General features: G+C 39.6%; 17 protein-coding genes across 31 annotated transcripts in view; 9 read left to right on the plus strand and 8 right to left on the minus strand.

The window, feature by feature from the left end:
- Positions 1–14,338, plus strand: part of cacng8b (calcium channel, voltage-dependent, gamma subunit 8b) — a 17,897-nt gene extending 3,559 nt beyond the window's left edge. Inside the window, exons 2-6 of the mRNA XM_057339178.1 lie at positions 5,938–6,204; positions 6,316–6,540; positions 10,945–11,028; positions 11,590–11,730; positions 11,984–14,338. Of these exons, the coding sequence (XP_057195161.1) occupies positions 6,318–6,540; positions 10,945–11,028; positions 11,590–11,730; positions 11,984–12,783 (1,248 nt within the window). The 5' untranslated portion in view covers positions 5,938–6,204; positions 6,316–6,317 and the 3' untranslated portion in view covers positions 12,784–14,338. The remainder of the gene's footprint in view (positions 1–5,937; positions 6,205–6,315; positions 6,541–10,944; positions 11,029–11,589; positions 11,731–11,983) is intronic.
- Positions 14,339–15,078: 740 nt separating this feature from the next.
- Positions 15,079–24,490, minus strand: cacng6b (calcium channel, voltage-dependent, gamma subunit 6b). The gene is made up of 5 exons (XM_057339180.1): positions 24,431–24,490; positions 21,851–22,626; positions 18,489–18,563; positions 18,013–18,150; positions 15,079–16,938 (listed from the first exon to the last, which is right to left on the minus strand). Exons 2-5 carry the CDS (start codon positions 22,209–22,211, stop codon positions 16,715–16,717), a joined length of 798 nt encoding a protein of 265 aa, XP_057195163.1. The 5' UTR covers positions 22,212–22,626; positions 24,431–24,490; the 3' UTR covers positions 15,079–16,714.
- A 2,044-nt stretch (positions 24,491–26,534) lies between these two features.
- u2af2a (U2 small nuclear RNA auxiliary factor 2a) lies at positions 26,535–30,830 on the minus strand. Of its 6 annotated transcripts, none has more exons than XM_057339236.1 (11): positions 30,716–30,830; positions 29,793–29,943; positions 29,567–29,673; positions 29,333–29,484; positions 29,000–29,116; positions 28,767–28,905; positions 28,559–28,638; positions 28,335–28,457; positions 28,039–28,125; positions 27,700–27,951; positions 26,535–27,617 (listed from the first exon to the last, which is right to left on the minus strand). In XM_057339236.1, the coding sequence occupies exons 1-11, from the start codon at positions 30,762–30,764 to the stop codon at positions 27,483–27,485; spliced, it is 1,392 nt and encodes a 463-aa protein (XP_057195219.1). In that variant the 5' UTR covers positions 30,765–30,830; the 3' UTR covers positions 26,535–27,482. The 6 variants fall into 6 exon arrangements, with proteins under 6 accessions (XP_057195219.1, XP_057195217.1, XP_057195220.1 ...); XM_057339234.1 differs by having other exon boundaries at positions 28,559–28,665; XM_057339237.1 differs by having other exon boundaries at positions 29,793–29,940; positions 30,716–30,829.
- Positions 30,831–31,169: 339 nt separating this feature from the next.
- On the plus strand, positions 31,170–34,910 carry isoc2 (isochorismatase domain containing 2). Of its 2 annotated transcripts, none has more exons than XM_057339240.1 (7): positions 31,170–31,278; positions 31,647–31,750; positions 32,524–32,648; positions 32,770–32,982; positions 33,074–33,144; positions 33,721–33,838; positions 34,213–34,910. In XM_057339240.1, coding segments are annotated over exons 2-7 (594 nt in total). In that variant the 5' UTR covers positions 31,170–31,278; positions 31,647–31,749; the 3' UTR covers positions 34,279–34,910. The 2 variants fall into 2 exon arrangements, with proteins under 2 accessions (XP_057195223.1, XP_057195224.1); XM_057339241.1 differs by lacking the exon at positions 31,170–31,278 and adding an exon at positions 31,404–31,442.
- A 160-nt stretch (positions 34,911–35,070) lies between these two features.
- foxj2 (forkhead box J2) lies at positions 35,071–40,911 on the plus strand. 2 transcript variants are annotated; one of them, XM_057339231.1, is made up of 10 exons: positions 35,071–35,673; positions 35,982–36,297; positions 36,985–37,059; positions 37,188–37,265; positions 37,355–37,456; positions 38,399–38,564; positions 38,652–38,906; positions 39,007–39,108; positions 39,282–39,650; positions 39,743–40,911. In XM_057339231.1, the coding sequence occupies exons 1-10, from the start codon at positions 35,633–35,635 to the stop codon at positions 39,844–39,846; spliced, it is 1,608 nt and encodes a 535-aa protein (XP_057195214.1). In that variant the 5' UTR covers positions 35,071–35,632; the 3' UTR covers positions 39,847–40,911. The 2 variants fall into 2 exon arrangements, with proteins under 2 accessions (XP_057195214.1, XP_057195215.1); XM_057339232.1 differs by having other exon boundaries at positions 35,073–35,673; positions 35,978–36,297; positions 39,743–40,910.
- Positions 40,912–40,976: 65 nt separating this feature from the next.
- Positions 40,977–54,068, minus strand: epn1a (epsin 1a). 4 transcript variants are annotated; one of them, XM_057339229.1, is made up of 13 exons: positions 53,670–54,068; positions 52,347–52,504; positions 51,897–51,997; positions 50,240–50,398; positions 50,024–50,152; positions 46,545–46,665; positions 46,177–46,319; positions 45,349–45,420; positions 44,720–44,803; positions 44,103–44,355; positions 43,814–43,978; positions 42,772–43,014; positions 40,977–42,686 (listed from the first exon to the last, which is right to left on the minus strand). In XM_057339229.1, the coding sequence occupies exons 3-13, from the start codon at positions 51,963–51,965 to the stop codon at positions 42,199–42,201; spliced, it is 1,926 nt and encodes a 641-aa protein (XP_057195212.1). In that variant the 5' UTR covers positions 51,966–51,997; positions 52,347–52,504; positions 53,670–54,068; the 3' UTR covers positions 40,977–42,198. The 4 variants fall into 4 exon arrangements, with proteins under 4 accessions (XP_057195212.1, XP_057195211.1, XP_057195210.1 ...); XM_057339228.1 differs by having other exon boundaries at positions 42,772–43,011; positions 44,708–44,803; XM_057339227.1 differs by having other exon boundaries at positions 44,708–44,803.
- Positions 54,069–56,032: 1,964 nt separating this feature from the next.
- On the plus strand, positions 56,033–62,057 carry sbk3 (SH3 domain binding kinase family, member 3). The gene is made up of 4 exons (XM_057340429.1): positions 56,033–56,457; positions 59,575–59,719; positions 59,812–60,014; positions 60,455–62,057. The coding sequence occupies exons 1-4, from the start codon at positions 56,452–56,454 to the stop codon at positions 60,809–60,811; spliced, it is 711 nt and encodes a 236-aa protein (XP_057196412.1). The 5' UTR covers positions 56,033–56,451; the 3' UTR covers positions 60,812–62,057.
- Positions 62,058–65,968: 3,911 nt separating this feature from the next.
- Positions 65,969–69,291, plus strand: mfap5 (microfibril associated protein 5). The gene is made up of 7 exons (XM_057341100.1): positions 65,969–66,061; positions 67,022–67,086; positions 67,185–67,214; positions 67,455–67,493; positions 67,577–67,664; positions 67,939–68,012; positions 68,771–69,291. The coding sequence occupies exons 2-7, from the start codon at positions 67,044–67,046 to the stop codon at positions 68,872–68,874; spliced, it is 378 nt and encodes a 125-aa protein (XP_057197083.1). The 5' UTR covers positions 65,969–66,061; positions 67,022–67,043; the 3' UTR covers positions 68,875–69,291.
- Positions 69,292–74,477: 5,186 nt separating this feature from the next.
- Positions 74,478–75,525, plus strand: LOC130558376 (probable N-acetyltransferase 14). The gene has a single exon (XM_057340744.1). It carries the CDS (start codon positions 74,478–74,480, stop codon positions 75,000–75,002), a length of 525 nt encoding a protein of 174 aa, XP_057196727.1. The 3' UTR covers positions 75,003–75,525.
- Positions 75,526–78,914: 3,389 nt separating this feature from the next.
- LOC130558597 (single-stranded DNA cytosine deaminase-like) lies at positions 78,915–81,615 on the plus strand. Its single transcript, XM_057341098.1, has 3 exons — positions 78,915–78,947; positions 80,026–80,191; positions 80,342–81,615. Exons 1-3 carry the CDS (start codon positions 78,928–78,930, stop codon positions 80,726–80,728), a joined length of 573 nt encoding a protein of 190 aa, XP_057197081.1. The 5' UTR covers positions 78,915–78,927; the 3' UTR covers positions 80,729–81,615.
- A 1,399-nt stretch (positions 81,616–83,014) lies between these two features.
- LOC130558596 (single-stranded DNA cytosine deaminase-like) lies at positions 83,015–85,275 on the minus strand. Its single transcript, XM_057341097.1, has 5 exons — positions 85,243–85,275; positions 83,999–84,164; positions 83,569–83,848; positions 83,339–83,454; positions 83,015–83,248 (listed from the first exon to the last, which is right to left on the minus strand). Exons 1-5 carry the CDS (start codon positions 85,260–85,262, stop codon positions 83,198–83,200), a joined length of 633 nt encoding a protein of 210 aa, XP_057197080.1. The 5' UTR covers positions 85,263–85,275; the 3' UTR covers positions 83,015–83,197.
- A 3,389-nt stretch (positions 85,276–88,664) lies between these two features.
- LOC130558480 (probable N-acetyltransferase 14) lies at positions 88,665–91,060 on the minus strand. 2 transcript variants are annotated; one of them, XM_057340908.1, is made up of 3 exons: positions 90,701–91,060; positions 90,107–90,196; positions 88,665–89,949 (listed from the first exon to the last, which is right to left on the minus strand). In XM_057340908.1, the coding sequence occupies exons 1-3, from the start codon at positions 90,788–90,790 to the stop codon at positions 89,188–89,190; spliced, it is 942 nt and encodes a 313-aa protein (XP_057196891.1). In that variant the 5' UTR covers positions 90,791–91,060; the 3' UTR covers positions 88,665–89,187. The 2 variants fall into 2 exon arrangements, with proteins under 2 accessions (XP_057196891.1, XP_057196892.1); XM_057340909.1 differs by lacking the exon at positions 90,701–91,060 and adding an exon at positions 90,590–90,612.
- A 206-nt stretch (positions 91,061–91,266) lies between these two features.
- znf628 (zinc finger protein 628) lies at positions 91,267–98,326 on the minus strand. Of its 2 annotated transcripts, none has more exons than XM_057340816.1 (7): positions 98,026–98,326; positions 96,810–97,343; positions 96,409–96,481; positions 95,095–96,177; positions 94,637–94,967; positions 94,289–94,443; positions 91,267–94,074 (listed from the first exon to the last, which is right to left on the minus strand). In XM_057340816.1, exons 2-7 carry the CDS (start codon positions 97,169–97,171, stop codon positions 91,867–91,869), a joined length of 4,212 nt encoding a protein of 1,403 aa, XP_057196799.1. In that variant the 5' UTR covers positions 97,172–97,343; positions 98,026–98,326; the 3' UTR covers positions 91,267–91,866. The 2 variants fall into 2 exon arrangements, with proteins under 2 accessions (XP_057196799.1, XP_057196798.1); XM_057340815.1 differs by having other exon boundaries at positions 97,880–98,326.
- A 428-nt stretch (positions 98,327–98,754) lies between these two features.
- On the minus strand, positions 98,755–104,801 carry il11a (interleukin 11a). Its single transcript, XM_057340930.1, has 5 exons — positions 104,390–104,801; positions 103,613–103,767; positions 100,903–100,995; positions 100,579–100,740; positions 98,755–100,431 (listed from the first exon to the last, which is right to left on the minus strand). The coding sequence occupies exons 1-5, from the start codon at positions 104,394–104,396 to the stop codon at positions 100,258–100,260; spliced, it is 591 nt and encodes a 196-aa protein (XP_057196913.1). The 5' UTR covers positions 104,397–104,801; the 3' UTR covers positions 98,755–100,257.
- Positions 104,802–119,973: 15,172 nt separating this feature from the next.
- Positions 119,974–131,085, minus strand: rasip1 (Ras interacting protein 1). 2 transcript variants are annotated; one of them, XM_057340830.1, is made up of 18 exons: positions 131,042–131,085; positions 130,170–130,310; positions 129,580–129,947; positions 128,392–128,513; positions 127,526–127,977; positions 127,061–127,321; positions 126,613–126,842; positions 126,276–126,434; positions 125,603–125,807; positions 123,831–124,129; positions 123,311–123,472; positions 122,682–122,722; positions 122,204–122,322; positions 121,751–121,863; positions 121,345–121,633; positions 121,031–121,194; positions 120,778–120,919; positions 119,974–120,681 (listed from the first exon to the last, which is right to left on the minus strand). In XM_057340830.1, the coding sequence occupies exons 4-18, from the start codon at positions 128,511–128,513 to the stop codon at positions 120,503–120,505; spliced, it is 2,937 nt and encodes a 978-aa protein (XP_057196813.1). In that variant the 5' UTR covers positions 129,580–129,947; positions 130,170–130,310; positions 131,042–131,085; the 3' UTR covers positions 119,974–120,502. The 2 variants fall into 2 exon arrangements, with proteins under 2 accessions (XP_057196813.1, XP_057196812.1); XM_057340829.1 differs by having other exon boundaries at positions 122,204–122,358; positions 131,042–131,084.
- Positions 131,086–132,377: 1,292 nt separating this feature from the next.
- On the plus strand, positions 132,378–136,490 carry LOC130558495 (cytochrome c oxidase subunit 6B1). Its single transcript, XM_057340936.1, has 4 exons — positions 132,378–132,488; positions 133,056–133,182; positions 135,324–135,424; positions 136,214–136,490. Exons 2-4 carry the CDS (start codon positions 133,077–133,079, stop codon positions 136,265–136,267), a joined length of 261 nt encoding a protein of 86 aa, XP_057196919.1. The 5' UTR covers positions 132,378–132,488; positions 133,056–133,076; the 3' UTR covers positions 136,268–136,490.
- A 2,451-nt stretch (positions 136,491–138,941) lies between these two features.
- slc2a3b (solute carrier family 2 member 3b) overlaps positions 138,942–139,561 on the plus strand; it is a 7,980-nt gene continuing 7,360 nt past the window's right edge. Inside the window, exon 1 of one of the 2 annotated variants that reach the window (XM_057340865.1) lies at positions 138,942–139,045. The gene's annotated coding sequence lies outside the window, so the exon portion shown is untranslated. Of the gene's footprint in view, positions 139,046–139,253; positions 139,363–139,561 lie in introns of those variants that run through there. The other variant, XM_057340864.1, reaches the window with a different exon arrangement.

Raw genomic sequence — 139,561 nt, forward strand, 5'->3', positions numbered from 1 at the left:
TTTGTTAGTAGTTTGTGTGGTAGTTGACAAATTCATGATGACCGTCGGTACGAGCCTCTCAGGGTATGCTACTAAGTAATGATCCCACTGGAAGATTACGTCTCGCAGTAGTGCTCACTTGTGACTAGCTAGTCCAGTCAGTGTCGCTCCACTGGAGGTCGTGATACGGCTCAGAGCCGTGGCGTGTAGAGATAGGTCCCCAGTCTGTCTCTCAAAACAACGTTGAGAGACCGACTGAAGGGGAACGTCTAGGTGGAGGGAGGGAACGAGACGTTGTTTCTTCATGCCACAACGCTTCGCCGACCCGCTGCAGCGACCGGGAGATACCTCTCAGGTTCCTCAGCACAAAAGATGAGTGAATGGCCGCCGCCATCTTCCTTTTATACCTGTATGCACGGGGCGGGGATTGGCGTGCGTGTGCCATTCGCCAAGCCCATTGGCATTTTTAAAATCATCTCGGAGATGATAGGTTCTCAAGATCAAACCCCAGTCTGTCTCAACCCAACGTCGAGAGACCGACTGAAGGGGAACAATATTTCCCTTTCTGTCGGTCTCTCGATGTTGTGTCGAACCAACAGAATGGGGTTTGAACTTTAGAACCTATCATCTCTGATTGTACTTTTAAAAGGCCAATGAAGTTGGCGAATGGCATGCCAGTCTCCGCCCAGTACATACGGGTATAAAAGGAAGATGGCGTGCCCATTCATTCACCTTTTGTCCTTTGGAACCTGCGAAGCTAATGCTGAGCGAATTATCTCTGAATACTACTGGATTCTACGACGCAGAACAGCGGATTCGTCCTGGTGTGTGCGACTTCCCCTGGGCGTTTCGGTAGCGAGCCGAAGGTGTCTATTAGAGCAAATTTCTAAAAGAGCTGAAATTTCTTACAGCGTGCACTTGTCGCCAGGCATGTCTTGCCGCTGTTATCTTGGATGTGACCACCTCGTCCTCGAGCCTGACAGGCACGATACCTGCATCACATGTCTGGGTCACCAGCATGCTGAAGTAGCGTTCGTGGATACGGCATGTCCGCACTGCGAGACATAACTATCAAGGTAACGCGGTCATGGTTGGTTGTGTTCTTGGGCGGCAGTAGACCATCCCATAGCGGATCCACGCATCAGCGTGCAGAGGATGAGATTTCCATCACAGCATCGGATGGCGACTTCCTGGCATCAGACGCTGATGACTACCTGGAGCTCCCGGCTTCAGTCGGTCGAGCCCAGGACGAGTCTGATGCGGAGATGTCAGCCATGCTTGCCCGGGCCGCCGCGAGCCTCTGGTTGCAGTGCACCGCACTGCCTTCCCCACAGCGCTCACGGTTGGACTCTTGGTACCTGGATACGGAGCGCGGTGGCAACACCTTTGGCCCAACCTTGTGCAGATGCGAGATGCCGAGGAAGTACGCTTTCTCGATGCACCCATCGCGCGAGCTGGGCTGTTTGGTGACACCGTCGAAGATTTTTCTGCTCCCCGGCAGCTCCGCCCCTCCGGGCCTGGCACCCACTCTGTCTCTAAAAGAGCTTCCTTTCTTCCATGCAGCAGCCTCAACTCGACATTGCATCATGCCAATCCCGCAGCCCTCAGCACTCTCCACTCGATGGTGCATCATGCGGCAAAGACTTAAGGCAGGTAAGTCAGCATGCCCGCTCGCCTCCCCACGGCTCTGTCCCTGGCGAGACAGCCGTTCTGCCTGCTACAGAGCCTCCCCCCACGGGGGCGATGTTGCAGATCTCTCCGCTAGTTCCTCTGTCGCGGTGTCTGGGGCCTGGTCACAGCTCCCCAGCCTGTCGCGATGGCTAGTAAGGACGATCCGTCTCAGCTACGAATTCCAGTTCGCCAGGCGCTCGCCCAAGTTTTGGGGCATTCTGTTGTGTGCTCCGTGCTTCGGGTCGACGTCGCCACCCTTCTGGTGAAGGGAGTGATCGAGCCTGTCCCTCTGGCTGAGATGTCTTCATCGTCCCCAAGAAAGGTGGGGGCCTGCTCCCCCTGCTTGGAAACGTCCCGTCTGACGTTTCCTCACTCTTGGTTCCCCTGTTGGTGAACCTGTGACCTCCCCTTGGTGGACTCCACCGCTTCTGTGCACCCCTGGTTGGGGCCCCGCACTACTACTCCCATGAGATCTCCCCACTGGTGAGACCGTGTAGGTTTTCCACGTATTATCTCTGATATGGTCTACACAGCATTCCCCCTCAGGCGAAGGGGTAGCACTTCCCAGTGTTCCTTATGGTGCCGGGCGGCTATCTTGCCTCTAGAGTAGCAAAGGCCACAGCCTGTATGGCCGTTAGTAAGAGCCTCTCGACGTGATTCACGCAACTGATGCCTTACTACACCACTGGAAGGTTACGATTCACGGTTACGCTCACTTGTGACTCGCCCAGGCCAGTCAGTGTCGCTCCGTTGATGCGGCGCAGTGCCGTGGCGTTTCGTATAGGAACCCCATTCTGTTTGAGGTTTGTTTGTAGTACACAGGTGTCAGCATAACTTTACTCTCACTTCAGATGACCAGCCTGATGTTTATTGTACTGAAACTGAAAAGGAGTTTTGTCTAATTGTGTACGTAATTATTATATGTGAAAATTATTATATTCAGTAGCTTCTCTTACTTTTCTTATTTAGTGCCAGTTTATTAGAAAGTGACGGTTGACTAGTTGGATGGAAACGGTGCCTATTCACAAATGTTTTATGCGATATTCCAATTTTGCGCATAAGCTAAATTCGCAACTTTGGATGGGAACCCAGCTAATGAGCAGAACTACTACATTTACATTTTTATGCATTTGGCAGATGCTTTTAACTTACAGTAACCCTGACTAGAATAAAATATATGATATTTACCTGGAACATACCAAAGTAAATACCAAAAATGTTATTTAAAAATGTATTTATAAGTTATGTAAGAGGGCAGCACACAGAATTTTCTGTAAGTGGTCGGGACATAGTGTCCATAAGGCTGGCATAAAGAAAGTGTTAAATATGACTACAGTCAACAAGAGGTGAGTGGGAATGTGAAGGGGATGGCTTGAAAGGGAGACAGAGAGAGAGAGGTTGGGGAGGTTGTGTGAATGTAGGAGAGCTCAGGTGTTATTCTCTAATCCATCATTAGTAATGTCATCTCTCAGCCCCGTGCGTCCTCACACCCTCAGCATGAGGATGATGCTGCAGCCCTCAATTTATCCAAACCTAAAGATGAAGCTAGTGGTTTCATTGCAGTCATTTGATGTATAATGCTGTGCACTTTTCAAAGCGAATCATTAAAACCACTGTTTCCCTGCACAGTGATCCACAGTGGCATTTCAGACTTCAGTGCGTTCGCTTTTGTTTGATTTCTGGCTCTGCATTTATACTGTGTGTTCGCTTTCTCGCTCTGTTTTTCATCTGTTTCTGTCGTTCTCTTATGAGCATCGTAAAAGAGGTTAAAATTGGCAGTTGCTGCTGAGACTTATGAGCTAATTATTTTGATTCACCAGTTATAATAATTGGACATGTTTCCCATAATTATGGATTCGCCCTTCACAGCTCTGACATAATTAGTTTGAATAGTATATTAATTGTCTATCATTTTGATCGGTTACTCGGTGTATACACCTTGACATGTCAAATGTATGTTGAGTAAGTAATGATCTGGAGGAAATGAGTTTTGTGTCATTATCCCCCCCCTGCAAATCAATTCTCCATCCGGAAAGCACATGACGGCAATAATTGAGAAATTATGAATGAAAGTGCCTTTGTGGCTGATTATGTGACAGCCTCATGGGAACAAATATCTGATATCTGGTGTGACTCAAATCACATGTAAATATTACATATTTTTGTGGTCCGCCATATGTCATCACTAACATACAGTAAGAAGAGAGCAGACTGTGAACGATCTGCTGTATCTGCTGTGTTGTGAGGTGTTATGTTTACGGTACTGATATAGAAATGCAAGTGTTTTTGCACGTTTCAGGCACTCAAAGCTAAGCCTTGTCTTACTGCAGCTCAACTGATACAGCATGGTGCATGGCAAGGTCATGGGGGTGGTTCCTAGGGAACAACGAACAATGTATTCCTTGACTGTCTTTAATTTGCTTTGGTTCATAAGTGCCTGCCACTGTGATTACATACAGTATGAGCTTTATTAGACATACAGTAAAAGGTTACTGTAAAAAGCAGTTTACAACAGTGATTATACAACCTCAGTTAATGTTTCTGTGGCCTTCAGAGAGATGGAGTTGACACCCCAAGCTATAGTTTTCACTGAGAATCAGACACTGCGTGGCAAAATGTGTTTGTGATCTGTGTGATTTTGCGACATTAGTCTCGCGCTGGAACTTATTGCCGCTTTCTTTGGCCAAGGGGAGGCCATATGACTTACAGGTAAAGCAACCAATCATGTTTCGTTTTGTGCCGCATCATGTTTAGAGGCGTGGAAATGTCCCCGCAGTAACAGACCGGTGTAAATTCACGAACGTGTCAAAAGTTAACAGAAACAACAATGATTATAACTTTATGCCATGAACCTTGCATACTTTGAAGAATTAAGCGTTTAGTCGATCGTGATGAATTCTTATAGCAACCGTTGTAAACATGACAGCTTACTTAGATCAGATGGCTTTGTGTTGTTTTCAGGCGGACCGTTAAAGAACGCGACACGCACGTCTCCCGGAAATCCTGTGAAATTCAACCAATCATATGACGACTTCGAACGTGCTGAAGTGTTTTCAGAAAAGTGTGCCTTATGCATCAGACATTTAGGCAACTGGCGTGACGTCTGAGGCTGAGACTATTGCGACATAGGATGCTAGCTGTAGTAATGGAGTCTTGAGTCCAGTTTGCACAAGTGAAAACCACGTGATGGTTTATTCCCAGCTGTGACTGAAATGAATGGATTCCATCTCTCTCTCACTCACTTATGTGTTCTTTCCTGGAATGAACCCCTACAGTACTGTCGCCTTACCTTAACCTGATTTACAACAGTAAGCTTATAATAATGATTTATCATTTGAGTGCCCGGCTCAGATTTTGTGGGAAATGTCAGTTGTTTTTAAACAATTAAAAATATGTAAAATAACCTGCAAAATCTACACATTACAAAATCTACAGATTGCAGCTTTAATTATCTTTGTGAAAAGCGAATGGATGAGGGAGGTACTGTATTTTATTTGTGTTTATTTGTTATATTATTTGTGGATATTAGACCAGCTTTGTTCTTGTTCACAGAGAGAGAAAGAGAGAGACATAGACAGATAGATGCAGTTGAATCTTTACAAATGTGTCGCTGACACAAATGAAAAAGAAACATTTTCTACCAACGCCTGAGCAGAAAGTGTGCTATAAGTCTATACTGCAAACAGGGTTTAACCCATTTTGGTTATGGTGCCATATTGCAATATAAATTATTTACAGCCATGGCAGCACTGCATTATGCTTCCTAAATTATGTTTGCTAAATTATGCGTACTGTGTGACTGTCCTCTGATTTTAAGGTTTTCGCTGTGTGTGTGTGTGTGTGTGTGTGTGTGCGTGTGCGTGTGCGTGTGCTGTGGTGTGTCGGTGAGGGCGCGTGCGGTGTGGTTGGTGTGTGTGTGTGTGTGTGTGTGTGTGTGTGTATAGGTATAATGACACAAAAGATGAAGTAATATGAGGTAACATTTCTTTTCATCCTGCTCAGTCAGGATGTCTCTATGGACACATGCAGTGATCCGGTTCATGAAATGTTGCTGAATTGCATGTTTGTCAGATACTCCTTTATCTCATCCTAAGGGAAAGGAGATTGAAAGCACCCCCATCTCTCGAGGCTAAAGCTTTTGCAATTCACTGTTACTATGGCAACAGTGTAGACCTGCCTTTTCCCCTCTCCCTCCAAGTTCTCAAAGAGTTATTCCTTGCCAAACTTCCCTCAAACACGTTTATTGCGGCAGAATCTAATCCATCTCTCTCTCTTGTCTCTCTCTAGGTTCTTGATCAGCAATGACCAGCACTAAAAGCAACTAAGATTATTTACACACGAGAGGCATCACAGAGGCCATCACAAGATTCCCCAGTGCAGCTGATCTGTGTGAGCAGTAGAGAAAGAGGAAGCATAAACGAGTGCAAGAAGGAGAAGAGGCGTGCGTGAGGACAGTCGATGGATGCTGCCCGGATTGAAGGGACAGCGCATTCTCATCTGACGAGGAAAAGAAAGATTTCAAAATTGAGTCGAAGGACAGAAACTCGCCGTCAGGTAAGATGAAAATTTGAATGTTATTGTTCTCATTCAGGTAACAGTAGACGTGGTGATCAGGCCTTACGTGATCGGTGAAGTTTTTCATTTTATTACCTCTCTCTTCCATAGGCATGGTGTGTGAGAAGGGCATTCAGATCCTTCTCACCATCGTGGGTGCTTTTGCATCCTTCGGCCTGATGACGGTGGCTATCGGCACTGACTATTGGCTCTACTCGCGGGCGCTCATCTGCAACAGCACCGCCAATAACACACAAGAAGATCCCCATAATAAGGACAAGAAAGACCCCGGTGCCCTGACGCACTCTGGCCTATGGAGGATCTGTTGTCTGGAGGGTCAGCCACCATCTTCTTAAATACTGTGTTTCAGTGTTATGTGTCATTATTTGGGAAAATCATTTTGCTTCTTAGAACAATTTTAAGAAACGTAGGTAATGGTGGCTCACATTTGTTTCTACTGGAGTAGACCTATATTATACAGTGTATGTTCATAATGAAAATTCACACGTGATGGATAATGTACAGCCAGTCGGTTGTTATCATAGAGTAAACCCCAACAGGGTAATCAGGAGGAAGTAAGTTAAACTTTTAAAAATTATTTTCTTATCTTATTTTTAAAAATACAAACCTTGCGTGAAGACAAAACGAGATGAACAAAATTTGGTTTAATCATTCGTAATATAATATCATATATGTCATTAATTAGTTTTAATTTTTAAGGTAAAGATGATGTGTTATTATGCTGTGGCGACCCTAAACTTTACGTTCTATTGACTTCCATTCATACGCATATGCGTTTCAAAGGTCAAGTTTGGTGAGCTCTGACCTGAGATTTCGTATCACGTGAAAATGTGTAACCAATAGAAGATCAATACACCACAAAGTGACCTCTTCAGTTAAAGGAAATGCTAAAAATGCTAATATCACACATTGCAACTTTTTACAATACAGCTTTAAAATAACAAAAACAATAGTAACAGTACAAATACCTTGGAAGGTGTTTTTTTATTAATGTTTTTTCTTGCTACCCAAATACGCAGGGCTCTGCATATACAGTAAATGATGTATTCTGAAAGTCTAATGTGACTTGAATGGTTGTTTTTTTGGGAATAACACATTGCAACTGGCCAATCAGGATCAAGCATTCTGTAAGCACGGTTAAAAAATGAATAAATAAAACACACGGGACATTATATTTAGTTCTCATATCGACAATTATGCAACTAAAGATAATTTTGCATGCATGATAATTAATCCAGTTACAAAATAATCTTATCATAATATCTGTTATATTCACTTAAATTAATAGGATCTCACAGACTTTACATAATGCATATTACTCACTAATTTTCATAATAAAGTGTATCTTAAAGTATGTATGTCATAATGAAGTGGTTTTAAAAGTATTTCAAGCTAAATCGCTTTATGTAAGTATATAATTAATGCACGCAAAATCATAATACACTGTATATAAGCATTCTCAACCTTGGAGATTTGCTGCTAAAAGACGTTTTAACGTAAGAGAGCGGCATAAAACGGCTGTAATTAAAAGGCTGAGCTGATTGTACAGAGAGGTCAATGCAGTGGTCCCAGCGTTACAGGCTGTTTCGGCTCCTCGTGTTCCCTCTCATCCACATGTAATGCGCTCTCCACTCAGCCCGCAGCCAGCCATTGTGCTTCGCTAATTTAGCTTTATGGCTAAGCTGTCTGATAACAAAGCATTCAATTAAAGATAAGCCCGGCACCCCAATCACCACAGCAGCGTGACTTCTCTCATTCCCTCTCTTCTCTCTGTCTTGCCTCTTTGTTTTTCACTCTCCACTCTTTCTTTGGTCTTTGGTAGCCGCAGTGTTACCGCACGCATGGAACACTTTAGAGGTCAAGACATCCTTGTTTTCCCTGGGGATTAAAACCAAGATGAATGCTCAGTAGAAAAACAGTTAAGAGCAGGTGAAGTGGAAACAGCAGCCATTTTGGATCTGCATAATAAATGTCAAAGCTGTCCAAATAGAGAAGTCTGCTCAGTGTGTAACGATACGTGCACTGATTGCTACAATGCCCTATAACTGCATTCTAGACATCATTTCATCTGGACTCAGAACTGCTACAACACAGAGAGAATCAATAGCAGAGGCTCATACTACTCAGAGCTGGAAATTAATGAGTTACTGCCATGTGTATGTGGCTTAGTTGTAAGAGAGAGAGAAAGCAAAGGCATGGGAGTCAGGGTCATGGTAATCATCCCATAGTAGATCAATGCTTTGTGTGGGAGTCATTCCCAGTTCAGTGACTGATGTTGTTTTTGATGGCAGGGATGAGGTCAGATTTCGCGGTATCTTCACCCACAACAAGAAATTCTGTCATTATTTATTCATCCTTAGAATGTTTTCACTTGTTTTAACCCGTGGTTTAAATTAACCTATGCTGGTTTGTTTCAATCCACAATGCTGGGCTATTTTAATAAATTTTTGTGTCAAAGATGGATATTTTCTAGATTAATTAAAAACAATGCCCATATTTTAACCAACCATGTGTTAAAAAACAGCTTTTTTTTAAAGAATGCTGTTGTAGACATTATACCATTTAGTATAACAGAAACAAAGTTTCCAGTACAGAGTTGTACTGGTCTCATTTTTCTGTGTATTTACAATGGAAAATCTGCATAGGCATAATTTGCGGTGGGGGACAGGTGGGAGATGTCCCCATCTTTTTTTGGAAGAAATTAAGAAATGCTTGCGGAAGGTGTGTATTGTTTAGGGGCCATTAATATATAAAACTCGTGGAAAACGCAGGATGCACCGCTTTCTAACCATCTCCGTTGCTCACACTCGTAAGTTATTTGCGGAAGACAGAGAGCCGGGACTAAAGGAACGCAGCCATTATGAAATGCGTGCATCATCTTCGCTCCCGGCACTTGCTTGTGAATCCAGTGTTCAAGCACAAAAACGCGTAAACCAATGAACAAGTAACATTTTTAGTCATAGGAATAAACTGTTTTAAAATGTAATGGAAAACAACAGCCAAATGACCTTCCCCAAATGACCGTTTTGGGAACCTTGAGAACGGGAGTCGAAAAGCGGAGTAGCCAATGGACGGACCGCCCACTAGGCTATATATGTTAAATATTCCCAACGAGTTATTACAGAAACAATTTATTAAAGTAATGTTTTTGTCATCTCTGTCCCCACCACTTTTCAAAACAAAGTTACACCAGTGAAAATCTGTATAGACTACTTGTTAACCCCTATGAAACAAAAATACTAGAAATAAATAATGCAAGATATGAAATCATTTCCATGAATTGGAACCAAGTGTGTATATTTCTTAATAAGCAGAAATCCCTTATGTATTATTTCATATATTGTAATATATATTTATAAATATATATAATTAGAATATTTCTTGAAACAACCCTGGTCCAAAAGCACTTACTGTTTCAGTTTCTAATAAACATGTTTGTTTAACATTTTAATTCTGTCCTAAATATTCTGTTGAATTAAAAATGTAAAACACAAAGTGCTTCTGGAACAGTGTTGTTTGGGTAGTTAACAAATAAGCCGTACCATGTGTCCTAATTGTCACAGCAAACAAACCGTTAATAATATATTATTTTATATTATTCATATTATTTGTATTTCTGATATAGAATGCAAAAGAGAGATATCTTCGTTGTTGATTTTTTTTCAAAATCTTTGCTATGTCACACCATAGGACACATGTGCATTTTATTTGTCAGCTACCCGTTTACATCTTGCTAAATGATCTACAGTACATGAGATTTTTTTATTTCGAATTTTTAGTGATGCACTCGGAATAAAAATTCTGGGACTAAACTGAAACCCAAAATGTTGGTCTTGCCCGATGCACTCTCTCCACGCCAGTGGAAACGCTCCGTCAGACGTGTCTTTTCTATACATATGCGAGCCTCACTGATATAAACAGCTCTACTTGAAGTTTGAAAGCCTCAGTCCTTATTCATTATAGTTGAATGAAAAAGACCAATCAGTACAATTCTTCAAAATGTTCCATTTGTGTCCCACCGAAAAGTCATACAAGTTTAAAATGGCACAAGGGTGCGTTAATAATGACAGATTTGATTTTTCTCCAGCAGAGGTACACTCACACTTTTCCCTTTTGTGCCTCGTCTCTTTCTTACAGACTAATGACCATGAGAGGAGGAATATAAAAAGACAGAAACTGCTGCCCCCCTACACACACCTGTCCACCTCTCCCTTCATCTGTGTGTCATCAATCCATCACACTCCCACTCCATCAGTCAACAGCAGTCATGCTGTCATCATAGTGCTTCCTGATGTCATCATAGTGCGTCAGTCTGTCTGTCTGCAGTAGACCCCCGTGCAGCACTGGAGCGGGTAGATATTCACTGCCTGAATGACTCCAGGACTATCTGAGTTCTGTGGTGCATGTGTGTGTAGTTTTGTGTGTGTTGTTTGCATTTCTGTTCCGCTGTCTACGCATTTTAACATGATGAATGAAAAGAATTAGATTGGTATCAGGAGCTGAAATCTAAATATGAGTTCCCTCGCTAATTGAAAAAGATGAGATTGGGGATTAGACCATTAATGGTTTCTCTGAACTCTCGTGGTATTTTTAAACTTTGAAGTCATCCTTTTCTCCTTTGTGAATGACTTTACGTCAATAAATGTTTAAAAAAATGAAACTTAAGTTTCATACAGTAAATACAAAAGGATTATAAAAGGATTGTCTTTGTGTCTGTAGGGGTAAAGCGTGGCGTGTGTTCCCAGATCAACCACTTCCCAGAAGATGCTGACTTTGATCATGATGGAGCAGAATACGTTTTGCGTAAGATATTTTACTTTATTACATCAAGACCAATTATCATGATAAAAAATGCTGTCCACTTTAGTATAATTCCACCTTAAAAGAAAAATTGCAACTGCAGTCTAACGGCTCAAGATATTTCTGTGCTACACATTGCTGTATGCCTTCATGCATGTCATTTATATGCATATGTAAATGCATTCATGCAAACAGTTCAGTGTTTTTGTTGATATTTGGATGCCATTCCCATGTCCCAGAATGAATGCTGGACTATCATGGGAGCATTGATCCTCTAGAGCATTTTAACACATCCTCAGAGTGATTTAATCACCCAGATTGCTCATTTTGGTTTAGTTCCTTTTTATAAAGCAGAGAAAAAATAGCCTGTTAATATCTTGAGATATAAATGTAAAGTGCTAAAAACCTGAACAGAATGAACTCCTCTGCATTTATCAAGTCTCACACTTGTATTGCTCTGTGTCTCTAACCCTCCCATCTGTTTCCCAACGCCACTATTTTTTGCCTTCCTGCTCTCTCTCTCTCTCTCTCTCTCTCTCTCTCTCTCTCTCTCTCTCTCTGCAGGAGTGGTCCGGGCCTCCAACATCTTTCCCATTCTTAGCGCTATCCTGCTGCTAATGGGAGGGGTCTGTATCGCAGCCAGTCGTTTCTACAAGAGCAAAAGGAACATTGTGCTGGGAGCTGGGATTTTGTTTGTAGCTGCTGGTAAAATGTGTTTGTTTGGTGGGAGATGGATTAAAACATCAAACTATACCGTATATGTTGCATGTTACAAGTGTAAAATAATAAAGAAATATTTAAGATTCAAAATAAATTTGACAAATATTAATGTAAATATTAAATATTAACATAATTTTTAAAATATTATAAAAATTATGATTATTCAGTTTTATTGAGTTTAAGTTTATTTAATGCCTTTTTTATTTTTTTAAATCGATTTATGTTCTCTGAATTTTAGGCCTGAGTAACATCATTGGCGTGATAGTCTACATTTCTGCAGCACTGGGTGACATTTCTCCGAAGAAAGATGAGGATAAGAAATGGCAATACTCATACGGCTGGTCTTTCTACTTTGGTGGGCTGTCTTTCATTCTGGCTGAGATGGTGGGCGTGCTGGCGGTGAACATCTACATCGAAAAGAACAAGGAGCTTCGCTGTCGCTCTCGCACAGATATCTTCAAGAGCACCACTAACGCCATGCTACGGCTCCCGAGCTATCGCTTCCGCCGCAGATCGCGTTCCAGCTCTCGATCCACCGACCCCTCCCGCTCCCGAGACCCATCCCCCGTGGGTGGCCCTCCTGGGAGCAAGAACTTTGGAATGCCCCCCTCTGCTTTACTCTCCCAGGGGCCCATTTCTGTTTCCACCCTACCCAATCCCCACTCCCGCTCTGCCAATCTGCCAGGGGGCGATATTTCTCTTTACACCCTCTCCCGAGAGCCCAAACTGGGGGGTTTGGGAGGGCTGGGTGCCCCTCCGCTGTACGGCACGGTGGACCGTGCCACACTATACCAGCTGCATAATTGCTTCCCCAAAGAGAGCGTAGGGGGCGGAGGTAGCATGATGATGAGCGGGACGCTACCTTCGCTCAAATCCCACAATCCTTCAGCTGTCCAGAATTCCTCCAACTCCAATGCTCCGCTCAGCAACTCCGTCCCTTCCTCTCAGCCTCCAGGGATGGGTACGCTGGATAGGTTAGGGAAAGGTGACCGAGAGAGTAACTCCAACACGCTAAACAGAAAAACTACACCAGTTTAGACAGAATGTAAAATGGAGCTAGGGGAAATTCATAAAATGCAAAAGCGAGAAATAACGTAGATTGAAAGACTGGTAGATGACTAAAGGAAATGCAAACAAGGGATTTCCTTTAGTCAGTTTTGACAAATATTTCACTTTAAGAAAAGTTGGGAATAAAAGAAAGATAAACAGCTTGTAATAACAACAACACTCATGTTGTTTTCATTACTGTTTCAAAACATGCTGTTTTAACTTAAAGACACAATAATCATGGGATACTGTGAATTTTATTATTTTCTTTAATAATGTGAAATTTCAAGATGGTGAAGTGTTGTTGTTATTATGACTAGGTTTAAAAACAGCTAGATTTAGAGTTTCGGATGGTTCTAGTTTAAAACTAGAAAGTAGATTTTGATTTTCAAACATTTTGACTGTGATTCCAAAACGTTATACTGAGCACTGCAGAAACATGAGTGTATTCAATATGTATGTGAGAATGAGATTATTATTATTATTATTATTATAACTAACTTTGTGAGAAGCATTTTATTTATTTTAAAGAAAGTTTTATTTTCTACCCTTTGATAACATGCAATTTAGTGTGTAATATCTGTCTTCCAGCTCAACAAACAGATCAGCGTAATTCATGGACTGAACCAACGAAGTGTTCAAATGTAAAAGAGTTTTGTATAAACCGACCATCATATTTTTGTTATAAGCATTGCTAGCAGTAGAAAGTAGCACTTGTCGAATTGAAAATCTTTGTTTTGGGGCATTAACACAGTTCCACACTTGGACAAAGTGCGAGAGAGGATATATTTGTATAAAGTGGTGAGATTTAGACTTCTTTCCAAAACTGTGCTTTTAAAAAGGTCGGGATACCTAAAGGGCAATTCGAACCATCGTAAAATGACAGGTTCATGGTTGATGAGAGAAAATTTTGAAATGCAAATGTATATTAAGCAAAACTGTATTTGGAAAATAGACACTTTCTTTAAAATCAAAATAGTATAGCTAGGTTGGGGGTCTTTATGTATCGGGAAGGGCAGAACGGGTGGGAGGGACTTTTTAAATACGTATGAGGACACCGTCTTCCTTGAGCTCTGATTGGGCTACACTCGTATGTTGGGGCATGCCCTGTGTAGTTTGTGTTTTCCCTCCATTGTGTCATGTGATCATGACAGCGTCCCAAAGGCAAAGCTCCCTCTAAAAAAAAAACTTTCACTGTGCTGCACTTGACTCCCTTTTACATTTATGCTTCTCTGAATAAGAGACTATATAAGTGAACATTCTGCTAACCTTTAACCTTTATTCCATGATCAAAGCCAACAAGGTCAACATGGGACATTACGTTACAGAGTGCAAAATGGGCATCAAACCACACAATCTACTGTGGGAGTCTTTTTTAATTCATCAAAAATATGACAAACTACACACAGACAGCATTTATGTGGTCAGTTATAGTATGTAGTGGAGAATAGATATATTTAGGAAAAAAAATGGTTTATCTTAATGTGTGATAAACTCTAACACTGTATTGCACGAATTTTATACATAAAAGAAACAAGAGACAATCTACGAGTGATGTCATTTGTGTGTTATTGAATCTTTGCCAAGCCTTTCAAGACATATCGAAATCATATTGTCTTTCATATCCGCCATCAGTTCTCTTTCCATACTGTTACAAAACTATAGCCAGAGAGACCTTAAATAAACTTAAAGCTAGTTTTTGTGCATATGCCAACTAAACACACTCAGAGCTGAGAATGTTTTATCCCCCCTGTATGTTTGACCACATAAAAAGTGAAAGTACAGCCTGCTAGTCTGACAGCAACTATTAAAGGGCTATATATACAACCAGAGCGCTGGGTTAAGTGTCAACCTACAGGCTCCAATTTCCCTACTCCTGCACCCACCCATACTTGCCAAATCTGACCAACCTACACTCACTAATGCTACAGACCCACAAATTATTTTTGCTGTACCGATATGTACCAAAACCAATCTAGTAACAAGCACACTAGGACATGCAGAAATTCCATTAGATGTTGGCGTCAGTTAGACAGGAGCTGGACATAGTGCACATAACTGAGGCTCGGACCTTTCCTTACTTCCCAAATGTACCGCCCATACATTCACAAACCCCTCACTGAGAGCCGGGGTGGGAGAGGAGCATGTGGGCAGACGCAGGGAAACAGCAGATCTACCCAAACCCTTAGAGACATCCAAGAGCCATCAACATCGAGATAAGGTTGAGGGGGGGGGCATAGTTGAAATTCTAGGATAATATTTCTCATTCACTTCAACATGATGTGCTTAGATGAGCAACGCATTAACTTTAGACCCAGCGAGCGTCAAAAGAGAAGTGAGATTAAGAAACAAGTAAGGAAGAGAGCGGAGGAAACTTTCTTAGGTGAAAGAGATTTAATCCTTAAGCAAAACTAGAGAAAGAGTGTGACGAACATAGGGTGACAGAAATAACCAACAAGCAGAAGTAGAGGTAAGTCAGGAGAACATGATAGAACATGGGACGAGATTAAGAAAAAGAACTATCACAGCAACGGAAGTACAATATAAACAAAAATTATTTACACTGAATTGTGGCTCAACAGTGAGTCTGTATAGTACAACTGTACACATGTATAAACAATAAACCATTCAATTAAAGGGATAGTGTACAAAAATATATAAATATGTCAAAAATATTGACATGTTTCATTATTTACTCACCCTTATGTCATAATGAACCAGTAGAACTTATTCTTCTTCAGAACACAAAAGAAGATATTTTGAAGAATGTTGGTAACTAAACAACATTGAACTTAAATGACTTCGATATGGACACATCCATTGAGACATTTTTCAAAATATTTTCTTTTACGTTCACTGAAGAAATACTTGTAGACATGTTTTGAATAAAATGAAGGTGAATAAATAAGGAAATAATTTGTATTTTTTGTGAACTATCCCTTTAAATCTACTAATGGATGATAGCTTGTCTGCTGTTATATTGTTTATTGAAAACCCTGTTAAAACAACCATTATGTAATATGAAGCTGGTGTCCAAACCAAGCTTGTAAAATAGCTTAAACACTAAGACTTTATTAAATATCTAGCTTTACCATCATGCTGGTCATGCTGGTCGACCAGGTCCAATAGACAGTTTCAGCGGCAACAACATAAACAATTGTTATGTGGCCCAAACTTAGCTTCTGGTAGACGTCTGCAAAGAATCAAAAACTGTTGAATAGGTTTCATCTAATTCAATACAATTGATAAACGATCAAATATTTATATTAATTAATGTTAATATTAATTAAATATAAATGTTATAACCAAACACAGACTGGATGTTAACTTCAGGCCAGGTGCATGTCTGATGAAACCATCTATAGCCACGTTTTGCTAGTGAGTAACATGGATGTTCTAATCTATCAGTTAGACCAGCATGAAACCAGCATAAACCAGAATGGACCAGCGTGGAAATACATGAAAATGCAAACCCTGTAGCTGTTAGCTATGCTATGAACAAGCAGGGATGGCTTATTTCTAAAGAAAGAATGAGTTATTTTCATACAACACAAAATCAAGTCAATCAGTTTCTTATACAAGTCAGCAACATAGATAAATACACAAAGCATAAACGCATAGCATATTGTGTGAATGAGGCCTTTAAAGAAACAGTAAACAGATCTGTTGGTCACTGATTTTATGTACAGAGCCATTAAAGATACAGAGGATTCATTTCAGACATGTATGTTTATGCTTTAATGTCTATAACCCTATTGACGAGCAATTCTAACATCAGTGTGCAAAACATTAGGAAAATTTGCTTTTTTCTGTATGTTGAATGGTTTGTGAGTCCTTTAGAACATTATTTCATTTATTCTTAAGCAACGAACGTGTACAGAAGATCTTATGGTGCTTAACTCACAGGTAGTCTTGCCGACAGCTAAGCATCGGTACTGCTCTGCTGGCGGAAACATTTCTCCAGAGGATTGTTGGGGAGGGAAAGCAATAAGAACATAAAACCAGCAAAGACGAGAATGGCCCCAGCCGAACCCACACACGCTACTGACCAAGACAGCTCATGATGGAGAGGGATAGTGTGGTCACTTGCCAGAAAGCCCAGCACAGACTGGTGGAAAACAACGAGGGACAACCATAACAGGACACCTGGGAAAAAGTGGTCAGAGAGAGTTTTTAAAGAAGGGTTTCCTTCAAATGTGCTGTGTGTCATTTTTTTGAGGATCTATAGACTGAAATGTAATATAATATACATACTGTAACTATGTCTTGAGAGGTGTATAAAGAACTTACATAATAAAGCGTTATGTTTTTATTACCTTAGAATGAGCTATTTCTATCTACATACACTTGCATGGAATTCACCATGTTGTTTCTACAGTAGCCCTAGACGGACAAACTGCTCTACAGGGGGTGTCAAAGAAGCGGAAACGTGACAACATCTTAGTTCTGTGTCAGCCACCGTAGTGCTTCTAAAGAGAGGAGTGGAGCCGTCGGATGCAATTTGCAACCTCACTGCTAGATGCCACTAAATGTCATACACTGGACATTTAAGGTGAACGCTTTTCTGGTGAAGGTTTTTTCTGATAAGTGTGCCACTTAGTTTGGCCTATGATAAAAATCTAGGTCAATGAATTCCATCTTATGTTTTTAAACCCAGTGCACCCTTTTTTTAAGTTTTATTTAGTTTTCTGCCAATTTCACACATCCAATAATATCACACTTAGGGTATACCCATCCTTATCACTAACTTGAATTTAACTTTTGATAAGGCTAAGGCTAACCCCGTCTAACACTAGCATTAGCACTGAACCTAACCCCAAAATTTGATTGGCAGTTTGAAAGGTTGTTTCAGGACCGGGGACCCAAGAACGTGGAGCTCAGCAAAATAAGGTTCACCATCTTCCATATCCCCATTTTTTCACCTGTTGTTTACAGACATCATCAAAAAAAGTGTGAGTTGCACATGCGCCCACTCTGACATAAGGCCAGCTGTATTGCATGAGATGCCAGGCTTTGATGTGGTTGAGGTATGAACCCAGAATCCCAGCGATGGGACACACTGTGTTTTACCAACGTCAAATCATCCGTATCAATTAATCATGGGTCTCCTCATGTTCTAAATGAACTGCATGCTATGGTGTTGTGTTATGTTGTACAGTAGCAGGAGGTCCTTCGTAAGTGTTTCATGGAAGTGGAATGAAGTTACCGTGTGAGTTTTACCTGAGAGGATGAAGCAGATGGTTGCTGGTTTGAGGAAGAATGACACACTTTTGCTGAGGGACATGGTAATACACACGGCACCCATGACCATCAGAAACAAACTGAACAAAGCCAACATTGCAGTCGCCATATGCAAACCTATCAGTAAAGAGAAGCAAACGCACATTTATATTTGTTTTAATACTGGCATTCTCCACAAATAGAGTGCAAATAGTATGTTTTTATTAATCTCTTATTAATCGTTTCATTTAAACTGGGTTGTGTGGTGCATATTGTTGCCATGAATGCTAATGCTTGACATGCACTGTTAAAATAAGGATTGACCAAGAAACACATAAAACATATTATAATGTAGAGAGAGAGAGGGAGCAGAGGGAGGAGACAGAAACACATGACTGATTTTCAAAGAGGGAAAAAAAGAATGAACAGGATAATGCATTTAGACAGCAGAGAGACGAAGTCTGTTATGAACTTACTCTTTTCTGTTGTTTTCCTAAATATAACCGCATTTTCCCCTGAAGTGTAGAATTTAAAGTAGGTGCAGTTTGATTCTGAGGGAGAAGAGAACAGACAATTAGAGGTACGGACTTAATATCAGTCAGAGAAACAGAGAAAGGCACTTCAGCCCGCTGCTGTGAAGATCATTGTGTATTAATGTGCTGAGGAAAAGAGCTGCTCTATCTCGTATAGCACAGAGAGAACTAGAGAGAGAAAGAGGGCAGATGGAGAGGGAGGAGACGCCGGTGAGGCAGATGGATGGAAGGGCAAAACAAGAGAGCAGACAGGTTCGAGTATGCAGATTAAAAGCCACATTACTCTCTTTCTATGTTCTGCACCTCTTTCCCGCCTTTTCACTTATATGTTCTCTAAATTTAGATGTAAAACTAGGCAGCAGTTAGATTTAGATGTTCATACATGTGCAGCATGACTGACCTTCCTGTTATGAAAGTTTCCACAACATTAGCGATGGGTTTTTAGATGCCGGGTCAAGTTAAAACAGTATATAAACATGTGCTATTAAAATCATTCCTCGAAAGCCCTGTTGTTGGTTTTGAACCAACAAACACATTCTAACATTCCTGCCAACCTGATCTCACAGGAATGCATAACTATTTTAAGAGGTGGCTTGTTCGTATGAATTCATATGTTGTGAATCGCATAGAAACATACGATTACTAGAAAAAAGCAATACTGAAACCCCGCCCCTAACCCTAAGGTCACTGGCGTGATAGCAAATCGTACAAAAATGTACGAATGAGATCGAGTATGTGTTGTTCCATCCTAAACTGGTTTTCAAACAGTAGCGGTCTCTGTGGGTCTATAATGTTAATGTGTTGGGTTCTGTTAATGGGATGTTATCTGGTGGCTGGGAACAAATCTAACACCATTTTGTAATGGTTTTGATGAACAGCTGATGGTTCATAACGGTTCTTTTTTGTAACGGAAACTTAATTTTTTTAATCAAAACAACAAATAATTTTTCCAGCAGCAATATTATATATCATGTTGATATATTGAATATATATTAATTATTATGAATACATACATGTATGTATATATCAAATCATTATAAATTTATCATCTTTATATATGTATATTAAATTAGTCAGACAGCAAATGAGTGAATATGATCTGCCTAGAGCAGGTAACAATGAACATAGCTCTTAAAATCCATCATGGCTGAGGATAAAAACAGCATGGAAACATAAATATATTTTGATCAACAAACGATGTTAGTCTTTATTATTTAAATGTCTATAATGCTAACTAAACCTTGTCTTTGGACGAAAAAAATCTAGCCAAACTTTTGCACAATGACAGGACAAATTGTCCATAATGTTGCTTCTGTGCGTTCTCAGCTGTGGTGTTGTGTTGGGATCTATTACAGCTCTGAGCAGATAGTGGAACTGTTATTTAAAACAACTGGCACTGTTTCAAGAGACATCATCACAGTCATCAAGACTAAACACCCCGTACCTTACAAATGGGAGCAAATGAAACTTCCTGTCTCAGTGTCTCTCTGTCCCTGCATGTTGTTATATGAGAGGTATAATGAATATCGCAAACCAGGGGCCCGTTTCAGAAACGAGGTTTAGTGAAAACGCTGAGTATATTAACCCTGAAATGAGGGAAACTCTAGGTTTTCCGTTTCAGAAAGCGAGGTATGTCAAACCCGAGAAAGCAGGGTAACTCGATCCCGTTTCTAAAGAGTCAGTAACCATAGTAACTTACTCTGTGAACCTAACCTAGTCGGGAGCAGGTTTTCTTTGGTAAACACAGAGTTTCTTTTGATCTCCTCCCCCTTTTTAAAGCGCAAGTGGTGTACTTCATTCATTCATTCATTAAATAGAGTCATTCATTGCACACATTTTGATCACACAGAGACCATCTCAGTGACTAAAATGTCATATGTGCTTTTATAGAGGATCCTGTATGTGAAGAGGCTGCATTAATTCATAGGGATGTACTTTGATTTCAGGAGAGCAATTTAGGAGCCGAGTGGAATATTGTCATTTCCATGTGCATTTTTATTAAAACTGTACCATTTTTCTTTACAGTGAAATAGATATATCAAAACACATCATCCATCCTTACATCAAAAACATCAGCCATAGTGGCCGTGTAATACATCAGAGTATATTCTTTTCCTTAAATTTTCTCAAAAATTGTAGTTTTCTATGGAGGATAAGAAATGACTTAATAAAGTATATAAATAAAGTGCATGAATAAAGAAATAAAGAAATATAGACATAAATGCAGAAATGAAGCGATAAAGGTAATAAACGATTAATTTAGATGTGAAGCCATTCCTTCCCAAATCTGCTCCAAACAGGGTTCGAAGCGGTAATCGGTCTGAAACTGACGCGAGAGTCTGACACCCTAACAAGTGTCCTATACAGCATGGCATCTCACACTCATCATTAGAGCACTGATGTGGAGTGAGAAAATAAGAATTATTTTATTATTTCTATTTTCTTTCTGTTGTTGATGATTTGTATAATGACATTGTATTATATACAGTATATTGTTGTGTTGTGTTGTTATATTGCATTGCAGTGCATTGCATTGCATTCTCTATTCTATTCTATTCTATTCTATTATATTATATTATATTATATTATATTATATTATATTATATTATAGTTAAGTCAGACAATTAGATCTTTAAGTCAGTTTAATACATTTAAATTCAAATGACTTGTAAAGCCAATCTGAATTAACCAAAGTCAGCTTTGTTTACCATAGGCCTATACTGTGCACAAGTAAGGGATAATGTACAGGCAGCCGATTGTTATCGCAGAAGTAAGCCCCGACAGTGTGATCAGGATCTTGTATCACACTGAAAGGTCTTATTTTGCTTTAACAGCCAGCTGCTTGTACATTATCCAACTTATTACACGGCTACTTGGCACATGAGGAAAAACTGGACATGAAATGTGAAATTTTTATATTCTATTAGCTCATTTGTACCGATTGCAGACCTTCCGTGAGGAAAAGTCATTTACTTTCATTTTTAAGGTAAGAAACGACGTTCAAATGTCACGAACAGGCAATTTGGTTTAATAATTTCTAAATATAATGTCATATATGTTATTAAAAGACATATTTATATTTAATTTATCCAAAAAAAAAACTGTCAAAATGATTTGCTGCATCTGGGTTACCGTGTGTTGTCAGTTTTGAGAGGTTGTTATCTGGGAATTACGAACCTGCAAATTTCGCGACTGGCCAATCAGAATGAAGCATTCCAATGAGCCATGTAATAATGTACTATAATCTACATAAATACAAGAAAATCAAGGTAATTCTTAGGATGTGAAAGAATGAGAGCCCTCACCTCCGTGCAGTTCTGCCGGCCCACAGGTCTCACTCTCCGGGTCAATATCTGATACCCAGAGCGTGCGCACACATGATTTCCAAAGGCCGTAGTGTGCCATCTCACATGTCTGGTTGTTCCTGAAGTGTTTTGGTTGGGATAGCTCCACCCAGAACTCTGTGCCCATACCTAGTACTGTCAGAGTAACACCTATGACTGCGATGAACAATGACAGCTTGATCTTGCCCTCCTGGCTGTCACTCATCCGAGGGGGTCTCGATCTTTTGCCCCCGCGTCCGGTCTTACTTCCGAGTCCACCTAATGCAGCCATACCTCCTCTGCCTTCCTCTTCCTGCTGCTGCAAAAAAAAGTTGGACCACATGGCAGCCACAAAACTTTTCAGACAAGTAGGGAAACTCCCGGAAGAAACGGAAAAGCAAGGAGGACTACAGTAAAAACGAAGACTAGATATTAGTCTGGACTTGGGAGGGCGAATAGACAATAAATGCTCAAGTGTATTAATAGAAAGCTCAGAAAAACGAGATGATAGAAAATCAAAATGTTCTGTGATGTAATAAGAATCTAGTAGACAAGGAATTCAAATTATAGAGGGTCATTTTTGAGGCGTGTAGAGTGGGAATTAAACTGGCATTTACAAAATAGAGATAAATAAAGACTTTGATAAATTGGACAAAAATAGCAGCTATGAGATTAAAGCAAACAGTTGATGAGAAACAAACAGTGAAAACTGGATTGAGGTCTCAGAGAAGTGAAAAGAAGATCGTCTTTTGGTTACCCTGAAGAAAAAGAGAAAGAAGTAAGGCAGTAAGTACAAAAAAAAAGAAAGACTTAATGATACATCTATTAGAGATTTTGACTTTTTCTATATTTTGTCCTTCGTTCAATATACAGTCATTGAGAGATGAGACATGAGGTCACATTGTCTAAGCATTGTCAGATCATACTGTGAGATATCAACACATACCCATCCAACCTTTTTAGCAATGCCTGTTTGATCCGCGCCATTTTAAGGCCTCATAAATGCCAGAGTATTACGTGTACAGAGAACTATTATATCTATGGACAATGAGACTCAAGGTGTGTCCTGTTGTGGTATTCTAAAAAAAGACAAGGGATTGGGAAGAGTTTAACCGAACAAAGCTGCAGATGAGACTCAAGGTTGTTGGAGGAGCTAGGAAAGGAAAGAGCTAGGTGGAGCGCCAGGTGCAGCGGTAGGTGTTAATTTATGTGTGACAGGCACACAGGCAGAGGGTCTTAAGCCATTATCACTGCACAAGGAGGCAGTACTATAAATGTGATACACTCACAGCCATTGCATAATATTAACATGGATGTTTCAACATGGATGTTTGGCTATTAATATAAATGTCTATAAGGCAACTGCACTTGAAGAGTTTATTTGCAAAAACAGTTAACAATGTTTTTACAAAAAATTACAAAATCATGTTTTATTGTGTAAGTTAGCTGTATTTTTTATCATTATTACTTATTACATGTTAATTAAAACAATCCAACTGCAGTTTGATTGATATTAATTGTTATGCACAATAAAAAATCATGTTTTTTATTTTTTTATAAATGGACTCTTCACTTCGAGATATGGTAGTATAATTATTGTTTGCCGTTTTTTACTCTAGAAACAAAATAGGCTGACCACAAACTCTTTTCATGTAGATAAGCCAGATACATTAGACTCAATACCCAGTAAAAGAGAATGTTGCATTACAACCGTTTGAGACACAACAGATCATCAAAACATGAACTAGAAATGCAGCTATTGGCTATAAATAACATTCACAATCTTCTCAATTACAACTCTTTATTTTACCCAAGCTTTGTCAAAGTTACCCTGAAATACAAAGATATACAGTATTATGTCTACATAAACATATGTTAATATTGGCTGTTCAAAATGGAAACTAGTAAAAAAATTAAATCTCAGCCAAGATGCCAAGACGGGAAATACATCGGACCATTTTGGCAGCAAAAAATCATTTATCATCGTTTTTAATGAATTTTCAGTTATCACTGTGCTTCAGCCGCACACACTCACTATAAAGTTTGTGATTTAGATTCAGCAAACATAACGCATGAACTGATGAAAATAGATCATACTAAATTACATGCACACTGCCAGATAGCGGGCCACTGAGAAACTTTTTAGTTTTGAGGTTTTAACTTTTAGCTTTGAGGTTATATGCAGCATTTCTTAAAATGGCAAAAACACTCACACTTAATCAGGTAAGCTACATTACATTTCTAGTAGTTTAGAGGTAATTACTTATAAATATTTATATCTATTATAGATATTTATATAGGCTACTCATGCATTCTAAGTTGTGATGACAAAATAAAAATTATCAAAAATTATCAAATGTATACAGAAGGTATCGCCAATTAGCCATCATGTTAACAGAGCACAATACGTAAATATTAAAACTTTTCAAAGTTGTTAGAACAGCATTAAAGGCGTGTGTCACATGACAGATTTGATTAAAACTATAACAGTACGCATGTGTGCAGCCAGTGCATTGAAATACCAACAAATGTTAATAACAATGAGAGCAATTAAATCCTGACCTGTTCTGTGTGGGTGCAGATCTGATGACTAGATACATGAAAGTCAGCTATGAGAGAAAGAGAGGGAGGGAAATAAAGAGAGAGAGAAAGTGAGTGTCAGTGAGAGGAGGAGGGTGAAAACTGCTGGGGCTCGAGCAATCCAAGTGTGTGACTGAATACATGATAGCTCAACTATGGGCAAATGATGTCAGCATGAATATTTTTCTGGGTTTTTATAACTCGGGTGTACGTTGGTGTACGTTTTGCAGGCATGTGGGAAAGTTAAGTGTACTGTATGTCAGCTGATCCACAGACATTTGTGTGAGCGCATGGGCAAGAAGGCTATTTTGGACAAACACCTGTTAATGACATTAAATGCCCAGGAGTTGCAGTGGCAAAGACAGGAAAGAGAGAGGACTGTTTATCTGGCGAGACAGCAGCTGATAAGCGAGAAAATGGCTTAAAACGTAATAGGTGGCTTTGAATCACATAGACAGGTGTGCAAGGGGGAAAAGTGAAATGAAACCGAGTTAAGATGATTCATGAGAATGTAAATAATGGAGCACAGATAGACAGGAAACATAGGTGTTGATCCAAAACTTAGGAAACAAAACCATTTGCAGTTGAAAGTGTAGAAATAAAAGTGTAAAGTGAGCCTTTCTGTAACTACTCATTTTGTGAGTCCAGGATATGCAAATATCACTATGTGAACACTAAACCCGCCCACTCAGGCAGGGAGGGGCACACCGTGCAACAAGTCATCAGCCACATTTGTTGGTTGGCAAAGTTGCATCTGAAAACAGTGATGGTACCACAATAATAGATCAGCATGCAACAAAGTACTTAATTCCAATAATCCACTTCCACTGAAATGAGTGGAAAATCTGTGCTTTTACACCTTGAGAGTTTACATCTCTCCACAAATAGAAATTGCCGAGATGTGAAATACATCAAGTACTTTTCCTCTCACAAAAACGTTTTTGAATATCTATATTTTACCAGTTTTTTTTACTTTGGACAAAATTTTACTTCACTACATTATAAAGCATGTACGTTCTACTCCACTATGTAAATACGCGCCATTTTTACATTTAATAATCCAGTGTCCAGTGTGTAATTTTTTGGAGGATCTATTGACAGAAATGCAATATAATATTCATAACTATGTTTTCAGAGGTGTATAAAGAGCTTACACAAAGAAGCGTTATGTTTTGTTACCTTAGAATGAGCTATTTCTATCTACATACACTGCGGGTCCCCTTACATGTAAATCGCCATGTTCTGTGAGCCGTCTTAGTGTTTCGAATGGGAGGGGTGGAGTGAGCGGTTGGTTGCAATTCGCAACCTTGCCGCTAGATTTCACTGACTGGACCTTTAAGTACTTGAATAAAAAATGTCGATTTTTAATATTAAAGGTAAAAAAACAAAATGTATTTATAAAATGTTGAGTAAAAAGTTTAATATATGCATAATATAGAGAAGTAAAATTTTTCCAACAAGTGCAGAAAAGTAGTTTGTAGTGGATTAGTGGATTTTGGCAAAACTACTAACAATGAGATGAGGTTCTCGAAAACATTCGAACTTTTTAATGGATTGATTAAAAGCCCCAAGCCACATATATATCTGCCAATTAATGAAATCATAACTGTGCATCATGGGTGTGTCATTCACGACTAAAACTAGCAGACAAAAAAACAGATTGTGTCTTAGATATTAAGAATTTAGATGTACGCATTTCTTAGACCCTCTAAAAGCAGTTGAAATTGAGCAGTTTCATTTTTTATATTTACCACCCAATGAATGACTTACAAATCACTTCATAAAATTTTACTCAGTGTAATCTGTTGTATTGTAATGCCCAACTGCATTTTGGCCATTCTTCATTTCCAAAGTAAAAATACTTTAAGATCAGCAATCAAAATATTTCCACTGACATTGTTTTCCTATTTTTTATTGAGAAAACAATCGTAACCATTTACCGCCCCAGTCCCCAGAAAACAACCCCAAGTCTAAAAATAGACTAACCAATAGCTCCTAACACTAGCTCAACTACGAGCAAGCGGGGTAAGAAGAGCTGTTAGCACTATCTGCTGGCAGAATACAGATGCAATGTATATGGAATCAATTCAAATGCATCAAGTTTATTTCACCAGAACCTTCTTCTGGTCATCATACATAAATGCATTGTATTAAATCAACTCAGCTTATTACAGTTTTAAAAAACAGCAGTGGACAGTTAGATACAGAATATATAAAAATTAAAAGAAATAAAAGGAAAAAAACAGCTTCCACTGGGTACAAATTTGGTTCAATGGGGCCGGGAAAACAGAGTTCACAAGAAACAGTACAACTATTAGGAGATGTGAAAGGAAAGAAAGAGAGTAAGAGCAGGGGATAGTGGGGAAGGACAGTATAGACAAGTGGTAAGACTCAACCTCTACAAGATGCCTGTAGAGGGCTTACCTCAGACATATATGGTGTCAAGAGATGACCCAGAAACTTCTCTCACTGCACACATTTACACTTAGCCCAAACACAAAAACATTTCACAGCCTCAATAAAAAAAACACATAAAAACAAAGACCTCTCCACATAGCCCCTTCTCTTGATTCCTTGTTCTTCGAGTGTAACATTCATTTTTGTTGTTGTTGTTGTCAATGTCAGTCTCCCTTCAGCTTCATTAACTCCGTACTTTTTATCATCCTATTAGTCCTATCCGATCAGTTGGGCTTAAAGCGTGGGAGCTGCACAGACATAATAGGCATTTAAAACACTTGGGGGAATAGACAAAAATCAACATGAGCCAAAATTAAGATGGAAGTTTGGTGGCATGTCCAGTTGATCCTTTTCTGTAGACAATGACAGTCTGGTACAGTCTGCTTTCCCATTATAAAGCTTTTCACATACTTCAATGTTGTCAAAAAACATCACATCGATTTTGACCAATCACGTGTCATGTTTTTTAACAAAAGCACACACCCTCTGAGATTTCGTAAACCTACAAAATCAGGAGTTTCCGAAAGGTTGAAATCAGGCCATCTGAGTTTCTCTCGCTCTTGAATCTGTCCCGTTTCTACCAGAAGTCACGGCGGTGGTAGGCATCAGGGTCGCAGTACTTAGTCACAACCACTCTGTTGGCAAATTTCCTTCCTGTTAACCCTTGCATTGCTTTCTGAGAGTCAAACACTGACATAAATTCCACAAAGATCTAAAAGAGAAAAAGAAAAGAAACATTTAAATACAAAAATAACACAAATTTTACATTTACATGTACTGAAGATGTGTCAAACCTTTCCAGTGCCAGGAACTTCCAAGCCGTCGACAGGGCGTGGGATTTCGATGCTCTTGACCTGGCCATATTTGGAGCACTCGTCTCTGACGTCTTCCACGATCTCTTCATACTCGTCATCATCCAGCAGTTCCTCCGGGGCCACCATGTTCATCAGACACAGGACTTCTGTGGGAATGCCACCCATCTGGGTGACCGAGCTGTTCATTAGACCTGGAACCTGCAGGGTCACTGGAGTCTGGTTTATCCCCGTCTGTAGAAGAAATAAAGAGAGAGATGGATATTCAACTTCATATAAAGGTATATAGTTGCATCAAAACATGTTCGCTCTCTTCCTCACCAGGGTGGTGTTCTTGGAGCCCACGCTTGCTCTTTGGACCAGGAGTTTCTTGTCACCCAGCTGCATTCCGTTTAGACCCGCGATGGCCTGTGATTGTAAACAGTGCATTGTGCTATTGTAACCTCAGCGCCTATTCCATTAGGCACATACCAAACAGATCTGATGTACTCACAGTCGACTTAGAAAAATGCTAAACTGTGACTTACTACACCATGGTGACGGATTACGGTTTTAATGCTGTTACGGTTTTAATGTTGATATGGTTTTAAATTAAGATCCGTCAGTGTTTTTATTACCTGGTCACTGATATTGACGTCAACATATTCACAGAAGGCATAACCCTTTGAGAGGCCTGTAGCGCTGTCTTTCACAAGGTTAAACGCCTTTAGGGGACCAAATGACGTCAGCAATTCTTTTACCTGGGAATAGATATTACCTTTTAGTCAGAATTAAGATACAAGAAAAGTAGTGTATAAAATTCTGAGAAATAATAATTAAAAAATGACATTTTGATACAAACCTGATCATCATTGAGGTAATTTGGCAGACCACCGATGAAGAGTTTATGCGCCGAATCAGGTACCACTGTGGAGACCACGCCTACAGAGAGAGAACAAGTGATACCACCTAATGGTCTGTGTTAAATCAATCACAACTTAAGCTTCAAAATAATTATAGAAAGAAAAATCTTGAGCAGAAGTCAAGTCAAAAAGCAAATAGAGTCATGCCTGGGACGTAGACGCTGGGGTTTTCACTCATGCCTGGTAGAGGTTGGTAGTCGTGTGGTCGGCGAATCTTTAGACTCTGTCCCTGGAAAATGATGCCATCAAACGCCATGGCCTGCGTGGTCTCATCCACTGAGCGGAACTGTATTAACACAACATAAAAACGACATTATTCTTCTGAAACCTCTCTCGTGAAGCACTTATCTGAGGATCTACTGCTCAGGACAAAGTCTGACCTCCAGAAAGGCAAAGTTCTTGTCCTGGTTGATCTGAACAGCAAGGACTGGATTTCCTGGGGCCTGAGTCAGGCCACCCAAACGCATCTGAGCGTTGAAAAAGTCCATCATGGACTCCTATCAGATACCAGAGAGCGATGCAGTTATTGAATTGAATATAAAACACACTTGAATATAAAGCAAAGCATGCAGATAGCAAGCACAGAGATAAATTCTGCATTTAATCTGTGAAATTAATCAGTTCAATTGTTTATATATAACAGCAACAAACATAATGGGTTACATCACACGTGGGATCATCACACCCTCTTATCTACCAATGGCGAAGCTCACCTCTGTGATACCGAAGGGGATGTTGCCAACGTACAAACGCCGGGCTTGTCGAGTCATCTGGCTGCCCACCACAGGAACAGGTGTTGGGGTTACAGCCAGACCCTCAGGGGTCATAGTGGGAAGCAGAGCAGTAGCTGGGATCTGACCTGCAGCTGAAGTCCAAGTAATTTTGAAAAAAGATTTTAGACAAGTGTAAGGAAAGAGACAAACCTATAAAAAGAGAACAAGACTCACCTTGCATGGCTTTGTACTGCATGGGTGTGATGTGTTCAAAACCCGGAGGGGGAACATCCCAGTACTTCTTTACTTTAAACTTTTTCTTCTCACGGTGCGGGGAACGACTGCACGGACAGACAGATCAACGACAACAAAATCAATGACGGTATTCAATAATATACAGATACTCCAGCTCTCAACAATCCTAATGATTTCAGCTTTCCAAACATCAATCCCAGCATACCTGCGTCTGTGTCTGCGATCCTTGCTATCTCCATGACGATCTCGGCTGCCTCTCCGTTCTCTGTCCCCACTCCTCCTCTTCCTATCATGGTCTCTGCTGCGACTTCTCGAGCCACTCCGCCGGTGGTGCTTGTTCTCCTTGTCTCTGTCTGCTGTTCAGTGAATTGCAATGAAACATACAAAACATGATCAAAATGCACACATCAATTAGTCTGTAGTAGTTCTTTCAAACTCTATCAGTACTAACCTGTTAAATTTCTGCATAGATACAGTGGGGTTCAACAGTCTGAGTCCACTTGTGAACATGCTCTATTTTGCATTTTTCTAATGTTTTTTTTCGCTAAAAATCATATTATCAGCATAACTTGAACTGTAAAAGTGAACATGAATTTATTAGTATTTGGTTTGTTCTCTTTGGATTTAATGACAGCATGCACTCAAGCTGGACTCATATTTGCGTAAAACATGATGGTCCACGTTAACCCAGCATAATGAGAATCTGCTTCATTTTAAGTTATTTTTATTACACTCATTTCAATTTATTTGTTGGATATTTTTTAACACATTTTTCTAAAACCTGGTTTATTTCCAAGTTTAAAATTAGATGTTGTATCCCACGTTTTCATAACTTCAATGAATCATCACTGTAATAACATGCCTCGTAATATATGTGAGACCACACCCCCTGAGCAAAGACAATAACAAACAGTTTCCAGACGTATGATTGATTTTAATGCTTACAAGTGTTTGGTGTTCTGTTTGGTGTTCTGTACAATCTCATACAGGACAGTATTGTAAAGAGGTTGTGTCTTTAGTCTGCAGACTGACCAGCTGCTTGCCCAGCGAAGCAGGTCTTTCAACCACACCCACTGAAACACATGACAAAACGCTCAATGACATCAGACGGACAGCTTTATTTCTCACCTTGCTTGTTTTCAGTCAGCTGTCTCTCAAACTCGTCAAAATCTGACATTTTGTAGCAGCTCCGACACACCGACTGAGTAAAACCGGCTAGCTAGCAGCTAGCAATTCAGTGAATGCGAACAAATCGCACACGCAAACTAAGCTGTGACGCAAATGCGAAACTATAACTTCTGAATGCGAGCTGGTAAAAATAAAGCGCAGTTTAATGAAAGCAGCAGGAGTCGAGCTGGTGTTCTCCACGGCCGCTCACCACATACAAAGGCTAGCATGAGGAAAACGAGCCTTTTAAGGAGATCGAGCAAAACAAAGGTGCGCCAGTTGCTGCACCGCACTACACGAGTGCTTCGCTCTCAGAGGAGCTCGCGTATTCCTTAAAAACTGCGATGATACCTAAGGAGCGGTCTCTGTTTCCCATAAAATCCCTGTGAAACGCCAAGGCCGTGAGAAAGCGTATGCAAAGGTCATTAGCCACTCCAATACACTTCCGGGTCAAGGCCACTCTGCAAACCATCTGGATAATTTCAAATGTTAAACTCCTCTTTCATCAGGGCGGTGTTCGATGGGTGTGTATATGCATTATATGGTAAATTGTATGTAGAATTAAACTTTTTCGTGTTTGCAGTAAACGGATAAATAAACAAGGACCAAAATAATTAATAATTGTATATGACAGCGCCCTCTGCTGGTTCATCCGCTTATTAGCGGTGAGTGCGGGTCGCTTCTGCAGGTACGCGTGCTGCGGCGACTGACTTGCATTGTTGTTTTTGATAATATAAATGACGCACAGACATATGTATATACATGTGTGTTATTTTGAATCGTCGTAGAGCACGAATTTGCTGCTTGTCCGCTGCTGTCTTCTACAAGTGTGCTGGTGCTTTGCTTGACCTGCTCGTTACCTTTAAAAACTTGTGTTTCAACTGTTTTACAGAAAAAAGGAGTGGGAGGACACTGTAATTAACTTAATCTAGACACCGGACAGTTGTGATTAATCTTCATTTTTGCGACCTGAGACTCCATATCGAATCGCAAACAGTAAGTTCTGATTGTTTGCCTATGAATGTCATGTCATGGACCTCATATCAAGCAGTATGACTGTTGTAATATACGTGAGGCGGGTTTACGTCAGGGGTTCTCAACCTTATTGACGCCAAGGCCCCCCACAAAAGACATAAACTGGAAAAGTGTTTATACAATATAAAATGGACAGATAGTAATACATATTTTGGTTTTTAGTTGTTTTTAAATGCATTTCAGTACTTATTTTGTCTCATTTTAAATTATTAGTCATCCAATTCCCCCTTGGATGTCAGCTGGGCCACGGCCCCCCTGTTGAGAACCACTGGTTTACATTAAGTTAACATGAAGGTCAATAGGGCTCTGCTCGCATACACGCTTTCACTTTTGTTGGTATAGTGGTTGTGTCTCAAATTCTAGTGAACTACTTGGACATCTTTGAAGCATGCTCAGACTTGCCCTTCTGACACACAGAGACATTGTCTGGTGTGCTGAATACTCTGTTTAACCTTTGTGTTTCATGAGAACTTCACGTGGCAGACTTAACATTTAACAACTAGGCTTATAACACAGTGCGCCACATAAGTGCTTGGGCGCTCTTAAAGTATACATTCCTTATAAAATGTGCATTTTATAGTATAAACTATAGACGTATAAGTGTGTTATATGCTTTATTCTTTTACCATTAAAAAGTTTGACTAAATATTTAGGACTACTGCAAGTGTATGCAAATACATATGTATTTCTGGGTACGGTAAACATGTGACATAATTGCCTGGTGTTCTCCTCAGTGGCAAGAATAGGCAGACTCTCCACCAAAGGCTCAGTGCTGTTACTGTGTGACATGCAGGAGAAATTCAGACCCGCGATCTACCAATTCACAAATATTGTGAGCAATGCCGCAAGATTACTACAGGTACAGTCTGCACCCATAATGTAGCAAAACTACTGGTGTTGTCAATTCTGTCTTTCTAATAATATAACAGGTCAATTGTAGGTCAGGAAACAGAACATTATTAATCATGTTTCTCTCGCAGGCATGTCAAATCTTGAACATCCCCCAGATATTGACAGAGCAGTACCCCAAAGGTCTGGGCCCCACGGTTCCTGAACTGGGTGCAGATGGGCTAAAGCCTCATGAAAAGACCAGTTTCTCCATGCTGACAGACAGTGTGAAGAATTCACTGAAGACCCTGGGAGATCCTCAGCAGGTCATTCTGTGTGGCATTGAGGCTCAAGCCTGCATCGCGGTAAAGTCAAGTGGGATATTTTAACTGATGTCACAACACTTTGACACACAGTTATTGCATACTGATCCTCAGGTTTCTTGTTTTACTGTAGTGCACAACCTTTGATCTCCTCGAACAAGGCATGGAGGTTCACATTGTAGCAGATGCTGTCTCTGCTCGAAGGTACGAATTGCTTCTTAGATTTTCTAAGACGCAGAAACAACTGCTGACTGCCTTACCATGACTCACACCCATATTACAAGTATAAGGTCAATTATAAAACGGTCAGTTCTGGTCCTTGATTCTGATTGGCTGAGCGGAGTTCTAAGCCGTTATAAAATACCCCAATATATAACGGCTGACCGCACCACATAGACTAAATATCATTTTATTTACTTTATTTTATGAAACCTTGCTAAGCATATGGGATAACCGTTTTATAAAAGCAATAAACCCCGCGAAGCAGTGGGTTACAGTGCATTTTATAACAGCTACGGGGTTTTAGGCACTCCGCTTCGCGTCGTGCCACAACGCCCTTAGCTGTTATAAAATGCACTGTAACCCACTGCTTCTTGGGGCTTATTGCTTTAGTATAGTATTTTTCAGGAATGATGGATAGCATCTTTAAGCCTTTTCTATAGTGGAGTTATTGTTGGCAGATATAGCTGAATTTGTTTAGGCACTTGTGCAGAATTTTCTATGTATTATAAGTTAAGTAAATGTCAGGTGTTGAAAACGTATCTGCCTGTTGTTTTTCAGCCAAACAGATCGGCTTTTTGCACTGTCTCGACTGAAGCAGAGTGGAGTGTTTCTTACCACCACAGAGGGAGTTTTATTACAACTAGTGCAGAATGCCAAGCACCCCAACTTTAAAGAAGTACTATATCTGTCTATTTGTCTGTCTAGTTGAATGGGATGCACAGATTGGTTATTTATGTAATATAGCTTTATTTGTACATTTTGGAATTTGATGCCTTCAGTTTCTATTATATGAAAGACATTGTTTTGTCTTGACCAGAAACAAATCCTGGTTTTGAGTAAAAAAAACCTTTCTTTAATTTCTTTAAGCCATTTTCATGAAAAATGAGAAAATGATGTGATTTGGAAAGGGTTTAGTTTGCTGTGTGCATTGGAGGTAATTATAGGTTTGGCTTGAGAGAGCTTGTGTGCATGAGAGTACATGAGGAGTTGCTGAAGTGTTCGCCCATTGTTCTTTTCGTGTTCTTACCTGTAATTCTTCTTTGTACACAGATCCAGAAGCTCCTGGCCCACCCCTCCCCTGATACAGGCCTGCTGGCCTTCTACAGCTGTCTGTAGGGCCAGCCACACACACCACACCCTACAGAAATGAGTAGCCTACATAAATTACTGTAATTTAACATAAACTGTTGTGAATATTGTGCTGTTGCATTTTCAAATAATATTACTTTCAAAGAAACAAAATATTTAAAATGGTGTAATAAAGGCTGTAATATACGTTTAATTATTCAGTATTAATAAATAAAAACAAAATTAAACAACAACAATTAACAGTTATTCTGTATCATATCTTATGCAGACATTGCATATAAATATCTAAATAAATGCTGCCATAAATTCTTTACACCTATGGTGTGAGTATGTGAGTTATAAATAACATAGTAATAACTCATTGTTAAGTTTATGTCTTTGTTAATATTGATTTTATTTTCTCGTTGCGTTTTGACATCAAAAAGCCCACAGCCCCATCAAAAAGGTTCATGAATACCAAACCAGGAAATTTCTCTTTCTGTCTTACACACAAAAAAATAGAAACTGGATATAATTTAGCATGATCAATAATAATATTTATGTCACTTTAAAGGGAAAAATCTGAGCATTTATAAATAAATAAATGTGTGCTATAAACAGCACATATTTTTCTTATATACAGTGTCATCAACAGAACTTTGCACACATTGATTTTCTGCTTTAATAAAATTAATAAATTGTGAATTACTAGCTTTTATCTTTATTTATAGGTTTTACACAACTAAACCAAAATGATACCCTCTGCAGCCTGTGTAAATACCCCCTTGAGTATTCCTATGCTGAAAATCATTGACATATAGAGGATTAAGTCTGACATGCAGCAGGATGTAAACATGACCAAGTAAATGTGAATGGAAATTATTACAGTGGGCTCCCGCCTACTCCTCTCCTATTTCAGCAGTGAAACAGGAACTTACTCACCAGTTAAACATTATAAGTGCAGCCATGATAGAGAAGGAGGGGCAAACGAGAGGTGTGTAATTTATGTGCGATTTCATGTGGCGTCGCGCAGACCGACCGACTTGTGGCATCAAAAAATCGCGACAGCGATCTAAAATACCAGCCTTCGAATTGCTCTCGCGATACTTTGATGTCCCATAGCCATCTGTGTGCGCAGCGCCGTATGAAGTCGAACACACCCAAAAGAGCGCTCGTATGTCAAATGACGTTCAGCCAGGCAGAAAGGGAGGGGTAAAAAGAAAGGCAAGAACTTTCCGATAGTTCTCCGTCTCCCAAACAGAATAATCACACGAAGCCTATTAACTTGGAAGCCTGTGTCGGCGAATAAATGCAGCGATAAGCGGAGAAGAGATAAGAAATGGCAAAGTGTTGAGTAAACGTTTGCTGAGCTACCCTGTGCAACAGATGCAAGCATTAAAAAATGACACAGTGTGAAGTCTGTGGCCTTGGGACAGCAGTGATGTAAGTGTTTCTTTCCTTTATTTACTTTATTATGCACACATGTTTTCTAGGAAGGAATGTGCGGGGTTCGGACCTTTGATGAAAACGGTACGCTTTGAGAATGTCCTTTGAAATTCTTTTTTTAAGCATTACTTCATGAAATGTAAATACGTTTATGTATAAATGCGGTTTCTATTACAACTCATTTTAATATTGTTGCCCTGCAACGGTGTGTGCATTGAAACGATTACGGTTTATATGCCATCCAGGGGTGAAACCAGCAACGTAGCTTATTACTTAATATTTTGTTTTCCCTGCGCCTCAGACAGTCCCTTCAGCATGACTTCGGAACTGAACTCCAGTTTGACCAGCATCGACTGGCTTCCCCAGCTGGGAATCAGCTCCTTGCGTTCAGGGAAAGAGAGAGTGGAGCGAAAGAAAGATCGAGGAAGAGAGAAGGATTTACCTCCCATACCTCCAGTGACCCCTGCATCTAATTCCAAAGCGAAGCCCCCACACAGCTATGCCACTCTGATCGCCATGGCAATTAGTTCTGCCCCTGAAAGGAAGATGAGTTTGAATGATATTTACACATGGATCAGTGATACTTTTCCGCATTACAGCAGAGCAGGAAGAGGCTGGAAGGTAAAGACCACTATGTGACCACTTCCTTATAAACTGGGTCATGATGCGCAGATAAACGTGCAGAACACATCATGCTCTATTTTGGGGGCTTTGTACTTTATTGACTTACTAAACATTTATGGATGGAAAATTTGGGGAAAATATAAAGGTTGTTTTGTTTATTACTCAAGTTTTGGTGGATACTCACTTTCAGAGGGGAACTAGGGGAACGTTTGTTATTTACTGCTTCAGCAAGTCTGAAGGTCTATATAGCTTCCGTTACATAAGACAACCCCAGTATTTAATCAACTTGTGTTTGTAAACTTGTGTTCCTTGAGAGCCCAATTGCTCTTTTGTAAGACATAATGCTGACTTGAATGGCCGAGGAGCTCTGCTTCTGTTTCATACCCAAGTTCTGATTCATTGCGCCAAAGTCTCAGAGTGAACTGCTTTTACTTGGAATTTATGATTTAAAACAAAGATTTCTTACAGCTAGTTGTCAGTTTAATATGAGTAGGTGCAGTGTTTCAGAGGAATTGTGTTGCAATCTGTTCTCAAGTACCTCTTGAGTAAAACCAAATGATATGTAATGCAATTTAACAATTTCAAGTGAGGACCCTGTGCTACCCAGGTATATATATTAAAAGCAGATTTGCATAAGATTGAGACACAAATATTTACATGAAGACATTCTGTTTTTCAATTTAGAACTCAATCCGACACAATTTGTCCCTTAATAAATGTTTCCGGAAAGTTCCTCGACCACAGAGTGACCCTGGAAAGGTGATGTAGAGACATTTTTCTATATTAATATCAGAAAAAAACTATTTAATGGGCCTCAGTTGCTTTAATGATAAGTCCTTTTTAAACTTACAAATTTTCTCAAATCAGTTTCCTGTTTCTTTTTGCAGGGGTCATACTGGACGATGGATGGACCCTACCCATCTCAACCCAGAGGAGTCAAACGTCCTTACACTAAAGAGGAAGAGGTACAGCACACGGAACATGCTTATTTCATCTATGAGATGTCAATATGTGAAAATAAATAATATTTCATTTACTTACTCCATTATCCCAGTTCCAGAGTCCATCCTCAGAGACCCATGAGCTTGTCAATCAACCAGAGACCCTCCCAATCCAGTCAGACACGAAGAGCGTATTCTCTCCTCCTCCTTGTAAGGTATGAAGTAATCTCTCCTGCTTTTCTATTGAGAATCTGTCGAGCAGACAGAGCTGGTAGTCAAGGAATGAGGAAATGAGAGTGAGGATGAGAACTAAACAAAAGAGAACCAGTGACTGGTAGATTATAAATTGTTTAAAGAAATATCTGGAATAAATGAAATATCTGAAAAATGTCTGACTTATGATATGCTTGATATCTATTGAAATGATATCTGCTTGATATCAATTTTTTATGAATGTTTTTAAAAATAAATTAAAGGAGCAATGTGGAGATTTTAGGGGCATCTAGCAGTGAGGTCACGAATTGCAAGCAATGGATCCCTCCACAGCTCATCCCTCCCTTTCGAAGCACTACAGCGGCTGACACAGGACTAAGATGTTGTCACTTCTTTGCCAAAGGAGATAACGTATTTACGAAACACGCTCTGTAGAGCAGTTTGTCCGTTTAGGGCTACTGTAGAAACAACTTGGTGAATTCCATGTAAGGGGACCGTGGTGTATGTAGATAGAAATAGCTCAAAGGTAATAAAAACATAACGCTTCATTATGTAAGGTCCTTATACACCTCTGAAGACATAGTTATGTATATTATATTGAATTTCTGTCAATAGATCCTTGTAAATATCACACACAGCACCTTTAATAATGGTCTTAGTCAAAAGCATCTTTAATTTAGTTTATTTTGTGTTTTCTCTTTTTGGCTAATGAACCACATCCCTATATTTAACAAGAAAATATATTTCATATTTAGTTCTATAGTTGTAATTAAATAAATATAAGAACAGACAGTAGAGACACGGGAAATTATGAAATATATAGAATATAATTTTTAGAATAATGCAATTTTTAACATCATAAGAGGAAAAAAAAGACAGAATTTTTATCTTATTGGTAAACTATTCCTTTAAAATGTCATAGCATTCATCCTCTGTTTCCACAGCAACGTCCAAGTGCTCCAATACCCGTATCTGTTCCGACCTCTCACCCATCGCACCCTCACCCTGATCCCCCGCTTCGATTTTCCTTTGCCGATTTGAATCTGCCAGACCTGTATAATTCCTTTCAGTCCCTGTGTCGCACTGTGAGAGACAGAGTCACCTCACAATGTAAGTGTGGACATAGAGTGTATTCCAAAAACATTATTTCAGGAAAGCTTAACATTAGGTTTATAAATGTTTCTCTTTTTCCCGTAGCGGATGTTTCCACTTTACTTGGACTTATGAATGACAGTACACCACTCCACACCCCTACCCTTCTCCCTCTCTCCCCCTGCCCCTGTCCAAACCCCAATACTAATCAGTACACCACCCTAAACCCTAATACCAACGGCAACATCAACCTAAATACACCCAATACTAACTCTAGTTTTATCCATAACCCAAACCAGAATCCCCCTAATGTTTATTCACATTCCAACACTGAGCCCACCAGGCTGATGCACAATAATGGTGAGTGCACTTCCACAATAGCTACATGTGTTAACAGGATATAAGCGTTCTGATAACCTGATCAGTGATCTTATTATGTTATCTCCTCTTTTCCTTTCAGTTGTTCCTGCAGACTGGTTCAGTAATGCTGACTCTTTGAGAGAGAGTTTTAGAATAGCTAGTAGTCTGGACTGGTCTAACATTGACCTCACCTCTCACCCTGGTCAGTACTCAACGTGAGATATTGCAGTTTTACCATTTCAGTTGTAAAAACTACTTTTGGGATTTGTAAGAAAGCATTAGTTTCTGTAAAGTTTAGAAATCACCAAACAGCATACTTTACTATAAGTTAGAACAGAATGATTAATTGTTTCTTTCTGTCGTCTTGTCATGCAGACTTGGTAGAAAGCATGCGCCAGGCGGAGCTCTGTGACTGGGCATTGGATTCGACACTCTTCACCTCACTATGTGATTCCCTCAACCGTTTCTACACTCAGAAGGGTCTCATTGGCTCCACCTCTGGTGGCCCCTCCCCTTTGGGTCAAATAGCTCTACCTCCTCTCAGTATGCCAGCCACTAACCCTCCCACCCTGTGTAGTTTAACTCAACCCTCTCCACTGAGCTACCCCTCCCAGCTCCCTCTTGCCACAGGTGAACCTCATCTGCAAAGTCCCAGGAGATCCCTGACCCCACTCGCCCAGCATCAGGCAGCACAGAGACCACCAGAGTTACAGCCAACAACAAGTCAGCCTCTGACTCCTAACGGTACGATGAGAGATACTTTTTAAAAATCACTTTATATCTAAACTCATGTTGTCATATACATGCTTATACATATTCATTTTATATTCATGCAGCACTTCAAACTCAGCCACTGACCCCAAGAAGTCATCCGCCTTTGAAGAACCATCCCAGTGAGGAAATCCAGGACGACTTTGACTGGGATTCGCTGATTGAGTAATTTTTGTTGGCTTGATGTTCAGGACACACAGTAAAACAAGACACGAGCCAATTACGAGACAATGTAACAGTATCTGACAACATGGACATGAGGCCAACTCATTCATCTTTTACAGACGTTTCATGTGCTGTATATTTGATTTCCTAACTACACCAGTGAGCATCATTCAAGTACTTCTTCAGTTTAAATACACAATAGATAGCCAGGACCAAACTGTGAGGTTTACCAACATATGTATGACAAGGCACGAGTGCTTATTTGTGCCTTACAGCTCAGAACCTTGAAGGTCAAGAGAGTCGGTCCTGACAATGTTTTACATATTTGTCTTACTTACTATGCCAGCTGCCTTTTGTGTCATCATATGACAATAAACAACAGTGTAAATAACCAAAGCCTTAGCCAATAGACAATGGCTGTATGTTGATAAAGGCTTTACTGACATACAGTACATATTTTCAACAAATTCTGTGTGTAACTAACAGTTTGTAAAGTTTGTCACCCAAAAAGGAAAATTCTGTCATGAATTACTCTCAAGTCGTTTCAAATCTGTATACATTTTTTTTCTGTTGAACACAAAGATATTTAGAAGAAAGTTAGCAACTGACATTTCTGGGACATCATTCACTACCATAGTAGGTAAAATTATTGTATGGATTTATTTCATCTTATTTTTGTGTTCTGTTGAACATAAAATAAGATGTTTTGAGGAATTTAGGAAACCAGACAGTTCTGGAACACTTTTGACTACCATGGTAGTCAAAAATGCCCCAGAACTATCAGTTGTTAAAATGTTTCCAAATATCTTTGTTTTGATGAACACAGGGAAAGACATTTATACAGGTTTGGAAAAAATGGAGGGTAATTCATGACAGAATTTTCACTTTTGGGTGGAGTATCCCTTAAACAATACCTTGAGGTATATTATGACAATACATTTGATTTATATATTTTGACTGAAAATAATGACATTTGTGACTTTATTTTCGTCACCTTTTCACTTCAGCATATCCCCTTAGGGAGCTCGATTTTGTCTTTTTAAAAATGAAATAAAATGTGAGACTTTACCAAATGATTGCCTGTGCCGTAGTTCGAAGACATTGCAACAAAAAAGTTAGGACAAATTCATTTTGTGGATTTTTTTATTTCTTAAATTTCTTTGATTTTTTTCCATTTTATTTTTAAATGTGAAGGTTCACATTCAACACCACACAATTTTTGACCATAGCCAATATTAGAGAAATATCTCATTTTCAAATATATAAAATAATTCATTGAAAGTAAATAAAGGATAACAGCATGGATTATGTCATTCAGTCCCCAATTTCATACTGTGATTTTATTATTCATTCAGAACCGCTTCAGAAGCCTTAATACTTTACTCTCCTATTTCATGTGTAAATGTTGAAGGATAAAGATGTAAGTGAAATGCGAAGACAGGTGTCAAAGTAATCCTTTGATTCTTACGACAGTGGATGAAAGCTGCAAAAACAATCATTGGCAATGAAGGACCCTTATAACAGAGAACATATGTATGTGGTCATTAATGAGCACTGTGAGATTATGCTTTAAAAAACCCAACAGAAGCACAACAGTGGGCTGAGTGAAAAGACTGGACACATCATCATACGCACCAACTCGCACCACAACACAGCCCCCTCAGAAACTCAGAAGCGTACGAGAACCACGTCACATGGACTGAAATTTCGCAGGAAACAAAGCAGGCGTTTCTTTGAATAGCAATTACAGTGCGATGTTCCTTGGTTTAATTGTTCCCAGGAGTCAGAGACAAAAGACACAAATAAATTACACAAGATTACACATTAAATTAATTTAAAAGTTATACAACTATTGAGTGATTTTTACTAGAGTTGTAAATGAAATGGAGTTGTATTTGTCAATTCGCTCAAGCGCGAGCATGTCACACAGTCATCCTCCAAGCACTCTCTCATCACTGGCTTTTCATACGTCAACAATGAGAGGGAGAGAAATGCGTACGATTCACTGAGATCAGTTCGTTAGTGGCTTGTGTTCCTCCACCTCCCACTTTGTTTTTGACTTCCTAGTAATATAACAATATTAACAGCCTGCATTCATTGAATGACCCCTGCCAATCATCCATGATCATGTCTGTCAATGAAAAAAACAGAACTAATAGGGAAATAAATAGAATACTGTGTAAAATAAATTGAAATGCTTTTTCGTGAAAGAAAATAACACATCTTGTTTGTACTTTTTCATTAAATATAGAGATGTACACACATTTGCTTCATGTCAAACACATAAACTGTTTGTGTCGGTAGGGCAGGTTTGAATTGGTTGTGTGGACAGGGCACGTGGGATTGGTGAAATCTCTCAAAGAAGGAAAGGATTGGTGCTTGCGCCTGTGGCTCCGCCTCCCACAGATCCCCCCGTTCCCATTACTCCGCCCATCCCTGTTGGCCCACCCAAAATCAGTGCGGGCTGCATGGGGCCTCCTGGGCCCATCAGTAAGGGGTTCCCCGCTGGACCCATGGGAGATATTCCACCGAAAGGCATGCCCATAGGGCTGGACTGTACCATTCCCATGCTCATACCAGGGGCCACCATAGGGACCCCCATTCCTGGCATGCCCATGCCAGGCTGAACCATTCCCACTGCTGGTGGAGGCATGTGACCCAGCATAGCATTGGGGGGAACAGGGCTTGTACGAAGTTGGCTCAGACCAAGCGAAGAGGGTTGAGGGGAGATAGATGCCATTGGGGTTGCACCAAACGGATTGGAGGCGGAAGGTGGAGTTGGTGATACCCCTCTACTGGAAACAGTACTTCCCGGCGTAACTCCTATTCCTGTTGAGGAGGGACCTATGAACAAACAGACGTAAAATGTTAGAGAAATACACAGAACAGAGCCATGTTTAGAGTCAGATGTTTTTTTTAAAGTACACACCCTGTGTCTGTAGGAAGGGGTTGTTGGTGGCGGAGATGCTTGGTGGCGGTTGTTTGGGTTTGGATGATACTAGCGAGTCCAGATCCACTAGTGCCGCGTTGGGCCCCAAGAATGATTCTGGCGTTTTTCGAACAGGCAAGGAGGAACCGAGCGATGAAAGGTCAAAGGGCACCGGAGAGCCTGTGCTCCCCCCACACCCTACAATATCTCCTGTCACAGAGGAGCCTCTTCTCTCTGGATCTGCTGATGTGTGGAAACAGAAAAAGTGTAAGAATGAAATACTTACAGTAGTGGTCAGTTGCATAAACTGCTTACACTAGTCTTAGAAGTTAGTCATCAAATTGTTTTCTTCAAGACTGGTCATAATTCAGTTACATAAAAAGGTAGATCGGTCTAACTGAAATATGAAAAGACTGATAAGTCCTAACTAATTGCTAGTCAGTAGACTAGTTGTTTAGACGCAGTCTTAACTTAGCGGCTAAGTTTATGCAACTGGACCCAGATCTTGTGAGAAGCTGACATAGAAACAGGGTGACTGAGACTCAAGCTGAGCCTTAACTTATAGGGAAAGTTCACCTGAAAATCTGTCATTTTTCACCCTCACGTTGTTCAAACCTTGACTCTTGTTTTGCAGAAAGAAATTCATACAGGTTTGAAATGACATGAGGATGAAAAAATAATAAAATACTTTTAATTTGTGGGTGAACTATCCCAAAATGAACCAGTAACCTGTTTTGCAGAAAGAAATTCATACAGGTTTGAAATGACATGAAGATGAAAAAATAATAAAATACTTTTCATTTGTGGGTGAACTATCCCAAAATGAACCAGTAACCAAGTACAAAGCCTTTTCAGTTGCAGAGTGAGCAGTGTAGAGTGGAAATTGTGTGGGAAATACTAAATAAATACACAGCACTGTAGTTGTCTGTGAGTCCATTAATAAGTGACTTTTTTAATAATTACAATTGTTGCTTATTCTAAATAATTAAGTAAATATATTTGTGTCTTAGTATAAGCGAAAAAACATTTAATGTAAGTATACCTGTGCCATTAGTTTGCTTAACTGAGCCACCCCAGGGGTCAGAGGTCAGGCCATCAGTGGCAGGGGCAACACCATCCGCTGCCCAGGGATCAGATGACCCTGAGAGCGGCGCAGGGGCCGGAGCCACTGAAGAAGCCCAAGGGTCGGCACTTGGAGGGGTCACAGCTGGACAGGATGCAGGGAGAGGTCACAAACCAGAAGACAAGACAAAAAATTAGGAAAAGCTAGGGTGAAGACACAGAGGAGGCCTTTCCAATCATGACAACCTTACACAAAAAGGCACTCTTACCCGTAGATGCCCAGGGGTCTGAGTTGACTTTCGAGGAGGTCTCAGCCCATGGATCCGGGGGTGCTGTTTGTGGTGCTCCACCCCAGGGGTCGGCACTTGGTGGAGAGGCAGGGGAGACGGCTCCCCAAGGGTCAGCCGGGCCCCAAGGTCCAGCAGCGGACGCGGGAGCCAAAGCGGGAGGAGGAGAGGGTCCCGCAGAGCCTGCTGCATTGGCCCCCCACGGATCAACCGAACTCAACTCCATTAGAGACGACTGAGAGAGAAAGACACGTCAGTGAGACTGCCCTCGGTTAACGTGAGAGAGCGAGACAGCAAAAGCGTGAAAGGAAAGTTTGTTTAGGGGAGACACATTTGCAAGTGGTTCAATAATAGCTGCAATGTTAAGAAGGAGGAAACTCTTCAAGGAAGTGAAACACAAGCTCACACACATCTTTGTGCTAAAGAGCGTACGCAGGGTGAGAGACACAGACAGAGCAGGTAACTCTTGGAGAGTGAGAGGCAGGTACACAAACACGCAACCCTCACGCGTATGAACATGACACGCTAGCATGTGTACACCTCATACTCTCAGAATTCCTGCCGCCAGCAGACGTTCACACACGTACACAATCACACACCTCCTCGGGCTTGGCTTTCTCCCTCTTACTCTCCTCGATGGCCATCTGCAGCCTCAGGTCGTCTCCCCTGCGCAGACGCTCCTCCTGCCAATTACACACCATTGTCACATCATGAGAGTGAACAAAGATCTGTGGGCTGATGGGATATGGAGTCTACGGTGGCGACCTGACTCCCATGTCTCACCAGCTTCAGAGGTGTGCATCAAGGCTTGATTCAGGAACAAATAAACAACATTCGGAAGTAGTGGACGACAGATATTAGAAATGTTGGTGGAATTATAAAAATGTTCAATCGCTGTGAATTTGGAGAAATTGCCTTAAGGAGGCTGTTCTTAATGACTTTCTCATGCAAAGTTGGCCAGGATTGTTTCAAAAGAGTTTGAACAACAAGGATGATTATTAAACAGGTATTAAACACACTTTACTGTATTGAAATAACACAGAAGGAATGAACACAATATCTGTTAGAAATCAAATTATGTTGATTCATTGTTTCTGATCATGCGGACATAAATTAGGGGTTATTTCAAGCTCATATCTGATTTGCGACTGAGATCTGGAATGCGGCAAGAAGAATGGCAAAGGAAGGTTTCATCCACTGTGAGCTGGATGAATTTTAAGTCCCTGACCTTTTGGTGAGTCTCCTGGCTGAGTGAGAGTGCGTAGCGGACCTCTGCATCTTCAAGAGGGTCAGAGTTGGTCTGAAGGATGGGGGGCAGGGTGAGGACAGGTGTAAGTGAAGTTGTGAAGAGGGGAAATGTGCAGAAACTTTGCAGAGGAAGAGCTCTAATGTTAAATGTGTGTTATTTTATTAGATATACAGCTTGTAATAGTAGTAGTACTGGTTGTTTTTATTTTATGACGCAGGGAACTTTTAGGACAGTTATTAAAACTTTTTTATTTACCTCTATTATTTATATTTATCTGGCATTTTCTAAAATCAGTACTGATAGGTCAAACAAGTCTATTAGTGCACTTTATTACACTTTATTCTGATTGGTCAATCTTAGTTTAGCTGTAGTTATAACCATGAAAAAATAACTCTTTAGTAAAGCCCTCCACATTGTTTCACGAGTTAACATATACCTTAAAATAAAAATCCTTTCATCATTTACTCAACCTCATGTCATTTCAAACCTATTTGACTTTTGTTCTTCTGCAGAACACTTTTGAAGAAAGTGGGTAACCAAACAACACTGGTCCCCACTGACTTCCATTGTGCAGACAAAAAACAAAAACATTTCTCAAAATATCTTCTTATGTGTTCCACAGAAAAAAAAGTCAAATACAGGCTTTGAATGACATGAGCATGAATAAATAATTCATACCTTTTCATTTTTGGGTGCACAATTCCTTTAACACCACCAAGAAAGCACTTTTTGTTTCTTTATCAACTCGGCTTCATCTTGAGCAATCTTTTACCTGTAGCCAGAAAACCTGATTGGCCGAGACTTTACCTGCTCCGCCTCCTCCTTGCTCATGGCCAGCGCCAGCTGGAGCTGCAAGTCCTCTTCTCCTGAGCTCTGGGGCCACGCCTGTTCAGCGTCTGCTCCCGAGTGCAGTCCTCCCCCTAAAGCAGGAGCAGAAGGGGCCGAAGAGGCTGAGGGAGGAGTCAAATGACAGCCATTATGATGCATCAACAGAGGGTGCAGTGTTGGTCCCTAAAAGTGCTTCCAGAGCATAGTGCTTGCCAACCTCCATGCTTGGCCAACACTGCAAAGTGACCTTGGTGCACTGAGTGTTTTTATATGGGGGCTGGCAAGCATTTCCAAGCGTCCACCACGACCAAAAGCCCCTCGTGCTGAAAGACGCTTCTAGTTCTTACCACTGCTGGTCTGTGCCATCTTCTCTTTGGTCTTGAGTGCGTGGATCCTCTCCTCTCGTAGCCTCTCCTCATCCTTCAGCAGCGTCACCAGCTGCTTGGCTTTTTCCCGTACATTCACACCCTAACAAAACACACCATCAGACTCTTTGAACACACCTCTTGTTGACACAGTGCTTAGCTATTACGTGTATTGTTATACAGCATAATCAGGTTTGTTTTATGATGCACAAATCTTAAAGGTCCAGTGTATGGCGGCATCGCCATCTAGTGGTGAGGTTGCAAATTGCAACCAACACTCATTCCACCACTCCCTTTAGAAGTACTGTGGCAGCTGACACAGGACTAAGATGCAGTCAAGTTTTCACTTCTTGGAGCATTCTGAAGAGCAGTTTGTCCGTTTAGGGCTACTGTAGAAACAACATGGCACATTCCATGCAAGGGGACCCGTGTTGTATGTAGATAGAAATAGCTCATTATAGTTCAAGGTAATAAAAAGATAACACTTCATTGTGTAAGGTGTTTATACACCTCTGAAGACATGTATATGTATTACGTATTACTTATGTATATTATATTGCATTTCTGTCAACAGATTGTCCAAAAAATTACACACTGGACCTTAAGTTGTAGCAATTATTACTGGTTTTAATGTCAGCAGGAGGATGAATAATTACAGAACCACAAACTGAAAGTCCCTGAGTTTGCAGCAGTGCATGTGACAAAGGAAACATCAATCTAATCTGTCCAATTCCTCAAAAACCAAAGTGAAACAACGGCTGTGTCTCGATCAGCTCCCTTGTTCAGTAGTCAGGGCACTGACCAGGGAGTCAGCCATTTTAAGGGCTGTCTCTTTCGCAAAATCCTTCCAGTGCGCTGAAACGTTCGATACCTATAAACTCCCACAATGCACCACAAATCCAGGGAGCATCGATGCTTCCTATTTTCCCTTACCTGAAATCACGTGACAAATTTTGAAGACGTTTAATTGAAATCATAGGAGCCAACTCAATGAACTTAATGTAACTTTTGAAAACACAAACACTATTTTATGTTATGTATAAACAAACGTTTGATAGACAGGCAGGCAACACAACACTTAAATTTAATAATCGACCAAATTTGTGCACTGATATGTAACAGAATAATGAAAGTGTTTCTCATATTTACTTCAACCAGTATTTAAAAAATAAAGTCAGAGAGATGTCGGTTTTCGTCGGTTGTTGACTAATACCAGTTTGAAACAACAAATCTGTTTCAGGCTACATTCATATGTGGTTTGAAATCCTATTCAAATCGCAGTTCTGGAAATCCGTTTCAGTCTGACCGCTCAGATCGGATTTGAGTAGCTTTTGTCTTACATTACGTTCTAGGCGCCACGTTGAAACGTAAGCACGTCAGACATCTATGCAGATATAAGGCTGCTATGTTGTATTCTGTGTGCTGGAGGAGACGCGAGCACTGAATAAAGCCACGCATACCAACTTCATACACTTCAGCAGCAGGTTCATGACATGGTAATACAGTGTACACCGTCATATTGTAAGAAAAATGAGCCGTGTTCGACTCTACGCAGCGCTGCTCAGATTGATCAACGTATGACATCACAATACTTCGAGAGCGACACAGAGCAGTATTGCGATGTCATACACCAATCGTCTGCACAGCGACGCATAAAGTTCAACGCTCCCTGTCATTGCCATAGAAACCCAATCAGATATTGCAAAAAATGAGAGCGCACCACGGGACACTCAAATAGAATCTGAACAGTTGCTATAAACAGTGTGGACAATCAATCATTTAAATTAGATTTCAATCGGATATGCACAAAAATCGGATTTGAAGTGACAGTCTGAACAAAGCCTAAGTGAACTGTGTCCCAATGAGAAAGGAGCCAGGTCCCTTACCAGTGCCCGGACAGGTGTGCACGATATACTGATTCTCGATCTCAGGAGCTGATCGAGACACACTGAACAACATCAACGACACATCATCAGCAGAGAACGTTTTGCACTAATGACGCTGTTTACAACTGCCATTATCGAGTCATCCCCACTTCATCTCTCAACGTGTGCTTTCAATCAACCACCACATGGGACAGGATGAAACCGCAGCATTGGGCTGCAGTCTGCCCACTAAAGAGCTCTTTAGTGAAAGTGACCTATTAGTCAGATATGGTGACCCATACCCGAAATGTGACCTCTGCTTTTAACCCATCCAGAGAGTAGTGAACACACGTACACCCGGAGCAGTGGGCAGCTATCACTGCAGCGCCCGGGGAGCAAGTGGGGGTAAGGTGCCTTGCTCAAGGGCACCTCAGTAGTTACCCGCCGGCCCTGGGAATCGAACCGGCAACCTTCTGGTCACGAGTCCGACTCTCTAACCATTAGAGAGCCCCATGCCTCTTGTAAGTACAGATATTTATATAGCACCTCTTAATAGACCGAGTCATGCACAAATGCATCACAAAAAACGGGAAGAAATACACACATATGAAAGTAGATACAGAATGATAAAATGGCAGGTAAGATAAAAGCTTCAACACAAGTTGCAAAAGAGACATCAATATAATCAATGATTCCCCACACACTGCCCGCTGCAACTTCCAGCCTCATACATCAAGAATGAGATCCAGGAGAACTAGTTTGAAGAATCTTCCTCAAATTCTCTGTGTGTCCCTACTTGTATCATGAGAACATTATCACATGGCATCTGTACTGTTCAGCATCACAAAACAAAAATCAAACTGATACAAGCCACCAGCTGACACTTCTACTCATCCCTTTCACATTACAAGTAAATACTAGAGATCCAATATCTAATTCAACGTCAATTTCACTTTCAGATCATCTGATCCGGCCAATCAAAACCTTTCATATCTGATTTAGAATGAAACTCGGTGGAGCTGAAGACTGGGCTTGATGTTTATGTGGTTTAAATGTCAACAAAGGAAAGACCTTGACTGAAAGTCCTGGTGCTTGAGCTGAATGTGAAAACCTTGAGCGAGTGATAGCCAAGGTGTATGAATCACATGTGAACCTTTACTAACGTGCTGAAAGACATTTCATCCTCACGAGGCGAGCTATACTTTTTTCTCTTTAATGAAGAGTAACTTCATTAAAGTTTGTGCGTACCTGGCAAGGTTATTTTAGTTTACTAAAATTAAAGCTTTGAAAACATTCCTGTTCATTGAAATCAAACAAAATATGAACCTAAAAATTATTGGAAAAAATGTTGCCTCAAAAATAAACTGAAGTAAGTTTAAAGCAGTAAAATTATAATAATAAACAAAAACAAAAATAAAAATTAATTAATCATATACAGTATATAGCAACATTAAAAATAAACCAATAAATTACAAAATGAAAAAAGCATACACAAATATTGTTAAAACTTTAACTAAAATTAACACAAAAATCTAAAAATAAAGCCAATTTAAAATATGCATGAAACTAAAATCAAAACTATAATAACTCTGGTACCTGGTCCTTGCCATCTCTGTCTATGAACTGAAAGTCTTTGAGCGTCTGAACGGCGTAGATGTTTTCCCTGCATTGCTGTGCCACTCGCTCTGAACCCGTCTTTATCAGATACTCCATCAGGGTCATAGCCTGACAATGGAAGAAAATACAAAAGTCACAGCACAATGTATACAGCGTTGTTCAATCAATACACAGCAGTAAAACCTTCAAACTTACTTTATATACATGTCTCCAGTTCTTGCCATGGTCATTCAGTCTCTTCCAAACCATGCTCATGATCTCTGAGAAGGCCACTACATTGTATGTCAGGTCAGCAATCTCTGACATCAGAGAGCTGGAGGGACCCCATGGGTCATTAGAGGTTGCTTCTCTAACCTAAAGAGAAAGGACATGGGAAGGTTCAATGGACTTTGATCAGTGTTTGCCCTTGTATACTTCTCAATGTCTATGTTCAGAATGGAATACAGCACAGTACACACCAAACAATTTTTTTAAATAGTATGCAACTATATATGGCTCAAGTGGTAGCATGTTACACTGTTATCACATGACTATGTTAAATTTCATGTAGCATGTATTGTAGTGTCTAGTTATTATCGGGTTTTTTAGCCCTGACAAAAGCCTGTGTGCCAAAACGTATGCCTAAAACTCCATATTTATTCTGACCCCTTGACATTACAAGTGTTGATGGTATTGTTCATAAATACATCTTGGAAATTAAGGGCAATTGCGCATTTAAACCCAATGGGGTATATGCATACGGGTCGATGACGTACTTCCGCTAAAATCTCAGCCAGGCTGTGACATCCGGCGCCATAGGGAACAATGGCGTTTCGTTCAGGATGCACATAGGATTACGATCAACAACGCGAGTCTAATTACTCAAACACATCGCCATACGTCGACAACAAAAAAGGAGAAGCACTTCAGGTTATCTGTTTCAAGCTACATCAACAAATATGAAAAAAAGCAAAGTGAACTTTTGCACTTACTAGAGGCGTGATCACAGAGGCACTTAAAGGGATAGTTCACCCAAAAATAAAAATTCTGTCATCATTTACTCACCCTCAGGTCGTTTCAAACCTATATACATTTCTTTGTTCTGTTAAACACAAAGAAAGATATTGAAAATTGCTAACATTCTTCCAAATATCTTTCTCTGTGTTCATCAGAACAAAGTAATTTATACAGGTATGAAATGACATGAAGGTGAGCAAATTATTTACATTTACATTTAGTCATTTAGCAGACGCTTTTATCCAAAGCGACTTACAGAGAGTTCAGGGAGCAATAAAGCGATATGTCATACAGGAGCAATAATACAATAGGTGCTAATACCAAGTTACTAGTTTCAACAAAAGCCAGATCAATACAAAAATTATGACAGAATTTTCATTTTTTGGTGAACTATCACTTTAACAACGCTCACCCATAGTGTTGTCGGTTCGCCGAAATTTGAACGTTTTCTGACTAATCACATCGTTATCACTTGGTGAAAAATCCCCTTGAAGCGGAAGTGACTTAGATGGCTGAGATTTTAACGTAAGTACATCATCGTCCCGTGTGCATATACCCCATTGTGTGTTTAAAAATGGAAAGTGCTTTATTATACAGCAAAACTGAGCCATACACACACTTTGATGACTTTATTTCACATTTTGAATTTAAGCCCAAACTGACACATGACTGTGATAAAAGAAATGAATTCCTGCTCCTTTGAGCACTAGAGTTTTATTCAATGTAAAGAAACACTTTCTGAAAGGCTGAAATAAAAAACTACCAGAAACTAGCCGACCAAAGATGAGTTTGAAGACAAGGTCGTGAAAAGAAGAAGCTTGAAAACGAGAGTTGATTTGAAAGGTAAAAGTCTAACCTTTATCTCTGCCTCTGAGTAATTGTGAACAATGTTCTTCACTTGCCGCCGTAGCGATGATGTCGACATGGCAACAGGCTGACTATCAGGTTCTGCAAAATCTGAGATTGTAAAACAAGGTCAATAAAACAATAATATGGAGAGGTACAAAGGCCAATGGATACTAATACAACCTACATTGTTTTGAAATGGGAGTGTAAGAGCGTAAGAGAGATAAGCAAGCAAATGGCAACCCTATAAAGGTAGCACTAGAAATACAGTATACTTCTGAGTGAAGACTGAGTAAAGATCGTACCTAAAAATTAAGTATTCTGGACCCAATTGTAGTGTAGAAATGTTCACCCACTGAAAGCATCAGCGCTTAACCCCAGGAATTCCCCATTCTAAAAAAACACAAAAGCGTCTGATGACGTGCGCGAGACACAGACTGCGTAATGTAATGTACTGTACCTGGGAGTGTCGGTGTCTCTCCCCCTGCGTCTCTCTTTCTCAGGTGTGCGTTCTCAGGTCAGGGTCACAGAGCTCTCAGTGTTTAGCCTGTCCACTGTTCCAAACCTCCGCACGGCCACATCGGGGCCCAGAACCACAGATTTGGGGAGAAATAATGGCTGCAAGAAAAGAGAGCAAAGAAAAAAGAGAGAGACAATGGGAAATTGTACTGGCCCAGAACAGTATAACAAGCCATGACATCACAAAAGGATGAAAGCCGGTTCAGCATTGTGGAGGCTTAAAACACAATAGACATTCACTTCCTGCTTTTTTCCACAATGGAGAAAACACATTAAAAGCAGAGAGTGCCTGAAGGCAGCGCTGGAAATGGCTTACAACACATTGCTCATAGCTCATCCGTAACATCAGCTAGGTGTAGGCCCACAGTGAAACTTAAACAAGGTGTAGCGCCACACCTGCTGCCAATCTGTGAAAACTGTAACAGTCATCCTGACATGAGATTAAACATGTGTATTACTATTTACACAACATGTGTAAAAGGAAGTTATTCAAATTAAATGAACACAGTTTCACCTAAAGAAGTGCTTATGTTTATTAATAAGGTAGCACTCTTGACATGAGTCATTTTTTAAGGCAAACATATTAAAATCTCTTTCTGAGAAGTGTCAGCCAGTCTGGTATGAAGGGCGATACATAGTAGTTATGGTAGGGTGTATTAATATGCAGCATGGTTGCATAAGGCATTGACCTGATAACACATCCACAGCCACCTTGAGGATGCCAAGAGCAAAGTCCTAAAGTCTGAATAAGCTACTGTTAACTAAACCAAAGACCTCTCATTCATTTCAATCTTGATTCTGTTAATGAGCCACAAATTGGCAGAATGTGTGAGATTTCTCATTCAGTGCTTTCCAAAAGTAAGAGGTCAAGTGATAAGCAGAACTGAAAATGTAAACAAACTTATCTATGACAACTGTTGCTCGAAAATCTGCTCTGTGACAACACGTTCAGAAATCAGACAGTTAACGTTACTAAATAATCAGATATGTTAAAGAGAAATTAAGTTTATCTTTCTTTAAACAGTTGAGCGGGGTGAGTTAAACAGTGTCTTGTGTTACCAGAAAACACACCCCTCTCTCCAGACCTCCACCCAAAAGACTTACAACCACAGATCCAATGCCTTTGAACACCATCATATATTCCCAGCGATCAGACAAAGCCCCTAAAGTAACTTCAGCACACCGCAACCCGTTTGAAGTCCGCCACGACTCACAAACTGACAGAAAGTAAGCAACAAGAGAACAGCTAGCCGAGGCTACTTACCGCCGAGCTTCTCTTCACTCTCACAAACACGACCAGACAGCGAGAAAGCGGGTGAATGTCAGTGAAGAAGGGAGGGTGGGAGCACAGCACGACGTTGTTGTTGTTGTGGTTGTTGTCTCTGTCACGGCGCTGAATTAAAAACACTCATTTAAAAATCCGAGCGTCGCGCTATGCTAACGGAACTCATAAAGAGACGCGCATGAGTGTGTGACAGAGAGACGCGACGGTGATTTTCCTTAACAACTGTCACTAGTCGGGCCCTGTTCGTCTTTAAAATATATACTGTGTCATAGGACTGCTTTAAATAATGAGATAGAGGTACTTTATTAAAATTTCGTCTGTACTGACCCCGCTGTTGATCGGTTGGTACGAGGAGATGGCGGAACTTCCGCTTCCGTTTCCCCGCAGCCGAACGGACCGCGCCCCCTTGCGCGCCTCTGATTGGAATATTTATGAGCGGTGGTAAATGTTACCATGACAAAGATTTTCTACTCGATTTTGAATGTTAGCCGTACAGTAATAACACCGTATATAAAGATTATAGCAATCGCAACCGATTTAACAAACACGTGTAAATATATGCATCGTTTTGCTATATTACTACACATACTTAGTAAAAAATGTATAGTATAATGCAATGAAAGTCTCTTTGGATAAAAGCGTCTGCCAAATGCATAAATGTAAATGTCAATTTTAAACACATTTCTTAAGCGAACAACCAAAAATCGTTATTGCATGATAATGGAGAGAAACGGATGTAAATAGTGTCTTTTATTGCCATTCGCGAAATGTTGGTGTCATGTTAACTTATACAAGCCTGAGTTATGAATAGATGACAAGAATTCATCTGATATATTTACTACTTGCGGTGATGCTATAGCATTGAGTCCCCGCACAGAGGCGATGTCCTCAATAAATTCGGTAGGATTTCATTGTAAGTAATTTACGATTCACACAAATCCGATGTTATTCATCGTACAATGCTACTGACAATACGTATGATAATACAACACTGTCTCCAGTTTGACTGGATCCATTGCTTTTATTGGAAATATTTATTTAGAAAAAAAACATTCTTTAGAAATGACAGGGTGACATGAATATTCAAGCCTTTTTCTTTATGCTTTTTGGCGGACACTTTTATTTAAAGCGACTTGCTTTGCTACATTTACGGATGTCTTCCCTGTGTTCAAAACCATGGCGGTAGTGCAGTGCGCTAAAAATTTAGAAACACAGCAAACATATGCACTTTCGAAGCATGTGCTTAAAAAAACAACATTTAACAAATCAACTTTTAGGAGTACAGACCTGCACCATTAAAACACTACTTACAAATAATCCATCACTTGCTCACAAATGCACACCCCCACATACACTCACGCATAAGAGTTCACCACAGGCATGACTTCAAGACTCTTTTAAAGATGTTAAACTAATTATACTAAGTCTCAGACATACGTGACATTCAGCAGATCAGAGGCGGGGGCCCGGGGCAGAATTATGAATTGGTGATGCGACCAGTGGGACCGGTGAAAGGCTTTTTGAAGCTAATGGCAGGTTGCATTAGCAACAGCTACATGGATGTAACAACACAATGACAGCTGGAGAAACAGTAACCGAAATGGTTGTGATAACAGGGAATGTTTGCCTTACATAACAAACACTAGCCATGTCATACTTGAGATGTCAAGGGAAATCTTTCTGAGAAGGCAAAACGTAAAAACAGGTGAATTGTGAAGTGAAGTGAAGAGAGAGAGAGAGTTGAGGTTCAGTGTAAACTGAGAGTGAGAGAGAATGTGAATTGGCAGCATGGAGACAAGGTTTGACATGGCGAGATGGACTGTATTAGGTTCTGCAAGGTTTCAGCTGCTAGTTTTGTCACTCAAACATATGTCAATACCAGATAGAGATCTGTGCAACCTTTAGTATAAAGGTGCAAAATTCTGTGCAAAAATTTAGAATAAATTCCTTTTTGCAATACATCTTAGTTCTGCAACGTGATGCATGTCAGAGCAAAAAGCTATTCAGAGGAGTGTGGCTTGATTTTATTGATAAGGAAATGTCGATGTTGGAATAATGTGCCCCGATAAGTCTTGGAGCATCCATTAAGAAGGTAAAAATAGTTGGTTTGGATGTCAAAGTGTGAATAGAAGACTCGAATACCTAGGAGTAAATAGAGCTTAAATGTATCCCACTTAATCCAGCAGAGCTGCTGACTGGAAACTACTGTTCTGCACAGTAGTTGGAATTTACTAAGTACGAATGTGATAGCTGTAGTGAGAGAGAGAGAGATTGCGGAGAACAGCAGGAACAGAATAAGTGTTAGAGACAGACTGACTGACAGGTGGAACGCATCGGGACGCTTACTGATGTTCATGCGGAAATAGAGAGAGTGAATGAGACGCAGGGAAGGGGCAGCATACCTCACAACTGTAGTACATGGATATCTGGGGTGAAAACAAGGAGAAGAATATAGGAGGGACTGTGAAGAGAGAGAGATAGAGAGCAGGGGAAGGTGCTAGTCATAGATGAGGGTCATTAGACTAATCAGGGATGAAGAGAAAGAGCACAGATATAAAAACAGACTCCGTAGGATCAGGAACTAACACCCTCACGCTTGCGCTGTGATACATGTGATTAACTGCTGCAGATTGTTGATCTCATTTGTATATTGATATCAAGCAACAGAGAAACCCAGTGGTAAGTGCTTTAGATGGGAAAGAAAGAGTGAGTGAGACACTATTTCCTTCCGCAACTTCCTGAGAGTTTTCAGCGTTGGACAATGACTGTGAGTTAGATCATATTTTTTAAGTCTTTGGCAAAGAATGCATTTATTGAACTGTAACTGTACTTTCTTGTTGTCTTAAAGAATAATAATGTTACAGTTAAGTGTAATTTGTCAGCTTGATGTCACAGGTGTAATTTGTGAAAGGCAGCTTTACGGGAGTAAATTGTGATACATTTTAGGTTTTACCCTGCAGAAATACCTGCAAAACGAGTTAAATAATAGACATTCTGAAATACAAACTATTGTAAGTAGTACAATAGGTCACAATGCTGGTTAATTTTTTCTGTCCATGTTTTGGGACATTTTTAACAGAGTTATTTTTATACTGAAAGAAAGAATTGCTGCTACTTGTTCAGTTTAAAAATATATATATTTTTATGTTCAGTCATCTTTAATCAATTCAAATTGGGACTACATGAATAATTTGCAAACAGAACGCAAACAGAACTGATCCAACTGGACAGAGGATTTCCAGTTCCCAGCATGCTTTGCGTAAGGCTGCATTTGTAATACTTTTAAATAAGTGCCATGTGTTTTTCAGTAACAAAAAGTAAAAAAGGTTTAAAGCAGATGTAACACACAGTTTCTGCCAATCTCATATTAATCTTGAGTACCTATAGAGTAGTATTGCATACTTCGTATCTTCGAAGAGTCTTTAGTTTGATCACATTTATAAAAGACAGATACAACTGTAAGATTATTTCCGAAAACAGGCGAGCCCTGAATGCGTGCAGGGGGGCGGGACTACAAAACGAGCACACAATACTTCATGGCATTATCCCTGCATAACTGTTGATTCACTATAAGTTTGTGTTGTGTAACTTATGCACGTACGCACCGTTTGCCAACGAAACACTCAGTTTCACTTACCGTGTGCGGTTCATGACCGGCATCTTTCAGCGCTGGGACCGCAGCATCTATCAGTTTCAAACGATCTGCAAATCCAGCGTTATATCCACCGTTTATATAACATTCCTCACCGAAATGCAGTGAACAAACAAACACAGCTGAACTTCGCCAACGCAGTGCTCTCTCTCTCTCTTGCTCCAGCTGGTTGACATGTGCGCATGCTCATTCAGTTGACGCGTGGGCGTGCTTTTCCTGGTGAACTGTCCAATAAGGGACTAAGGAAAGTTGTTACGTAAGGAAATTTCATGTTTGAAAAAAACTTTCTGAAACCTATACGAATTCTGGGGGAGTGTATCGAGCACAGAAATACTACATCATATGTCCAACTCGTTTTTGACATTGTCAAGCATGAGAAGCCAGCACTTTTAACATTGTAAAGAAGTCAGAATGCATGAAACACTGTGGGACCACCCCTTTAATGTTTATTTATCTTGAGATAAGAATAGTTTGTTACATTTTTTTAGTTGTTCAGAAGAGTAGTGCCACTAGGCTGTGGGAGGCTGCATATTTCATTTGAGCTCTGTTAACCTAATAAATTATAATTAAATTCAAACCAAAAATATTTAAGAGGATAACTTAAATCAAAATTTCAAACATGTGCATATAAAAATCATGCTTGTTTAACAAAGATAAATTGGGCAGCTAGATAAATTATGCTGAGTAAACATAACTTTAATATGTGCAACCGATGTACATATTTTTTATGTTAATCCAACAGATCTTTTCAGTGTACATTGTGAAATAAAATTCTTGTAATATTATTGTATGAAACTTATGATATAGTTCACCCAAAAATGAAGATTCTGTCATCATTTAACCACTCTTTTGTCATTTCAAACCTGTATGACTTTCTTTCTTCTGCAGAACACAAAAGAAGATATTTTGAAGAATGTTGGTAACAGAGCAGTACCTATTGACGTCTATTGTATGGACACCAGTGGGTAGTAAATGGGTACAGCTGTTGTTCGGTTACCAAAATTCATCAAAATATCTTCTTCTGTGTTCTGTAGAAGAAATAAAGTCATACAGGTTTAAAATCAAAAGAGGTTGATTAAATGATGACAGAATTTCAACCTTCCTTCTTGAATCCTTTTTGATGTTTTGATAAAGTTGAATGCCAAGGGTAAACATTTTGTAAAGTCAGCATTTAACTTCCTGTAAATTGCAGGCATGGAAAGGTTGCATGGAAAATGTAGACAGCTGCTTCATGCACGTCCACTCCTGGCATCTTATCAAAGGCCAGTGCTAGAGACGTCTATCAGTAAGATAAAGACTGCACTGATGCTTCTGTTCTCAGTGCCTAGCAACGCACTCATACAACAACTGCTTCAGCTTCCCATAAGACTCATAAATCCGTAACAGAATACCACACAATTACACATTCTCTGATGGCGCTGGTCACACATGCTCCTGAGGGTTTTTTTTTCCAGCTGTATGGGTAAAGGCTGACATGTTAAAAAAGGGATTTTGTCACAGCACTGCACGCAGGATTGCTGTCACGCACACATTTTGTGTTATTCTAATTAACAAATGTCACGGAGAAATATATAGTCTGTAATATAAACATGAGCTGCTTGCTTTGTGATTAGGAAATATGCAGTTGCATCATGCATGCTAGCTATTTCAGGACCGTAAGGTGTTAATGGGCTCATGTTATTGTCTGGCCATCATATGCTTGATGTGAAAGTGAAGGCTGATGAAAGTCTTGATAGATGGGAACTGTTACTATTTTTTTACAGCAGCTGGAATGCATTATTCTGAGGAATTCATGGAGAATTAATAAACCGTTTATAGTCCCAGAAAAGTAATTTCCCCAGTTGTGAAAGTTTTATATCACTCCATGCTCTCTTAAAACAACACTGTAAAAAAATTAGCTTTCTCCAGCTCAACATTTTCTATTGACATCCGCTTCCTTTTTTTCCCAATTGGCTCAGTTAATGTTTTGTGATTTTTACAAAGGCCTGTTGAAACGATAGTTGATACAAGTGAAATTTATTAAAAATTAACAGAGCCAACTGACACATTTAGACATTACCAGTCACACATTTTTTTTACAGTGAATAAAAGAATTTATCATTAGAATAAATCAATACATTATATGCATCAAAGTAGACGTGTCCATCTTATTAAAGTTTTTTGCTGGGTTAAGCTTCAAAGCATGTTTTAAGACCTCTGCTTTGCCTAACTTTGGTTTTGTTTTCCCATCAGACTGCACCTGGAGAACTGGACGAGCTGTGCTATCTCACAGCTCAGTCTATGACATCACTGGTGACATCAGAGCATTTCAAAATCATCAAAAAGCTGGGCGAAGGGTCATACGGCAAAGTGATGCTGGCCGTGCATAAGAAAAGAGGTCAGTCTAGTTTTGATGTCCACTATTGGAAAAGATAATAGAATAAATATATACAATCCACCGTGGTAACACTTCAAACTCTCAACTTGCAGGAACGGCAATGGCGCTAAAGTTCTTCCCTCGCCGCTCTACCAGTGTCCAAGCTTTCCTGCGTGAATACAATCTCTCCCTCTCTTTTTGCACACATCCCTCTCTGACACGGGCTTTGGGAATCTTCTTCTCAACGCCTGGTCACTATGTCTTCGCCCAGCAGGCTGGTCTTTATGGTGACCTGTATAATGTCATCGTGTCTGAGGTCAGTGGATTGTCCAGACTTGATCACCTTAATACAGAATATAAAAACAAAATGTCAAGATATTTCTATTTGTTAACTAAGTACTTTTATGGACGCCATTAAATTAGAGCATGAATGAAAGAACCACAAACAGGCCACCGAGTTGTCACGTATCTAGTGTTGTTACTTAAAATATTATGACGCCTCCTCATGAGTGGAGCATGTTTTGCCGTGACGTCTTTCCAGAGGACAAGAAATCTTTGATTATTCAGGAACACGCTCCGATAGGCCCTGTGTTCACGCTCTCCTGCCAAAACAGCTGCTGCTGTCATCGGCCTGATACATTAATTCAGTCTAATGAGAGTACTTAGTGTGCCGTTTAGAAGCTGGTTAAATACGCAGAACAGGCTTTCCGTCACCTCATCCCCTCTCTCTCTCTCTCTCTCTCTCTCTCTCTGTAGGAGGGGGTGGTGAGCGAGGAGTGCACCCAGCGTGTGATGTCCCAGTTGAGCGGTGCTGTGTCACATCTCCACTCTCTTGGCTTCGTTCACCGTGACATAAAACCGGAGAACGTGTTCCTGTGTGACCGAGCTTGTCGGTGGGTCAAACTGGGCGACTTCGGCCTGGCCAGGCCGCAGGGGACCCAGGTCCGAGCCGTGTGGTACAACTCTCCTTTCTGTGTCCCCGAGGTGGAGAATGCTAAGAGAATCATTGAGGCAGAGGAGGAAGATGAGGTAGAAGATATCTGGATGTCAGTGGAGCCCTGTTTAGATAGTTGGGCTTTGGGAATTCTTATATTCTGCCTGCTGACTGGCTGATTCCCGTGGGAAGAGAGCACTTCGGATGACCTATCCTACTGCGCGTACAGAAACTGGTTTAACAAAATCAAACAGAGAGAGGAAGTATCACAAAATTGTGAAAAGCATGGAGACACTGTGGGTGAGGAGGCTGAAATAGAGGTGGCCTCACAGTTTGACTCTTTAAGCTCACTGGTCCTCACCCTACTGAGGCAACTGCTGCACCCGCTGCCCTGGCTCCGTGCTGGGCCTGATGAGATCCTGTCCTACCTTGGAGGACCTTGGTTGCTGAAAACAGAGAAAGAGGAGATGAGGAGAGAACGGGAGGCACGAGAGGAGGCCAAGAAGATGCGGGAAAGAGGAGGGGTGGGGAAGGAAAAAGAAATATTGGGAAGGAGGGAGAGATAAAGTTAATGTACAATAATTATTATAAACAGATGTACTTTATATTCAAGAGTTTTTATATGGTGTTTATATTTTGGATAATGTAATGTATAGAAGTTTTGTACATGAGTTGGTATTTTTGGAACAGAAAAGGAAAATATAAGAGATGCATTGATATATCGGCCAATAACTGGTGTCGGTTGATGCATTTTTCACACTATTGGCTGGCTGATATATCAGATATATCCTGTCAGTCCGAAGAGGATGGGAAAACGCAATGAATTTGAACTTTGTATATAGAAAATGTTAAGAAACATCACCAGTTGGATGTTCAGAATTAATAGTCATTATATGAATTAATAACATTCAGAAATTTAAGAAGTATTAATTTAATCTTCAGAATCTGTATCGGCAGAAATCACTATGAATAATCGGTATTGGTAAAGAAATTTAGTATTGGTGCACCTCTAGAAAATAATAAAAGACCATATAGTTCAACCATAGTAACCACAAATAACACATATTTTAAGCATGGTATGTGTTATACTAATGACAATCATTTTTTTCTGTAAGGGAAGATATTTCTACAGTGGCCAAAGATATTTTAAGCTACATTTAGATATTAAGCCACATTTATGTCATTGCAATAGATATCAACATATCAAAGTTTTTAATAGAAGAAAAGTATTTGCTAATTTTAGAAAGAAAAGCTCTGTAGTTCTGAGAACTAGAAATTTGTTTGCAAAAGCCTTTAAGTGTTGCAATTTTTCTCAGGTAAATGAGGAAGTGTACCCTACATAAATGTGCACATAAAGTGGGTGGAATACACAAATACTCTTTTTCGCTGTATATGTCGTTTTATATGTTGAAATAAACTTGTTACTTTTCATGACATTTACTCTTCTTGACTCTGTTATACAATATGCGCTTCTCGAGTTCAAGCACAATTAAAATCAACATCCTCATGCTCGTACATAAACTGCTGACTAACTCTGTCAAGCTTTTGCATCAAACCCTTTCACATCCTCTGAACAGAACACTTGAGCACATATTTGCAGTCGTGTTGAAATACAGTCCTGCTGTAAATAGGACCAATGTTAAACAAACACAGGTACAATGGGGGGTGGAGAGGGTGTCAGGTTTGTGTTGTTCTGGGATTCATTGGATCAGTTTAGATATGTGTGGCTCGTCCAACTTTCCAGCTGGCCACTGTAACCCCTGTCAGCCCACCATGACTATGCTAGTTCTGATCTTTCTGTAGTCCCATTTATTCAACCAATCCATGGGTATTTTCATACACATCTAGTGTTTTGATTATATCTTTATTCAAACTTCTACTGACCTCTAATGTCTGAAGTCTGATGAATGGATCGCTCTATCAGCCTGGGCTTTCACTGTGAGGCCCTTGTGAGCCCTTCTGCATATGGTTTTATAAATAGCCTCAGGTCCATCTATTTAGACTGTGGGACACATCAGCACCTCTCTGTGTCCCCTTCTTGTACCCTGTAGCTGTCTCTCTCTTTGGTCCACCTTGCACTTAGCCTGTTCTTGCTTTTCACTTCTTGACCTCTATTGAAAACACGATGATCTCTCTGGTTGAGTACAGGTCATCAATTTCACAAACATAAAATCATGATGTCCAAGTTCCTCGTTTACAACTTGTATTAAGATGCATTTCGGATGATCTGTTTATAAATTGTCAGCACTAAATGAAAGCAAACAGTTCTATCTATTAACTATCCCTTTAAGCTGTGTTGCCTGTTATTTTTGTACATTATAACATATATTGTATATTACTGTGTATTATTTGTATACATTGTGTTTATTGTATTTTTTGTTTTGTCATTAAATCAATTAAGACCAATACCTGGAGCTTGTAAAACGGAATCTTTGACATCAGACCAATGTAAACAATGTCATAAACAGTTTTGATGGCCCTTAAATTCCAGTGTACAGGGATAGATTCTCCTGGAGACAGCTGGACAGAAGAACCGATGAGTGGCGGGAGACATGCAGATGGTAATGGATCATGAAAAATGACAGAGAAAGATCCAGTGAACGACGCAGATCCAGTGAACGACGCAAAGCCAAGGACAGCGACACGTTCAGCAGAACTCTACACTACAAACCTCAGCAGAATGCAGGGATAAATATTACATCGCTTAAACATATCGATATACATACTGGTTAGTCTTGCATCATAACAGCAAGAAACTGATCTACATTGCGTGTAGCCTACAGTAGCAAAAACGTATGTACTGTACTTTATAGTATTATCTGCACACTTGCAGTAGGAAAACATCCAGCCACCAGAATTAGAAGTGGATTAATTTGTGTCACATTAAACTTTCACCGGTTTTTATATCTTACAGCATTACCCCTCAATCACATGACGTTCACTGCAGGAGCTTAGAGGAGAAGAATCATGTTAGCTCTCATCTTTTCTCCTATTGGATGTAGCTCCCAAAAGTCGCTCCTCATTTAAACATTAAACACTAAACAAGTAAAACATTTCTCAACTTTGTCGCATCTCTAGACCAGTGGTTCTCAAACTGGGGGCCGTGGCCCCCTGGGGGGCCCCAAGATGGATCCAGGGGACCACAGATTTTTGGGCATTTTATGAAATATAGAAATTTATCATAGATTTTATGCAATCAAACATCAGAAAAATGACACCACCAACCAAACGAATTGAGGTTCCAGCATTGTATAACTGAATGTTTTTGGTTTAATTAAAATTCTAAGTTTAAGATTATACGTCTTACATGGGGGGCCGCAAAGCGATGCACTTAACACAAAGGGGGCCTTACAACGAAAACGTTTGAGAACCACTGCTCTAGACACGCCCCATCCGGTTGCTACTGCTCGTGTCGCCGGAAGTCGCCAGCTTTCCTTTGTAATAATAAATGGGATCATGTTGCTTGTAATGTGAACAGGGCATTAACGCTCATAATATTGTCATATTAATGTCATATTGCTAGATTGAGAGACAGAGCATTTAAACCATCATAAAAAAACTGTCAAACACCATAAGGACAGCAGAAACATAAATAGCTAGACTTATGGAGATGCGTTTGGCTTTTGAGATTACTCGTGAGTAAAAGCTGAACATTGTTAAGTTTATTTGGGAGGGGGAATACATTCCTCTAATAAACAAGTCTAGATGATATTCAGTGTTTACGATGTGGCATCCTTCCCTTGTATGTCCAACTCCAGGACACGGCACATGTTTCTGCCTCTCCAGATCTGTCATGGCTTTACAAAGTGCATTAGATTCTCCAGTCAGGTTGTCGTTACACTGGTTTAGACTAGCTCAACATTGGTTTTATCTTTTAAGATGTCATCAGGGTCTCTGGTGATCATTTTGTCGACCTAGTTAGACTGTCATTCCATGACAAGGTTTGGGTATTGGGCAATCACGCAACCCTATTGTGTCAACTGCATGATGAGTGTTCGACTTCTGAACTTGCCTAAAGGGAGCAGCTAAACTAAGCTAAAGATCATGCCAAATGAGTGGGACAATGCAAGGTGAGCCACGCCAGTGGCACCTCGGGTTTCCCCAGCTAAAACTGACTCTTTTGGCCCCTGAAGAGGTGATAGGAAAGAGGGTCGATATTAGCAGTGTTTATTTTCAGCAGTGGAAACTTTCCTTCAAAAATGCAGACTTTAACTGTGAGTTCCCGGCATTGCCAAATCACAACCCTCCCCTCATTTGCTAAATAAAATTAGCAATTTACATGCCAGCAAGTCTGAATATGATTATCCAAAAGGTCTAAAATGTAATCTAAAGATTAATCTAATAACATTGATGTTTACAAGAATAAGCATGAAAGACATTGAAGCTACATTCAAAACTGTTCAACAGAGGTGGACTGTAGTGACATATTTGTAGCAGAGCGTTGTTCTGAGGCGACCCCTTGTGGCGAATAGCATGTAAACGAAGAAGTAACATTCTTATAAATGTTCCCACAGTAGGAAAAACCTTTTTTGAACACAAAAGAAGAAATTTTGAAGAATGTAGGACAGCAAACAGTTCTGGGGCACTTTTGACTACCATTGTATTTTTCCTACTATGGTAGTCAACGAGGGGCAAAATCTGTCATGGTTATAAGCATTCTTCCAAATATCTTTCTTTGTGTTCATCAGAACAAAGAAATATATACAGATTTGCAATAACTCGAAGGTGAGTAAATGATGACAGAATTTTCATTTTTGGGTGAAGTATCCCTTCAAGATGATGTCAGCACTGTAAAATTAATTATTGTCGGTGGGAGAACTTTAATCTTGAATAAAGTGGACATAACAAAAATAGATAAAATACAAAAACAAAGTTTGAATGGAATCTGTATATTAGGCAGTTTGGACTTGGTTTGGGAATATTAATAGGCTACAGTGCTGCCTTAAATTTTGTTGACATTTTTCTCTACATTAGGGGTTTCTCAAAGAAGTTAAAGAACACACAGTTGGTGACAACTAGTGTTGCTATAGCCTTACATAAATATAAATTACAGTCTTAATACATGACAACTTGATTTGTGCAAAACCAGATGCATGCTGATGGCTGAATGTTTCAAAGAGCACCTTTTGTAATTCAGCTGAAGCAAGAAATTTGACCTTTTGTACAGAGGTTAAAAGACAAAGTCACAATTTGTTCATATTTATTAATTTGACATTATAATTTTTTAAGATTTTTTACAAAGCTCTTCTATATTTACACACATTATGCATTCCAACACATATCTGAATAAAAATGAAAAAGCAAATGCGAGAGAGAAGGGTTGAGAGAGACAGGCGGAGAGATGTACAGGGGAGGGAAGAGGCAGGGAGGAGAAAAGTAAAAGCCAAAGGATTCTGAAATACACAAGCAGCAGTAGAGGATTGAAACATGTAAGTATTATAAAAATCTAATTATTTTGAGAATATTCCTTCGTTAGTTATTTTTTACATGTACATAGTAAAACAAATAGTTTCAAATAAAACAAATAGTTTCAACCTGTGGACAGAGCTGATTTATCTTAATAAGCTAAAGATGTTTAAAGTCTGCAGTTTTCTTTGAACATGTTGTAGTTGTGCAAGAGGTTCATTAAAACAATGCAGAACACAATACTGTATGTTTGAGTGCATATTGTGCATTGATGCCAGTCAATCTACAATTGAACTGATTCCTATGGAATTTGCAATCTGGCACACGTATGCATCGATACATATGCATACGTATTTACATATGTATGAGTGTGTATGTGAATTTATGCATCTGTGTGTATGCGAGTTGGTGAGGCCAGAGGGACAGGAGGGAAAGCACATTCTTTAGTGTGAGCTCATGTCTTGGACACAGAGAAATATACGCTTAGAGGAAAACAGTGTGTGAGAGAGAAAGAAACACACAAAAGCTGGATGGACGGAACAGCTGTAAGTGATATCTTTAATGAGAGATTGAGAACAGAGAAATTATGTTTTGTGACTTCAATAAATGAGAATCCCGATGAGTCAGAGACACACGATAATCTAAATCAGATTCAGCCATCTGCTGTTCACCTCTCCGATACACTTTTAAGAATGAATTTGTTTCGTCTAACTGCTGTGAGGATTTCTATAAATTGATAAAAGTGTGGGCCAATATTTGGGTGGTTTCAATCTCTCTCTAAAATAAACAACTTAAACCTAACTTTGTTTGCTGGTCTAATGAGGATTGTGATTTGTGAATCAGGCTGAAAGACCAGGCTGGTTTAATATGGGGTTCCTTTTTTTCTTTTACAGGGGTACCCGATGTTAAACTATGTTGTACTAGTAAACTAAAATATATTTTAGGGTTGTTGTGATAAATGTGCTCATCTTTGTTCTGTCCAGCTCCCTGTAAAGACCATTAAACATGGGCAGCTATCCAGTCCACATGCTTTGCTGCTGTTTCTTTGGTAATTCCATTATTCTAAACAGCTAAACACAATTTATTTTATATGAATGGAAGTTTTTTATTGCCTAGCCAACAGAACTGTTTTGCTTTTTTCCACAGTCGTAGTTGGTGTCTGGGCACAACAAACTGGTAATTGACTGCAAAATAATAATGTGCTTAAAATAACTGTCAATTATATCATGAAGAGCTAGTTTTTATTTTTGCTGTTTCATTAATTGTTTTGTGTTTTTTAATTGTTAAAAGTCTACAATTTGGTGAAAACTGAAAATGAAAATTCCATGTCATTCCTTTTAAATCAGTGGCAATAATAAGTCAATCGTCATTACGACTATTATGCCATATAGTGTCATAACATGCTTTTTCAACCAGAAATACAGGAATTGGAGGACCCTGCCTTTCCACCATCCGGTGAGCTTATATATAAGCAGGTTAACCATTTGTGTTGACAAACATTTGTGTGAGAAAATAACAATCCAGTCTCTGACCCACAGATTGCAGAGAGGAAACATACCCCTGCACCAGGATGTACTCTGTTCATCGACCTACAAAGAGATGCATCCATTCACTCTGTCTGTACAGGTGCATAACATACTGACATTACAAGATTAAATAGTAATGATTTTTTTGCATTAAAATATTTTTAAAAACACTAACGCAGTGTGTACATTTAATATCCCAAATGTTTCCAAAAGGGTTTCCAACGTCCCATTTCATTGTGTTATCTTTAGTTTTCTTCAAAGCATCATCAGGCTATCTTTATTATTGTATTAAATATGCAACCTCTAGCAGTTAAAATGACATACTACGTGCACACACTAAATAAGATCTACAATAAATGACGTGTGTGTTACAGCCTCCCAAGAGTCTATGTGATCAACAAGGAGATCTGTGTGAGGACTGTGTGTCAACAAGATGAGCTTCTGATGGGTGAGTCTTTAATATCTCTTTAACACAGTACAGATGTTCTTACCACTAGATTGGTTGAAACCATATGATTTTTAAGCAGTTCATATTTGATCGTATGTTAATTCTTGCACCATAGTTTAGTTTTATGTGACATTCTCTCTGATCAATAGATTTTTAGGTTTTTGCTAGGGTAACTTCAAAACTTTTAAATGACCTCATACGTCCCAAAATTATCATTTATTAACCCTCATGCCATTCAAAACCTTTATTTTAGTCTTCCTTATGTCGAACACGAAGGGAGATTTTTTGAGAAAGTTCTCAGTTTAGTGACTATGTAATGGAAGTCGGTATTGTTAGGTTACCAACATTCTTCAAAATGTCTTCTTTTGTGTTATGCAAAGGAAAGAAAGTCATACAGGTTTGAAATGACAAGAGGGTGAATAAAAGATGAGAGATTTTTTATTATTGGGTAAACCATCCCTTTAACATAATGATTTCTAAATATCCCATTTTTGCAGTTTATCTTCCATGGTATTTGTTTACAGGGGTTGGAAATTGTACGTATAAATCCTTTTTTTTCATTAAAAGGCCTGACATCACTGAATCTCTTAAGTCTGAATGGCACCACATCCCCTCATCCATTTCAACATAGAAAGCTGTTATAGTAGCAAAAGGAAGACCAACTCATGATGTCTTCCTTTTGAAGTCCAGTATAAAACTCTTTTACTGTAAATACAGTAGAGGTAGGATGGTAAATTGTCTGTCTTGCTCTTTTTCAGCTGAACTTTGTAGAGAGAAAGCTGGGTGGCCGAAACGTCAAACAAGGTCAACTAAAAGACGCTGTCACCGTGGCAACCCAATAACATGGGCAAACAAGGGTTAATGTGTGATGGATGACAAAGGCAGAGGGTTGGAGACTGAAAGAGGGAGCAAGTTCAAACAAATACAGCTATAAATCTGAATTACAGATCACAAACTGTGCGCTTGTTCTGTTCCATAAACATAGCCGCTCATAATACCCAATTAATGTCACTTTCTCATTTTAATGCTTCTGTTGGATGAATGTATACATGTTTTAAAGAGTGTATTTTCATAAAGGTTTTAAATCAGACAGGGGATGACAATGCATATTGGTGCTGATAGAAACCCAACCCAACCGCTATGTTCATTATATTCCTTCAGTATACACACCAGCCACTTTAAGTAAACATTAAATGCACAAAAACGAATACATTTTTATATGATTTCATTTTGACTATCAGTCTTTAACAAATGTTATTAAAGGATATTTTTCTTCTAATTAAGAGGTACAAGAAAATGATTGCATGATTGACTGTTCATGTTTCTATGTGTTAAAATCCATGCACATTATACAGAGCTATTCTTACAATCCAGCAGATGTTGAATTAACAAACAGGCATTACAAGCAAGGGAGCAAGAACAAAGAAAAGTAATTTCTAACTGTATATAATGTTTTTTCCAGTATAGAATAAATAATAGAATTGCATAACCAATCAAACAAGCTAAATTAAACAAACTGTGTTCAACACAAATAGTTATTCGGGTTCATGTCGAACCATGAAATCGTATGTTTGACTTCTTTTATTGAGACAGATCTATAACAACACTAGAGGGCGTCCAGACATGATAAAAAAGACACTTGCTGACTATCTGCACACTGTGACGAAAGATAAATAATATACAATTGTTTATACACTGTATTAAAGGTGTATTCAGAGCTTCAACAATTTATTGTTAAATTAAATATTTAGTAAAGGATTAAATATTTAGTGAAGTTTTTAGAAGAGTTTACTGTAAACAAAACTGAGACCATGTCGAGCCTAACCACCTTCTTAGAATGATTATTTGTGTTGTGTAAGTGGATGAAAATAATAGAATAAATAGGCCTACATAAATTCTACAAAATAACAATACATTTATCATTTTTATTTCAAGCAGATGGACGAATATTATAACATGCATGTTTCTCTGACAATTGATAATTAATCCCTGGATATAAATAACACAAAGATCTGGACCTTTTTAAACAGTATGTTTACCCTTCCCAGTTTTTAGTAGTTATCCATGGTGCACAAAAGTGCAAAAAGTAGAACATCTAAATTTAGTTTAAAGGTGTCCTGAACTGGGCTTGTTTGTTGTTTTATACTGTTGTATGAGGTCTACTTATGACGTTCGCGTGGTTTTTACATTCGAAAACATCAAAATCAATAAGTAATAGGCTATTTTCTACCCGAGTTTTGAGGTCGTCTCGTCAAACGCTCTGTTTAAATGAGCGTGCCGCATTGAAGACTTGGAAGTAAACGCCCACTGCTATGATTGGATAGCAGTTTGCGTAGTAAACTTAGTTGGAGCCTTCTGTGAATTTGGTTAGACACGTAACGTTAGGTTACACATTACCAGGACATATCAAGCGATCTCTAACAAAGCAACAGTGACGCATAGTACAGATATGTTTTACTCACGTAAGATTGCTGCGCCATTCCTGTCTGATCCAATATTGACTGCACAGCACTGATTTTTAATTTTAGTCTCTCCGCAAATCCAGCGCCTTGTTCACAAAGGAATCCATGGTGAAATGACGCGAACAAATGCTCAATGTTTCACCTACGTGAGCAGGAACGTACTTAAAAATAAACTTCAACCACGCATTCCTAATATCAGAATCCGAAGGAAGCGACTGTGTTCTTCCACAACCAGGCGCTGCACAATGTTGCATGTTTGTTGCTTGGTCGCTCTAAAAAAAAGTCCTCACTTTTGCACATACGACACGGGGCTAACTGCCCTCGAGAACCCTTCGCTAAAGTGACAGGGTTGCCAGATCTTCACAGAAAAAATAAGCAAATAAAGACAAGACAAAAACAAACCTTAAAATGCAAATTGTTTATATATTTTATAAGACCAAAACTTCTTAAAATCTGCAACAGACCATTTATTAAAGCGGCAACGAGTAACTTTTTTACCTTAAAATAATGTCTCTAAAATTATTTTAGTGGCAGGACAACTTTCAACTGGACAAATTTTACTGCCGTTACTACCTAAGCAGCCTCCTATCGGCTGAAATTGCACTTGTAACTTTGGTGTTCGGGCCGGTACAAGCCCCGCCTATCCCCTGCTTTACGGCATACGTCACGTTTTAGTCGTAGCCTGGGAGAAGTTGGCCAACAGCAGAGCTAACAGTAAGACGAAACTATCCAAAACATCACCATGGGAGAGCCAGCCAAAAAACCAAAGAGGGTTTTGTCGGAGGAAGCAAAGAAAAGAAAGCGAGAGAGTGATCGGACACGAGGCCGGTCACGAATCAATATCGGACGGGCTCACACTCGGTGGCGTGAGCAGCAAGAGGCAACGGGTTGCAAAACGGATGCAGACCTAGCGGTCCGGCTCCTGGATTTTTAAGTGTTATTTGTACATTTTTTGTTACTGTCCTGTACTTTTGAACGTATTTGTTATTAGTCTGTGTCATTGGCGCAACACCGGTTCGCACTTTATAAGCGTAAGGTAGCTGAGAGATAATATATGGTTGCCGGTGTCGATAGCTAGCATGTTGTCGTGTCTCGTCGTGTATGTGTGTAGTGCTTGTAAATAAAGACTAAACAACCACACTAAACGTGTTGTGGTAAAAGGTAGCAGATTATTTTGTTCAGACCAGTAAACCACGTGAATGTTGAACAGTTCAGTCGTTGATTAGGCTAATGTTGTCGTTATATATACTGTATGTACATACTATGCGCTGTTTTCATACCGAGTTGACTGTAGTTATTACATATATTACACAAAACACAACGCCTGGTCGCGATTGTATTTAGTGACTTCCGATATAATAACAAAAGAAAAGTACTATAGGTTACAAAACACATTCAAGTCCATGCGTTGTGTTTCGGGTAAATACAAATGTTCCATGTAGCTAGCACGCTCTGTACATACACGAGACCAACTATGGAAGCAAAAACAACTAGGCTTACTTACCGTTCTTTGTTGACATTACAGTTTATAATTATGGAGAAACGATACATAAATCTTTGTACTGATATACGAAGAACATGGTAACACGGACTACTTTACCTGATCGGTGAACATAGTTTGAATGACGTATCTGGGTCCGTCGGCTTAGTAAACAAACTCACGTGTATTGAGCTGCCAGCGGGAAATCTTTGCGACAGTTTTTACGACACTGCATACAGACAATTCCGCTAAACAACCACATGGGGCAACAGTAAGCAAAAGTTACTCATTGCCGCTTTAAGACCTAAGTGCTGAGGCTTTTTGATCTAAGACCAAACAACAAGTATAAAAGTGCTTATTAATAACAAACATGGCAACACAGTAAAAGAGCGCTGTGTGATGGAGCCTTCCGAGCATAAACATAACACAGCGCATATCAGCAGTTTAGCTTAAACTGACAGACAAAACTAATCTTTAGCCGAAAAATATGTCGCTATGGTTACCAGTTTGTCGATCATCACAAATGCAGGAGTGTGTACTATGTGTGGCCAAAGTCATTTGCGAACCAGTGGGCGGGGCTAGAGAAGTAGTCCTTGATTTTTTTCTGTGGAGGCGGTGTTCAACCTGTCATAGATAGGTGCATTCCAGGACCTGGCGTTCGCTGAGCCTGGTGTCAATAACAGTTGTAATTTCAGTAACAAGGGCGTTTTCAGTTCTGACACTTACAGGATGTTTGCTTGAGTACGATTCCCTCTTATACAACAAAATCTCGGGTTAAAATTGTGGTTTTAATTCATGGCTCCTTTAATCAAATGAAGCAGAGATAAACCAGAGGTTGAATGACCAAAGAGAGTCAAAAAAGACTAAATATATTTTTGGTAAATTGAAATCTGAGTCTGTCTCACAAATTTTAATCTAAAATTGAACACACAGCAATTAAGTCACCTGAGCAAGAGATTTGGTTTGAAGGGGATACTCCAGAACCCCAGAATACTAGGGGAACAAAGATACATCAGTGAGGGAACATTTATGACCGTGGTATAGCATTCTCAAAATGCACAAGTTACCATATGTTTCTGAAAGTTAAATCTTAAACCGCAAGTTTTACAAAAACATATACCTGTATGTATGGGTAAAGTGTTGAAAAATGTGCTATGCACCTTAATTTAAATCTCACTTTCAGCAAATTCCTATGTCATAACGAAATACATAGAAATAGGCAACATTTTTTTTAGTTAAATATTATTTTTCACTTCAGAGAGAAAAGTAAAATGGGTACAAATGTTGCTTGGTTTAAAAGCATTTTTTTTACAGTTTTTTTTCTTCAAATGCAAACATTTTGAACTTTGAATTTGGTGTGATAATATTGCTTATAGTTAAGACTGACTTTTACCCCTGTAACATTCATCCCCAAAGTCCCACTAACCTGCTAATGATATAAATGTATAGCTTACTGATGAGGTTAAAATAATGTAGCACTTTAAGGTTAGGCTCAGGGTAAGTAACAGTTGTGGTTTTGTCTGAGACCATAAGATGAGACCCATTTCCAGACCAGTATGTTTTGAGACCCAGAGCAAGGCCGCATTTATGTGCTCTCAAGAGGTCTCAAGACCACAAGATCCAGCTCTGGTAACAAAGAATAACCACTGGTGCTGTGTATAGCTAGTATATAGTTAGTATATATAGTTACTGCTGTTATACACTGTGATAATTTCATTCGTTTAATAATCAACAATTAAAAACACCTATATTAATCTGAATATTGTGTGGTGACATCACCCTGTGGTAGCAGTGTCTATGATGGTAATGGCTCTACTTTATGACAGGTGGGAAATATGATCAACTATTAAACATTCTTAACAGAGATCTGGTTCATTTTCAATTTAGCTGTTACCCTCATTTGACCTTATGCAACTGTATGACAAATAAACATATTTTGATACATACACATAATTATTCCTGCCCAGCTGTTGTTATAAAGTAATATGTTATAAAGTAATGCTATTTTAAAGTAACAGCTTTTATTTCATGTTGAGTGACATCTAACATTCACAATCACATTAATGCTATACACAGTACAATATCAGTACAATCCTAAATTCAAGTCAAAGATTCGCATCTCAGGTCAACAGCACCATTTTCATTCATCTCTTTTTATCTCAGTGTTCATCGATTTGAGAATCTCATGTGTGGTCATAGCCCAAGAAGAGTAAAACAGTCCCGCAGATCCTCAGTCTCACAAGGCTATAAGAAAAGTATTCATATTCATAAGGAGTCTATCACAAATACTACGGTTTTCTTGTTATAAATTGCTGCTAAGTTCAAAGTTGTTACCTGCAGAATCTCATTAAGTTTTCGAACCAGTCTGACAGAGTTTTCCTGAAGGCCATCCCAGGCTTTAAAACGTCTCTCTCTCCGTGCAACAAACGTTTGCCAGCAGTAGAAATAGTCTAAACAGAACAGAATGTGATAAGATCAAGTGTTACACACAATTCATTGCATGTCACACATATCAACAATAATATGATCCTTTACTCATTCCCTCTTTTCNCTCACTCAGGAAGAGCCAAACAAACCCCCAACCAAGAGAAAACCAGGCGGCGCAAAAAAGCCAAAGAGAAAGAGAAGATCACTGAGAGAGAGCAGGTGGATGAGGATGATCTGAAGGAGAGAGCGAGGGTTGCTGGAGAGATCTGGGTGGCAGAGTCTGATGGAGAGATTATGGGGTGTGTGGCAAGAGACGGTTGGAGTCGGGATGGGGTATGTCGGATCTGCAGGTTGGTGGTCCAATGCTGGTACCGTAGAGAGGGACTGGGCAGATTGCTGGTTCAGGGGCTGGAATCTAAAGTAAAGCAGAGTGGCATATATCGGGTCTATGCCCACGTGCCCTTTCCTTCCAAAGTGGGTGAGGCTTTCTTTAGGAGGCTGGGTTATCGTCTGCAGGGTGAGACTTCGGGGATTGAGGGAGAGGAGGAAGATGATTATGAAGAGCCAGAGAAGGGTTGGATGGGCTTTCCTTTAACCAAAGTGTTTGTTAAGGATCTGTAAGGATCTGTCATTAAAACAAAATTTAAGTCTTGATTTTAGCTACTGAAGATTCTTCACATTCATAATTGCACCAGTTGGTATTTTGTATGTTCATATCTCTTTTCCTGTGAATTTTAGACCATGGTTAAAAAAGTCAGTTAACGTTCTGACTTTGCCACAATAGGTGAAATCATAATGTATATATTTATAAGTATATTGTTCTGCAAGAATATTTTAAGATGTTGAATGTTGCAGATTTCATCTCTGGGTTTAACAAGATGTTAGCTGAGCCGTGACAGAAAGTGACTGAAAAAATAAGCAGTTGACTGACTTTTTTGGCTATTATTCTAATTGCTTTTAAAGAAACTGTATGTTTTTTAAGAAAACGGGATGAAGAGAGTGAATGATTTTCTTTCATTCTTGTGTGTTTACCTTATTTATTTATCTTATTTATTGTGTGGTATTTAAAAATGAGTGATATATTTTGTATGTTTCCCTTGACTATTGAGGAATAAGCTTTTTAAGGTAAAAATAAAAGTATTGCACTACAGTTTTGTCTCTTGTTTTTAATTTTCGCATAAACAGTGTTTTTAAAACTCAAAGTCTAATATGAACGATTGAAATGCGAACATTTAAATGTTTGTTTTCCAATTACTTTTCTGCTTTGCTATTTCTCTGTGCCATCTGTAGCAAACTATTGTTTCTATGTGAATTTAAGTTCAATTCATATCAAGTCTGATTGCTTTAAATTTGCTGAAAACACATTGCAAAATGGATCTACAGTTCAGTTCTGCATGCTGTACGTTCTGTGTGGGTGGAGACAGTTTGGTGATGCTCAGCGTGTTCGAAACGGCGAGCAGTTTGCGCTGTGTGGTTTGCTTAAAACAGTCGATACCTTAACCACTCACACTACTACCCAACAGCACCTACTGCTCTCATTTACCAGCGGATGTTTGTACAGTTTACTGTGTGGTTGGGGAGATTCTCACCTGCAGCACAAAGCTGCACCGTCACGTTTTGGGTTCGCTTAGGTAAAACCTTTGACTATTGTATAGACCTGACAATTACATCCAAATTGTTTATTGAAGTAAGAAGATGATAAAACATGCAGATTATGTACTGTAGGCGTGTAGTATTCATTTAGTAGTATTCACTTTCACACAATTTTATGCATGTTTAGGTTTAAAAGCTGCTTTCAGGATGACTTGAGTCGTTACCTGACACATTTTACATCTGATCAAACCTCTCTAATATACTCACACCGAGGTAAAGAAATGAATCAACTAATGAATGCAGTGTTTGAGAACCCTTTTTTCAATCGAGTGTGTAAAGTACACACATGTGTAATGTAAAAACCTGTTTTATGCATTTCAGAAGCCATGGTTTTCGTGAGCTGAACGCGTGTTAGTCAACTAATGAGTTGCTTCATCTTCTCTTTGTAGTTTTTGCAAGTCACAGTGGCCAGTTTGTTGTCAAGGACCTTTGTTTTAATGCACAGAGGCGCTCAGGCAATTAAACACCTGCTACTAAGCCCCCTAACTGATGTGGGACTATTATTGTCACAAGGAAACAGATGTGAGTTCATGACTCTGGAAAGTAAGTGTGTTTGGACCTGTGGTTGAAGTTGTCTGCACGATGGAGTCCTCTGTGTGTGTATTAGTGCGTGTGTATGTGGGAGGGTGGGTTTCGGAAAATATGACTTGACGTTTCCTGTATACTCAATGATTTGTGTTGTGCCCCTTGATACAATGTGGTGGTCGTCTTCGTCTAAGCGAGAGTGAAAAGTGGGCCTTGGGTCACCTGTAGCAGTAAGCAAATATTAAGTTAATTCAAGCTGATCTATTTGACGTGATGTACTAAAATGAAAGAGCACAAACTCTCTCACTGAACGAAAATATCAAGTTCCCCCTTGACATTACACATTGAAGCAAACAGCAGCAAAAAATAATGAGAACTAGCTGTAACAGGAGCAGGACATGTATTCTTTCCTTTATCCTTTCTCTGTTTTCCCATGTTATACACACATAGTGCAATGCGGTAAGACCTCAGAAAGACTTATGGTCGGAAGGTAAATCATGGGAGCAGACAGATCTCTTCCAGATGTTCGAATTCAGACATACACGTTCACACACACACGCACAAGAAGGAGCTCAGTGGAGAGCGGTGATTTCCCTGGCCACAGAGTGCATGAAAGGGTGAAATATAGTGACTGGAGACAGACAAACACAGGATGCCAACTTAAAAGAAACCAGGGAAAAGTCAAAGACAGTTGCAGACGACCGCAAATTAATAAGCGTGCATTAAATGTGTGTGTGAACGGAGTACTCGCCTTTCGTGACTGGGCGGATTTGCTGGGCTTGCTTTTGGCGCAGGGCCCTCGCGCTACCTGTGTGTTTCGCTGTGCGTGCATACAGTATACGTGTGGGTTAATTGGCTTTTTGGAAAAACCCTCTGGAAAGGTGTCAGAGCCTCTGAGGATTTTGGAGACCTCCTGTAGTAAAACCAGCTTTTGGGTCCCTGTGGGAAGAACTAAATGAGTGGAAAGGGTGAGCTTGGAGAAAATCTGAGCAAAAAAGAGAAGGTGTATGGGAGTATTTGCTTGTTTTTTAGGATTGTGTGGGAAAAATGAAGTGGAGGTTCCCTGACTGGGTGCAAGAGATCTGGAAATTTCCAACTCGCTTTGGTTGTGCTGTTGGCAGCGTTTTCTGACGCACATTCTGGAGTTAAAAGGTTATGAAGCACGTCAACAGCTCAGGAGACTACTGGTGCTATTGTACAATACAGTTACTAAATAAGAAATGAACCCACACTGTAAAAAAACCTTCATTTTACAGAATTTTACTGTTATTTTTTTACAGATTTTTCATGTATTTTTGAAATACGGTCAAAAACCATCAAATTACAAAAAAGGCAGCAAATTTACACGAAAAATAGGAAAACATGTAATTAACATGTAAAAACGTTTTTTTCTTACGGTATATTTCTGGTGCTGCCAGAAATGTTCATTTTTTTACTGCATTTTTACAGCCTATTTTTAAAATGCGGTCAAAAATTAATTACAAATTACAGAAAAGACTGCAAATTTACAAGAAAAATTGAGGAAACCATGTAATTTTACAGTAAAAAAAACGCTTATTTTACAGAATACTTCTGGCGTCCCAGCTGCATTTTTTTACAGTGCATCCTGTCAGCCAACCATTTACATTTATGCATTTGGCAGACGCTTTGGATAAGTGACTTACATTGCATTATCCTATACATTTGTTTCTAAGTATGTGCAATCCCCTGGGATCGAACCCACGACCTTGGCGTTGTTAGCACCATGCTCTTTCCACTGAGCTACAAGAAAGCTGTAAATTCTGTCTAAACTGTCCTTTTAATTATCTTATACACTCTTAAAAATAAAGGTGCTTAAAATGTTCTTCACAGCGATGCCATAGAAGAACCGTTTTTGGTTCCACAAAGAACCATTCATACTTTTTTTATAATCTTAAGAACCTTTTTTTCACCACAAAGAACCTTTTGTGAAACATAAAGGTTCTTCAGATGTTAAAGGTTCTTTATGGAACCAAAAGGTTCTTCGATGGCATCGGAGAACCGTTTGAAGCATCTTTTTTAAGAGTGTAGATGACTTAACAGTTTAACCCTTTGATGAATAGATGTATAGCCAAAAATATAAGATAAAAAACAGTTTTTCCCCGGTAACTACGATTGTAACTCTTTTACATATCTCCTTAAATATCACTCGCTAATTACACAGATTATTCAGTTGTGTCTCTGTTTAAATGCACCTATGCCCTCCCAAATATGTTTGAAAACCTTTTTCAACCAATCAGGGACCCTCTTTCTGACATACGTTTTCTATACCTCCCTCTTCCTCGACCCATTTTTAAACTCTCAGTTACTTTCATATGACTGAATGAGTTTGCAAGTTTCGTCTTTCGGAATGATCAGCAAGCTGGACAGGTATGTGAAAACAAAAAGTGATAGTGAGAGACAAGGGGGATTTTTTTTCTAGACCATTTACAGTATGTAAATCGACATTATGTCCAATGCAATAGAATACAAAAATATTTATGATGAGTTACAAACAGAGTTATATATTGATGCATTAATTCTGTTCATGCACTTAAATGATGTGTCTTTATTAGCACAGTGGTCTGCTTTTTGATTTTCTTTGGTTTCAGAAAGTGAAAATTGAAACTGATGGATATTATGAATGGTATGAGTGTTTGTGGGTGTGAGTAATCTCTGGTTTTAAATGCGCAGAGTTTGGAACAAAGTCAACCAATCACTGATGACTGCGGTTGTCTTGTTAGAGTTACATATACAAACTTATTAATTAAACTAATTTATATAAGTTCTGTTCATTATGGAAGTAAGGTCAACACTGACTATTATAAAATATTTTTAAAATGTTTTTATTTTGTTCATAATATGTTTTAAAATAACAAACTGAGTGCCAATAGGAAAAAATTTGAATTAGGATTAGACATTAACTCAATTTTATTAGTTCTATCATTCTTTCAGTTAAGGTTTTTTCTATTTATTTTCACCCAGCTGTCCTCAGATGTATGTGGTCAGCTCAGTTCCACTCAAGTTCACACAAGGGTCTCATCAGAGTTACCAGAAATGGTCCAAATACTTTTCTCTATTGAAATGATTTGCATATAAAGATATATAAGTAAATATACTTTACATTCCTTGAAAATATTACATTTTAATTATTTATTTATTTAACTTATCCTTATTTTGAGGATATTCCCATTAATATGCAAATTCTCTTCTGCAGTGAGTCCTGGCCAAAATGACACGTCCTGAAAGTTTTACATAAAATTAATTTAACAAATACATAAAATACAACAACATAAAACCTAAAGTGTATTTCCTTCTGGTTGGATTGTAAAACATATTTTTTATTTTAAGCCTACAACAAAGACCTACTGTATATTACATACTACAAAACATTCAACATGTCTGGGTCACCATGCATTGTTATGACAAACTACCCATATGAATAACAGAGTATGAAATTGTGTTGTAGTGTGCTCCTGACGCAGAAGAAGTTTAACTTTCACTATAAGAACGTGCGCTGGGCTCGTGGGAGAAATGAGACTTACCTTTGTTTTGTGGTGAAAAGACGCATTGGCCCTGATTCCCTGTCATTTGACTTTGGACACCTGCGCAATCGCTCAGGCTGCCATGTAGAGGTAAGAAAAATATAAACAGACAATGCAGCAAACAGATAAATAAAAAATGATAATGTTTATAAATTGGGGCTCTCTCACCCTATTTTTTAATCTGGGACTCCAATCCTATATCTTTTTTATTCTCCTGCTCCATTCACATCTCATGTAAAGCTGCTTTTCCTGCGTTACTTGGGTGTGCTGTGTCCTGGACTGTGGGGTTCGAGTGTAACCGGTGCGAGAATGTGTTACTCAGTGACCTGGTTCTGCTCCTGGTCGCCCTGCTCTGAATGCGCCAAGCACCTTGCCCACTTCCTGTCGCAGACGCCCAACCTGCGGCTCAGAATCTTCGTATCACGACTGTACTTCTGTGATGAAGAGGACAGCCAAGAGAGGGAAGGACTGCGAACCCTAAAGAGGGCAGGAGTGCAGATCTCGGTTATGACTTTTAAAGGTAAACAAGAGAGGAAAAGAGTAGGGATGCACCGAATGTTCGGCCACCGAATATATTCGGCCGAAAATAGCAAAAAACGCATGTTCGGTATTCGGCCGAATATGTGAAATGGCCGAATAATTTTACCGAACATGACTCGAGAAACGATCAACTAGCAACCAGCGCAGAGAGAGAGAGAGAGAGAGAGAGAGAGAGAAAGAGACGTGCGCTTTATTAATGCCGCAAACATTTTGGCAGTGTGTGTGTGGAGCATTTTAAGGTGTCAGAGAAAGACAAAGCACGGGACTTGCCGCACGGAAGTAAATTTCCGAATGAAAGCGTCTTTACCGGTCGGTAACTTGTGGCTATTTCAGACGGGAGCGGGCTGTCTGACAGTAGCCCCGCCGCTCGCGACATCCTTTGACATCATACAGTGGTCGCGCGCACACAGTTCCCTGTACTAAACAACTTGTCAAAGTATGTTCTGTGCATCCCGGCAACGAGTGCACCAGAGAACAGTCAGCTTTTGTGGGCGGAGTTTGCAGGAGAGACGTGAACTGATGTGGTTGTCAGTCAGCATCAGTCAGAATAGCTTGCGTTCGATGTTTTTTTTTCTTACAATCATTTTGCAACGTAGCCTATAATAATCCAACAGTTTTAGTTTATTCGTATTTTTAGTTTATAGGCCTAATGTGGAATGACACTTTTTAATGAACTGTTTTGTTGTAGGGGTACAGAGTAACTTACATTACATTCTTTTACCAGTCAGTTATAGGCCTAATTAATATAGGCTATTAAATTTTTTGTTTTAATGTATTTTGTTTTGCTCAATTTTATATTAAGTTGTATTGTATTTTATTGAAAAGCAAGACAAATTTTTAAAAGCAAATTTTGACTATTCAGTTTGTGCAATAGTGAAAAAATAGCTTAATAAATAGAAGAAATGCAAAAACCATATTCGGTGTTCGGTATTATTCGGCCTTCGGCCAAGTGTTTCACATCATGTTCGGCTTCGGCTTCGGCCAAGAATGTTAGATTCGGTGCATCCTAGCAGGACCTGGCGTTCGCTGAGCCTGGTGTCAATAACAGTTGTAATTTCAGTAACAAGGGCGTTTTCAGTTCTGACACTTACAGGATGTTTGCTTGAGTACGATTCCCTCTTATACAACAAAATCTCGGGTTAAAATTGTGGTTTTAATTCATGGCTCCTTTAATCAAATGAAGCAGAGATAAACCAGAGGTTGAATGACCAAAGAGAGTCAAAAAAGACTAAATATATTTTTGGTAAATTGAAATCTGAGTCTGTCTCACAAATTTTAATCTAAAATTGAACACACAGCAATTAAGTCACCTGAGCAAGAGATTTGGTTTGAAGGGGATACTCCAGAACCCCAGAATACTAGGGGAACAAAGATACATCAGTGAGGGAACATTTATGACCGTGGTATAGCATTCTCAAAATGCACAAGTTACCATATGTTTCTGAAAGTTAAATCTTAAACCGCAAGTTTTACAAAAACATATACCTGTATGTATGGGTAAAGTGTTGAAAAATGTGCTATGCACCTTAATTTAAATCTCACTTTCAGCAAATTCCTATGTCATAACGAAATACATAGAAATAGGCAACATTTTTTTTAGTTAAATATTATTTTTCACTTCAGAGAGAAAAGTAAAATGGGTACAAATGTTGCTTGGTTTAAAAGCATTTTTTTTACAGTTTTTTTTCTTCAAATGCAAACATTTTGAACTTTGAATTTGGTGTGATAATATTGCTTATAGTTAAGACTGACTTTTACCCCTGTAACATTCATCCCCAAAGTCCCACTAACCTGCTAATGATATAAATGTATAGCTTACTGATGAGGTTAAAATAATGTAGCACTTTAAGGTTAGGCTCAGGGTAAGTAACAGTTGTGGTTTTGTCTGAGACCATAAGATGAGACCCATTTCCAGACCAGTATGTTTTGAGACCCAGAGCAAGGCCGCATTTATGTGCTCTCAAGAGGTCTCAAGACCACAAGATCCAGCTCTGGTAACAAAGAATAACCACTGGTGCTGTGTATAGCTAGTATATAGTTAGTATATAGTTACTGCTGTTATACACTGTGATAATTTCATTCGTTTAATAATCAACAATTAAAAACACCTATATTAATCTGAATATTGTGTGGTGACATCACCCTGTGGTAGCAGTGTCTATGATGGTAATGGCTCTACTTTATGACAGGTGGGAAATATGATCAACTATTAAACATTCTTAACAGAGATCTGGTTCATTTTCAATTTAGCTGTTACCCTCATTTGACCTTATGCAACTGTATGACAAATAAACATATTTTGATACATACACATAATTATTCCTGCCCAGCTGTTGTTATAAAGTAATATGTTATAAAGTAATGCTATTTTAAAGTAACAGCTTTTATTTCATGTTGAGTGACATCTAACATTCACAATCACATTAATGCTATACACAGTACAATATCAGTACAATCCTAAATTCAAGTCAAAGATTCGCATCTCAGGTCAACAGCACCATTTTCATTCATCTCTTTTTATCTCAGTGTTCATCGATTTGAGAATCTCATGTGTGGTCATAGCCCAAGAAGAGTAAAACAGTCCCGCAGATCCTCAGTCTCACAAGGCTATAAGAAAAGTATTCATATTCATAAGGAGTCTATCACAAATACTACGGTTTTCTTGTTATAAATTGCTGCTAAGTTCAAAGTTGTTACCTGCAGAATCTCATTAAGTTTTCGAACCAGTCTGACAGAGTTTTCCTGAAGGCCATCCCAGGCTTTAAAACGTCTCTCTCTCCGTGCAACAAACGTTTGCCAGCAGTAGAAATAGTCTAAACAGAACAGAATGTGATAAGATCAAGTGTTACACACAATTCATTGCATGTCACACATATCAACAATAATATGATCCTTTACTCATTCCCTCTTTTCCTCGTCTTGTTTACCTTTAAAAGTCATAACCGAGATCTGCACTCCTGCCCTCTTTAGGGTTCGCAGTCCTTCCCTCTCTTGGCTGTCCTCTTCATCACAGAAGTACAGTCGTGATACGAAGATTCTGAGCCGCAGGTTGGGCGTCTGCGACAGGAAGTGGGCAAGGTGCTTGGCGCATTCAGAGCAGGGCGACCAGGAGCAGAACCAGGTCACTGAGTAACACATTCTCGCACCGGTTACACTCGAACCCCACAGTCCAGGACACAGCACACCCAAGTAACGCAGGAAAAGCAGCTTTACATGAGATGTGAATGGAGCAGGAGAATAAAAAAGATATAGGATTGGAGTCCCAGATAAAAAAAGAGGGTGAGAGAGCCCCAATTTATAAACATTATCATTTTTTATTTATCTGTTTGCTGCATTGTCTGTTTATATTTTTCTTACCTCTACATGGCAGCCTGAGCGATTGCGCAGGTGTCCAAAGTCAAATGACAGGGAATCAGGGCCAATGCGTCTTTTCACCACAAAACAAAGGTAAGTCTCATTTCTCCCACGAGCCCAGCGCACGTTCTTATAGTGAAAGTTAAACTTCTTCTGCGTCAGGAGCACACTACAACACAATTTCATACTCTGTTATTCATATGGGTAGTTTGTCATAACAATGCATGGTGACCCAGACATGTTGAATGTTTTGTAGTATGTAATATACAGTAGGTCTTTGTTGTAGGCTTAAAATAAAAAATATGTTTTACAGTCCAACCTGAAGGAAATACACTTTAGGTTTTATGTTGTTGTATTTTATGTATTTGTTAAATTAATTTTATGTAAAACTTTCAGGACGTGTCATTTTGGCCAGGACTCACTGCAGAAGAGAATTTGCATATTAATGGGAATATCCTCAAAATAAGGATAAGTTAAATAAATAAATAATTAAAATGTAATATTTTCAAGGAATGTAAAGTATATTTACTTATATATCTTTATATGCAAATCATTTCAATAGAGAAAAGTATTTGGACCATTTCTGGTAACTCTGATGAGACCCTTGTGTGAACTTGAGTGGAACTGAGCTGACCACATACATCTGAGGACAGCTGGGTGAAAATAAATAGAAAAAACCTTAACTGAAAGAATGATAGAACTAATAAAATTGAGTTAATGTCTAATCCTAATTCAAATTTTTTCCTATTGGCACTCAGTTTGTTATTTTAAAACATATTATGAACAAAATAAAAACATTTTAAAAATATTTTATAATAGTCAGTGTTGACCTTACTTCCATAATGAACAGAACTTATATAAATTAGTTTAATTAATAAGTTTGTATATGTAACTCTAACAAGACAACCGCAGTCATCAGTGATTGGTTGACTTTGTTCCAAACTCTGCGCATTTAAAACCAGAGATTACTCACACCCACAAACACTCATACCATTCATAATATCCATCAGTTTCAATTTTCACTTTCTGAAACCAAAGAAAATCAAAAAGCAGACCACTGTGCTAATAAAGACACATCATTTAAGTGCATGAACAGAATTAATGCATCAATATATAACTCTGTTTGTAACTCATCATAAATATTTTTGTATTCTATTGCATTGGACATAATGTCGATTTACATACTGTAAATGGTCTAGAAAAAAAATCCCCCTTGTCTCTCACTATCACTTTTTGTTTTCACATACCTGTCCAGCTTGCTGATCATTCCGAAAGACGAAACTTGCAAACTCATTCAGTCATATGAAAGTAACTGAGAGTTTAAAAATGGGTCGAGGAAGAGGGAGGTATAGAAAACGTATGTCAGAAAGAGGGTCCCTGATTGGTTGAAAAAGGTTTTCAAACATATTTGGGAGGGCATAGGTGCATTTAAACAGAGACACAACTGAATAATCTGTGTAATTAGCGAGTGATATTTAAGGAGATATGTAAAAGAGTTACAATCGTAGTTACCGGGGAAAAACTGTTTTTTATCTTATATTTTTGGCTATACATCTATTCATCAAAGGGTTAAACTGTTAAGTCATCTACACTCTTAAAAAAGATGCTTCAAACGGTTCTCCGATGCCATCGAAGAACCTTTTGGTTCCATAAAGAACCTTTAACATCTGAAGAACCTTTATGTTTCACAAAAGGTTCTTTGTGGTGAAAAAAAGGTTCTTAAGATTATAAAAAAAGTATGAATGGTTCTTTGTGGAACCAAAAACGGTTCTTCTATGGCATCGCTGTGAAGAACATTTTAAGCACCTTTATTTTTAAGAGTGTATAAGATAATTAAAAGGACAGTTTAGACAGAATTTACAGCTTTCTTGTAGCTCAGTGGAAAGAGCATGGTGCTAACAACGCCAAGGTCGTGGGTTCGATCCCAGGGGATTGCACATACTTAGAAACAAATGTATAGGATAATGCAATGTAAGTCACTTATCCAAAGCGTCTGCCAAATGCATAAATGTAAATGGTTGGCTGACAGGATGCACTGTAAAAAAATGCAGCTGGGACGCCAGAAGTATTCTGTAAAATAAGCGTTTTTTTTACTGTAAAATTACATGGTTTCCTCAATTTTTCTTGTAAATTTGCAGTCTTTTCTGTAATTTGTAATTAATTTTTGACCGCATTTTAAAAATAGGCTGTAAAAATGCAGTAAAAAAATGAACATTTCTGGCAGCACCAGAAATATACCGTAAGAAAAAAACGTTTTTACATGTTAATTACATGTTTTCCTATTTTTCGTGTAAATTTGCTGCCTTTTTTGTAATTTGATGGTTTTTGACCGTATTTCAAAAATACATGAAAAATCTGTAAAAAAATAACAGTAAAATTCTGTAAAATGAAGGTTTTTTTACAGTGTGGGTTCATTTCTTATTTAGTAACTGTATTGTACAATAGCACCAGTAGTCTCCTGAGCTGTTGACGTGCTTCATAACCTTTTAACTCCAGAATGTGCGTCAGAAAACGCTGCCAACAGCACAACCAAAGCGAGTTGGAAATTTCCAGATCTCTTGCACCCAGTCAGGGAACCTCCACTTCATTTTTCCCACACAATCCTAAAAAACAAGCAAATACTCCCATACACCTTCTCTTTTTTGCTCAGATTTTCTCCACGCTCACCCTTTCCACTCATTTAGTTCTTCCCACAGGGACCCAAAAGCTGGTTTTACTACAGGAGGTCTCCAAAATCCTCAGAGGCTCTGACACCTTTCCAGAGGGTTTTTCCAAAAAGCCAATTAACCCACACGTATACTGTATGCACGCACAGCGAAACACACAGGTAGCGCGAGGGCCCTGCGCCAAAAGCAAGCCCAGCAAATCCGCCCAGTCACGAAAGGCGAGTACTCCGTTCACACACACATTTAATGCACGCTTATTAATTTGCGGTCGTCTGCAACTGTCTTTGACTTTTCCCTGGTTTCTTTTAAGTTGGCATCCTGTGTTTGTCTGTCTCCAGTCACTATATTTCACCCTTTCATGCACTCTGTGGCCAGGGAAATCACCGCTCTCCACTGAGCTCCTTCTTGTGCGTGTGTGTGTGAACGTGTATGTCTGAATTCGAACATCTGGAAGAGATCTGTCTGCTCCCATGATTTACCTTCCGACCATAAGTCTTTCTGAGGTCTTACCGCATTGCACTATGTGTGTATAACATGGGAAAACAGAGAAAGGATAAAGGAAAGAATACATGTCCTGCTCCTGTTACAGCTAGTTCTCATTATTTTTTGCTGCTGTTTGCTTCAATGTGTAATGTCAAGGGGGAACTTGATATTTTCGTTCAGTGAGAGAGTTTGTGCTCTTTCATTTTAGTACATCACGTCAAATAGATCAGCTTGAATTAACTTAATATTTGCTTACTGCTACAGGTGACCCAAGGCCCACTTTTCACTCTCGCTTAGACGAAGACGACCACCACATTGTATCAAGGGGCACAACACAAATCATTGAGTATACAGGAAACGTCAAGTCATATTTTCCGAAACCCACCCTCCCACATACACACGCACTAATACACACACAGAGGACTCCATCGTGCAGACAACTTCAACCACAGGTCCAAACACACTTACTTTCCAGAGTCATGAACTCACATCTGTTTCCTTGTGACAATAATAGTCCCACATCAGTTAGGGGGCTTAGTAGCAGGTGTTTAATTGCCTGAGCGCCTCTGTGCATTAAAACAAAGGTCCTTGACAACAAACTGGCCACTGTGACTTGCAAAAACTACAAAGAGAAGATGAAGCAACTCATTAGTTGACTAACACGCGTTCAGCTCACGAAAACCATGGCTTCTGAAATGCATAAAACAGGTTTTTACATTACACATGTGTGTACTTTACACACTCGATTGAAAAAAGGGTTCTCAAACACTGCATTCATTAGTTGATTCATTTCTTTACCTCGGTGTGAGTATATTAGAGAGGTTTGATCAGATGTAAAATGTGTCAGGTAACGACTCAAGTCATCCTGAAAGCAGCTTTTAAACCTAAACATGCATAAAATTGTGTGAAAGTGAATACTACTAAATGAATACTACACGCCTACAGTACATAATCTGCATGTTTTATCATCTTCTTACTTCAATAAACAATTTGGATGTAATTGTCAGGTCTATACAATAGTCAAAGGTTTTACCTAAGCGAACCCAAAACGTGACGGTGCAGCTTTGTGCTGCAGGTGAGAATCTCCCCAACCACACAGTAAACTGTACAAACATCCGCTGGTAAATGAGAGCAGTAGGTGCTGTTGGGTAGTAGTGTGAGTGGTTAAGGTATCGACTGTTTTAAGCAAACCACACAGCGCAAACTGCTCGCCGTTTCGAACACGCTGAGCATCACCAAACTGTCTCCACCCACACAGAACGTACAGCATGCAGAACTGAACTGTAGATCCATTTTGCAATGTGTTTTCAGCAAATTTAAAGCAATCAGACTTGATATGAATTGAACTTAAATTCACATAGAAACAATAGTTTGCTACAGATGGCACAGAGAAATAGCAAAGCAGAAAAGTAATTGGAAAACAAACATTTAAATGTTCGCATTTCAATCGTTCATATTAGACTTTGAGTTTTAAAAACACTGTTTATGCGAAAATTAAAAACAAGAGACAAAACTGTAGTGCAATACTTTTATTTTTACCTTAAAAAGCTTATTCCTCAATAGTCAAGGGAAACATACAAAATATATCACTCATTTTTAAATACCACACAATAAATAAGATAAATAAATAAGGTAAACACACAAGAATGAAAGAAAATCATTCACTCTCTTCATCCCGTTTTCTTAAAAAACATACAGTTTCTTTAAAAGCAATTAGAATAATAGCCAAAAAAGTCAGTCAACTGCTTATTTTTTCAGTCACTTTCTGTCACGGCTCAGCTAACATCTTGTTAAACCCAGAGATGAAATCTGCAACATTCAACATCTTAAAATATTCTTGCAGAACAATATACTTATAAATATATACATTATGATTTCACCTATTGTGGCAAAGTCAGAACGTTAACTGACTTTTTTAACCATGGTCTAAAATTCACAGGAAAAGAGATATGAACATACAAAATACCAACTGGTGCAATTATGAATGTGAAGAATCTTCAGTAGCTAAAATCAAGACTTAAATTTTGTTTTAATGACAGATCCTTACAGATCCTTAACAAACACTTTGGTTAAAGGAAAGCCCATCCAACCCTTCTCTGGCTCTTCATAATCATCTTCCTCCTCTCCCTCAATCCCCGAAGTCTCACCCTGCAGACGATAACCCAGCCTCCTAAAGAAAGCCTCGCCCACTTTGGAAGGAAAGGGCACGTGGGCATAGACCCGATATATGCCACTCTGCTTTACTTTAGATTCCAGCCCCTGAACCAGCAATCTGCCCAGTCCCTCTCTACGGTACCAGCATTGGACCACCAACCTGCAGATCCGACATACCCCATCCCGACTCCAACCGTCTCTTGCCACACACCCCATAATCTCTCCATCAGACTCTGCCACCCAGATCTCTCCAGCAACCCTCGCTCTCTCCTTCAGATCATCCTCATCCACCTGCTCTCTCTCAGTGATCTTCTCTTTCTCTTTGGCTTTTTTGCGCCGCCTGGTTTTCTCTTGGTTGGGGGTTTGTTTGGCTCTTCCTGAGTGAGGATTGGGCAGTTCTGGTTCTGTGTCTGCTTGGTAACTGCTACCCACATAGTCCCAATATGGCTTGCTGGAGCCCAGGATGCCCACAGATCGTGGGATGGTGAGTTTAAGGTAGACGATGAGAACGAAAACAGGAATGATGAAAGCCAAGACGAAAGAGTGCAGCACGAAGCGGAGGATGGAGGAGAGAGTGGCCAGCATGAGGAGAGCAAGCGGACGGGTGAGAAGGTGAAGAATCAGACGGTTCTCGGTTCCCTCACAGCCCTCCTGTATTAACAGAAAAGACGCATCAGAATTAAAATGACATTAGATCCATAAACGACACAGTAAACATAAGAAGTTATAAGTGATAAAAACTGAGAAAAATAAAGAAAAATTAGGAAATATTTTTGTTAATGTTAAATGGGCCAAGACAAGATCTCACCTTGACCAGATTCTTCACAGATTCAATGTCCTTCTCCTGCATCCGCCGCAGGACTACATCACCAAGGTCCAATCTACCCATTTCACATCCCTTTAGAAAGAGATAATATCATCATATAATCCGACATTTTATATTAGCAGAATCACGCGAGATTTTGATATAATTTGCTGCGCTTTTAGTTGCAAACACATTTTACACAGCAGTCACACGGCACTGGGAACATGCGAATGAGGACTAAAACACCAAATGAATACGTGCTTAATAAAGTATATAGTTTATAATGAAGTAAAAGCAATAAACGGTCAGAAGTAACGTTAAATAATATTATTGTAAAGAGTTTCCGTCTTATATAAGACACGTGATACTGGTCAAACGTTTGTGGAAATTAAACAATTAATAATCATAGTAGGCTGATATTGTCTTCTTGTTTCAGGCTTTGCAGCCGATCAGTTAGTTATCTGGTATATTTGTAGCATGTTCTACCGTTAGCTTCCGACCCCCTCATGCTCCTTTTAGATCCTTATATGGTAAACGCCGCCTTCTTCAAAGCTTAAACTATAGCTATACTATACCGAGCATGCGTGACTTACTTACCTTATTATTCAGCGACCCAGTAAATTTAAAGGAAGGTAAAGCAGGGATGTCTTTGTAGCCGATGTTACAACGTTTGAAGGAATATAGCATTCAGCGCAATCTCTTCCCACATGGAATGTAGTTTTAGCCCTACATGAATACGACCCTACGCAAGTTACGTAATGTGGAAGCGCGTGTAGAGGTTTAATGCTACGTTCCAGACAGCTCGGATTTAAGATATACCTCAACCCAGAAATCATTTTTGGAACAGCTCGGTTTTACTGTTAAATAAATACGTTTAATGTTACTAAATCATTAGTAAAATAATGTTACTAAATATTTTAATGTTCCTAAATACAGAGGTTATTTCAGGGTTTGAGGTGGGAACTCTCCTAAATCCGAGTTGCCTGGAACGCCGAATAAGATTTCCACGATAGAACGCATGCGCACTGGATGCACTTTACCTTATGTGGCAGCATACGAACAGAGCCCCGTAATCTTATCTTGTAAATACCTACATCAATAATAATAAAGTCATATGTAACGCATGAAATGCAGTTCTAAATAATGTAAGATATTAAGTAAATAATAATATATTTTATTAAGAGATGCATTAAACAGCAAACACAAATAATGACATTCATACTGTACCTATTTTTATTGGTAACTGTCTCGTAATTATCTAGTACCAATATTAAGAATAAAAACAAACAGTACACATATATACAAAAGTTAACTTTATACAGCTGTAAATAGTTTCACAATAGTTTATACATTTTCTTCAGTGCACCCTGGCTGTACAAGACAACCAGGCATTTCCTTCAATCAGAAACAATTATTTTTAAATGAACTGTATTTTATGATTGTGGTTCATTGAACAGCTCCCTGTAGGGGCCAGGTGAACAACTGTTACTTTCAAGCAATATGCTTTATCCCCCAAAATGCAGTCTACAGGGAAAAACAGCTGATTACAAAGACACTGTGTTCTTAAGAAGTCTACTTGTGCAAAGGAAAGTCTATTAATTGATGTAGAATCCAAGATTCCTGTAGGTCCTGTGTTGGTCCTACAGCTACAACACTGTTAAACACAGATAACTGTTAAAACGCATTAGAATGTCAACCGTTACTTGACATGATTTCTGTATGATAATGATGCAGTGAACAAATAATTTATTTTATACTCTGCCCTAAGTTCCAATTAGTCCCATCTCAGAAGACGATACGCTCTCACCCTCAGAAATTTTCAGCCCCTCTGATGTCAATTGCTCTTGTGCGTCATTAGCTTGCTTTTCCTCATTTCCTTCCACTAAAGTGTGTCCTACTTCCATTCCACTCTCTCCCAAACTGCTGGTGCTAACTTCAATTATAACAATTCCCTCTCCTCCCTCTAGCTGAAAGACTCCCTCCATAGGTCCAGAGTTTGACCCAACAGCTCCCTTAAAACTGGCTCTTGCTTCAGAGCTGTCGTCCACTCCCTCAATTAATGCAATCATTTGAACGCTGTCTCCAGGACCTGTGCTTTCATGCATTTTTGTTTCATCACTCAGCTCAAAGACCACATCTTGCCCATCCAGAGGCACCAAGGCTTGAGCAGGATGGCAGGGCAGGCTTAGATCTTCACCTGGATCTCCTATGAAGCCCGAACTTGACTGAATGTCATCCTCACCCTGTGGCTCAGTTTGGAAATGAAGTACAAATGATTTCTCAACACCTCCATGAGCATCAACATTTCCATGCCCTCCGGTTTGTCCTGCCCACTCTTGGAGTAAGTTAAGAGAGACCATTTCACCCTTATCTTTACCTTCATCTCCCTCATGTTCTGCCTCTGTCTGAAAACGAAGCACATATGACTTCTCTCCTCCCTCACTATTCCCTCCATCTACTTGCTGCCCCTCACCTTCGATCTGTAAAACATATGATCTCCCTGCATCACTGCCTCCCTTGACCTCCATCCCATCCCGTTGTTCACCATCATCCGTATCTTTCTTTAAACACAGAACAAAGTGCTCCCTTGAGATTTCATTGACAGGTTTCTCCCCAACTAGAACACTCTTGGGATCACCTCTCAGGATGGTTGAACTGTCAGTTGGTGTAGAATTTGGGGTTACTGATATAATGTCCAAGGCAGAGATGGAAGGGCTTTCAGGTACTTGACCAGAGCTGAAAGGTAAAACAGATGGTGGATCACCAGCCTTCAGCTGCTGGAACGCCACTGTTGAGGAAGCAACAGGAGTGGGAATGAAAATTGTTGTAGATGTGGAAGACGAATCTGATGACTTTACTGGTTGCTTGACTAGAACAGCAGGAGGAGGCTTTTGGGTAACAGCGTTGGTCCTCCGTCCACGTCTAGTGCTTCCTTTCCTGGTACGACTAAGGCTGCCTAAAATGGGACGAACAATTGTTGATGTACTTTGGGGCTGGGCAGGGATGAGGGAAGCATTATTATTGGCCAAAATAAATCTCTGTTGTGCCTGAACTGGTTGAAATGGCCGGATCTGAGTATGGTTAGGGGCCAAAACTTGGGGCAATGCTGGAAAGGTCTGCACCAAGGGGAGAGTTTGTGGTTCTGATGGTGTGGGAATAGTGTTTGTATTGGATGCTGTGGGGACCAGGATCAGGCTAGGCTGGTTTCCATTGCTGGACTGGCACTGAAGCAGCAAGAAATTTTGTGTTTGTGGGGGTGGTGGAGGAGGAGGGGGTGGGGCTGGCTGTGTTGGTGTGGGATTAGACAGCGGGATCAGCTGCAGTCCTGAAGTAGTCTGGATCATGAAGTAATTCTGTGATGTGTTAGGAGGTATGTCTAGATTTGGGGGTGAAACAATTAATGTGGAATTACTATCAGTGGAAAACAGTGAGGTAAGCCCTCCAGGGACATTCATGTTTAAGCTCAACATTGATGCTTCTGAAGCAACACCACCTTTAGCCACCTTTCCCGCCTCCTTTGTACACACCACTGCGCCTCCCGAAGTATGAGTCCTCAAGTGCCTCTGCAGGTAGGACAGCATGACAAACTCTTTTCCGCAGTGTTGGCACTTGAAGTCCTTGCGTGAGGAGTGTGTGCGTACGTGCAGCTGCAGATTGGATGAGTGTGTAAAGCTCTTTTTGCACTGGGAGCACTGGAAAGGCCTTTCTCCAGAGTGTGTCCTTTCGTGCTGTTTGAGGTTGGAGGTCTGAGAGAAGGATTTACCGCACACCGAGCAAGCATGGGGCCGTAGACCAGAATGGAGCTGACTGTGGCGACGGAGACAGCTGGTGTTCTTGAAAGACTTGCCACATTCCTGACATACATATGGACGCTCACCTGTGTGCTGGCGAAGATGGTACTGGTAGTGTGAGCTCCACTTAAATGTCAGCGGACAGTAGGGGCATTGAAAAGCCCGGACCCCTGTGTGGACCTAGAGGAGTTGAGAGCAACTGTTGAGATGTTTTTCAATTTATTTAGATTTACAGATGATTTAGAAGACATGCCTGAATTTGATGAAATTACAACAATTTATCAGCTGTAAATACAACAAAGCACTGACTTAAGAATAAGTATATTGTAAGTATATTATAACACAGCGCTCATTAAGAAGCAATCAAAACAATCTGTAAATCAGCCCTGTTTACCCGTTGGTGTATGGAAAGCAGTGATGACCTTTTGAAGCTCTTGCCACACTCTGTGCATCTATATGGCCTCTCACCAGTGTGGTCTCTCATGTGGTACCTAAGTCCTGATGAGCCTTTAAATGATTTCCCACATTCAGAGCAGCGATATGGCCTCTCTATCAGGAACAGAAACAGATTCAGAAAAACACCCTTGAGGATCGAGAAACAGAGAATTAATGCTTTGGAACAAATGTAAACCTGAACGTAAAACAAGGAACTGTAAAAAAAATCCAGGTTTTATGTAGTTTTCAGTGAGATTTTCTTAGATAACCTAACAAATAGTTAAAGCTCACAGCAACATGTGCTTACCATTATTTGAAGCAGATGTCTTGCTGCTGCCACCTCTCTTGCTTCCCTTTCCTGATGCTTTGGCAGCTGGCTTCACAGCTTGCCTCTCTCCCTCCTCAGTCACAGCAATTAAACTGACATGGATCTCTCTCTCTCCATCTCCTTTCTTTGAGGAGGGCAGTGGCAGTGAAAGAGAGGGACAGACGATCTCTGCCTCCGCCTCAGCGAGCAGTCTCTGCTCAGGCGTGTGGGAGTGCTGGTGGGTGAGCAGAGAAGAGAGCAGCGGGAAGGATCGATCACACGCTGAGCAGCTGAATTGAGAGCGGGACTCAGACAGAACAAGAGGATGGGACTTGAGAAGAAAAAATTAGATTAGATTACTGCTTTTGTTTTTGAATTCATTAAGATATCCCAACCAAATAATACTCTGTACACCAAAACAGTACACATAATAACACGGTTATTTCTATTGCCCTCACCTGTGCCATGTGTCTTGTCAGTCCACTGCTGGTCTTGAAACTCTTACCACAATATGCACATTCTATTTTGGATTGTGAGCTTGGCGCATTGGAAACAGAGGATATCTGACTCACAGATGCAGTAAAGCTCTGCAGAAGATCATACTGAGCTTGCCCCTCATTTCTTACCCCATCCAGACCAAGTAACTCTGTCCCCTGCCCATCATCTGCAACTGTGGTTGTTTCAACAACCTCCTCAAAGTCTGCCAATAATGGTGTGGCCCCCACCAGCGAGACACCACCCCCTTCAGTTTCTGTGCTATTTTCTGTCGCAACCCCTCCGTCACCTCCTGACCCCAGGCTATCTAGGTGTAGAGCCTGATGCTCCTCAAGATGATTTTGTGTTGAAAATGTCTCATTACAGCTGCCACAGCTAAACAGCAAGACATTAGTGCCAGTGCCCATCTTGCTCATGTGCATATTCTCTGTGCCTATGGAGGAAGTGGGTGTGAGGGTAAGCTGGGGCAGGAGGTTTTGATTGGTCATGCCTGAGGTAGCGAGTGAGGTTGCATTGTGAGACAGGAACACCTGCCCGACTCCACCATCCTGTCCACCTACGAGGCCGACCATTTCAGAAAGGGTCATTCCAACGGTGTTCAAATCTTCTGTCAGCACCACCTCCACCTGTGTAGGAGCTGACCCTGAGCCCGCCCCTCCAGCTTTTCCAGCACCCTTCCTCTTTCCTTCTACATGAGAGATGCGATGCAGTGCCAAGTTGGATGAATGCGTAAAGCTTCGCCCGCATTCTCCGCAGACATACGGACGTTCGCCCGTGTGTATGCGCATGTGCTGCCGCAGATTAGTAGACTGACTGAAGGCTTTATTGCAGACATCACAGACATAAGGCTTGAAGCCTAGGTGTACATTTTTATGGCGACGCAGACTGCTGGAGTTCTTGAAGGCTTTGGAGCAGCTGTCACACGGGTATGGACATTCACCCGTGTGCTGGCGGAGGTGATATTGGTAGTGTGAGCTCCATTTGAAGGTCAAAGGGCAGTAAGAACACTGGAAAGTGCGAAGACCTGTATGCACACTGCGATGAATCTGGATAAATAAACCATCAATTGCCAGTTACATTTACGGCATTTAAAATTGGACTGAGATTTTTTTTACTGATCTTAAAAACCTTTCATCTGAATATTTAGCGATATATATTTAAAGATATAATTGTGCCAACAAAACAAATGTATCTTTCTCTCAAACGTTTTTTTGGTTTTCAACCATCATATGTGGTTTTATTCTACAGTGACCCTGTTTGTGATGGGAATGTCATACCTGTAAAAGAGAGGACCGCTTGAATGCTTTACCACAGTCATCACACTTGTAGGGCTTCTCTCCAGAATGAGACCTTAAATAGCACACAAATGAGTTTAGGAATGTGCTATATAGGAAATTATAAAGAAAATATTTATTATTAGTCTACTTATGTGAATACTGACTGAAACTGACAAATCGTTTTCACAATAACCTTGGGATGAAAGAACGGTAATATCGAACACGACATAATCAAGCCATAACAAGTTGAAATGCATTATGTCAATAACAAAGTACATGAGAGGAACAACGTGTGAGCTCTGGTGATATGGGTAAGCAAAGCAGAATCACATTTCTGTATTGTTATTTGGGTTTTGTTACCAAGTGTGTCAACTTATAGCCAGAGAAAGCTGATCACTCACCTCTGGTGGTAAAGCAGGGCAGAAGAGCCCTTGAAGGCCTTGGGACAGATGTTACAGCGATATGGTCTCTCATTGTTATGACTCCTCTGATGATGTGCAAGTCTAGAGGACCACTTAAAACTCTTTCCACAGTCTAAACATTGAAATGGGTGCTCTGGAGTTTGAGTCACTGTTGATGGTGTCACAAAATCACCTGTGAGCACAACTGTTCCTGATTCTTTCTCCTCTTCTTCTCGCTTCTCTCCATCCTCCTCGCCGTCCTCCACTGGTGGGAGGAGAGAAGGAAAGGGAGACAGGGAGGAGGATGTCTGCGAAGGTAGGAGGTCAGTTTGCACCACCAGAGTAGCAACAGTGTTGGCCATTACACCCGGTGAGAGATGATGGACAGTAGCAGGGGTCTCAGTTTTCTTGTTGTTTTGCTGTAATCATGGCAGATGGAGCCATTGCTGATGCTTGGTGGAGTTTAGCCCAGTTTTCAGCCAAATAATTATATCTGGGGCACAAAGTCTTCTTTCCTCTTCTAAGTTAAAAGAGCTGTAATAATGCATTTAATTGTTACAACACGCGTGTAAATAAATGTAAAAGCATGCAGAATGTTTAGCATATATTCTGTATACAGTAAGATTCAAAATTCTGTGATTCAAAGTCCAACTTAAATCTGCAAATAAAGTTTATTTATTTTTAAGGCAAAACAAAGCAAGGCTATGATGTTAATAAGAAATATCTAAGATTCTGGACTATTTCTAGGTCAATAAACAAATCGTATGTCAAAGCAAATCTTGCATGTTAGCTTAATTGTACAAAAGGTACAAAAGCACACAGAATGTGGTTCTTCTACAAATCATGCTGGTATAATATAATTGATTAAAAATTATTATTATTAATATTAGAAGAACAAAATTGATAAATTGATTTTAGGTGAAATTATATCAACTTATTATTATTTACTTATTGCAGTAAGGCATATACATTCAAATAAATAAATATCAGTATATAGAGGCATTTTCTATTGCAATAACTATTATAAATTTACCCCACTAGTAAATAAAACCAACATAACGTTGACCCACCTTTCCCTTTAAATATTCTCCTCCTCCTTTTGCCTCACTACCCCTCCCTCTCTCGCGATCTATCTGTGTTCCAGTCTTCTTGTGTCAGCGTAACGTTAATTTAAAAAACGAAGACAAACAGCTTCAAACGTCCAAATCGCACCCACCATTTAGTTTAAATACAAAATTATAGATAACTGTTTTATCGGTTGATTGTTGATTTATTTGTGTTGTCAGGAACCGGCCTTCTGGGATCCATTTCAGTCCCTGTCTGCGTTCTTCAAGCGTCGAATTATTTGTCGGAAATAGTGCATTTTTCAATGCATTTGTTAGTCCTTCTGTTCAATGTTGTCAAATGAGCGATTTTGATTTTGTGATAAAAGGCCAAAGTCCGCAGTGATAGTCCACACAACCTTAACAATAATCTAGAGCACAAACTAACCAGCAGTCGTCCGTGTGCGACCGCCTCTCAGTAAAGTCTGCTGCTATTGGTTCATTCTGGTCCCCTGTTGAATCGTTCTATTGGTCAAAGAAATGACTGCGAGAAACATTTGATTAAAACATGTATAGATTACGCTCCGTTTGGTCAAAATCAACGAGAAAAAAACTGTTAAGTTTTCATACATACATTGTTGTATAAAAATACCTTATATCTCCAGCATAGACAAAGAGAGGGCATGTGATGCATTGATCGACGTCGGCGAGGGGGGTTGTGGGTAATGTAGTGTGGCGCTGCATATGTTATCGCTTGCTTAGTTTGTTCATAATCCCTTAAACCAGCAACAGAAAAAGTTGCATTGGGCTTTTAAAAAAAGGTTGTATAGAACCATTTTTATACGCATCTAATTGTGTGGTGTAGCATTTCATTTAAGACAACCAACTACCAAATATCTTATATTTCTTTATTGTCTCTCTCACAACACAAGGCAAACAGTTGAACACAAAGGGGCGGTTTCCAGGACAGGGATTATTTTAAACCAGGACTAGGCCTTAGTTAAACTAGGATATTTAAGGCGTTTTCAAATACATATTTTACAAAGAAACATTAATGATGTGCATCTCGAGACAAAACAATTGCACTGATATATTTTAAGATATGCCAGTGCAAGTTGTTTTCAATCAAGACACTCCCATTTAAATTAGTCTGAGACTAGATTTAAGCCCTGTCCGGGAAACCGCCCCCAAGTCAGTTTCTAAATGTTTTAGTGCACATGTCTGTAGAAACCTTCAGACATGGAAACTGACCTAAACAGAGATGATAATAAGAAGTATAAAAGTACAAAACAGATGTTTGACTTCTGATGAGTGAAAATAAATAATTTGAAAATAATAACTATTATAAACATAATTACTAATAACCGCAACAATAATATCAATAAATAGTAAATACTGTATCAAAATCTTAATAAAGAGGGAGGAATGTAACAATGTTGATTTTGCAACACATTGATAAAGCACTGAACCTTATATTATAGAAAAGTATATTATACATAATTGCATTGTATACACCAATTTACATTCGGGAGCTTGTATGTACTGCTGTACAGTACCAACGTTTCACAATACACAGTATTTTAAGTCTTGGGTCGTCTCTTTCTCATGGACGAGAATGCTTGCTTGCGTTGCTTGTTTTATCAAAACATGTTTGCAAATCACAGAAAGGATTAAACAAACTCCATTATATTGTGCAAATGAAAAGAACAACAAAAAAGAAATACAAGCAGAGTTCAGGTCAGTGCTTATTCCCTCTCATCCAGCACATTAAACTCCCAAATATATTGCTACATTTAGTGGCAGAGTATTGTGACCTAAGTAACAGTGAAAAGGAAATTATGACAATAAGAAAAACAAAACATTTAAAAAGAGACACAGAAGTTATAAAATGTGGTTTGTTGTGGTAGAGGAGAAGCTGACAGACAGAAATCAAAGAAAGAAAAAATACATTTACTTCCTAACTGAATGTTGACATAATCTGCTTGACATATTTATCGATAAATCAAATAAATAATATCAAATAAATAACTAATTAATAAATAAATAAATACATAAATAACAAATAGGTCTGAAAATGAATTGTAAAAAAAGAAAAGCAAATGAAGGTTAAATGAAGCGTCAGAAGCAGGGTGTCGACTAGAGTGCAGTTCATGATCAGACTCTTTCACTGATCAGGCCTCAGACTGATATGAAGACCACAATATCCAGACAGGTGACATTAGTCTTTATGTTTGAACTCCTGGTGCAATGTGCCAGTGGGCTAAAGAAGGCAGCATGTAGATTTCATCACTACTGTTGCCTTACTGGTTCAGTCTGTCACGCCGATCAAGGAATTGGCTGCAGTTGGTCTTTGAGTCCAGGCCGTTTATTCTCCACTGTTGTTTGCACTACACCATAGAGGTTTCTCATGCTGGTGATCTAGATTTAAGAGTAAGGAACACTCGTGAGGCCCAATCACAGAAGAGCCTGAACTGCTGCAGGAGTTCCTGAGAGGACTGAACCACCTCCCAGTGGAAGGAGGGATTGGGTGGGAGCGAGGGAGAGGGGACGGGGATCCGGGTAGCCTCTGCTCGTGTCATCTGAAAGTTCACAAAGACAAGACATAAAAAAATGTCAAAATCACCACATTTATTTTGGATACAAATACATAAATCTTTTTTTTTAATTCTCAGTGGTACATGGTGCTTGCTTATACAAAGAGATGTATGTGTGTTTCTGCATTTTACCTGACGCTGTAAGGAGTTTATAAGGCTCTTAATGTGGGAGATCATGTCTGTCAGCTTTGGTACTGAGCTGTGGAGCTGTTTGCGTGTTATTCTGTTCAGCCACTCAAAATGGTGCTCAAAGGACTTTAGGTCTGCATGGAGCTGAGAAAGAGCAGGTTTGAACTGTGTTTGAGAGAGAGAAAGAGAAAAACATTTAGCAAAACGAATTGAAAGAAATGGTGCATCATTACATCATCTTTCAAATGCATACATTTTACATGATACATTGTACGGATAGAAATATAGAAAAATTATGTTTAATAATATTTTTGCTCTCATACACACCTCCAGAGTATTAAGGTCACTGACTCTGTTACTAATCGCTGGAAGAGACTTGAATCTGTGGTGCTCAATATCTGTGCCAAACACTGGATCTTTCTAAAAGACAGAAGAAAGGACACCACAGGCATCAATAAAAAGATAAAACTGCACATCACACACGTATTCCGACAGGAAACATTGTCCACAAAACTGAGTCATGGCACTTTGAGAATTTCCTATGGTCACACCCAAGGAGCTTTAAACTCTTAGGCTGAACCCCAACTTTGAACTCTACAAACAAAACAAAAAAGCAAAAGTTGTCCCAGGAACGACTGGCCTCCACTAGCACCACCACAGAATTACACAGAACAGAAGTCAGTCAGAGTTCCCCCAAGCTTTAACTTCCTAACCCCGACAATAAAGGTTCGTGACCTGAAGCCACAGGATGTTTTCTAAAGGAGGAATAACAACATATGCAATGACTAAGGAGTTTGAAGTGGAATAGACAACACTGGGCTGCAGGGAAACTCCAGGGTCAGGACTAAAAAAAGGTGCCATGACGTATGGCCGGTCCTTGTCTGGAGGCAACGTTCACGTTGGCCACTAGAGGGAGATAGAAATAGATTTTGACGATGCTCAGTAGGTGTTTAGACAATACATTACATGATCCGAACGTGCATGCTCCCTAATGCACATAAATAGAGTGTTTACAAGTCAAAGGGTTATTTGTGTAAACCACTGTGTAACTCGTGCTGATAACGTCTGTTTTAAGCGACAGGTGTATCCTAATCAGAAGAGGAAAACAACACCATCAGCCAATCAGAAGTCAACATGATGAAAACAGGAGCCGTCTCGTGCTCAAGCCAGCTTTCCGCTGCGACTCACACTTTGGAGGCATGTGTTTTTTCCCCTAGATGTTGTTTTGTATATGCCTGCTCTTCATAGCGTTTCTCTATCTGTAAGGCTCCAGCGTGTAAGCCAAATGATGACACACTTCATCCCTTACTTCATCCTTCATCAATCCTTGTCGTCACTTCTTTCTTCAGTGCTAAAGTTTCATCTTTCTCCATCTTAGACTATCACCAAAGTGCTCTCTGATCTCTTTATCTCTTCTGGTCCCTTCTTCTCAGTTATTGTTCTCCTATTTAGATTATGACCTCACTCAGCTGGTTCTTGTCCCCTCCCTCCTCCTGACTTCCTGAATGCAAATATGGAATGTGATAAATCAGACCGATTTTTATCAGGACACTTTGCTGTGGAGACCGAAAGCTAAACAAGCGGCCCCACACCTACACAGACCACAACTATTTACAACGTGCACGCTCGCACGGGCACGCACACGCAGTCATACAAACACAGCATGTATATAGACTCTCACCACCTAACAGTAACACGTTCTGTGCATACGCACATGGTTTTACAGCTTTCTTGCGGGGACTTTCCGTTGACTCCCGTTCTATTTTTCTTTCCTAGACTTGACCCCTGTAAAGTGGAACTCCGTGCAAGAAGAAAAGAAACCAAAATAAATGCTTCATGTCATTGAAGAACTAACAAAATATTGTTCAAAGCGAGTTGGGGCCTTTTGTCACCAGTGGGGTCTTTGATAAAGTTCTCTGCTGTAACATCTGGTACACATACACACGGCAGCAGATGCTAAACACCCATTTAACAACACACATTTGCACACAACCACATCATCGCAATCATTTCCCACAGTGCTATTCTGTTTAATTTTAGCAAAGGTTTGTACTCGGATATGTGGCGACCTGCCCTGAGAAACAGTAACGTAAGTGAGCAAATCGCACAACAACATCAGGTGATTGTAAAACTAAATTCTAGATGGACAACAGTAAATGCAGACCATCCAGGGTGAACAAAAACGCAAAAACACATCAAGTTAACACCAATAATCTACAATAACACCCTATAACTCATACTACGCTATTAGGTGGTACAACCTTTTGCCTTTACTAGGACGGCGTAGAATGTAGCGCTATACTTTTCACCTTTCTGTGCCACGTGCTTTACTCAGGGTGGTACACAGGACCTCCAAGTAACCATAGGAACAAGTATCTGTTTATGTTTCCGCAGAGAGGGGTAGGAAAGGGAAGCCTCAGAGAGATGAGGGGAGCAATTTGGGTTAAAACCCCCCAAAATATGGATCTCCATCACTTAGCAACCACAAAACGTAACCAAAGCTCATGGCATGACAGCCATCCTTCAACCCTTGCTTGTTGTCACAGATGGTTTGATTCTGAGCCATTCGTATCACATGTACCCCCATCCTTAAGGCTCAATCTCATAAATTTGAAAGTTTACAGATGTTACATTGCTTTGATAAGGTCTGGGATGTTGTGCCTGCTGCTGGGCCTGAATCCACAGATCTGTTATTTTTCGTCAGATACGCTTCAGTAATGAGCCTTATCTGCTCCCACATGAACTCAAAGCCACCGCGATCTGCTATCTCACCTCTCGCCGTGATTAATATGAGCCAGCTGAAGGAAAGCGAAGCAGCGAGTATCTGTGTATGTTTGTGTGGGACAGAAAAAGAGCCACAGCGAGAAGAGAGATAAGGCCATTCCCGTCCACAAATCTTTGCGAGGGGTATAACTACAGCCCGGCCATCTCTCAGCACGCTTCCAGATTATTATCAACATCTGAGAACAGTGTGAACTTCCTTTCCTGGTTAAGCATGTGCACTGCTGCCACTGATAAAGTCCTGCGTTCAACTCACCAGCAGATCCTGAGTCAGCTTGAGAAGGTGCCTGGTCTGATTTGTCAGATTGTCTAAATCAGTGTGAATTCTCCGGGAAGGGAAGGCCGACGTTAAGAGATGCAGCTGAGCCAACAGCAGCGACAGGAGCAGAGATGAAGAGGATTCGCCCAGCACTGAGGAATAAAACAGATCATGGGTCGTTACATTAGACGCTTGCCTGCACGCACACAACATTCCTGGGTCCGTCCCAGGAGCATCTGACACAGTTACAGCGGCACGATGTTTCCACACGTCCAAAAGCATATCGTTATTCTGTGCCGGAGGACACTGTTGCATCTCTCGAAGAAGGAAATAACGGTGAATATGTTACATCATCCTAGAAGTAGCGGTCCGTCATTAGAGTTAAGCGCTGCTGTGCGCCTCGAGCGAAAAACACTTGATCCGTTATTAGTGGCGACATGATAAATGCGTGTCTAATGAACTAACCGCGAGTGCCTCGGGTCATTATCCTGTCAAACTAACTTCACCCATTAACACTAACAATGCATACAAAGATCATTTTTATCAATCACACTAAAAATAAGAAATACATCTTGTCACTTCAAGGATGATAGCTGACATAGTTTATTTTTGGGTACGCAAGTGGCTTCACAACATATACATTTAATGACAAAACGGCGATTTGCTGACTTAAACCAACAAGTGCCACTAGCCTATAACAGATTCGTGACCATTACTCAAAAGTAATACTAAAACGTAAAATATAACGAAAAGAAAAAATAAATTGACACTTACATTTCATATTTGTCCAGGTCCTTGATAAAAAGTTGATAAGTTGCAAATAAATAAGCGGATGAATAAATAAATAAATAAAACGGTCAAAAATTAATAAATAAATGAAGCTCCAGATATTGTCACGTGCTCCCAAAGTTCGCTCTCTCTCTCTCTCTCTCTCTCTCTCTCGGCTCGAGACAGCAGTTTACAGAGGAAGAGTGTGAGGTGCGGAGGAAAATGAATGAATGACAAAAGTGCAGAATGAGCGAGAACAAGAAAAAAGCAGCAAAAGTTGCTCCAAGATAAAGGCTCTATTCAGTCCCAATATGTTGTTTAGGTTTAATAAACGCGACTGAGGATGGAAAGAGACACGGTGAGGGACAGAGAGGTGTATGCAGGGAGAGACAGAGAGGGATGCGAGTGTAAGTCTAATTTTTCGCGAAGTGAAATGTTTAGGCTTGTTTAAAACTTCCTTTATAAAGACGGGGGTATGACACATCCTGAGTCACCACTTCATTCATAAAAACACTCTCACATGCGCGAGCGCGCCTTCTCCTCAGCGCGCGCCCCCTCCCCTCGGCTGTCTGTGTCTCCTTTTGCAAAAAGAAAAAAGTTTAGTTGTTTTTATTTTATTCCCTCTCTCTCTGGCAACATAATTTTCTACGACTATCTCTCCGCGTCCCTCCTGCTACTATCTCTCTTCCTCTGCCCCGTCCCGTTAAGCCATCTGTGCCAATCAAATCATCCATCTTTTTATCTTTTCATCTGCAGATCTCTTCCCCTCTCTCCCTTTATCACTGCAAAAGTTTAAAAAGCCCATTGTTTCGTTTTATATCAGTCAATCTGAGTTTCATAACTCTGTTCTGTTTTTCTTTTAAGTCTGTTATATTATGAATAAATGAACATTATTTGCATTTGAATGTATGGGGGAAGCTATAGAGGAGGAAGTGTTTTCTAAAATATACTGTAGCATTGCACACATTTACCATATACACACACACCTTTTCAAACCTTGCTCGTGAGACACCAGCCTGTTATTTCCACCCTTTCCAAGCGTTTTTTCATTCTCTGACGCTCCCCCTTCTTTCTCTCCGGGGTAAAGGAAAGAGTGAGAGAGGGAATAAAAATGAAAGGTGTTGCATAGTGAGGCCTGTAAGTGTTGCATAGTAACAGTTAGGGGACTTGCAGAACATTAGCACTAACCCTTCAAGAGTGAGAGAGAGAGAGAGAGAGACAGACAGACAGACAGAGAGGGAGAGAGAGGGGGACGGTTAATTTAGCATATACAGAAACCAGTACATGGCGCTGGAAACACGGAGTCACATGCAATAAAGCATGGCACAGTGTTGCAAAAGTAGCATTGAGGAGTTTCCAGACAGAGAAAGTATGGGCGAGGGGTTAATGCAACCCTAAATACACATGCGGCATTAATAGCAAACCTTTAAAGATTTAGCAAGCTCGCAATTGAACACATACATAAGGGAGTTATAATTTGAAAAGTGTGTGTGGGGAATCCTGGGATACATAAAGGTAGGGGAATGATTATAACCCAAAAATTAGGGGAATGATCTTAAGAGCAGTTGTGCACACGGGTTTGAACCCCATTCATCCCTCTCTCCCAACTTTTCGGTCACTTCCCATAAAGTTCATTAAAAAGGCATCCCCCAAGTCATGATGGTCACTACACCCCTACACACACACACACACACACACACACACACACGCGCACACACACACACACACACACACACACTCAGACGTGTACATATGCAAAAAACGATCTTCACACATTGCCTTTCATTTTCTCACTCTCTTACACACACATACTGTACACACAGTGTGAGAAGGTAATGCGGTTGCAGGGTCACAGTCTGGTTTTGTTGGGTCAGCCATAAAAAGGGAGCAGAAAGGAAGAGATGGAAGGAAGGGAAATGGATGAGTGTGCAGGAGCGATGGTGGGAGATATTGACACACTCGCTCTTTTAATTTCCCACATCAAAGACTTGTTTGAAGACACAGCTGGGAAAAGAATAAAAGAAAGAGTGAGGTTAGTCACTCACCGACTCTCTCTGCCTGCGTGCCCTTATGGGGGTCTCTTGGGTGGTTGACGGTGAGCGTTTAAATCCGTAATCTAAAGGGTGTGTGGCTGCTTATGTGTGTGGGTGTTAGTGGGATTGCTCTGCTGTATGTGACTGTGTGGTCCTGATGTTCATTCAGTCCATGACATCGCTGCACAGGACCAGTAGTCTGAGCTGTCCGGTCAAAAAGCTCACAGACATCACACACCAGCACACACACACACCTCGATCACGGGGGAAGTGAGACACAGGTGGGGAGCAATAGTTGTCCAGACATCCTGGTACCTCATTACTGTAATATCCCCCATTATGAGACATACACACAGTCATTATGTGCAGGTCTTCCAGTTCACATTCACACACTGCCAGACCACCATTCATGACATACACACAGCAGGACACAATAATACACACACGGTTTCAATGCCCAACATACTTACAAGCTAGTAATGTTGTCTTTATTTAATAGCTTGCTTTGATGTGTCAACACCTGGGGCTAAAGGGCAGAAGCTTAATTGAACAATTAAGGCACTAATGAATTTCAACAGGTGGTTAAAATGCTGAGTTTAAGAACTACTGTTGAAAAGCTTTGTGCTCTCAGGAATGGACAGCAGGCTCAGTGAGACTTTAATTGACTTTAAATGTTTTAAATCGATACACAATGTCTATTTCTGCTGTGCATTGAATTGCAAATGCTTTTTAAAAGGTTAGTTCATCCATCAAGAAAAAAAAGTAAACATTTTCATAAATCCAAAAATTTGAATTGTTTACGCACCCTCATATTGCTTTTAATTCATTCCACTTTTTTCTTCTGTGACACACAATAAGAGAAGATTAGCTGAATGCCTCACAAACCTCATAAAGTGAATAAAGCTGTGGCAATATTATATTCATTATCTATTATATTATATTACATACATTTTCTAAAGCCTTATGAAGCCTTTGTGTAAGAAACTAACTTAAATGTATGTTGTTTTTTCTTGAAAAATTGCTACTCTGCCACAGATCTCAACTTCTACTTGAACCTGCAAATATTTAAAACATGCATATCGTCGCTGTCCTTCCAAAACCTTGGATGTCCAAATTGGCTGTTTTTCAGGAAACACTTTTTCAAATAAATAAATAGGTCAAAGTTGACAAGCACTTTTTAATACTTTTTATTGGTTGGATATTGGCAAACATAAAGGATGACTAATAATAATGATTTATGGCAAAAAAAATCACGAAATATGGAGATACGAGGTTTCGGAAGGACAGCAGTAAAATATGAAATAAAATGTGAGTAAACTGTAAGAATAAAATTGGAAATAAAAATTTCAGACTGTTTGTTGGCGCTGGTGGTCCAGTGGACTGTGCCCCGATATTCACTGTGAAATTCATTTAACCTTAAACAGCAGTCCAATCACCACCATTTGGGGTAAGTCCAGTTTGTTTTTTATTTTCAGACTGCATGTGCAATTAAAAGCATTAATTGTGGAGCCGTTGAGTTAGCAGACTCGAATGGAAAACGCTTTTAGAAATGCTGAATGTTTCAAATTATGTAAGTGTGGGTGGGGGGTGGCATGAATATTCGTAAGCTTATTAGTCACTATTATGGAACATGTTTCTACCAGTCTAAATAGGTAACAACTTGATAAAGTGAGGATGTTTAAAGTCCATTACTCATCAGAAACTTTGTTTAATGTTACTCTGTTCTCCAGAGTTTCAAAACACAGCGGATGTTAGGCCATCAACTTATGATGTTTTACGTGCAAGACTGTGCCTATCTCTGCCTCGGTCCTGAACACACACACAAATATCAACAGTTGGCAGAGAAGCAAGTGTGACATCGAACTGACAAACAGGAAGAATACCTGCAGAAGCATGATCTGATATAAAGCAATAATTTCTCTCCCGTCTCGCACAATATCCTGGAGGGAATTTCACTATAAGAAAACAAAAGTGAGAGTGACTCTTATAAGATGAATGTGTGTGGGAGACTGTTTCAATAAAGTAAAAAAACAAGATCATTATGACAGAAAGTTGTTGTGTCCTTTGACCTTTTCTGACTACAGAACTGAGGGGTGTGCCCTGCAGACACAATCTGGCAACCTCACATTCCCCAACCCCTGTACCCCTCATGGACGTCAGAGAGCAACTGAGTATGTTAATAGCTCTATGGGAAAGACAAGCGGGGGGGGGGGGACTGAGAAAGAATGACACACTGCAGGGAGAAAGTCATTGAGCAATAAAATGACATCTCAAGAGTCCTTCTCACAATGCTGCAAACACACATGTGCATGGATGCATGAAAATACAACAAACACTGCTGGACAATGTAAATGTCCAATCACGAGTAATCACGCTTTGCCACCCCCAACCCCCCCCCCCCCCACACACACGCAAAGAGCAGTTAAATTTACATACACCACCTAAGAACTTTTAATCTTCTCGAAGCCTGGGAAACTAGGATGGTGCTGGTGATATTTTATACCTGTACTGGATCGTAACAGACACGTACTAACACTCACTCAATCTGGTTTACGAAAATTCTCCTAAACTGTAATGAGAAGTTGTAAATCATCCATGGTAGTAGCTGTATTCCGGCTCTCGGAGCTTGGCAGGAGTGTTCTGATATAATACCCTGACGCACACAAACACACAAACTCTAATGCAAGCTGTTTGCTGGAAGACATTTACGGTCATATTAAGAGAGGATGAGTGTGCTTTGTGGTCAGGTCAGATGAAATGAACTATTTCAAAGAAACTGAATCTATTCACAGAACAGAGAATGATAACAGGCGAATTGAAAACCATTCCATATCGTCAACATGAACTAGAAATTCATGACAATAAACATTATGGATCAATAGGTCAGACTGCATGGGAAAAGAAAAGCATGTGTGAGAGAGAAACAGAGAGGAGGAGGACAGTAATGTAATAAAATGAAGAGGGATGACAACCCACACAAGGAACATTTTACAGGGTGGGCAAGTGTTTCCATAATGTCCAGACTCTTACCCTCTCCCTGCGTCTCATCTGTCCATCTCATGAGCATGTTAACATTTTGCAGACTTCAGTTTGGTCTGTTAAAGCACACGCACGTGGATACAAAAATGCTAACCGTCTCTTTCGGTCTGTTTAAACATTCTTTCCTCACCTGTCATTGTATGTGTCCTGTCTAGGGGTGAGATGGGTCCCGTCTACCTATTTGACCTTATGATACCGAATTATTGAATCTTTATGCCAAAAAATAGTATTTGTAATATCTAGTATTTAATTCAGAACAGTGACCCGTGAAGTGTCCTATGGTGTGATGACAAAAATTGAAGATGAAGATCTCTCTTATTCTATTTTATATTATAGGCTCAATATAATGTAAAATAAATGAACATTTTGTTTTCTAATTTTGGTAAAACTTTAGATTAGGGTCCAATTCTTATTATTAAATATCTATAAACTACAACCTTTGCCTCCTAAATTGTCGCTTATAGGTAGTTGTTAGGTTTAGGTATTGCGTAGGATTTAGGGATGTAGAATAAGGTCATGCAGAATAAGGCATTAATATGTGTTTTATACGTGCTAATAAACAGCCATAAGCATGCTAATAAGCAAGAGAATTGAGACCCTAATCTAAAGTGTTACCCTAATTTTTTGCTGTCACACCATAGGCCACAACGGTATATTTGGCAACTACCCATATCAAAATAAGGTAAAAAAATATGCCACGCCAATTCAATGAGATAAACCTAATCACAAACGAGTGGGAGATCGCAATATATTAAGGATTACAATAACTATCCATAAAGAATAAAGAAATATTATCGCATCTCGACTTAGATGTCGATACATTATCGCATGCTGACTCCCAGTCTTGCTCTATCTCTCAGCATCTCCCTGTCTGTCTCTATGTCTGTCTGTTTCTCTGTCGACCTAGAGTCTTCTACCTCCACCATCTGTTTTACCATCTCTCCATCTTTCACTGTCTCTCCATCTCTCGTCATCTAAGCGGAAGAGTAGGTGTTAGAGGAGAGGGCTGAACATAAACCGGGGGCTGCTCAACAATAACAACAACAAAAAACAAGCGGATGGAACCATCAGTGAAATATGTAAACAGATCTGGTCATTACACTGATCTCGCTCTCTCTCTATCTCTCTGTATATGGAACTTCACTGGTGCAGTCCAAAAATGTCAAAAATGATGAAGTTTAAAGTAAACTAGTAAAAAAGAGAAAAGAGCCTGAGTGGGTCTATTTTTAGCACATTCTTTGTAGCTAAAAAAGGCACCCAGGAGACAGACAGCAAGAGACGTTTTGCATTCTCATGGTCTTTGTCAGGCTCATCCGATACCTCACAAGAGAGCAGCGTCACAGGCTGCCCAAAGGCCAAACTCATTATCCTCCCCCTTACTGGAGGCCTTCTGTTGCACACACTGGACTGCACTGGACCCTCCCCTTACTGGACCCCCTTTCACCATCCTCTTGCGTCACACCACCGTTTTTAGTGTGTTTTTTTCCTTAAGAGGAATCTCGCGGCTGAAAAACACATGAGTAAGGAGGAAAGGAGGGACGTGGAACAGGATGAGATACGGTGGACAGTTGATGTCGACTGACAGTAAGACAGTGGGAAGGAGAGAAAGAAAGCGTAAATGTGCCGTGCAGGGGAGACAAAAGATCGGGGAATGCTCTGACGTCATTGGTTTGTCCCACATAGGTTTACACCATGACCCCAGCGATATGCAAGAGGGCACACTTTGGACGGCAATGCACGCCCATTCTCATGCTGTCAGTTGTGTGACTAATGCCAACCAACGGGATGAGCTCTGGATCTGGATTTTTGTTAAACTTGTGCTTTCCATTGTGTTGTTAAGCAATTACACGGCTTGTGTCTCTAAATGGCTCATGACGAATATCTAAACATTCATTTACGTGAGAAGCAAGACTGCCAACTATATCCTGTTTGTGAATTGTTTTTTCCTATTTGCAGAATAAACCTCACTAAATTATCTTTACGCTCAGAAAAACAAGAAAAAATTGGTTAATGGGAAGTTTTATGCAACTTGACAAACAAGGTGAATTTTTCTTGTTTACTTTTGCTTCAGATATTTTTATTGGACAACAAGAAAAAGGAGATGCTTCCAAGTTAAGTCAAACAAAAAAAGGTGTTTTTATTTGGAATATTATTTTGTGGAAAATCAGAAAATTCAAAACAGCAAATAAAAAAACAATGTATTAACAGATATGTGTATCAAAAGCAGAACTGTTGATAAGCTATTATGCCCCACTTTTTTAAGCGAAATTACATTTTAGTCCTTTTATTGGAATTTGTTGGGATTATTGTTATTACTATCATTTTAAGATGTTAAAATAACTATGGCTGTGAAATTTGTGCTCTATAAATAAAATCTGAATTGACTTTTATTGCAACATTACAGTGTTTGGTGGACTGTTATCAACCTATTGTTTGGACATTCATGTTTTGCCAGCTGTAATCTATGGTCTGATGCCCACTGTCAGGGTGGTGATGACTCTTTGCCTGCGAAGGATGTATATCATTCTTATAAAGTGACTGAAAGAGTTAAACATATAAGTAAATAAGTAAATACACACCTTACTATTTTAGCTGCCCTTGAAAAACAATATAATTACCTAAAGGTCAGTTTCACGTAACAGGAAGTCACAGTTTACCGTATGAACGGTCAGTTTCACATTCCAAAGAAACAATCCCACTCCATCTTACTCATTCACTTTCAGAAATGTGCCATATGTCATAATGACTGCTCTATATTTATACGTGTGTTTACATGACCAATTAACTTCCTACGGTCAAGAGATCAATGAAGCACATCTGCCTCGTGCTAAAAATTCTGGTATCTGTCATCCACTAATACCACCCACTCAGCGCCTTTTTATCACTCGCTCCATTAAACTCTTTCATACACACACCAGCACATTTAATCGTTTTATCCTTGTAGGTATGAAAGGAATGTGAGGAATGACAGAGTCACCGATTGAGGGAATTTCCCTGAAGGACAGCAGACATGTAAGTAAGAAAAAACGGAAAGGGGGTGGACGGAGGAATGATGGATGAGAGGAAGGGCATGGGGTTAGGAGTACTATAATCCAGAGAAAAAGAGTCAAATCTTTGATGAAATTCCATTGTACAGTAGGGCAACATTACTCAAACGCCTCTGAATAGATCAGTCACACTAACCTAAGCATGACTCGATTTGAACTAATCCCAGATCAGTGACAGCACATTCTGTATGTCCGTCACCAAAGCTGCGAGAGATCTGAGATCAGAGACGTTACCTGTTGGCTTTCACTGTGAACTCTCAAACCCACAGCAGGTGACTAGTTGTTCACATATGACCTTGAATTCACCCCTGGGAATTACATTAATGAACTTACAAAATATGGGCAAGTACAAGAATGAGAGCGACAACAACAAAAAAGAGGGATTGCATTACAAGACCGCCGGGGTTGATTTTCCCCTGTTTCCTGATGTTACGTCATCATCTGAACTGTGCCGGGCCTTAGGCAAGCTCATGCCATATGCCTCCCACCCAGAACACACACAGTTTTGACAGAGGAGCCATTAGTCTTTCTATATTTGGGCCTAATGTGCATAGATCAGTTCTGAGACAAATCTGGGAAAGGACAGAATCTCCAACACCGGCTGCTGTGTAACTATGGTTTATCTAACGTGAGAAAGAATGAGTAAGAAACAGACGTCAATTTCCATGCCCTTTTTAGATAATGCAATATTGTTAAACAGAACAGGAGGAATGAGCGTCTATGTCATCTCCTGTTTAGATTGAAATGATGAAAGCGAGAATAAAAGATGTCTAATGTTTTCTTTACCCTAGCAGCAACTCATTTGGCTCCATTTCAAGCCACGCCCCTTCAATGATTTACAAACGGCATGTTGAATGAGAAAGCATCACTGGTGTTTAAATGTCAAAGGGATTTCCAAGATATCACACCGAGATGTTGACTTTACACACACCTACAGCATGCCTCCATTCACAAAGGGCCCTATTGAAGAGATCTAAGAAAAATGATAAAACAATGCTATAAAATGAAAAATACACACAAGCGTATTGTTTACGTGTGTTAGCTCACACAGTAATTACAGTATACGTGTAGTACATCCGCTTTACTGCTTATGGGATCATTGTAATTTCAAGTAGAGTTTAAAAAGAAAACATTGTGAAATGTTATGACTGTAATAAAGTTAGATTGCTTTGTTTTGTTTTGCCCTGCCATCACCTGAGTGACAGGGAGCCACCTACTATTTTATCTTTGCCGTTCACTGTCATTAACACATTAACTTCAATAAAAAGATAAAAACTAAATTACAATAACAATAAAAAAACATTATGGAAAATATTTCTTATTCAAAGTTATTTAATTATCATTCAATTATTTTAATTAGTTATTTACTCACCCTCCTATCATTCAAACCCCAATGGGTTTCATTGTTTAAGAAACACAGAAGTTTAAGAAACACAAATCTTTAAAAAATATTTGTTTTGCTTTTTCTGTTTAGAATGTGAGATGTGCACATCTCATCATGCCTGAACTGTGTCGTTGATGCCAGATCTTCAACATATCTAACAGTCAACAGCTAACATGAAGAGGTGTCCACAATCCACTCCTTTGTAAACAGAGAACCCAAAACAACACAAAAAGAAATCTGTGTTTTGATTACAAAGAACAAAGAAGGCCAGAGGTATCAACAACATGACAGTAAGTGAATAAACGACAAAAAAATCATTTCTTCACCATATCTAACAGTTGACAGCTAACATGCCTCTCCTCTGTACTTATCATTGGTCAAATCATGAAGTCTTACTAAACAGAAGAGAATTCTTCATTACTTATATAATCATAATTATACATATTTTAGAATATAAAAAATATAATTTGTAATTGTAAATCATTTATATTTTGCTTTTTGTAAATCTTTCTCTACAGTATATTTGTATTTACAGTATATTACTTTAATTGGGAACTATACATTCTTTTCTTATATAAACATTATTTTCACTACTTGTACGTACCCCAGCTGCAAATGCTTTGGTAGTACAAGTGTACAGTTTTTGTAATGCCGCACTTAAAAGCACACTTAACTTGTGAATTGTAAACTTGAGTCTAAAGAGAAGAGAGAGGCAAAGCGCCCGAGACAGTGAGTGATGCCATGAGTTTCAAACACAGTGAAGAGGTTAAGTACCTATTATGGGATTGTGGAGGCGTAATAAGGGTTGATGGAGTAGACACAGGGTTGCCACCAAAGCTGAAGCCAAGAGATCCCCATACTCTCTCCAGAGAGAGAGGTAGAGAGAGAAAAAAGAGAGAGAGCTCCCCTTCTGTACCCTTTCTCCCCTCTCTGACACTAATATGGAAAAAAACATGTTTTGAGTGAATACGAATGCAAATATTATTCTTCCTGACTATTACCGCTGCAAGCACCTCTGAGCGGGCAGCCAAAGCGCTGGACAAAAAGCCCAAAGACTTTCTCAGGACCTTCAAAGCGAGCCTACATAAAATAAACACAGCCATCAGATTACAGCCGCTAACATGGCTCAGTGTTAGGCTGAGCCTGGGCTCGCGACTGCCTGGTAAGTGTGGGGTCCGCTCAGTCAACACGATGACGCAGAACGGAACAAAAGCGCGACAGAAAAAGCAGGTCTGTAGGAACACAGCCCCAACCCACAGCACCGCTAACCCCGCTGCCCAGACCCGAGAGAGAGACGGAGGGACGAGAGAGAGACGATGCAGGACAGCAAAGAGGGGTTGAGTGAAAGAGTCGGGGTGTGGTGTGCGTTTTGGACGATACCCCTAAACCCAAGACCAGAGCGGAGACTCCCAGGGAAGGCCAAACTGAAAGAGAGCAAATATAAAATCAAGGGAGGGGCGAGGAAAGGTGGGGAGAGAAAAGCAGAGCAAAGGTTAGGGTGGAGTGAGACAAACTAGATGAGAGATGGAGGGAGAGGGAGGAAAAGGTAGGGAGGACAGCAAGAGGTAAAAGGGAATCTGAACGGGCATCGATGTTCAGAATTTGAAGAGAAGACAGCGCACGAAAAAGAGAGACGGACAAACAGAATGTGAGCGAGTGCATGTGTGTGCGTAACCTCCGCCACCAGTGGATAACCTCTCTTTATGACATCACAGGGCTCTTCTAATATGGTGGGTAGCGATGACGCAACCAGCTTGGCAGCAGGAGAAAGTGAATCTGTCCCAGAGGAGAGCTTGGGTGTTTCACTCGTCCCGAGTCTAACCTCAAACCTACACACGCGGACACAGGAGCACAGATGCTCTCTCTCTTTCTCCCATGCACGCACACACACTGACCACGCAAACACACTCCGTTCCACATTTCCCTAATACACACAGAGGCTAGAAAGGATTTGGTTCTCTAAGAATGTAAATTCAAACTGACACAGTTAACTCCCCCTCCGCTCGTGGATAGAAATACACAGGCAAATATGCATGGATAGATTCTCTTTCTCACACACACATACACTTTGAACTAGCAGGGTAGGAAACTCAGGGCAGCTCAACCTCACTGACCGCACTAGCTGCAGACAGATCTACTGCGCACACACGTCTCCATTTATACATTTGTCTTGTGCTGCTAACATAATATAAAATATTTTAGCGCATACTCTGTATTAGACATTTTGACTTAAAGGAAACTTAAAAAAACTTTTAAAAAATTCTGTCATCATTTACTCACTCTTAAGTTGTTGCAAATCTGTTTACCATTCTTTGTTCTGGTGAACATGGAGAAAGATATTTGGAAGAATGCTTGCAGCAGTTCTTGGCCACTTGGAAAATAAATAAAGTTCTCAAAACACTTTACAGTCTTTACTGCTAAATACATGAAATACAGAAGAATCCTCATTAAAGCAACGAAATCACATTGATTTCTTCTTTTCTTTTGTTCTTTGATTAACATTAGTGACAGGAGTCACAGCAGCACGTTTAAGAACACGGCCCCTTTAAGAGTTGCCGCTCTAAGCAGGTCTAATGCGCTTGCGAAAGACAAAATGTGCTTTCTGGTATAATCTTGTGTGTTTTTGTTCGTTCAAGCACGAAAGAGAACTTAAAGCATCACTAGAGAACTTTTGCTTATGGTGCCCCCATGTGGTTGATAAGCACAATTGTCTGTAGTCAGTGTCGTAAATACTGTGGTATACGCTTCCCCATGGGCAGAGCAATACACGTGAATTTGTTGACAAAGCAGAAACGGCTGTTACATCATGTCACATCATAAACTGTGCATGCACTAAAGCACTCTTTTGGCTCCCGCGAGGTATACTACTAGGCTATTGTGTAATAGGTGCAATCATTAACTTACACTCAATTCGCTATGGGAATAGTAACTTAAGAAAACATTTACATATAAGACTTTCAAATCCAGTGGAAGGCTAAGTTAGGCCTCCATCCGTTTTGCAACTTGTTGCCTCTTGCAGCTCGCGCCACCGAGTGTAAGTCTGTCAGATATTGTTTTTTGTTCAGAGTCGTGTCCGATCACTCTCTCTCTTTTCCTCTTTGTTTTTTTGCTGGCTCTGCCATGGTGATGGTTTGGAGACTTGCGTTGAACTAGATCGTTTCGTCTTATTGTTAGCTGTTGGCTAACTTCACCCAGGCTACGAGTAAAACGTGACGTATGCCGTACAGCAGGTGATGGGCGGGGCTTGTTTACCTACCAGCACACCGAGTTATAATTGTGATTTCAGGCGATATAGAGGGCTGCTTATGTAGCAGCGGCAGTAAAATTCGTCCAGTTAAGAGTTGTCCTACCACTAAAATAATTTTAGAGAGATTATTTTAAGGTCGAAACTCCCTAGTGTTGCTTTAATACTGGTGTGCTGTCTGACAGATTCTGACGCAGCCTTTAGCCCATGTGTACACCAGACGGGACCGCTGTCGCGCTGCGTTGAGCCGTGTTCCACAGTCAAAAGCTGTCAATCAATACTGGACGTGTCAATACAACCATTTCAAATCGCGCCTAAATAGTTGAAAGGCCTTTATATGAATAAAAGCATGATTATATAATGTAATGCTAGACAATGATGACAGAAAAAACGGATGTTGCGTTAATGGCGTTAAATATTTTTAACGCGTTAATCTGAAAAGATTAATCGCATGCGTTAACAGCACTTGTTTTACATTTACGCATTTGGCAGATGCTTTTATCCAAAGCGACTTACATTGCATTATGCTATACATTAACTTGTTTCTAAGTATGTGCAGTCCCTGGGATCGTACCCAAAACCTTGGCATTGCTAGCGCCATGCTCTAACCACTGAGTTACAGGAGAGCATGTAGCAATTTTAATTAGTTTACCAACAAGTCTTGGTTAACCAGCATTACCGGAAAAAATCACGCTGCTTGAAAAATCAACTACGTTTTGATGGTGAACACGCATGCCAGCACTGGTCCACCACTAGATTCAGTTTCAGTGTTATGTTTTGTTGCCCTTGAACAGTAGATAAGATATTACACACTGTCATATTACAGTGGCTGAGCAGCTGGTTGTCTGAAGGATCAGGTGATTTGGGTCATAGCCTGGAAAGCCCCATAAATAATAATAAAGACAGACCTTCAGAAGGCCAAAATCAACACGTGAGAACATTAAAAGAAGTTGCTATTTACAATGCTCATAAATAGGCCAAATCCTGCTTTGTGTGAATCTAATAATGTCAACGTTTCTGTGAAAGTCTGTGAAAAATATAAACTTCAAGGGGTCCTTACCAATAAGTGTCCATGCTTCCGAACTGTGATAAACATGAACACACCAATTCACACAAAACATGTGCGTACAATTAGACAAGCTTTTATATGCAGGAAAAGACCCAGTTTGGTTCTCCAGAGTGAACACACACATACACCCCTTCTCTCCTAACTGACTCAGCAGTTTTGTAGGAAACCTGTGCGCTTTGAAGAGTCAAGAATCTATCATTACACGAGAGATGGAGAAAAAGAAAGGAAAGGGAGAATAAGTGCACCATTGTCTGCTCCGTCACCCCTCCGCCTCCGAAACATAATTGTGTCGTCCTAATTACAGAGAGGAACTTGTACAGGTGCGGGAAGCTGCACCTGGAGGAATGGGTGTACATATGCACTGTCCCAGTGAGCAATACACAGACACACACGTAAAGGGGAAGACAGTGACACAGAACCAGAATGGGAGGATTGACGCAGAAAACGCCACTGACCCGTAACTGTATGACCACTTGCCTGAAAAACATCTTTAACCCAAATAATCGTCAATTTATTCCATGATGAATGCATGACAAGTTCAAAATCGCCCCTGGACAGTCTCGCTCACAAACCACACAGATTTGCAAATCAGAATCGTATAGTAACCTAATTGATTAAAGTCGGACCACAGAGAGGCAGAACGTGACTCACACCAATATGCCACCTTCTTGAGACTATGACACGGCGCGGATGGAGGTTTCAAGACAAATGGGGACTGGTGCCACTGACTGGACGAATTAAAAATCCGGAGTGATGTAAACAGCTCTCACGGGATCGCATTCTTACCGTAAAAATGGCGCAATTGACCGTAAGGGACGGGGATCTGGCACGCAGTGAGAGACACATCGTCGAAAGGAAAACAAGCTCTTACAATAAATGCGGATTAATGGCGTGATATGACGTCAGCGCGAGTCTTGGGAATTTTCTCTCTTATCCTGAAAACGTGTAAAGCTAAACATGTGGGGCAAGGATGGGCCTGACGCCACCGAGCAGCGCTTCATTTGGGTCAAGATCAGTAATGTTTGTGTTTGAACGTCATTCCGTCAGGGAAGGTTTTGTTTATCAGAAATATGAAATACAACAAAGAGTAGCCTGTGAACTTGCTTTATCCGTCACAACACCGGAGTAATCTCACTTAAATGTCTGTGGTAAAAAACAACAACTAGGAAAGTCAATACACTGTTACAAAGAATTACCATGGCAACCACAGCTGATACAGTATTGTTATTATAACAAAACTGTAAAAAAACGGCCTTCCAATTAAATAATTGTAACTTTTAAAGAACAAAGAAATCCCATATTCATCTTTTGTGAGAGCACACGTTGATTTGTCGTATTTTTGTAGCAGTAGCTGTGCTAGGCTAACGTTACTGGTTAAGACTATAGGACTACCATGCTAAATGTTGGCAAGATAACTTTTGTAAGCTATTTTTGAAGAGTAACTTACACCTTTACAGCCATTGCATATTGTAAGGCTTATAATACAGTTTAAAACTCAAAACACTTGACAGAAATAAAAAAAATTCATAACATTAATATTGTTGTATAGACTTTACCTTGCTAGTGATTTTGGTAAAGAATTGATCAGTGTCGTCTCTCACTTGTCGTTGAGTCACTGCGATCACGCCACCCAGCGGTGATTAATAAAACAGCATGTGGACGCTGCTTGACTTGTTTTAATGCTGTTTACAGTAATCTGTCTGTCATTATTTAAAAATTAAATATAATACTGAGATAACATTATTAAAAAATCATTACAGTACATGTAGATTTTATGTATTTATTACAGACATGTGAAAAGTCATTATGTGTAAAATAGGTCGATACAACTGATTAAAAAGATGTTCAACAACTGATTCCTGATCATAAGATTAAACTGTTTACAGTAGTGTTATATTTAGATACATATCAATCTATGAATTAATTAAACGCCTACTTTACAAGCACAAAAAAACCATTTTCATCATTGCAACCAGGCAATGAATCTCAACATTTATCATTTTTATTTTTATTTTATAGAATTACTTAACTCTGTATTTGAGAATATCTATTTAAAGGCCATCAAAACACACTTATGTTTTTCTCTCACTTCTCAAGCACATTTACAATGATTAAGATTCATAATGTAATCAATATAATGCATTCAAATCTAACTCATGTGCTTGTCAGGCAAATACAGTTCTAGTATTTCTGCATGAACAGGCTCTAATGTAGCTTACACGTATTACAAACGGATAGTTTCTCTATTAGGCTGCATAAAATTTGTATTGTGGTCATCATTTCACAACTGGATGGAAGTAATGTTAAAGCCTAGTCCGCTGATTAGCCGGTAGTTCATCCTGGTCGAGCCCCCACAGGAACGTTCGCAGACGTGTCACTTCCTTTTGTAGCTCAGGGCTCGGGATTGGCTGGGTGAGGTCCAGGCGAGGTGTCTCATTAGGCAGAATAAGAGGTGGATGGTCCAAGAAACTCTCAAAAATATCTTGAATAACATTAAGAACAACAAAAAGCTGATGTTAAGAACATGAAGATAATTTTAAACAATGAAAAACAAGCAGTCAGTTAACTTATTACTCACCACCACCAAGTTCAGTACCAGGAGGTGGAGTCCATGAAGATGGTGGAGCTCTAGCTGGTCCAAGCTTATAATGATTGAGAAGATGGTGAAGCTGAGCAGGACTCAGCAAGGAATGTTCTTCCTGTAAACTGGACCATGACGACTAATGGGACAAAGTGAAAGATGTTTATTGAAATATAATTCATGACTTAATTATGGATTTATGTATATTTACAGTCAAAAGGTCAAGTCTTCAAAGAGGTCAAACGCTCACCTGAATGAGACGGGTTTTTGGTATGCACAGGAAGTTGACAGTAACCGATAGCTTCTTTAAAAACTCAGAAGCAATGTCTCCAAGGCCTGCTCCCTGAAGCCAGTCTAAAACCAGGTCCAGATTAGTTCGAATTTGAACAGCACGTGACCACGAGAACAGACTATCTGTATGAGCAAAGACAAACAAATAATTTTCAACAACACCAAACATCAACTTTTTGCCATCGTGTCCTGTTTGAGTCAGAATGGTCAACTGTTGTCATCACAGCTCCAAACACGCACAAACAGTGTTTATGAAAGACTGTACATTCTCACCTCTCTCCAAAAGTGTGTTGAGAAGAGATGTGTTTGTGAAGAAGAAGAGGTATCCAAATGTTTGAGAAGTGAGAGGCGGAGAGAGGCAAGCTTCTCGGGAAAGCTGCAGAGAGCACCGATACACTTCCACCAGTCCTGCTACGGTGGGAGGTAAAGTGGAGACATCCTCTTCCTCGTCTCCCTCTCCTCCACCACCTGCTCTGTCTTTCCCTCCTGCTTTTCCTCTCTTTTTCTCTTCGGTGGAGAACGGGTTAGTGTCTAACAATGCTGGTAGCAGAGAGTATAAAGTCTGGAAAAGAGAGACGAAGGAAACACATCCAAATATTGTGTTGTATGCAACAAATATGTAAGATTACATATGAAGGATTTATGCATATTCATGTAAGAGTGATGCATATTCCCTCACCTTGGTCAGATGGTAAACACACTGCTGAAACGTGTGCATAATGACATCATCTAGCTGTGCAAGCGCTTCAGAACAGGTGTCCATGTCAGCTGAGAGAACAGGGTCACCTGGGGCTACAGGTTGCAAAACATAACCGTTTGTTTCGTCATAAGAATATGCTAAACAAAAAGTGATAAATAAGTTGACATTATGACGACAGTGTGGAATCCATGAACTGAACTGCTTGTATTCGAGATGTCTGCTCCGAAATGTAATTTTTTGCTGAACATAACGATGAAGGAATGTTTGCTTAGACTAGAAGGTTCACCAAAAGGGACAAGACGGCATAGTAAGCGATGAGATGAAACTGATTTAGGTGAACAGAAGACACAACACGTCTAAAACAGGAGATTACAACGATGCGTGTGCTTTTTATTTGAGAAAACATGCTGTAATTGCTGATATCATTCTCACCTTCAAATTCCCATTCTTTTTCCATGGCTTCAACTTTGACCTGAAAGAAGTTGAGAAGCTCAGTGGCGTTGGACATCCAGAACATGAGAGGTTGAAGGTCAGAGGAGAGCTTTTGGGCACTTGGTGGAGGAAGTTCAACCTCAGCATCTGCTGAGCTGAGAACACATAAAAACTGTTGAACCTCAGCATGGCGTAGTACGTAAAGATTGAAACAACGAGTCTTTATCATGTGATCAAATGTAAAATGGACCCAAATGTATGCAAGTCACACCTAAAAACGTCAGAACTTTTTCTGTATATTCCAGACACGTATGTTTAATGTTTTAATATAAAATGCTGTAAAATTGCCATGATACAAGCTTAATGCAGGGCAAGGTGAGAGGAATTTGTTGTTTACAGCCCATAACATGACTTAGCAACACATTTACAACAGCGTATCCAGATGAAGATAGGATAGAGAGGTAGTGCAGGTTCTTACTTTTGTGTTGGATGTTTGTCACCAAACTCTTTAATTTTGTCCTGAAAGATGAATAATGGAACAGAGAGAGAGAGAGAGAGAGAGAGAGAGAGAGAGAGAGAGAGATTAAAGCAGACTCGGATGAATGCATGGGCGGGAGTGTTTGGCTGATGTGTCCGGACAATGACAGCACATTTTCCAAACGGGTGGAAATGACATCAGTCAACCTCTGTTTACAAACTACGGCAAAATTCCAGTGAAAGCCCATCTGTGTCTGCAGCTGTGGCTCCTCAACCACAACTTCACAGCACACAGAGAGAGAGAGAAATTCCATCTTAAAGCACTCTCGCACAACCTCGACATCCAGCGCACAAACACTCTCAGCAGATTAACTCTATTACATAGTAAGTGTTTGTTGCGTTTCAGGTCTAAGTGCAATAACCGACCAACGGGAGCCTAAGAAAGCAAAAAAGGTTTCACATACAGTCATGGGTTGTTCAAAGCCATGTAATGTTCAATATCATGTTTACCCTGCAATGGCTGTCACATTACTGTTATATAACAGCGCAACCCAATGCTTTACTCCTTATAAAGACTGTGGTTTTATGCTTTGCGATATCATGATGTTTTGTGTCATATCGTCTACTCACCCAAACAATCCCTTTGATCTGATTGGCTGCCTTTAATAGCAGCTGCGGTATTAATTCAGGATCCAGATGTTTAGAGGCATAGTCGATCATGAGCGACAGAAGATAGGCAGGTGCTAAAGCCCCACCCCCTGAATCTGGGCTGGAGTTCTTTGAGATAATTTCCTGAAAGAAAAACAAAGTAAACGAATTATATAAATAAACAAGAAGAATCCACTGCAGAATTAAACCTACCGCAGTATTTGTTTCACAACAGTTTAGCGGTGATAACATTTTCCCTAAATGATGTTCCACTGCAGCATTTAAGAAATATGTGCTACTTGCAAGCTATAATATAAACATTCAGACATGAAAGATTTTTTGGCATCTGTGGTTAAACTTAGGTTGTGCTCTGATTTTTTAAATCGCTGCAGACTACTGTTTGGTTGCTGCAGTATATCATTGTGATAAAATTCCCTCTGTCTCTGTTTAGATGCACTTGTGTTTGTTTACGGCAGATATATCAGATTATATCAGTGTTTACCTGCAGCAGGGCATCCGCATGTTTGGCCTGGAATCTCAGCAGTGATTCTGTGGACCCCAGATACAGCCGGAGCATTTCCTGTCTATCTGTCACGTTGCCAGGGCCGTAGGAAGTCGACATGTCACCTTGCCATGGTGGGGGTAAAGCCAGAGGCAGGGCGGGGGTCACTCGGGGGTCGCGATAAAGAAAGAGGAAGTGGCTGCCAAGACCCAGCAAGTCTCCTGGCTTCAGGACTGCTTCCCTGTAAAGTGGCGCTCCGTTTAGAGTGACTGGTCCTCCTCTGAATGGACGTACCAAGGCTAGAAAAGATTGGGAAGTATAAGTTTAGTTATGATGCCAATGCTGTACTTTAGAAATGTGCAGTTCCATGCAAGTTTTTACCAGAAGATGTCAATATTTAAAGGTTTAAATACCCATGTGAAAGTTTTTAAAGCATTTTTGTGTTTCTAAAGCATAGTTTTCCATAGTTAGATAAGTGAATTGGTGAATAAGTGTCACATCCATAACAGTACATATATTCCTCATAAATGGGGACATGAAAATTAAAATATAGTAACTATTTTATGTCCTTCTCCATTTTATGTCTTTCTCCATGTATAATCTTGCTTCTGGTTTGTGCATTTCTATTCACAGAAATCCTACAAAGTATGTTGTCTCTCAAAAACTGTTCTTTTTTAATCACATCTATAACGCATGAATCATTTAAAATAGAAAACTTGTGCATAGACTGATATTTTTCTGATGTCTTGAATCTATCAATATTACTAACACATTGGTTCATATACTGAAGTTTAAATGAAAGTTTTGACTGAAAATGTCACCATCATAATGCTGGAATTGCGCAAAACAAAACGTGAACAGCGTAAGTCATGTTATTTGGTTTTGGAAGAATTTGATGAGAAATGTTTGAATTCATAGTGATCCTATATGAATTCAAACATGAATTAATGAACTCACAGTAATGATCTTTGACTGCTTTTGTGTCTGAGCAAATATGAGTACAGTCTGACATTTTGTTAAAATCTCTTCTAAAAAATTAGAGGAAACACTTTTTAAGATTTTAGAAGAAAGAAATCAGGCAGGACACTCCATAAGCCCTCCATCTAATTATATTGCTGTCAGGAATAAACTATTTAAATATTTAAAAGATTTCATTTGTCAGTTCATTTTTATTTCCTAATCATAATCCGGCCAAACTAAAAAGCATTCTGTCACGAAATGGATAGTTTACCCAAAAATAAAAATCCTGTCATCATTTACTCACCCTCAAATTGTTCTAAATCTGTATAAATTTCTTTGTTCTGATAAACACAGAGAAAGATATTTGAAGAATGCTTATAACCAACCAGTTCTTGGCCACCATTGACTACCATAATAGGAAAAATTGCTTTATATTTTTTTTGTTCTGTTGAACACAAAAGGAGATATTTTGAAGATTGTAGGACAGGAAACAGTTCTGGGGCGCTTTTGACTACCATTGTATTTTTTCCTACTATGGTAGTCATTAGGGTCCAAGAACTGTTTGGTTACAAGCAATCGTCCAAATATCTTTCCCTTTTTTTCTACCAAACAAAGACATATATACAGGTTTGGAACAACTAGTGTGGGTAACTCAGAATTTTCAGTTTTGGGTGAACTTAACCTTTAAGGATGTGCCACATTCTTAATGCACTTGAAATACAGTGAAAAGGAATATCAGCAGAATGTAAAACATCTGTTTTGTGCTGTTGAAGTTTATTTGATCTTTCATTGTGGTCGTATGGTCAGGGTACCTTGACCGCGGGGTTGCTCAGGGACAGCTGCGTCTCTCCTGATCATGAGGTGTCGGACAAGCAGGTCAGGAGCCGAGAGGAAAGTGTCCACTTTTAGAGGCCTCTTCCCCTTCCTCTCTCTCTCCCTGTCCATCTCACGCTCGCGGAATGTTGGCTTCCGCCCAAAAACATGCGTGTGACCCGCCATGATGTACAGCACAAAGTCCTGAAGAAATAACAGTGAAACAAGCAAGACAGTGAGGCGTGTAGAGAAAGAATGAGGGGGTGATAGAGAGACATAAAAAGACAATGAAGAAAATGGGGGAGAGAGAGAGCAAGAGTGGAAAAAGCTGTTATCATCGTCATTGTGGTCTTTTACCACAATCTGTGTGATCTCCTGTCTTAAGTTGCAGAAATACAAGGATGATAAGGAATGAAGAGTGTTACAGTTTTCCACAATGCACGCTTGTGTGAGGTCATTGTGCAAAGATGTAGATGTAGACACAGCATGTTTGTGTTGCTATTGTCCGGCCCGCGTGTGTTTATAGAGCCTCTGTATGGCTGTTTTGTGCCGCGCGTTCAATGGCCATTCCACTCAAAGGTATGAAAGCGGTGATGGTATGATGCGATTATAGGAATATAGGTATGATGTCATGAGGTAGCTGTAAGATAAGTGAGATGATGCATGTCTAGCCTTGCTCTGGTCATAGCCTTGCAGTAACAGGAAGTAGGGACGATCCGTTGGCGGAAGGATCAGACTTTGCGACATCACTTCCAGGTCACAGGTGTCCTTCTCTTCCTCTGATGCACGAGTGCATCTGTCTGCCTCGCTGCTACATCGTGAACCAGGGGTCTTAAAAATTAGGGAAGGGCAATATTGATATATGGTTATTGCCTGGCTTTATTTAGATTGCAAGCTAACCCATACTTGAACTAACCCATGCTAGCATACTCCAAAACCTGGATAAAAGCATCTGCCAAATGTATAAATGCATGCATTTTTTATTTTCTATAATCGTTTTTTATTTTACCTCCCCTGGCTCCGTTGCTATCATGCTCACTATGTTCTTCCTGTCCTGTTCATTGTTTGGGACCTTGCTAGTACGCCGAGGGTCATTGGCAGAGTTGTTGCCCTGGCGACGTCTCAGACTCAGGTTCATATCACTAATGCTCCTTCTAAGTTCAGTGTTCCGTCCCCGGTGACCTCTTTCTTCCTCTGGACCGCCTCCGGATGCCATGCGGCTCCGCCTCCATCGTACTCCTGTTGCCAACAAAGTTATTTCCCACTAATTAAATTTCACTTCTACTTGTAAAATTACACATTAAACTAAAGACTATTGGGCAGTTTCTTGGACAGGGATTACCTTAAACCAGGACTAGGCCTTAGTTAAATTAGGATATTTAAGACGTTTTTAAAAACATACTTTACAAAAAACATTACTGGTGTGCATCTTGAGACATCTTCATCTTCATTCTAACCTTGATAACTCTCCCCGTCTCTCTCTCGCTCTTTCTCCTTTTCTTTCTCCTCCCTCTCATATTCATCAAGGCGCTGGATCTCGAACCGTCGCTCGAAACCATCCTTGGGTCTCCACATGTCCACTAGCTGTAAGGGGCATTCCCAGGCTGCCACGCCCCTTCTGCACTCTGTTTGCCATTTAATGGCTCCATCTGGCTGGTGAATGGGCTTTCCAATGACATCACATAACAGGAATTCCTCGGGGGAATATTTCTGAAGAGCTGACCAGGTGAACAGGAAGTTGATACGTTTAGAAGGGAATGATATAATGAGCGGGTAAAGTCTAATTTCCTACATCTAATCTGTGATGTCTTGAGACTCTACAATTTGATGCTTTGTCTTTTATAAATTTGGAGTTGATTTTAGTGCAAAATTATGTATGGACTCATAAAATTTTTGCTCCATCACTACAGCTACTGACATACCTGTGTCTTCACACTCGTTCTCTCTCTCCCTCTCAGTGTAGCGGGTGATGACCTGCTGAATGAGCTGGCGAGAGGTGGAGTGCATATTCGTGAGCAAGCTCCGATAGTTAGCCCCGCTGGACAGGGCATCTCCATATATCTTGACCAGGCCAGGGGCATTAGAAGAAGCAGGAGGCAGGTAGTGATGTGATGAGGGCGTGGCAGAATGCACCCATACCTCCCTCTCGCGTTCTCCAATGCCGCGGTCTCTGTCGCTGTTGGACCGACCTCTCAGGAAGAGGTGGGAGAGCCGCTTGGCACGAGATTGCTGATTGACTGGACGAGGGCGTAGAAAGGCTGGAGATTGGGATGGAGAGGGCGGGGCAAGAGAAGGGGTGGAGTTTGAGAGGGAGGAGGAAGGGGCTGATGATGGAGCTTCGTGCAGTGAGGCAGCATCTGAACTGGTTGTGGACCTAATGAAAATGAAAAAAAAGGTAATATACAATAGATAAATCATACTAATCATAATCTCAGTTAGTCAAAATCACAACAAAACAGTAACCAAGTGTCAAAATGTTCATATTATTGTGACTATAAGTCACTTCTAAAATATAGAAGCTGTCACTGAAGTATAGGTAAAGCCCTATACAGACTGTATTTAGAGGGATAGTTCACCCAAACACTTATTTGACCTTCTTTCTTCTTCAGAACACAAAAGAAGATATTTTGAAGAACGTTGATAACCAAACAACACTGACCCCAATTGACTTCCATTGTATGGACACCAAACCACTGAGACATTTCTCAAAAGGTCTTCTTTTTAAAGACTTTTTTTTGGGGGGTGAACTATCCCTTCAATAAAGCAAAGCAAAGTTCACAACACTAACTTGACTGATGCCGCACTGGGCCAACGGGCTCCCAGCTTCGCAAAGTGTTTTCGTGGAGAATTGATCCACAAGCCCACTGGGAAATGGAGCTTCCTAAATCGGGGACTACCAGACTCCTCCATCTGAGAAGGAAAGAAAGAGGGTGGAGAGGATTGAATGAGACAGGTAGGAATGTGAAGACTGGAAAGTTTAAAAGACCAAAAAAAATTGTCAAAGGAAAACCCAAAAATTAAATGTCCTACAAAAACAGACGGAGAAAGAACGGAAAGAAGAGGAGAATGTTGACATAAGGTAACAATATTAGGCATCTTGCAACACTTTGAAGAAAGATTTCTTCTTTGGGTTTGTGTCATTTAAAGTTTTATCATTTCCAAAATCGTTTGAGTGAATGACACTCTATGACCTCAGCAGACAAACAGCAGGAAAAGCTTTTGTAGTTCAACAATCGGGACATGCAGTGTCATACATTCTTCATTAAACCAAAGGTCTACGAGTAACGCAGTATTAACGCAGCTAGCCAAAGTTGACAGGGCAGGCGGTGAACAGCTACGGCTCATAGAAACAGATTTATTTTACATTCATGTCAACATCTCTAATGAACAACAGAGGTTTGGCACTGTCGCTCCTGAGCTAAGCAAACTTGTGGAAGTCAAGTAAGAGTCAAGTGGCTTCGCCAAGAGGCCACAACGAGGATATCAACCGTCACAAAACTATCGCTCCTGAAGTTCAGACATATAGCCAAACCACATTCTATGAATATCATTTTTGTACTTTCATTAGAAATGTTGAAGGTTGGTTATATGTAATAACATACACTTTTGTCCTCCACCCTGACTGTGGGCTTCACCTCCGTGCATCTTCTCAGGCTGATGGGGAAAACCCATGAACAGATCCCCTAAGGGTCTTCAGCCCTCTATCATTCCTCAAAAGTCAAGAAGTTCACCCCAGGCTTATTTTACCAGTGTACTCTGCACTATTTATTGTCTTGACTCTTTGACCATAATTGATTTCTTCACATTCTACAAAGTAAATGGTGGATGTAGAATAAACAAGAAACAAAATTTACAACATTCGGTTGGGGAAATGTTCTCAGTATATTGCTGACTACAGCTCAAAAGATCCAAATATGACATTTTGAGTTTGGTGAAATGGCTTTTCTCACCACCAGATGATTTGAATGTGACTTACCCACTGTGATTGGCTTCCGCTTATCCCGGGATAAATCTTCTGAACTGCTGTTGTTGCTTGTAAATGTATTCAGATAATATTGAAAAGATACTAGTGGATGTCCAACGTATGTCTCCTTATTCCAGAACGATTAGGCTTAAATAGTCCATTTTCTGACGTTACGTGACCAGATGTTTAGTTTCACCTACTTTCTCATTTTTTATCCAAAATAGTCTCCCTGTTCTCCAGGAGGGTCTTAGCATGTATTCTTGACTTCCATTTCTCTCTCTTTCTCTTTCTCGCTTTTTCTGTGCCTATTGATAGAGAAGCAGGGCCCATTGTTCTAAATGACAGAATTTCCTTCCTCCACATTGGACAACACCTATATCCTGAGAGAGCACGAGAGAGAGGGATTATGAAGCATACACACACAGCTATATTAATGTATGAGTGAGACAAAAAGAAAAGTTCTTAAGCAGAATGTAGAGCTGAGCCATTCATACAAACATCAGAGAAATGCAGTATATAATTTATAATTTCCTAACACTTTGTCTATCACTTTATGATTTGGTTATAGTGGAAAAAATGTAAACAGTATATATGTTTATTACCAAACGAATAGAAGTAGCACTGACATCAGCATCTTTTATCCTTAGTACGTTCTTCGGTTTTTGTTGTCGGGTTTTTGCAAAGAGGAAGCAGGAAAGCTGGGACAGGATGTCAAAGTCAGAGAGGCACCTGTAACCTCTGACCTTGTCAACAACAAAATGATGGTGTCAAGGAAGACGAACTGTGTATATCTGTCTATGTGCATGTGTGTATATCTTTAGAGCTTTTGTGTCTTTGTATTTTATTTGATTTTATGTTGTAACACCAATAAAACCATGTTGTGTCTGACTCTAAAAGAGAGAGAGATAAAACCCTGATAAAACACACCGATCTCTAAATAACTTACAAGGTTTAAATAAATTATAAGGCTTTTACTTCTTATTTAAAAAAAGAAAAACATTGAATTAAAAGGGATTCATGGTTCACATTATGACAAAGCAAACCACATCTGCAATTATACTTCAAAACAGTGTAATGCCTACATGTGCACAATTCTATTAACACAAACACGTTCACCTTAGCTAAATGGGGAGATTTTGCTATTGTCTTAATATTCAGCTAATTCAAATGACTTATATCAACCCACACCCTAAGCCTAAAAAAACATGTTGTATTTTTCACTGAAAATTTTATATTTACTATACCATTTTTACAAATTCCTAAAGTGTCCAAACGAAAGAATTAGCTCAGTATTAGCTTTGAGCGCAGTTGGACTGTAAAACAGGAAGCACTGACAGCAGACTGTGAATGCTCCTGTGCGTCATTCAAACTTGTTCGTCCATGTTTGTTTTTAGAATGTTAGTGAAAGCTCTTCCTGGCTCTTGCTCAGAGGTAACGTGCATGGAATGAATAAGTGTGCATTCAGTATGCCTACTTTGGTAAACTTCTGAAAGTTCAGCTTCATCACTGTATATCTCAGACTTCAGCTCCAACTGTTACTGTATGTCTAACTGTGGAAGGGCATGACGGTTTGGTAGTCAGCAGTGCCCTGCAAAGGCAAAGGACAGTCATTGCACTATATGCTTAGTCCAACTTCAAATTTTGGTTCTATGCAAAAAAATTACATCAACCGACTATAAAAATAGTTTAGTATCTTCTTATTGTAATGACTATGGTATAAAAGAATATTACTACAAATAATAAAAAAGAAATAAACTGAGGCATGAAGTTAGGTTTGGATTATTGTCATACTATTGACATACAGGCAAAGTGTAGCAAAAATAAAACAATAGATTGTCTATTAACAATAGAGTAAACAATAGATGCAAAATTGTGAATTACCTGCTTCAGACAATGGATACATTGCAAAAACATTATTGCAAAAAAGTGAAAACATACCTTGGTGTATGTTTGGTTGTTTATTTATTTACATAGCACATTTAAAAACAATTCATGTTGACCAAAGTGCTTTCCAATAAAACAGCATAAAAATAAATAACCAAGATTAAGACAAGAAAGAGGTAAAAGAGGTAAAAACATAAACAACATAACAAAACAATAAGACACAAGAACATCACCATCATATAGACTATGTCACGCCAAATGCCCGGGCAAGTAAATGTCCTCTTAAAAGTACTTTAAGGCGGTTTAAGTATGTAAGGATCCCTCTTAATGCAGTATATGCTTTCCCATTGCTCTTGATAGCCAGAACTGTGGGTGGAGGACCATAGAGACATGGAACCTGACGTCTGTGGACAATGTTATGTTAAAATGACATTTTATGCTTCATATTTTGCTTTCTAGTGTTTAGTCTGCCTTCTATACTGGTAAATGTCAGTATTATTTTGTCAGCGGTTTAATTAATACCCCATTACCAGGGAAACAATTGTAACTAGCTACATACATCAGCAAATCACAAGATAAGAAAGTTAAAGTCTTAAAAGTCAAGACAAAGCACAAAAATAACACCAAAGGAGTTTTTTTTTATAAACAAATAACTACAATATATTATTTTTAAATATTAATCATTAAGCATGATTATTAAAAAAATAGTCCTAACAGCACACTCCACACTAATACATTTATCAGTGTAAAAATGTAAACAAAGGGTGAATGTCTAGCGGAAGCTGGTTAAGAGTAATGTCTTCCCTCCTCAGAAAATGAAGAGATTATAAAAGATAACACACAATAAACACAATAGGACAGCATACACATGTGACACTTACTATATGACAAAATACTTTTAGCATGCATTTGCAAGTGGTTTTCTAAGCCCCTCCTCGCTTCATCCGGTTGCTCAGCCCACGATAGTTTCTCTTCCCATAATTCAGTGCGCTCTGGACTGAAAGTCTTCCGAGGACGTTCCATAAGGGCACAGTTAGGTAGGCCAGGCCTTAGCTTTTATACAGCTCAAGTTGTTGTGAAATTGTTTGTCTGTTGTATGGGTTGTTTGAAAGTTTAATGCGTACTCTAATGTGAAATTTACTCAGTAACAGTCTTTATGTTACGACAAAAGGTTCATTTAAACTGGTTAGCTAGCGAGCTAGCAAACAAGCTGCTTAAACCGGTTACATCAAGGTTATGTTACTGAATCCGACATGACATTCATATTAAACCAAAAATAACGTTGTTTTTCACGAACACAGATCACTAAAACCTAAGCTTACCGGAAGTTTAAAAAATATTGCATTTTGGGAGATAACAGTTAGCATTTTCAATTTAACATTATTCGGGACTCGTATGATGAGGAAGGTTCTGACTGGCACCAAGCCCAAACTAATGAGAATGTGAGAGATGTGTGTTACTTACAGAGCTCTAGTTTATTTTGATAGGTAACGTTAACTTTGACTATAATGTCGAAGGCACCCGAGGCAGTTACAGCACGACTGTGTTATTATATTGCTCGGATACTATTTTTGATGTGATATTGTTTACTCTATGATGTGCAGACGCGTTATAACGGACTGAAAATGGCTGATGTTATTGAGGAGAAGATCAAGAACTATAAAACGGCTCCATTTGATGCCCGTTTCCCAAATACCAACCAGACACGAAACTGTTTCCAGAATTACCTTGGTAAGTAAAGTGAAAGTAAGTTATATGACCATATCTCAACACAGAATTGTGACAACGATTAAACTTTTATAATGCCAAAAGTAGTTTTGTTATCCATAAGGCAAATATGTTGAGATGTAGAGCCGTGTGAGTGTTTTACATGCAGGACTAGACAAAATATGTTCAGCAGATGTTTTTTCAAGAAAAAGGAAAAATGTATATACAGATTCATAATAAAGTTCCCATGAAAGAAGAACCTAGGTTTGCTTGACCGTAGAGCAGGGTTGTGTTTGTAGTAAATGTCCAGTGCTCTGTGGCAAGAAACTCTTTGCATCAATGATGCCTCTGTCATACTGTAGTTTTTGTTTTGTTTCTAAAGCCCTATTAGCACGGGATTAGTATTACCTGAGGACCTCTAGTCATTTGTAATAATTTGTAAGGTTGTCTGTGATCTTAATCCCGTGCGAACCGCCCATGTCTGTAATTTGTAAAGTAAAAATTCCCCCGCAAATTACTTGCCCTATTTTGACGAACACCGAGGTCCTGTGATAATATTAGTCCCGTGCGAATCGGCATCTCTGTGATTTGGCGGGCTCATATATCATTTTTCGAGGTTTTATCCACCGGTTGCGAATAATGGAGGCTGTGTGAAGTGTTTTGATATTATTTTGAGTGCTGGGTCATATCCATACCTGCCAACACTGTCGTTTTGGCCGGGAGTCTCCCGGTTAGTTATTTCTCATGGAAACTAGGGATGGGCGATATGGCCCTAAAACTCTATCACGATAATTCCTGGTATTTCTTGCGATAACGATAAAAATGACGATATATCCATAACGCCATCCACCGCTGTTTTTTGCATCAAGTGATAGTAGCTGCATGTAGTCTAGACCCTCAGAAAAACAAATATTATCAAAAAGTAAAACTTACCCCAAATCAAACAGCTCCTAAAATAAACCTACAGTATTTTTGTAAATATAAAATATAATAGTGAGATTCGACTTCAAAAGGTTGTAGTAAAGAAAAGTAAAATGAACTAAAGCTCAAACACATCATGTCATACCTAAAACTGTATATATTCTATTGTTGGGTGGAAACGATCGATCGCATCACGCTGTCAATCACTCTCTCTTGAACTGTGTGAACCTTCTCTTCTCACAGCAACATACACTGAATCTATCTATGACTCGCGCTACAGAAAGAGAACAGAAAAATGCGGATAAAAGAAATCTAATTAAATAATCCATGCTTTTATACGCTCATAAACGTATTTAAAATAACGTAATACAAACTCGCATTTGTACTGTATGTAAACAGGCAGCAGTGCTGTGCGCGCTGTGTCGCTATGAAAGCACATGTGGGCGCGAGCTGCGCACTGGACGCTCCGTTCATCCTGTATATAACAGGCAAGAAATCATATTAAACAATTTGCGCACGCGCGCATAACATCTAACGAATGTTTAAATAAATACTTTTAGCCAAACTAAATATTGTGGTGTAACGCATTGTGACTATCAACGACTACTTAACAAACAAATTAAATAAAATGAAAGTGAAACTAAACATGAACTCGGCTGCATCTACAGTGCCAACCTAAACGAGATTTAGAGATCGTCTTTTAGTGCAAACTCTTTCTCAGCTTCACGTCCGCCCTCCGCTATACCCGTTTTCGCTTCACATATGAGCTGTGAATGGGTCTCACAAAGAAATACGTCATCAACTAGAATTTATCGTTTATATCGCGGGAAGACTAATTCCTATCGTGTGGGGAATTTCTACCGGTATATCGCAAACGATATAATATCGCCCATCCCTAATGGAAACTATCGTAACATTTGAGACTGTACCTGTATATGACCGTACCTGTCAGCATTTGAGACCCGCGAACCGGACAGATCACCGCAATCGCGGGTCTCATGCTGACAGGTCAAAATACGGTCATATATGATTATACACCATACAACCATAGGCTATACAAACTATATGCAAAGCCTTGCCATCATATCTGGGAGATAAGTCCGTAAATTTGAGTAAAATCACAGGCGTCACTTATCCCGTGCGAATGCGGCACATGAAATACAGATGTGGGCAGGTAATTTCTAAATCACAGATAATACTAATCCCGTGCGAATAGGGATTAAAGCACTGTTTCTCTTTCTCAGACTTTCACAGGTGTAATAAGGCTCTGTCAAGCAAAGGGCAGGAAATCACTCCCTGTGAATGGTATCAGAGAGTCTACAAGAGTCTGTGCCCTATGAGCTGGGTAAGACTGCTGTAATCCTGTATTTGTGTGAGACACATTTAATCGTTAAAATTGCAACATGCAATCAAAATCGATTTTAATGCACATGTCTGTTACCTGTGAGACCATCCATATGCTAGTGCATCTGGTATTTTATAGAGCCTTACTAGACCAAATTATAAAACCGTTTTTACTTGCTCTTTGTCTGTGATGAGAATGTCCCATTTACTGTTGACTATAAATGCAGACATTAGCTCATCAGTGCATAACTGTAAGCAAACACACAGTGGACATTAGGACTTCAACATCCTTTAAGATGACAATGGGCTTCTATAGTGACCCCTGGATCTTTAAAAATGAGCAAAAGTTACTTTTTCACTCTCTGATTCTGGCATTAGTCATCTAAACTGGGGACAATTTGTGCTAGTAGTAATATATTGCGGACTATGCCCAATGTTTTGTTTATTGCACATTCTTTTTTATTGTCACCCAAGCAGCATGTTGCCAGACATAAGTATCACATTTCTGACCTGATCTCTGTCATTAAAGATGTTCTCATTGATTATGTGTGACACTACCTGACCTTTAGATGTTTAGTAACCTAGTAATCCAAAATGTATTTTCATTTATGCAGTTTAATTTGTATACCAATTTTGACCAGCAGAGGTCTCCAAGTGTATCCCAATTACTTCTCTTTTATATTCCAACATAGACACAATCATCATATCTTATGACAAAAAGAAAGGTGAAGGTTTGCTGCAATATGTCTAACATGCGGTGTCTTACCATTTCTCCGCTCCTTTTTTTCAGGTTGAGAGATGGGATACACAGATTGAGGAAGGAAGCTTTCCTGGAAAGATCTAAATGATCGCTGTAACCCACAACCCATGAACCCTCTGTTTTGTAGAGTACCACATAATATATTATTCTGTCTTGATGTCTTAGTTATTGGTCTGCAGTCTGAAGAATAAAAGGTCATTCAGAGTGGCATATGACCTCCTAAACTTTATTTGAGGTCATAACATATTCTGTGTCACTCTACATCTAACATTTTTGCAGTTCGCAAAATAAAGACTCTCAATTTCAACTAATGTTGTTTTTTTGTTGTATGATTGCAACATACGCTGGTTTTACAGCTACTAGAAGTCAAGGGTGCAACAAATCTGACTTATAAAAATGTAATTTTAGTCTTTTATTTGTGGAGAACAGCAGGTTTAATGTTTTTTGTTTTTTTAGGTAGATGTGCTTCAATGAGTGACATTCAGTTGCTAATTGATTATGCTGTTGACCATTGTGCTTTACAGGCAGCAGGTGGCAGTAAAGTAACATTTTTCACCCATGTGAATTAGTGATGGGAAGTTAGAGTCATTTTTGCGATTCGGATGTTTGAATCTCGTTCAGCAAAATGAACGAATCTTTTTTCGAGTCATTTCGTTCATTTGAGCAGAGTTAAATTAATGTTGCATGTTAATAGCCAAATTACCCCATAACGTTTATTTATGCTAGTTTTGATCAGATATATAATAAGAAATAACTTATATTGTAGTTAGGGACAAGTTATGAGAAACAGTTATTTAATTATTTCCTAACAGCATTTCTGCAAAGTTATGTATTTATAATTCATTAACAATTTTGGGTCACTCAGGTATGCAATAAGGTTTACAGGTTGTTGTTTTTTACTAAAAAGTCTCATGCAGTTTGCAAAGTATATAATAATAGGCTATTGAAATCATTTAAATGTGCAATTATTTAATAAGAGATCACTTGTGTTTTTTACTAAAACGTCTCGTGCAGTTTGCAAAGTATATAATAATAGGCTATTGAAATCATTTAAATGTGCAATTATTTAATAAGAGATCACTTGTGTAATATATGCATTAGACATAAACACTGACTTTACTAGTGTTGCTTATGTTTATATTTTGCCAGCACAGTTCTTATGCAAAATAAGAGTTATTAAGATAAATTAAAAACACATGCAGAAATCCACAAGAAACATATACTGACAGAAAAAAGAACAGAACGGTACGTTTTAGAGAAGATGTTTATTGCACATATCTTTTGATCATTTTATATTTCTTCCTATAATACAACATATAACACGTACATCATGCATTTGACTGATAATCCGGGAAGTGGTCACGTAACGTTAAAGACTCGGACTCGAAGACTCCGGTACAGGCTGCAGCTTTGCCTGCGGAGCTACCATATGACGAAAGAACAAAAGGGCTCGGACCCGATGACTCGGGAGACGAACTAATCATTCCTCTTTCCGGTATATAAGAACGAAAGGACTCGGACCCGATGACTCGAGAGACACACTAATCATTTCTCTTTCCGGTATGAAAGAACGAAAGGACTCGGACCCGATGACTCGAGAGACGAACTTCATTACTGTTTCTGGTACAATGTTGCACATGCGCGGTCAACACAAAATGAACGAATCACTCGCTGAGACACTCGTTACTCCCGGGTCATTTTAAAGATTCGTTCAAAAAGAACGAATCGTTCATGAACGACCCATCACTAATGTGAATAACATTATTCAAGGTTAACAGTAGGATTACAGTAGGGGAAAGGCAGTTGCTCAGTGGAACCTATACATTTATTTTTATATATAATTTGTCTTATGCAAAACCTGAGTGAGAAAGTTCAGGGTTTTTTTTTTGTTCAGGTCATTCAACATTCTGCAGTTAAGTGTCTTAACCAAAGGAAGTGTAGTAATCAGGATGTGTATAGGTCACAGCACAGTTGTTGTCATTGAAGATGTAGTGACACTAATCTGATGTGTAGAAAGACTTGGCTTTGTTACTCTAACATAGTAAAGTTTAAACACCTGCTAACTAAAACAGAAAAAAACAAACTACGAAATCTCTATACATCAGTATTATCAGTTTGGTTGAACACTGAAGATAATGCCACTCAATTCATTAATATTTATTTAATTGCCTGTGAAAGTATGTTGTAATTCACAGTTCTTATTCTTGCAAGAAGTGAAATGGTTGCCACACTTACCAGAAGTAAGAATAAAATAAAATGACACCACAATGGCAGACAGCTCATATCTGTTCTCAGAATCTGTTTCGTTCATCTGAGTTCCTGTTGCCTGTGTGCATGAGTTTAAATACATGCAGCAAGAACACAAACGCAGTTATAAAACCAATTTAAAAACAACTTTTCAATCAATTATAATATGAACCATGGTCAGATTGTGATGTACTTACAAATGTCTTTGTCTGCCTGAGGGCAAGTTAGATTTGTGCTAACATTCATCATATTTCATATATCCAAATCAGTTAGGCCTATTTGTGAGCAAAGAGTCACAGCTGATGTGTGCATTCAGCATGTGAATTAGTTTATAATGCACCATTCACACGTTTATGAAATTTTTGTTTTATCAGTAGATCTCAAGAACCAGCAAACCCCGCAAATAGTCCAAGCTCGAAAGAGAGGGCTATTTGTTTACAAACAAAAAGACGTCAGACTCTCACAGAAACACTCACATGACAACAATAACACGTTTCAATGTATCAAAGAGCGGGCTCGGCCTTTGGATGCCGCTGAATCCGGTGGGACGCTGAGTGAGAGGAACAATGCACGATTCTTTGATCCTGTCTGCTCTGGTGAAGAACGCCAAACAAGGTAACTAGTTAACAAAGAATCTTAAATGTGTCTCAAAATCTCGCAACGGTCTGATACTCGGCTAACAATCATGAAAGAGTTCTAGCGAATGCCTTAGAGATGAACTTCTCTTTACGTATCCCGTGAGTCAGATATTACTGAAATTGGGGAGAAAGACTGTGACGAAAGACAAGTGCAACGTGCTGGTGCTCGTGTCCCACTCTCTCATAAAACAACGAGTGAGGAGGTGTGAGTTTTAATATAAGTTTTCACCACACATTAAGGGATCATATAAGCGCCGCACGTCTGCTTGAAAAACGCACTCTGCAAACCTGAACGTAAATATATATATATTTTTCTGGACAATATATTGCTACATATTTATTAATAATGTGTTAAATATATGCAATATTGAATATAAATATAGCTGTAGATGATCATTAATATATCTATAATAATAAAAACGTTTTTTTGACTTAATAAATTATGATATATTTTAAATGTGACCCTGGACAACAAAACCAGTCTTATGGGTCA

The sequence above is a fragment of the Triplophysa rosa genome, linkage group LG8 (assembly GCF_024868665.1).
Source record: "Triplophysa rosa linkage group LG8, Trosa_1v2, whole genome shotgun sequence".
NCBI classification, from domain to species: domain Eukaryota; kingdom Metazoa; phylum Chordata; class Actinopteri; order Cypriniformes; family Nemacheilidae; genus Triplophysa; species Triplophysa rosa.

Coding starts and splice junctions, on each gene's coding strand:
- cacng6b (XM_057339180.1), bottom strand. CDS start 22,211: ATGTGGTCCAACTTTTTTTTGCAGCAGCAGGAAGAGGAAGGCAGAGGA. Junction 18,564..21,850: donor GCCGGCAGAACTGCACGGAG/GTGAGGGCTCTC, acceptor CTTCTCCCTCAG/AATCAAACTGCACCTACTTT. Junction 16,939..18,012: donor CATCTGCTTCATCCTCTCAG/GTAAAACTCACA, acceptor ACTTTTTCCCAG/GTGTCCTGTTATGGTTGTCC.
- u2af2a (XM_057339234.1), bottom strand. CDS start 30,764: ATGTCAGATTTTGACGAGTTTGAGAGACAGCTGACTGAAAACAAGCAA. Junction 29,674..29,792: donor GATCGCAGACACAGACGCAG/GTATGCTGGGAT, acceptor CTGTCCGTGCAG/TCGTTCCCCGCACCGTGAGA. Junction 27,618..27,699: donor AAGTTCCTGGCACTGGAAAG/GTTTGACACATC, acceptor TTTCTCTTTTAG/ATCTTTGTGGAATTTATGTC.
- isoc2 (XM_057339240.1), top strand. Junction 32,649..32,769: donor ATGCCGCAAGATTACTACAG/GTACAGTCTGCA, acceptor TTTCTCTCGCAG/GCATGTCAAATCTTGAACAT. Junction 33,145..33,720: donor GATGCTGTCTCTGCTCGAAG/GTACGAATTGCT, acceptor GTTGTTTTTCAG/CCAAACAGATCGGCTTTTTG.
- foxj2 (XM_057339231.1), top strand. CDS start 35,633: ATGACACAGTGTGAAGTCTGTGGCCTTGGGACAGCAGTGAT. Junction 35,674..35,981: donor GGCCTTGGGACAGCAGTGAT/GTAAGTGTTTCT, acceptor CGCCTCAGACAG/TCCCTTCAGCATGACTTCGG. Junction 39,109..39,281: donor TGACCTCACCTCTCACCCTG/GTCAGTACTCAA, acceptor CTTGTCATGCAG/ACTTGGTAGAAAGCATGCGC.
- epn1a (XM_057339227.1), bottom strand. CDS start 51,965: ATGTCGACATCATCGCTACGGCGGCAAGTGAAGAACATTGTTCACAAT. Junction 50,153..50,239: donor ACTGGAGACATGTATATAAA/GTAAGTTTGAAG, acceptor TTCCATTGTCAG/GCTATGACCCTGATGGAGTA. Junction 43,015..43,813: donor TAAGCAAACTAATGGCACAG/GTATACTTACAT, acceptor TCCACACATCAG/CAGATCCAGAGAGAAGAGGC.
- sbk3 (XM_057340429.1), top strand. Junction 59,720..59,811: donor GGCCGTGCATAAGAAAAGAG/GTCAGTCTAGTT, acceptor CTCAACTTGCAG/GAACGGCAATGGCGCTAAAG. Junction 60,015..60,454: donor ATAATGTCATCGTGTCTGAG/GTCAGTGGATTG, acceptor CTCTCTCTGTAG/GAGGGGGTGGTGAGCGAGGA.
- mfap5 (XM_057341100.1), top strand. CDS start 67,044: ATGGGCAGCTATCCAGTCCACATGCTTTGCTGCTGTTTCTTTG. Junction 67,087..67,184: donor GCTTTGCTGCTGTTTCTTTG/GTAATTCCATTA, acceptor TTTTTTCCACAG/TCGTAGTTGGTGTCTGGGCA. Junction 67,215..67,454: donor TGTCTGGGCACAACAAACTG/GTAATTGACTGC, acceptor TTTTTCAACCAG/AAATACAGGAATTGGAGGAC.
- LOC130558597 (XM_057341098.1), top strand. CDS start 78,928: ATGATCAGCAAGCTGGACAG. Junction 78,948..80,025: donor ATGATCAGCAAGCTGGACAG/GTATGTGAAAAC, acceptor ATTGTGTTGTAG/TGTGCTCCTGACGCAGAAGA. Junction 80,192..80,341: donor GCTCAGGCTGCCATGTAGAG/GTAAGAAAAATA, acceptor TCTCATGTAAAG/CTGCTTTTCCTGCGTTACTT.
- LOC130558596 (XM_057341097.1), bottom strand. CDS start 85,262: ATGATCAGCAAGCTGGACAG. Junction 84,165..85,242: donor ATGATCAGCAAGCTGGACAG/GTATGTGAAAAC, acceptor ATTGTGTTGTAG/TGTGCTCCTGACGCAGAAGA. Junction 83,455..83,568: donor CTCGGTTATGACTTTTAAAG/GTAAACAAGACG, acceptor TGTTCTGTTTAG/ACTATTTCTACTGCTGGCAA.
- LOC130558480 (XM_057340908.1), bottom strand. CDS start 90,790: ATGCTATATTCCTTCAAACGTTGTAACATCGGCTACAAAGACATCCCT. Junction 90,197..90,700: donor CTGGGTCGCTGAATAATAAG/GTAAGTAAGTCA, acceptor CTCTTTCTAAAG/GGATGTGAAATGGGTAGATT. Junction 89,950..90,106: donor CTGTGAAGAATCTGGTCAAG/GTGAGATCTTGT, acceptor CTGTTAATACAG/GAGGGCTGTGAGGGAACCGA.
- znf628 (XM_057340816.1), bottom strand. CDS start 97,171: ATGGCCAACACTGTTGCTACTCTGGTGGTGCAAACTGACCTCCTACCT. Junction 96,178..96,408: donor AGCGGTCCTCTCTTTTACAG/GTATGACATTCC, acceptor TTATTTATCCAG/ATTCATCGCAGTGTGCATAC. Junction 94,968..95,094: donor TGACAAGACACATGGCACAG/GTGAGGGCAATA, acceptor TTTCTTCTCAAG/TCCCATCCTCTTGTTCTGTC.
- il11a (XM_057340930.1), bottom strand. Junction 100,741..100,902: donor GTGACCTTAATACTCTGGAG/GTGTGTATGAGA, acceptor TCTCAAACACAG/TTCAAACCTGCTCTTTCTCA. Junction 100,432..100,578: donor TAAACTCCTTACAGCGTCAG/GTAAAATGCAGA, acceptor GTGAACTTTCAG/ATGACACGAGCAGAGGCTAC.
- rasip1 (XM_057340829.1), bottom strand. CDS start 128,513: ATGGAGGAGTCTGGTAGTCCCCGATTTAGGAAGCTCCATTTCCCAGTG. Junction 123,473..123,830: donor ATGCGGATGCCCTGCTGCAG/GTAAACACTGAT, acceptor TTTTTCTTTCAG/GAAATTATCTCAAAGAACTC. Junction 120,920..121,030: donor CAAAAACCCGTCTCATTCAG/GTGAGCGTTTGA, acceptor TTGTCCCATTAG/TCGTCATGGTCCAGTTTACA.
- LOC130558495 (XM_057340936.1), top strand. CDS start 133,077: ATGGCTGATGTTATTGAGGAGAAGATCAAGAACTATAAAACGGCTCCA. Junction 133,183..135,323: donor CTGTTTCCAGAATTACCTTG/GTAAGTAAAGTG, acceptor TCTCTTTCTCAG/ACTTTCACAGGTGTAATAAG. Junction 135,425..136,213: donor GTCTGTGCCCTATGAGCTGG/GTAAGACTGCTG, acceptor CCTTTTTTTCAG/GTTGAGAGATGGGATACACA.